Source organism: Lutjanus erythropterus, chromosome 12, assembly GCF_056507025.1.
Source record: "Lutjanus erythropterus isolate fLutEry1 chromosome 12, fLutEry1.hap2, whole genome shotgun sequence".
Lineage (NCBI taxonomy): Eukaryota > Metazoa > Chordata > Actinopteri > Lutjaniformes > Lutjanidae > Lutjanus > Lutjanus erythropterus.
In genome coordinates this window covers 7,075,109-7,219,287 of record NC_139328.1, presented here as the reverse complement: position 1 = coordinate 7,219,287, position 144,179 = coordinate 7,075,109, and the positions used below count along the sequence as shown (strand labels likewise).

General features: G+C 41.0%; 4 protein-coding genes across 7 annotated transcripts; 2 read left to right on the top strand and 2 right to left on the bottom strand.

The window, feature by feature from the left end:
- The first annotated feature begins 31,621 nt into the window (after positions 1–31,621).
- dnah9l (dynein, axonemal, heavy polypeptide 9 like) lies at positions 31,622–79,098 on the top strand. 2 transcript variants are annotated; one of them, XM_084731912.1, is made up of 92 exons: positions 31,622–31,921; positions 32,509–32,652; positions 33,168–33,358; positions 34,660–34,855; positions 35,307–35,406; positions 36,017–36,228; positions 36,327–36,560; positions 36,741–36,908; positions 37,435–37,551; positions 37,870–38,007; positions 38,186–38,310; positions 38,929–39,124; positions 39,775–39,879; positions 40,027–40,218; positions 41,184–41,384; positions 41,506–41,841; positions 41,952–42,029; positions 42,111–42,166; positions 42,367–42,487; positions 43,110–43,279; positions 43,500–43,722; positions 43,811–43,927; positions 44,151–44,237; positions 44,383–44,541; positions 45,265–45,348; positions 45,443–45,601; positions 45,870–45,992; positions 46,360–46,482; positions 46,939–47,163; positions 47,259–47,477; positions 47,757–47,924; positions 49,057–49,182; positions 49,724–49,831; positions 49,915–50,046; positions 50,135–50,295; positions 50,898–51,054; positions 51,185–51,330; positions 51,461–51,577; positions 51,673–51,811; positions 52,599–52,691; positions 52,803–52,997; positions 54,016–54,093; positions 54,350–54,482; positions 54,832–54,959; positions 55,362–55,510; positions 55,605–55,755; positions 55,924–56,055; positions 57,148–57,321; positions 57,447–57,651; positions 58,114–58,279; positions 58,441–58,543; positions 58,888–59,025; positions 59,212–59,313; positions 59,846–60,007; positions 60,627–60,710; positions 61,125–61,234; positions 61,348–61,510; positions 61,654–61,777; positions 63,342–63,484; positions 63,614–63,775; positions 64,017–64,076; positions 64,169–64,342; positions 64,463–64,609; positions 65,788–65,901; positions 66,112–66,255; positions 66,872–67,054; positions 67,205–67,210; positions 67,447–67,548; positions 68,782–68,916; positions 69,085–69,258; positions 69,484–69,616; positions 69,744–69,846; positions 70,712–70,834; positions 70,942–71,146; positions 71,288–71,452; positions 71,586–71,726; positions 72,545–72,715; positions 72,787–72,909; positions 73,000–73,193; positions 73,351–73,499; positions 73,868–73,995; positions 74,232–74,369; positions 74,747–74,836; positions 74,914–75,105; positions 75,220–75,339; positions 75,697–75,756; positions 76,448–76,630; positions 76,833–77,015; positions 77,165–77,280; positions 78,230–78,342; positions 78,465–78,605; positions 78,731–79,098. In XM_084731912.1, exons 1-92 carry the CDS (start codon positions 31,622–31,624, stop codon positions 78,976–78,978), a joined length of 13,506 nt encoding a protein of 4,501 aa, XP_084588038.1. In that variant the 3' UTR covers positions 78,979–79,098. The 2 variants fall into 2 exon arrangements, with proteins under 2 accessions (XP_084588038.1, XP_084588039.1); XM_084731913.1 differs by lacking the exons at positions 31,622–31,921; positions 32,509–32,652; positions 33,168–33,358; positions 67,205–67,210 and having other exon boundaries at positions 34,717–34,855.
- A 621-nt stretch (positions 79,099–79,719) lies between these two features.
- On the bottom strand, positions 79,720–96,059 carry map3k20b (mitogen-activated protein kinase kinase kinase 20b). 2 transcript variants are annotated; one of them, XM_084731917.1, is made up of 11 exons: positions 95,376–96,059; positions 91,560–91,647; positions 89,498–89,599; positions 88,582–88,647; positions 88,407–88,435; positions 88,163–88,300; positions 86,868–86,954; positions 84,494–84,568; positions 84,287–84,393; positions 81,612–81,792; positions 79,720–81,209 (listed from the first exon to the last, which is right to left on the bottom strand). In XM_084731917.1, the coding sequence occupies exons 1-11, from the start codon at positions 95,532–95,534 to the stop codon at positions 80,244–80,246; spliced, it is 1,998 nt and encodes a 665-aa protein (XP_084588043.1). In that variant the 5' UTR covers positions 95,535–96,059; the 3' UTR covers positions 79,720–80,243. The 2 variants fall into 2 exon arrangements, with proteins under 2 accessions (XP_084588043.1, XP_084588044.1); XM_084731918.1 differs by lacking the exon at positions 91,560–91,647 and having other exon boundaries at positions 95,376–95,491.
- Positions 96,060–96,776: 717 nt separating this feature from the next.
- On the bottom strand, positions 96,777–135,747 carry LOC146317506 (rap guanine nucleotide exchange factor 4-like). 2 transcript variants are annotated; one of them, XM_084731914.1, is made up of 31 exons: positions 135,499–135,747; positions 128,848–128,990; positions 127,294–127,382; positions 125,595–125,741; positions 119,209–119,281; positions 118,257–118,312; positions 116,810–116,916; positions 116,592–116,713; positions 114,900–115,083; positions 114,394–114,422; positions 109,780–109,835; positions 108,523–108,583; positions 106,765–106,841; positions 106,089–106,235; positions 105,706–105,800; positions 104,796–104,881; positions 104,224–104,302; positions 103,260–103,410; positions 103,081–103,169; positions 102,953–102,980; positions 102,771–102,846; positions 102,551–102,697; positions 102,241–102,338; positions 101,177–101,302; positions 100,694–100,872; positions 100,494–100,584; positions 100,344–100,394; positions 99,504–99,591; positions 99,326–99,390; positions 98,925–98,979; positions 96,777–98,819 (listed from the first exon to the last, which is right to left on the bottom strand). In XM_084731914.1, the coding sequence occupies exons 1-31, from the start codon at positions 135,564–135,566 to the stop codon at positions 98,692–98,694; spliced, it is 2,991 nt and encodes a 996-aa protein (XP_084588040.1). In that variant the 5' UTR covers positions 135,567–135,747; the 3' UTR covers positions 96,777–98,691. The 2 variants fall into 2 exon arrangements, with proteins under 2 accessions (XP_084588040.1, XP_084588041.1); XM_084731915.1 differs by lacking the exons at positions 125,595–125,741; positions 127,294–127,382; positions 128,848–128,990; positions 135,499–135,747 and adding an exon at positions 120,068–120,309.
- On the top strand, positions 109,843–111,963 carry LOC146317507 (uncharacterized). Its single transcript, XM_084731919.1, has 3 exons — positions 109,843–110,805; positions 110,959–111,064; positions 111,252–111,963. Exons 1-3 carry the CDS (start codon positions 110,084–110,086, stop codon positions 111,675–111,677), a joined length of 1,254 nt encoding a protein of 417 aa, XP_084588045.1. The 5' UTR covers positions 109,843–110,083; the 3' UTR covers positions 111,678–111,963.
- Positions 135,748–144,179: the final 8,432 nt, after the last annotated feature.

Here is a 144,179-nt window from a genome sequence, read left to right as displayed (position 1 = left end):
AATGCTGATTAAACACCAGCCTCTTGGAGTGGAGCAACATGTGGGGGAGGCCAGGGAAACACTGATACTGGGTGCCCCTTACCCTCATTCACCTCACCGGCAATGGGTAGAGAGAAAGTAACCCTCTCCAGGTGGGGTGCCTTTTGTTATCAGCCGACGGTGAAGGAGATGGAAAAAAAATCCTCAACTCATAACTTATGTTAAATTGACCACTGTCACTAGAGCCATCGCTCTGCATACTAATGATGTTTACCAATCTGTTTGTCATGGTAATGGCCCAGCCACACAGACGTACATGTGGGGTAGTGACCGTCACCTCAAGAGAAGAGCGTCTTCGTTGTTGGTTAAGGCTTTGACTCCGCCCTCTCAAAGTCAATTTAGACCCTTAATGTATGTATGCATCTGACTATAAACCACACCACCATTCTCTGTTTGAGAGACCTAAAAATGTCAGTTATGACTGACTGGAGTGGGACTTTAAACACAGTCTCTATAGTACAGGGAAGTAACAATGCTACTTGGGGTTTGGTCAGGTTTAGCTAAGTTTATTGCTTACATTTTAATTTTTTGTGACGTGGATTCTGCTGGGATCTACCCATCCTTTTTTCCTCTGCAACCTTACCCAGCAGACAAAGCAGTCTATGTAGGACAGTATTCAGGGACAGTAGGGTAATATTCACATACTTTGATGACAACAAGTATGATCAATTTGGTATTCCTCTTACATTATAAGGTCCCACGTGTGAGCTATTTCTGCCACAAATCTGATTAACATCTAAACACTGCTTAATAACATGACAATAGAACATGCATGTACTTTGTGATGTGCCCTGTTGACTTGCTCGAAGCAGGCATCCAGTGGTTAGCACAAATCTTAATCCATCTTGACAAAAAAAAAAAAATCGCAGTGAGCCTCTGGCAAACTCCCTATAGCGCTTCATGTCCCAGTTTGGTGCACAACAGTGAAGTCGCCAAAATATGAAAAACAACACAGATAAAGACAAACATAGCCCCACCTCTGGAAAATGTTACTTTGCCACCACAAAGCTGCATCTCGCACAGCGTGTCAGTACAAAAATAGAGCCCACATATAGAGAGGGAGAAAGAGACAGACTTCGTGTGGTCCGATGCATCCACTGCAAGCAGACGGCAAATGAGTGCATCTTCATTGTGATTCAGGGCTGTTGTTGTGTTTTGGTGTTTTTTTGGGTCCTCTGCCATGACTGGAGCATATGGCTCAGCTTAATCAAGCTAACGACCCCCCCCCCCCCCCAAATCTCCGCCCTTCTCGTTAAACATTACCAAATGAAGTCTTACTTCACATAAACAATACTAGCAAGCACAACCATGTTAATATTCAGCTGATCATTCCCAGCAAAAACCAGAGGGTCGGTGGCATTTACCTAACTAACTTGGCTGGTATTTACTCGTATCACATAGGGGACCGGTGGAAGACGAGGCAGATGGTGCATCTAATTGTCTGAGCTGGATTCCATTTCTCAACCATCTCTGACTCAATTTTTGTTAAAGAATCGCACGTGTAACAGTCATAAGTGTGTTTTCCGGTGGAATAGGCATGTGACAGAAATGAAAAGCTATTCCAAAGAGACCCTGAAAACATGTAAATTATAGAAGCTCGATCCACGGTGTAGCCACCGTGCATGTCTTTGTCTACTGCTTTTTAATGGAAATGATGTGCAAATAGGTTTCTGCAAAGCCAGTACAACCAAATGGTTCCCAAACAATCACCGTGTCGCCTCCAATATTTCTCTCTATTTCAACTTTTTTTTTTTTTTTTTTACTCTGTTCGTCTCTGCGGATGAGGAGCGTGTCCTGCAGCTACTGTTCGACTCTGGATACAGACACATCTCAGTAAGGCATAGCAACCACTTAGGAAGTGTAAACGAAAAAAAAACTGAAGTGGAAAACTGGCTTTTTCCTGAATTGTCAGACACAGAGGAAAAGGAGGAACAAAGAAAAGGGGAAAGATGATGAGGACAAATACCAGAGAAATGCGTTGGTCAGGGTGGTGAAGGCAGCAGGGAGAGATTCGAGGGAGGGGGGCTGAACGCTTGGAACGAGGGGGAAATTAATTTAGCTAGGAGTGGGCTGTCAGAAGTGGTGATAATAGCAGGAGGTGAGATGATGATAGCCCTGACATGGAAGTGCTTACTGTGGGCTGCTAAGGCATGCTCCTGTGCACACGTGCATGCGCGCACAGACAGACGCACACACTCATGCAGACGTAGGCAAGTTGGGTTGTCCGTGTATGAATATTATAATGCACTAACAAAGTTACCCAGACGCACTCACACAAGCGCGCACGCATGCACGCTTTAACACCTTAACTGTATCAGTCCTCACAGATAAGTGAGCCCTTGCTGTGATGTCTTTTTGAAAATGGGATTTTCCACCATTTCCCCTATTTCACAGATGTTGCATCTAGTGGCAGGGAGGAGCAACATTAAAGACAGATCTAGCAGACAGGAGGTTAACTCTGTGGAGCTCATAGAGCCTCTATGGGAGGCTACCTGTGCATGATGTGTTTTGATTGAGAACGATGCAGGATAAGATAGAGAAATATGGGCTTAGGGCAAACATGGAGCAAGATGAACGCATTGCAGACTGAATGCATCCCTGAATTACTTGTATACCAAAGCACATGTTGATTTTTTCAACTTTTCATTCTTCTCTTGTATGTGTTTCAAGCACTTGTGCATAGGGCTGTGACAATAACTGTAATACCAGTCATGGGATGCTCATTACCGTCATCAATGCAAATTTTACTTTCATTTATTTTGATTTTCAGTCTCATGTTGAGATCAATATATCTATGGATCTGCGTTTTCCTGCACAAGTCAGGAACAGCCTTTGATTGGTTGACAAATCAGGAACACAGCTTTTGATTTGTGGACACTCACCCCAAGCCAACTTGGGATTGCCAGTGGGTAACAAACAACAATGACAGCTGTGTTTAACACAGAAAAATTGATAAATAACTACAGAAAAAATTCAGTGTTCAGACACTGCAGGTCAAGGCTGGATTACAAAGCTTCTGAAAGGGATATGTTTGCACAAGTCAATGTTGTAAAGGTAAAAGGCTAGCGTTAGCATTAGCTTAACATTAGCCTGTTCTGCTCAGCTAACTTTGGGGCCAACCCTTGCACTTCTCCAGCAGCTCGGAAACAACAGACAAGACTTTTCTTGGTCTTGAGAAGTTGCAGCACTTATTAACAGACACATACTATACTATACTGTACATTTACTGCCTGACTGACAGCTTAGCGCTCCACTATGGGCATCACCGTCACTCTCTGTCCACTGTCACTTATACGCCGCACACACTGCCCTATTCCTGAGAGGAGTTATACTTCAATGAAGTTCAATAAAACGTAATTATTAAGGCAGCTGCAGTAAACCACCATCCTGCAGGAATATGTGGCTTTGTCACCGGCGGTAAGAAAAAATCCATACCATCACAGCCCTACTCAAACACACTCACATAAAGGGACAAACCTCAAAAACATCTGTAGAAAACACTCCTCTCACTTGTGTCTTCTCTTTTCCTGCCAGGTTTCCACTTCTCCTTTCCACAGAATTCAGTGAGTGAGGGATGACAAGTGAAGAGATGGTATCTAGTTTTCCAGCACATTAGCACCCTGCATGGTGTGGTGTAATGTTGCATCTCTAATGCCCACAGCCAGTCATGTTCACTAATGATGTTGAATCACCACCACAGGGTGCCTGCTAGTCACTCTGGTGATGGTGGTGTCAGTGGTGATGATGTTTGTCATGGGCACATTTAAGGAGAAACACTTAGATGGTAATTATTGCAATGGCACAGCGTTGCCACTGAAGGGTTACACCAAGCCAAGGAGACCACACCGTCACCCAACACTCTGTACAGTCTGTGTCCCTCTCAGATTCAGCCGTCTAGTTTCTCTTCTTTATGAATGTCTCTTGTTTTTCGAAGGTTGAGATGTTTTTTTCTGCTGTAGATGTTTTGATCGCAGCCTATAACCCTCTCACCTCTATCTTATCCTTACTCACTGAAGCGTAACACGTTTGCTATTACCGTCTCTGCTCCTCTCGCTGTATCTTTTCACCTGTGTCCATCTTCTTAGCTTTCAGGTTGTCCTCTGCTTTGCCTGTTTCCTTTAAGACTCTGTGATCTCAGGCAGTTCAGGTGCCCTCAAGCCCTCTGACTTATGCCATTACCTCTCCGTCGATCCTCTCGCCCTCTATCCCTTTGGTCTTTCTCCTCTTGTCTTCTAGTTTCAGGCTATTATCATCACTGGTTCCAGTCTGATATCATCCCATTTTTATTCCTCTTTTATGAGGAACCATTTCTAAGGCTAGAGAGCCAAAGAGGAACTCAGGCAGCTTTGAAGCGACAATGGTCTGTGCGCTGAAAGCAATCTATATTCCAAAATGCTGCTGTTCAAAGTCGGACTTTCATGCTAGCTCAATAGAGGGCACCTTTTAACTCAGAGCCAGTAAAACTGTCATAAAGTTTTTTACTGAAATCTCCCATTCCCTTTTTAGCAGACAGAAAAATTGGATATTAGGCTTTGAAGAAGGAGTCTTTTTTAACACGGTGGAAGGTATTTGAAGGGTTAACTTTTACAAAATGCAGTAACCTCTGCTATTAATAAGAACAGTGCACATTACAACATACTGGAGGTTGACTTTATATGATTGAAATATTTAAGAGCTAAAGGTAAGGGAACACAGAGAGGGCTAAAAAAAATCTGCAGTTTTCACTTTGATTCCATTTAAGAGCCATTTCCCAATAACTTGCTCCATGTTTTTATGGAGAAACATACCTTTATTGTTTGGGGTTATTGTTTCCAGTAAAATGGGTTTGGCTTCCTCTCAGCCTCTCAGAGTCTTTATTAGTTTTTAAAAGTGGCAATTACCCTTTAAAGGTCAAACAGCCAATCAGGCCACTTCCCTTCACTGGCACTTTTTAATGACCTTGCTGTGGCACACATTAATGACCTGGATATCTGTGGGATCCCTGTGAGAGATACTTAATGCTGCATTTACGTTCAATCTTTGTGCTTCCATGTGCTGTACACGCTGTACATGCTGTACATGCTGTACATGTTTCCACTTCTTTACTAATAAGCCACAAGGCAGTAATTATACCACAGCTAAACAGCCAGTGCTGTGGATGCCCGGGAGTGTGGTTATAATGCCCCTTCTGAAGTCGCAGATTTCCTCATTTAAAACTGTGAGCGTCAGTGACATGTAAACATTAACAGCTAACCTGCTGGCTAATATTAGCTAATAATCAGCATTATGAGATAAGCACAAGCAGCCAAACACTATACAGTGTATAAATACAGACATCTTTTATTAGGATAGTGCTGCACAGTGTTTGCCAACTATGAACATGCACAGAGTTTATAACTGGCTGTGAGGAGCTGACAGGTTGCAACTGTAACAGCTGGTAGATATCTGGTAGATACTTTGATACTGTATGTATATTAATGCTGTACAACATGTGAAAACTTTCCAGCCAGCCACTGTCCAACCATCAGTTAGGGACTGCTGATATATCTGTCCCACCTAAAAATCAACAAATCTGGTTTGGTTGATATAAAACCTTAATTCACCACATCACATGTGAAAACAGTCTCGCTCTACAGGCTGTTTTCTTCTTGCTCCTCCTCCAGCTCAGTGGAGTCATCGTCCAGCTTAGTAGGTGTGTACTGTGTTGCTGAATGAAAGTGTGATGCTGAGCAGTGGCTCTCACTCACCAGATCATTTTTGGCTGTAATGCCTCAATAAGTCTGTATTTATCAAACGCCAAGATGGCCTTGCACTAAAAATTACTTAATTCCAGGCCTGAAGTCTTCCCTACAAGAAGCAGAAGATAATTTCCATATGTGGTAATGCACTCTGCCTAAGTATTAAATGAAAAAATTACCACATTTAGGCCTAGTTGGTGGTAATCTGTCAAATTCAACATGTCACATGCTGCATGTCAACACGTGTACAGTAATTGAACAGCAAAACAGTCCATTCATAATTCATGATGCAACAATTATGTGAAAGACTTGTATAAACAGAAAAACGAGACATCACAGTACAAGTGTTCAGTCGTACTGCTATTCCCGAAGGTCACTCTCCTAAGAACAAAAGCTTCTCTTCGCTCTTTTTTCCCCGTCCTCTAGCTGAGCACCAGCATTCATTCACACTGCAATCATAATCAGAGTAAGGGATAGCTGCACACATGCACTTCTACAAACACAGGTGTGCATGCAGATGGGTAAACACACTTGCATTAATGTCAAGAAAGCGGACATGCAACGAGAAGGGCACAACACGTGAGCACGCACACTCCCATACTCGTGCCAATCAGCAAGCTTGTCAGATGTAAGGAATGACAGCTCTGTAATCAGCAGGTAATGATAGGACCCCCGCAGAGAGGCGAGGAGAGGAAAGGAGAGGGAAGGAGAGGAGAGGAGAGAAGAGGAGAGGAAAGGAGAGGGAATGAGCTGTCACAAGGCCCTTCAAAGCAGCATAGGGGGGCTGAATCTGAATTGGATCGCAGAGTTTCAATGAGAGCCTGTCAGCACCAGGTGCTTGCTGAATGCTGCCCCCACCCCACCTCACACACGCACACGCACACACACACACACACACACACACACACACACACATCCTTTTGACTCCTCTCACTCCGCACTCACTCACACCACCTGGCCCATGCTGTCTAAGCACAGTGGGGTCTCGCCCTCTCAATTTCTCTCTTCCTTAGGATGAGGCAGATTTACAGTTCATCAGGCTCTTTTTCACTTAGATGTGATGAAGATCTGTCTACACTGAAATCATAGACTGATTGGAGCCCGAGGACCCACGCTGAGCACACTCACAGACCAATATAGATATGCAAAGACATAGTCTACAATTATGGGCAGGAAACATGAAATGTGGTAATCATAAAATCAGAGGCGAGATGCTGCAGCTGCCACGCCGCATACACTCACACACACTCACAAGAACAAACTCTAAAATCAAATGTTAATCGAGGAATTCATCAGTGTATGCTGAATCTTAACTGTGTATCTAACCTCTCATTTCCAACTCCTAACACTCTGTGACTTTAAATACATGAGCGCATTTAAGACTAATTCAGGTGCCACAGTGTCAAATTAAAGCAAAGAATAAGATTAAATCTAAAGAGTTAGCTGTGTTGGCGCCTTGTTAAAATGACACTGATATACTATGTCTTATATAAATCTGCTTTAAGCCTTTAACACCCACCTCACTTTTGCAGCGGTCTGCCAAACTTAAACTATTTTTTATCATTAGATGAATTTGGACAGTCTGCAACAATTTATCACAAAGTTGTACTGTGAGAAAGACAAAACTGGAGCTTTTTTTCTGTATCACATGGTCTTCAACACCAGATGAAGTGTGTTCAGCTGTCATGAAACTTTCCACCATTCTAACCGCTCCTCCATGTCTGCTTAAATCTTATATTCATCTGTTTTCAAGGTTTCATTTGAATACTCTGTTGTGCTTATTATACCTGGATTATTTTAATAATAGGGCAGTTATTTTTTTTTCCATTACCGCACTGACTGAATATATATTATGAATCATATTTCTGAAAACAATACAATGAGATGTTAGGCCATATTTAATAGAGCCCCTGAAAAAACTGCACACAGCGAAGACGGACTTTATATTAACCCCTTCACAAGTGAAACTGAACCTTGAAACTGAGTTTTGACCCTTTGAGGTTGCTGTAGCTCTTAACTGTGGAGTGTTGAAGCCAGAGCAGCAGATTGAGTTAGCAATGTGAAGGCAGCAGCTATTAATTAATTTCCAAAAAGCAGAGGAAATACATGCCTGAAAGTGTGAACACGTTGTTTTGTGTTAAGCGTGTTAAGTAAAATGGTTCAGTTTGTTAATGTAGTATTACTTCAATCACAATATTTATTCTGTTAGCAAGTAAATTGAAATTCCCATTATGTGTTAGCATTGAGTTAACAGACTAAGCTATTTATATATAAAAAAAAAATCTATTCAGGATATATCAAAAAGAATGACGATACTTAGAGTCTGCTATCACTTAAAATATACAGAATAACACAAGATGATGAAGAAATCCACGTTTTCTGATGCTATAAAACTTTTGTCTACACACGGACTGTAAAGTATTGCTATTTTTTTTTTTTTTTATCGATTTCTCAATTCAAATTTGATTGGAGTGATTGGACCTTCAGTGCACATTTTTCATGAGGGCTGTGACTGACTCAATCCTGTGGTAGATTAGATTTGGCCATTTAATATGAAGATTCAACTACTCCCACCCCAGTTCAGTGCCACATTAACTCTTGTATCAGCCTATACAAGCGACACGTTCGAGCTTATATCCTATCGTAATTCTTTCTTTGTCATCTGTGATGTGAAAACATAAGATTTCTACACAGTCAGAGAAAGTTAAAGTGTGTCTTGCTCACTGTTCAGTTATAAAATCCCAGCACACCACGGAGCGTCTCTCCTGCCGGGCTGCTGCAGCGCTGTCAGCCAAAGAGTCAATCACAGTGGACGGTAGCAAAGGAGGTTGTACCACCGACTGGTTCAAAAGTGGTTTAGCCGACTTCACTGACAGTCATGACTGGTGCGGAGAGCGTCGGAGCAGCCAACAGACTCGCGCTGCCCTGCCTCGCTGTCCGGCTTCATGCTGGCCTCTGTTTCTATCACCCTTCTCTGCTTCAATCACAGTTAGTTTTGTTGTTTTTGGTTCTTTTGAGACCTGGTTTGTAAAGTTTTAGTCAAGTCAAGTCACATTTTATTTGTATAGTCCAAAATCACACACCAACAGTTGCTTCAGGAGACTTTATCTGTACAGTGTGCAACACCCCTCACCCTGTAAGCCCGCTAAAGAATAAAGAAAAGCTCCCCCTAAAACCCTTTGAATAGGGAAGAAACTGGAGGAAACCTCAGGGAAAGTTCACAGCCTGCCATGCTGTTGCTCCTGCATTGCTCTGTGAACAATACTACAAACAACAATGTAGGCAAAAACAATAAACAAAACAGATTTGCCTGACAAAATTCGAGTCGACTTGGAGTATTCTCAACTGACAAGTTGCAAGTGTACAACTCGGGGATGATAACAATTAATTGATGATCAGTTAGCTGGTTGTTAAGGATAGATCGATCATGTAAAATTTAGTCAATCTACTACTAACAGATTATATAACAGACTGTCTTAAGAGCATGTGCTGCACATGTTATCTGATATTCAACAATGTGTATTTAATATGTTGGCCTTTATGCCTTTAAATGTTTCAGAAGCTATATAATGCTGTCAGAGAGTATGCAAAATGTTGCTTTGGAAGTAAAGTTTTACTTAAAGGGGAAAAAAACAAATTTGGTTACCAATAATCAATTAACTTGCAACCCATTTCTCTGATAATAGTTTAGGTTAGTATCACTAATAGCTACAAAATAACAGTTTTCCATCAATTTAAATAATTACACATTATGTGGTCACATTCATCAAATCAATCAGAAAATGGCATTGGTGTCTTTTGTTAGTAAACAAAACATATATTCCATTTTAATGTTCTCAGTGTATATTTTTAGATTTCTGTACAACAACCGTCTATCTGTGTAGGGGCATCTGTAGACATCTGAGTGTGTGTCTGCAGTCTTTTGTATGTGTGTGTGTTTGGGACTGTGAAATTGATTGTGGCTGGACAGGAGGCAGGCAGGCAGGCGTGTGGTGGTGCCCAAGGGGCAGGACAGTGCTGAGTGAGCAATACTTCACCTGCACTGGAGACACACACACACACACAAACACGCACATGCACACACAAACATCTAAACTTTGTCACACACACCATGACCATTAAGATTTACTCTAGTCATCCAGCTCATTGATCTGAGGCAGGAACAGAGAGAAAGGAGGAGGAGAGTGCCTGAGAGGAAAATAGAAAGGCAGAGACAAACAGAGAGATCTTGACATAAAGATTAACCTTGAAGCAACAGTGTAAGTGTGAGACAGAGAGAGTGAAGTCACTCCAGGCTTTGTTGGACACATCTCCATTTGTATCTCCTGCTCACACACTGTGACAATATTTGACCTCCAGCCTACATGATAATGAATACCTCCATTCTGAAATTGGACCGCTCTCAGGAAAAAGTGATGTGTACATTTAACCACAAGAGGGGATGTGACATAAGCCAGAGTGGCCTTGATCACTTAACTCATTGGATATGAAGAAAAAAAAAAGGACAATTTACTGCTAAAACTGCCAAGAGCCCGTACAAGAACAATAGACAGTAAAAAAAAGGATTCAAAATAATGAAGCAAACTGTAGCATCTCCTACAACATGAAGCTTTAAGGTGAGACAAAGACTCCCCTGGAGAGGGCTTAATATTCTAACATCATCTCTACATTAGCAATGCCGAAACCGTCTTTTACCCACGCACCTTTCACACTCTGCACACCACAGGTTTGTGTATGACTGTGTGCATGGGGAGGCTTATTCTTTTAACAAACTCAATTCTTTCATGCTGTCAGGTTGTATTGAATCAATTCATCCTCTTTTGAGTCACCTTTCCTAAAATGTCAATTTAGTAGCTACAGCAACAGCAATTTAGTCTCCAGTGGAATAAATTAAGAGCTGTATCATCTCAAAACAATAAAAAAATACTCTACAGTCAAAAGGCAGAGCAGCTATTTGTGTAATCTAAGTGAAGCTAAGATAACCTTCCTGGCGCTTCCAAGTAACATTAGGTGTATTGGTTAGGGCTGCGACAATAACCACATTACTGTGGTCAGCTGGAACATGAGTGCAACCGACGAGTTTACTATGGTACGTAAGCTACCGCAGTTCACGGTTCAGTTCAAACGAACAATTTCTGAATCCAAGTTTCTACCTTTTACTGAACATCAGAAAACAATGTCAAACTCACCCAAACCACCTTTTGTTTGTCTTTCCACTGTTGTTAGACAATCCAGCACTTTGTTTGAAACATACTGTAGCCTTAATAGTTCAGCAGAGTCTCAAAATATGCATTAAATGAGCAAAAACTCAAAATTACAATAACAATAGCAAAACCTGTCATTATGGTAAAGAATCTAAAACTATTTTGACTGGGCTTGTAAAGGATTTGCATTGTAAAAGAACAGCACAAAATTTAAATTTCACCCACAGTAGGAAACTTCTTGGCTTGAGTTTAGAATAAAACTCAGACGGCCAAAGTTGAAGGCAAATGCTTGAGGACGTCCACTATTACGAAACCACAACCCAAACTTCTCCCATCCTTATTTCAATGTCAAACTGTAACCTGTTTATAGATATGCCTCCTTCATGTAATACTTTCAAGGAGGGCAAAGTGTGTTTCTCACACTTTTTGTGCATGAAGTACATATTTGCATTTTAGGACATTGTGCTCGTTTCACAAAATCTCAAGAGACTGGGCTGTGAAGTAGAGTGACAGATTGTCCTTTTCTGCCTGGTGGATTGCTTTGGCAAAGGTAGCCTGCTGACGAGAAACACTCTGTGCAATAATAATTTCAATGAACAGAAGTATTGATAGTTATTTATGAGACAGGTCTCACATTAAGCAGTCTCATAGATTAGGCGTAAATGTATCAAGCCTAAATGGTGTAATATAGCGTTTCCGCAGTATTGCCTTTTCACAGACTTACTTCAGACCATAAGGGATAATAATTCATGGGGAGGGAGAGGGAGAGAGGGTCTGAGTGTAGCTGCTTGTTAAGTAGTTGAGCTCTTTATAAATGTCACATGCATCCTCTTTTAATAAACAACTGAATCCAGAGCATCTGCACATGCACCCAGTAGCAAACAATCACCAGCATGCCAGCACAGAAATGCTCACAGACGCACATCGATAGTCCATCAATATCCCACAACAGAGGAAATGTGCAGAAAAGTGTCACTTTATGTAACTCCGTGTTGCAGATTTGGCCGAGAAAAAGATTCAACAAGTGCTCTATTGTTGCTTTTGTTTGTTCCCAGGAAGGCTTAACAAGAGAGTCTAATACTCTCGTATTGTTCTCTCCAAACACCACACAGCATGATGAACTTCAAAGCACTTAGCTCCTGACAGTTATGTACAAAGTCACACTACAGCATGCACGCCCACACACATAGGCCGACGGTGCCCGGCACAGCCACAGAGGAAACTGCCTACACGTTAGAAAACACTAGAAACAAAAGCGGCAGACTTAGTGTGTAAAGATCCAACTAATGAATCAATATGCTAAGTGAGCAGTGGCTTCCCAATAAAGCTTCGGAAAGCGTTTTAATGTGACACTGCTGACGCATATCCAAAATAAAGAAAACAACACGTTCCGCTCACAAACACACATTATGGGAGAGAATGAAGCAGTGAGTTTATTAGGGAGATTAAAGCTCCCGAGGCCGCAGCCACACCTTGTGAATATTGACGGATCTGCAATAACAATCTCACAAAGGAAACACATGAAGAAGAGGGAGGAAGAGTGAGATGGGGAAATATGATGCAATGAGGCAATAAAGAAGAAAATCCAAGGACACAAGACGCCTGCGAACCTGAGAGGGGAGTCTAAAGAGACAAATGGGACATGAATGGATGCAGATGAGATGCAAAGAAGCATGACATCAGAGAAGGCAACGCAACCGAGAGATGGAGAGACGACGGCATCAAAGGATGAGTAATGCCAAATTTATTCCTGTCCTCCATCTACTCCATATAACTTCCCTCCATTCTCCCAGAGAGCAAACAGCTCTCCATCAACACAAGATGAGATTTTTGCATTTCTCCTGGTCGCTTAAAACAGATATACTGTTATAGCTTTGTCAATAGCAAAATGTATTAAGATCAAACAACACCACAGCTCAATTCATCTTTCTCTAACTGACACACTCTGACTTGTTTATAGGGTCACCCACTCGTCTCTCTTTCTCACTTTCAGAGTACAAGAGCAGAAGTCTTTGTTCAGCTCTGGGCTCATTGACACTGATGTGAATTTTTTGTTTTACAGTATTACAGTATTCTTGCCCTGCCTTCAGTCTTATCAGGATGATACTGACTTTCTTCCATCTTCCAGTAGAGGTGTAATTCATTAATCTGGACTGATGCATCAATTCAATGATCAACAATCCAATATCACCGAAGCAGTGAAGACTTACATCCACATCGTCATCTTTAAGACATGCCATCATTTTGAAATTCACATGTCTGTGTCACTGACTCTGTCCAAGTACAGCTCCTTCCTAAACATTGCTGGCGGAAGGCAGACAACTGCAAGCAGCCAAGGAAAAGATGATGATGATACTGGCTCCCCTCTCAGGAATAACTCAGCAGTGTGGCAATATTTTGGATTTCAAAGAAAAGAAACAATGCAAACACTGCTGTTATGAGATAAAATCAGCTGCCTGACTGGCAGTCTGCTAAGTTGTTGCTCTGTTTTACCAATGAAAGTCAACCAATGTGTTCTGTCAGGAGATGCAGTGACTTAAACCAATAGTGGGTTTAAAAAAGGATAGATAATACATGTAATTTGTTCAACATATAGCATGTAAGTTCTGCTGCTGGGGTCTCTCTCACATGAAAACAATAACAGAAAGTTTGATGAAGTCTTTTTGTTCTTTGTTAAACAACCAGCATTTCATATGAAATCTGACATGACTCAAGTAGGAATATTCATGGACAAGCTAATGTAAAAAGTCTTATTCACGTTATCATCAGCCACATTTGTTTGTCGACTTTGTTACTCACACTCTGACATATCTGATGTTTTTATGGAGGTAACAGAATCTAGCATCTAGTAGGAAACACACAGTTACCTTGAATAAATTCTGCATTTCTCTGGGTTTGTCAATTGTTGGACATATCTGGAATAATAAGTGCAGAATTCAACAAAACATATAACATATGTCTAGCCTACAACAGGCTTAATCTGATAATGGTGACTAACAAAAAACAATTGTTTTATTTATGAACTGTGGCAGCCATTGTTTAGCCAAATTGTACACTTTTGTTTTGTTAAATGTTCTTGTTGTTACGCCATGCTTTTATGTGTGTTATTGGGCAATTTAAAGTAAAGTTTGCTGCACTTAAGTGGTTACAATTAATTACAAATAGTTGTGAGTTGTTTTTTCTCTTTTATTGCCATAAACAGAAAATAAAGGAGCAGCCGCTTCCTCTGTAGCGGACTGTAATTGTGGTAAATAGGGGTGTAATGATACATTGATCTGCATCCAGATATCGACTCAATTTTGTGAATAAACTTGTGGTTTACACCCCTGCTGCCCAGCACTCCTCGCCAGATGTAAGAATATAACACAGCAGCTTATTGAATCTATGAAGAAGAAAAAAAAGACACGACTCCTGTTTAGTTTATTCAGCACCCAGAAAATATCTTTCCGTTGTGATTCCTTTTCTATCCAATGTGTTGCCCACTTTTTTTCCTTCACATCCAGACATCATGTGTGACAGGAAGCATTATAAAGCTTTGTGCATGAATGAGCTCTGTACCACTGTGAGCTCAAGTGTTACTCTTCTCATTATCGACACAATGACGTGTCAATTGTGTTTTTGTGTCATAGGTGCATTCATCAAACCAGCTCACACTTCACAAACCCAACTATTCCGATGATAAAAAGACTGAAGACTGAAGAATCTTGCCTGTGTCTGCCTCAGCTGTTTCTCCCCCGTACTTTATAGTGTGCAGCATCATGTCCATCATTCTTCCTGCCAAATTAAGTGTCAAGTACACTGTTCCTGTCTCCTTCCAAAACCAAAATCTGCACATGGAAGAGGAGAGAAAAAAAAGTGAGAGAGAAAGCACAGGGGAAATAGCAGTAAAAAAAAAACAAAAGTGTGTGAAGAAATTAAGTGTGAGAATTAGCAGGGAAAAAACGAGGGTAGGAGGAGAGGAAGAGGATGGATGAGTAGGGTGAGTTCAGGAAAAAAAAAAGGTAAATAAATGCAGGTCTATGTTATGGAAAAGTTCCAAGAGAATTTGGTTTATACATCACAGAACCATTACATATAGAACCACAATGCTTGTGCAACCAGGCAAGCAAGAGTGTTGTTTAAGAGTAAAATCTTTTTGAACCAGGCCACAGAATTTACAATAAAACATCACTTCATTGTCTCTGATATACAACTAGACTATCAATATGCAGCTAGACTAGTGGCTCTTTGAGGCTGCACTTGGAAACAAATGCTAATGGTAGCATGCTAACATACCTAAAATTAACACCAACATAGTGATGTTAAGGTAATTTAATATTTACATCTTAGTTTTGTGTGTTAGCATGCTAACATTTGCTTATTAGCACTAAACAAAAAGTACACCTGAGGCCAAAGATTTGGACCAACAAATAGTTGTCGAGACATTTGTTTAAACACTCCAAACTACAAATATCAAACTTGTAGTGGCGCTAGAGGGATAGTCATTAGGATACACTATGAACATCTGCACACAACTTCATAGCAATCCTTTAGATAACTGTCGAGATATGAAAAAAAGTGGTAGACTGACCAAAGCAACAGACTGACAACGCCCTAGAGCCATGTTGCTAGCAGGGCTAAACAAGTAAGAGATATAGTCGTGGATAAGAACACTACAACCTTGGACATACCTCTGGACATACCTTGGACATACCATACCTCTACACTTCTCACACTTGAGCTGTGAGGGAAATGTTACAGAAATGTTAATAGGTGCTAAGTAGACATCCTGCCAGAGTGACTTTTACATAAAAATGACTCAGGGGTCCTTGTCAAACCTGACACCACCATATTAAATTGACAGAGCAGTTATGAATTACATACAGAGCATGTCTAAAAGAGAGAGACAGACTAATATAAGGGGGGAAGGGGGGGGGGGGGGGGGGGCTCAGAGAGAGGGAGAGAGAGAGAGCGAGCACGGTGTTCTTACAGTAAATCAGGCCTGACGGAGTGACCTTTGATAGCCCCAGACAGAAAAGGTTACATGAACGGTGGAGAAAATGGGTCTATCTGTCACTTACCAGCCACCTATAAATTATGTTGTGTGTGTGTGTGTGTGTGTGTGTGTGTGTGTGTGTGTGTGTGTGTGTGTGTGTGTGTGTGTGTGTCTGTATGTGTGTGTTTGAGGTCAAACGAACAAAGAAAACTAGTTGTATCTTTCTTTCATCCACACAATATTAACAATAAATTGTTCTCTGTAAACATCACTTCACATACTTTGTCTTTCATATGTGCTGAAGGATCCGGTTAATGTTTCCTGTGGTGCTGCACATTAACTCAGGTAGATCTGATATATAGGCTATAATGTATAGGTCAGCACATACCAAAACAGTTTTTTTTTTAACATGGGAATGTGAAATAAACAATATATACAATATATACCATTAAGTAGGTTATATGCTAGTTGAAATGGCAAGATATGCATCACTTTCAAATAAATAAATATCCACTTTGCTTCTCTGTTTCTCTGTACAATACAACACAAGAGTGGTACAACCTTTACCCAATTCATCAAAGCCTTTGTTGCATTTGTTGTTTTAAACATCCAGTGTCAGGTAGGTCTTTCCCTGCGAGCGGTACTCTGGGACTAACAAAGTGAATAAATCTACACACTTGCAACAGCAACTCCTGTGGATTGTTTAGAAAAACAAGAGTACCACCTACACAAAGTCTACCCCACTAACAGAATACGCAAAGAAAAATACATCTTATTGGTGATACCATTTGATTGCAAAATGATCTCTGACCATGGCCAAGAATAAAAAAAAAAAGCTGATTACTACCTTTACAGCAAAGCATAAAGTTAAGTAGCATTTGTCATGTGGGTCAAATCCCTGTTACACATAATTATATGCACAATCATCAGCACCTCTAAGGCAGTTTAATAAATAAATGCTTTGTTGAAGGGCACGATGGCTGTGCAGCAGCTCACCTATTATTGCTGGCAACTCTAATTTACATCCCAAGCTATGCCAGTTGTCCGTGCCCTCGATACTCCCTTAAGTCCCCTCTGCCCCTGTAGTGCCAAATGTGCTAAATTAAGCTTACTGTATTTTACAAACCTCAGCGACCCATGCTATCTAATAAACTACTAATGGAGGGAAACACAGGCATCTCATTAGGAGGTTGCCAAGACACACACACACACACACACGACTTGAAGCAACTTTCTTCTGGCTCAGAGCCGGACATTAATGATGTTCCAGCTGGTTTTAACAACTATTTATTTATTGAGGGAGTAATTTTGCAGTGTAGGGAACCTGATGAAGGTGTTTGGGGAATTCTCATGTATTAATCAACCTGCGGTGTTTGTCTTTTTCTGGAGAGGAGCAAGGGCAGGGCTTTTACACTATTCTCTCATGCACATACACACTTGCGCACACATATTTCTTGAGTAAACAGAGGAAAAGAGGCTATTTAAATGGCGACTTAGTGACAATGTGTTGTGATTGACAGCAGAAGGAGGGGGTTGATGGGAGGATTCTGTCAGCGACTGATAACAGCTGTCTGCTTCACTCATGAGAGAGAGAGAGAGATGGACAGAAAGTGAGAAAACAGAGAGAGACACACATACACACACACACACACCTAAACAGATGCACAGTAATGCACCCTTGCATATATTTCCAATTAAAGTTGTTGCTTGCGTCATTCATAAGTTACGTAATGCATATGGAGAAAGGCAGATTACAGAGTCCATCATGTGAATTTCCATCAGCACAAACAATCCATCGTAGCCTGACACTGCTCTGTACCCCAGATGATAAACAGAGATGCAAAGTCACACATGCACACACACGCACGCACGCACACATACCCACACAGACTTATTAAACATTCATCGGAGTGAGTTTGGGGTAATGAACGGGAGTCAACAATGAATTATGGATCATATTCTAATGGTTGACTTACCCCTCTCATTACTGGCATGCTAATGTGATTGGGAAACAAATGATTATCAGCTTTATTAGAAAGGGGAAAAGAGCAGGGGAGAGCAGTGGTTCATGATCCCATGACACCCCCCGACTGTTTCACCTGGAGGAATGAGCGAGGTGGGGGAGAGAGGAAAATTGAGATATTCATCAGGAAAGAGGGATCATTTTAAAGGGATAGTTTGGATAATTTGATGTGGGGTTGTATGAGGCACTTACTGATAGTGGGTGTGTTACCTACAGTAGATGTCGGTCGGCACACTCCCAGTTTCGACAGGCAGAGAGAGGCATCAGCAAGGAAGTTAAGCAATGTACTGCTTTGAACAGGGTCAACAACAAAAGGTGTTTTTACCCACTTAAAAAAGACCACCTAAAAAAAAGTCAATCAATTAGTTTAAGTGTACGCTACATTTACAATATTTTCACCACATTACCTTGCTGTCAGACAGCTTAGTCCAACTTGAAACTGCTGTTATACAAGCAAAGTATCACTCTCTACAAACCAACTAAAGTTCCAACAATCAAGTCATTGTACCACACAGAACCTGGGCATTGCTGGGCTACCTTAATCAGTTAGTTCGTTGGCATTATTGTGCAACTTTGGTATTTTAAAAGGATAGTTTGGAGTGTACATTTAAAGTGATACTGAATTTTTAGGGGGTCCTTTTTGAGTGGCTAAAATACCTTTTGTTGCTGATCCCATCCACAGGAGTACATTGCTTAGCTTCCGTGCTGGTTCCCCTCTCTGCTTCTCCAAACTGGGTGCATGCCAACCATCATATACTGTAGGTAATACACTGACTACAGATACGTGCCTCATGCAAACCAACATCAAATAAACCAAATTATCCCTTTAAGACTTTGGATGCAATTCAAGGCCTTAAAATCATTCTTTTATTTATGATTTGTATTATTAACATTTTTCTCACACATCCTTGAATTTGGCTCAGGACAACATCCAATCAATTACAGCACACAGATCATTGCTAAATAACACATTTAACTGTTTTGTATGCGGTCTGTGTTCACTCCTAAGCAAGATATTTCTTCCAGCTGAAAATGTGCTGAAAATGGCAAGTCTCACATAATGAATTCCTCTCTGCAACACAAAATTCACTTAATAACAGTAGTTCTGCACCAATCTGCACAGACCTACAGCTCCCAACTGATGTAATACATTGGAGTGCACACATACACACCCTTGGGCATTTATCACAGCACTGGTCAAGGTGGAGACATCTCGAGCAATCCATCTCTCAGCTTATTGGCACCAAAAGACTTGCTTTTATGCTTTGCCCAGAGATTTATGAGTGACTGAAGCCGCATGTGGGTGCGTGTGAGTGCGTGCATGAATGCATGCATTAGCAGCATATGCACACCTCGCAGTCTGAAAGGGATCAGGTTGATGTGCTTATTGACACCTCACCTCCATCTCACTTCTTCCCCTCCCTGTGTCCCTTCTCCCCTCCCACCATCCATCCATCCCTCAATCCATCACCTTCCTTTAAAAGCCTGTTAGGAAACCCAATACCTTTCATTAGCACAGAAAGATTAGCTTTTTAGCAGGAAGGGTGTGTGTGTTTGAGTGAGAGACTGAGCAGGGAAACAGTGGGTGGGAGGGATAAATAAAGATAATCAAAGATGCCTGTGCCAGACAGCCACTTAGCTTAACCTACAGTGAGCTGAGCCCGCTCAAATACAAGCACACGGTTACACACACATGCTTACAAGACATTACACACCTCACAACACTGATACCAAAAGGTTTGGAACAGTTTGAAGAGTTTCATTCCAAAATAAGATACCAACTGACATGGATTCCTACAGATTGATTGCTGGCATGAAAGTAAAGCTGATTATGGATTATAATTAAAGTTATGAGTCATCTTTAATCCCTCTGCTTGCAAAATAGTCTGGTTTTGATGATACAATCATTTGGGTGGATGAAATGTTAACTGATGGATTTTAGATAGCATCAAATTGGGATGAAATAGCATGACAGGCATAATAAAGTTATTGAATGAGAAGGAAATCATATTGTACTTTACATATTTTTTGGTGAATTACACACACTATGGAAAAAGACATCTGATCTATAATATTTCAACAGAAACATAAGCTCTTGTGTTTGACGTTCATTGTTGACGCTAAAGCTTCACTGAGCATTTTGTCTGAATGTCAGTAAACATGAGGGAAAACATGCAGCATTCCTTTAATAAGGGCAGCCGGATATTGCTGCACAAATTCTCAAGTGATCGATTGAGATCTGTGTGTATTGTATCGTCTGTGTCTGATTGTTTGACCCAGATGAACTTGATACACACTGGTCTTGTGTTTTAATCATACAGCCCAAGGCTTTTTAAAAACTGTAGGAACTGATCATTTTGACCACTTGCAGGCGGTACAGCATGCTGTAAACACAACAGTGACATATTATCACCCAACAGTAATATGTTAGCAAATAGCTGCCCATTTACTACACAGCTCTGTTTTAGTTTCCTCCAGCTCCTGAGACAAACACCTCTTTAGCTGCTAAATGTTCCTCTATGGTCTTCAGCTAGTCACTAACTTTGTCTGTCTGCTGTTTACTGAAAACGGATGTGTGTTTGCAGCTGTAAGTATAATTCATGAGAGCTATAAGAGCTGTCTGTGTAAAGCAATAATAAATGTTGTCTGAGTTTGTCACACCACAGAGATGTGTTAATAAAAAAAAATGCTGGGAGAATGCTGGGAGTGTGTCCGCTGCATTGTCTCATGTGTCAAACACCACTATGACCTGGATACGACATGAAACATGGATACTCCGTCTAGCAGCTCAACTGCACTTGTACAGACATGTTTGAACTACCAGAGCAAGTGGACAGTGACCAATCATGTCAATGAAAAATCAACTCTTTTCTCTCTGTAACACAATGGTAGTTTTTTTTTTTTCTGCATCGGGTTATTAGAACTGAAGTGAGTAGTAAATGCGGGGCTGATCTGGGCTGAGAGAATCGCTGAAGGGACGTTCAAAACCAACCGTTGGAGGGGCAGGAGGGTGCTGTCTTTCTTTCACTGGGCTTATATAATGTTGGGGGGCCATAGCATCTCCGTGCCATATTTCAGACCGGACCAAAAAATCTTGAACAAAGAAATCATGAACAACAGTTTGACACAGTTCTTAGTCTTTTCACATTTTCAGCAACTATTTTCCAACATGTATAATCTGTTCAGAGGAAAATCTCCATTTTTCCTTTAGACAGACTTTAAGTTGTGAGCCGTAAAATCAAAACAATGAGTTGACACATGCTGAAATGATCTGAAGTGCAGAGGAAAACTGCAGCACAGGATGATGATTCTTTGTGGGTTCGGCACTACAAGCGTCACCTTTCACATTTACACAGTCCTCTGACCCACTGTTAATACAAAAGTATCGATTAATGATTACTGTCTCTTTCCAGACACTATTGAGCCTTCCTTTGTATCAGTATCACCTGCCTTTTTTTAATTACTGTGGCGTTCGAGTAGCATTTCCTCTATTGTGTTAATTGAAGATTACACATGTATTTGATTTGAATTTATACAGCAAGATGTCATATAATTTACAATCCTTCCTGCCTTTACCGCTCCATGAGGCATCAGCTTATGCATTTCTGATATAAGATGCAGTTAATACGTTGTTTTGTGTTATTAATGCCAACTTTTTACTCTTATAAATGTGTACGCAACGCTTTAAGAGCACACTGTGCTTTCATTCAGTCATAACAAACTCTGACATAGACACACACAGACACACACACTCATTAGCCACATTTTGAGTAATCTTGAAGGACTTGTCATCAGTAAAAACAATACCGATGCATTTCCCCTGGGATAACAGAGCAATCCTATTAATCTATCAGACAAACGCACCTTACAGCCCCCCCACCACATACACAAACACACAAGCAGAAAACACATAGTTATTTAACCCACTATTTCCCTGGAGAGAGGGTCTTTAACAGTAACAAAGCAGTGTCCAATCACTTACATGCTTTTCCCTGGTGCCTCCTTTTTCCATAGAAAACAATCTGGAGAACAAGATTACGCACATACACACACAAAAGCATCACTTGCGCACACACATGCCTTCACCTAATACCCATCAGCTTTTGGGACAAAGGAAAATCTATATTTCATCTGAGGAGCTGAGGTGTTTGTGCACACGCTGAGTTTGTTTGTCATTAGGCCTAACCCCTGTGGCTCACCTAATCAGGTTGCTGTGTATGTGTGTGTGTTTAATTCTGTCTGTGAGAATATGACTCTGTGTGTGTGTGAGTGCACGTGCTGTACGGTTGAAAAGTGTCGAGGAGTGAGAGGCATGGGAGAGAGAGTCGTGCAAACACACACTTGAGGCCGAATTAAAGTTATCGATCGGCCATGGCATGCTCTCACACAGAGATCAAAGCTTAACCCTGATCAATGACATTTGTCTGTTTGTGTGTGCGTGTGTTTTTATGCATCATCTCAATTTCCATCGAGAAAACTGCATTGATATTTTTAGACTTCACATGTTTTATAACCACGCTACATCGTCTTCACCATTAAGCTTTGATGTAACGAGGCACTATGCTAAAGGCTATATGAGGTGCTTTAGGCTAAATGCTAAAGCTATCACGCTAACAAGCGCACAAGCACAAGCACAAGGTTAACAAACTGATGTTTAACAGGAACAATGCTTATTAATTAACTCTAAACACAAAGTACAGCCGAGGCTAATGTATCTGGTCATAAACCAAAGCATTAGACACAAAAAATGATCTGGTGATGGCACAAGATAAAAAGCAGGGAATCCCCAAAGTTGATTAAAATCATACTGAATGAATTCATGGCAATTCATTTTAGTCAAAACCACAAATGCAATTTTGATAAAGATGTCAGTTTTGGTATATTTTACTTTCAATAGCCTGAAACCCATTAACCAGTCAATAACCTGATCCTTTTTTGGAAAATAAATATCTGAATAAATGAATGAATGAATGAATGAATGAATGAATGAAAATAAAAAAATTGAAATTACATAAAATACTAACGATGCCCATTATCCTCATGTCTGCACACACTTCTCTAAAGTTGTGAGACAGCCTCCAGCGTCAAGAGGCTGAGCCTTGATGTCCGTGTACGTGTCCATTTGGTGGTAATATTATATTTAGGCCTTGATGGAGACAGCAGATGGGGAGACTCTGAGTAAAGAGCAAACTGCACTGTGTCTCACAGTCAGGTAGTTATGATGTAGCTTTCATCTATGAGAGCTGTCCAGCAGATGGTGGTCAGAAGTAGATTGTCTGCCCTGGCTAGCTTGACCTTTATCCCATCCCTCTTCTCCTTAAAGTGCTCTTCAATGCGTTTAGTCCCAGCAGCTCTCGATGGTATAACATATTGCAGCTCAAGGTACCAAACTAGCTCTTTGAATCTTTAACCCTCTACCGCACAGATTGGCAGCATAGCACCAACATAACGCTGGCATGCATCACACTTTCTCCCTAACCATAACAGTGACGTGATCTTTGGCTGCCAGGTGTTTGTTCTTGATGTGGATTAGCATAGTGCTAGTACTACTACTAAAATAAAGAGTAGCATCACACAATTTACATTTAACTTTGTTTCCTTTCGGAAGGAAACATTCCCACGCCAGGCTCAGACTTTTTACCTCAGATAGCCAGCTAGTGAAGTTGTCAGCACAGGGTCTGTGTTTACAAATTAACCTAATAACCAACATACTTAACTGATCAAAATATAATCTCTGGTTCACTGATGAATGGTTAACCATTGACATCACTATCTTCTGAGCAAAATTAAGGGATCACCATATAAAGATTCAACCTCTGTGGACCACTAAAGTCTTTTTGAGCCAGTTCAGCCAATAGCTGTTAAGATGTTTTACTGGATGACTGCAAAGTTTCATCTGTTGGCGGTAGGGGTGAAACAGATTGCAGTTGTACTGTGTCCCCCGATCCAAAAAATGATCTGATCCATGACTCAAAACCCTGATTTGATCCGAACTATGAATTTTGTGATCCGTTGCACCTCTGGCTGGCAGTGCTTAAAAAAAGTCAAGGATCCCCAGTGACTTGAGGATTCATCATCTGGGAACATGAATGTCTGGACCAAATCAGTGGTAAGTCCCTCTTTGGTAATCAAGCATCACTAAAAACTGAACAACATCCACGTGGTCCCTGCAGCAGACTACACACAGCACATTATAACTGTGAAGGGCAGTTTGAAGTCCTGTTCTCCTGACCAGCCAGCCCTGTCCGTGGCCTGAACTCTGCACTCAGCTAACAATTACTCAGAGTTTCCCCAAGCATTTCAGTGCAAAGCTGTCTACTTTCCATACAATAACACCAGAAGAACAAGTGTCTTTCTGCTAATAAGGACATCGGACAGCACCACAGTTAACCTATAGGCAACATTAAACTAATTGCTGGCCACTGCAATAATTGCGAATGAATGGCACCAAAATGACAGACAATCAGACTCTGTGCCCTACAATCTTATTCACCAGAGTGAAACCTCACTCTATCATTTCCCCTCTGTCTACCTTCATTAGCATGTCTTCACATGTAATGGCCGAGAACAGTGGCAGCCAATCAGATAAAGTAGTGTAGTCATTTGAAAGGGGGTCGGTGGTACAGTGAGAGTGGCAGTGTGTCGGATTCCCTGCTTTGTTCTCGGACATATTTTAATGGATCCATGGAAACATTTGGCTCCTTTCACCTCATTTGGCTAAACCACTGAGCGTGAAAAAGATATAAGGTACAGTATGGTATTATTATTAGCCAATCACATCATGAGGAGTGGCCTCTAAAGGACGCTGAAACAGTTCTGCTCAAGAACCTTACCTTTGTCACTTCTCTTTAAAGTTAAAGAAATTAAGTGAGATGTGAAAAATCTTCACCACCTCTCCAGTTCTTAAAATCCAATCCACCAAACAGAGGACCAGATATGTGTAATTTGTATTTGTTCAGAGGTTTCCCAGGTGTATTTCACTCCTCTTTTATTGTTTTATGGTCTTAATATCTCAGAGGTGAGCAGCTGATGATAAATCAATAGAAATAATACTTTCTCTCTATGTCAAAGACCAAGGGAACACTTAGTGTGTGTGTGTGTGTGTGTCTGAGCCTGAATCTGCAAACACACTTCTATTGGTTTGTGTGTACTGGTATCCCTGCGAACACCTATAGAAATATGCTTACTATATACTACAGTGGACTAATACATAATCAGATTCAACTATTGACAAAGAGCACACATAACACACATCTCCCTTGAGCGTATAAAGGTATTCACAAGCAACAAGAGGATGAGGCATGGGAGAAATTGTGATCTAGACCATCTAGGGGACAAAACTCTGGAGCCTGATAGAGAAACAGCCCCATCTTCAGGATTTAAGTGCAACTGAAAACCAACATAAAGCCTCCCCCCTCACGCAGGGAAGGTTTTGTACCCAACTTTAAATTCCAGTGTATCTCTTTGTCTCAACAAAGCTTAATGAGCCTCCTGAGAGCACGCCCAGGTGAACTTGCTGTAAGAGGAAACTACCTGTGTGTACCAAAGCACAGAACAATGCTGTCCTTTTTTTTTTTTTTTTTTAACAAAAAATACTGTATCTGCAGATTTTGGAGGGGACACTGCAGTACTTTGCCAGTGAAATAAGGGTGTTCTCTTACACAGAGTGTCAACAACATCCTGGAAGTGGTCAGCATGGACTCAGCGTTTCTGAACACAAGTTGCTGGGGTCCCCTCAAACAGAAAGCACAAACACACTTGATATACTCAGAGGAGAGCAAGCTCAGGACTTTAACACACAAGCAGACACACACAACCAGGGAGATTGGCCATGCTCTCTAACCCCTTCCTGTGCACACGGACCTGCCTCTCAAATATCACTGAGTCCAGACAGAGGAGGAAGACCTTTGCAGAACAAAGGAGAGGTCTGATAAAGAAGAGCGTGCTGGTGACACTCTGCCTTTTCTCCCAACTACAAAGAGAACGCCTGCCCCCGGTGACTCGTCCGAATTGTCCCCCTCTCTCGACTCATTTGTGGTTGGAGAAAAATACCGAAAACGTAGAAACAGTGAAAATGGCAGAGGATGGGAGAGGGGGCAATTTTGAAGTGGGTCAGATTGGAGTGATGAAAGGGAGAAGAGGACAGTTGCAGAGTGGAGTAGGGATGAAGAGACACAAAGAGGAATAGTAACAGAGGTTTTAGAATGAGAAACTGAGAGGGATTAAGCAAAGTCACCTTGACAAGAGGGGTCACACTTCATCCTAACTGACACTCCTAGTAGAGTGCCTGAGGTGTCAACTTGCTGCCTACATTTTCTGGGGTTGGGTACCAAAATGTTAAGGGTAGCAAGCGAATTACAAGCAAACAAAACATATCTAAAAGCTAAAGAAAGCACAGCTAATGGCCTGAAGCCAATGCCTAAAAGGTTTAACTTAACACTTCATGCACAATAAAACTTCAAATGAGGCATCAACGTCACTAATTAATTAGTTTGTTGGTAACTTGTTGTTGGAGATAACTGGGCTTTTTTCACTGTCTTGGTTGATGTGTGGCTTAGCATTTCACTAGCATTAGCCGAAACTCAGCCATTGGCTGCATCACGAATTCCTTACCAACATATTATTTAGCATGCTAAAACAGTATGTCAGATTAGCATGTACAAAACTTTAGTATTAGGGTGACCTGGCGCTCCTGTTTACTAGGGATAATCACCATTTTTGGTGGCCTGTGCCTAGCTGGTGTTGTCCCCAGAAATGTCCCCATTTTTAACTGTGTGTCAAAAACAGGGCACAAAGTGAAAACATCTTCTACATGGCAAAAAAGACTGGTTGATGGCTCAATTGCTTTGTGCCTGTTTTGGGGCAACAGAGGGCGCTGCTTGCTGTTGCAGTTTCATATCACTCTTCCATTAACTATTTGCTTGCACTAGTTTTAGAGAAAACTCAGCCAGAAGCTAGCAGTTGACAAGTGAATCCCCAACAACACCACCAACGTCTTTTCAAGCCAAGTAGAGTGGAGAGGAAGGTGAGGAGGAAGACTGGAGAGAAGGAAGAGTATAGAGATGTAGATATAGAGATGATAACAGAGCCTGCCAAGTTCTTATGTTTTTGAGATAAAATACAAAAATAAGGCAAGCAATGGTCACCTTACTTAGTATGAAGCAAAGATTTGTGAAGTGCATACTATTAATGGGGTAACATTACAGTATGCAAGCACTGCTGCGCTTACCAGCAGGAACCAGGATCTAAGCAGGACCTAAAAAAGATCATTTACCCTGATTTCAGACTGACAGGCTGGAGGTTGTATGGATGGGTTTGAGAGGGGAGCGGGAGGTAAGGAGGGACTTTAATTCACATGGTGTGTGAAATGTTCGAAATAAATAACAAAAATATTCTAAGTGAATGACAATATTTAAATGTATAAGTCTGGACTTATTATTTAGAACTGAAATTATATTTTTGTTACTACAGAAAGAGTAATGTATCGAAAAAGGGCACTGGCATAGAATTCCAGGTACCAGTATTTTAATTTCACATTTTTACAACCCACAACAAAATAGCAAACTTCTAAATTGTACAATACATTACCATCAGATAATGTGCACATTATAATGGGGTTTGCTTGCTCTAACCAACTCCAAGAATATCAGCCAATAGTGCTTTTGTGCATGCGCATGTGTGTACGTGTGTGTGTGTGTGTGTGTGTGTGTGTGTGTGTGTGTGTGTGTGTGTGTGTGTGTGTGTGTGTGTGTTTTGTGTCCAAAAGAGCTGGCAGCCATGCAGAGGAATGAGACAGATGTGTGTGTCGGTCATTACTGTAATCGCCCCATTTACTTCATCTACCCTGGGAGGGACGGCTGGTCAGCACCATCTGGACACACGCACACAAACACATACGTGGCAATCACCAGCCATGGCAGTAGGGTCTCACGGGTAGTCAGCCAGCAACAGGAGGGAAGCTCTGAAATGATCATTACGTGTGTGTGTATGTGTGTCACAGTGCGCATGCATTTGCCATCTTTGTCACTGTCTCAATTTCTCTCTCTTTCCCTGGTGACATTTTTCTCTCTTCGTTGCTTTTTCTCCCCCTCGCCTTTATCCTCCTTTTTCATCCATTCCTCTGTCTCCCCCGAGTCCAACTGCTTCAGAAATACACGAATCTGTCGCTTTTCCCCGGAGACTACAAGACAAAATGAAAAAGGCCATGGCGAGTAGCACCAAAGTACGGACTTGTTCGAGACACCGAGTGCCTGAGGAGATGATGGTCGTCATGGTGTGTGTGCGGCTGAAAGATAGAGACCTCAAGCTCATCTACATGTAATTTTCCTCCCCTGACTGAGGACAGGGAAAAGGGTGATGAGGAGACGAGCAAGGGGAGCGGGCTGAGGGGAGAGACAGAGAGTGAGCCAGGCTGAGGCTCTGGACTCAAGAGCAGCAGTCTGATCGTCAAGCAACATGTAGTCATGGCAACGGCAAATGGAGACAGCGTGGAGGAGAGGTGGAGAAACAGAGGAGGAGAAAAGAAATGAGAGAGACACATCAGGTTAAAACTACATTGTTGGGAGATTAAATAAAGAGTTCAGCTGGTGTTTTGCGATGCTACATCGGAGCAGAATATTCCATCCACTTACAGGTGGTATTGCAGTTAAAGTCAAGGAGCTGGGAGTTTAAATATCGCCTTAGGATACGTTTTTCTATTTGCCCTCTTACTCCTCCTGTTTACATTACTCAGCAATGACTGTGTTCAGAACTACTCTTGAATATTTATCACCAATAGCCGGCCAAGTGCATATCTCTATTCTGCTGTTGCTCTTCTGCTCCTTCATCACTCTATTCTCCGTCTCATTTGTATTCTGTAAGCTCGCTGCCCCTCCTCATTCTCCACCCCGGCATACACCCTCTCTTTTTTCCCCTTTTGTCTCTCCATTGGCTCCCTCTCTTGCTCCTCTTGTCCCCCCCGTTGTCCTAAGATCTCTTTTTCTGGCCTCCATCCCCTCCATCCCCGCAGAACAGAGCTGACATTGGGCATGAGGTCAGAGAGATGGGCAGTCATGCTCCTGCTGTCAGCAGGCTCAAATGGGCTTAGATACAGCGTGTGTGCATGGAGACACCCGAGGGACACCCTCACTTGCCTTGGGCTCTGGACAGGCATACACATACTCAAGCCCCACACGTTCAGTCACACGCTTTTGTCGACACATAATAGTAGAAACACACACAAATATGTGTATTAAAGCCAAGAGAAATTCCACCTAACACATCATACACAGGACATTAATTCAAGCTGCATGACACACACACACACACACACACACACACACACACACACACACAAAATAAATGTGGGTATAAGGCATTCATGCAAGCACCCAGACAAAAATTACACAAACACACACACATTCACTTATGCAAACAGAGTGAGGCGTGGAATTACAGATTTCGGAAAGGACAAATTCCCTTGGAGAACTGCCATGGATTATTGGCTGGTATAGCCAGTGTTCTGAACAATGGAAATATTTGCTGCTGATGAATGCTGAACACTTACGTTAAAAATAAAGACATAAACCTCCAAAGGTCAAATACATCCATTAAGCATATATACGCCATGTGAAGTGATAAATCACTTCCATCAATTGTATTTAATGTTTAAGCGCGAACATTAAGCCAAAGGGGAGTGATTACAGAAAATGAAGTGGCCGTATGAACAAGGAAATCTGGTGTAATCTAATGGGGAATGACTGAATTGCATTTATACACTATGCAGGAGGGATGAGGGCATTTTAAAGCCATTAAATTATTAGGTTTTGACGAGCCTTCTACTGAAAGGATCCTTATATTATCTATTTTTAGGCAATGCATACCCCTACATATGAATCAAATGGATGACCATGAGGTTAGCAACACACTCAAATGTCAGACATCCCAGAGAAGCTCTGCTGCCTTTCCCCGTCAGCCCATTTTTAAATTGGGATATGATTACATCCATGTATTAAGGTTAAACTCAGAAAGTGAAGGATCTTTAAAAGGGTAATCATTGCTCTGGTATTTTAAGTAACACAGTTAGAGAAATGTCCCATTTTTTCATGTTTTTTATTTAAATGGCATAACATGTGTAATAGGATGTCATGGCTGGGGTCACTTTGGATTACAGTTGAGGGATGCCATCAAAAACACTGTGCCACACTGCCCCCATGTGGCGATGATACACATTGCATAAGTTAGTAGGAGAGGTACACAAAAGGCTACTTCTAACTTCTACTGTATTTGGATTATTTTTTTTATTTTATTTTTTACGGTGGTGGTGGTAGTTTGGGTTGATGTCACCACTGCGTTAAAAAGCCTACAGGGATATTTGGGGTTATCAATGTATTAATAAACTCCAACTGGATGAATTTGATTATAAAATCATTTTTTTCAGTAGCAGTTACAAGATGTTCTTCCACATATTGAAATAAGAAATCCCAAACGATGCAAAAAATCTGAATCAAATTGTCCTGCCTTCTGACACATGTACACCAACATACAATAGATAATTTCACTAATTCTAATACATTGTATTTATCATTTGTTCCCAACAGGAAAGAGAACAAACTGTTGATACTATTTTTAAGAAGGGCCAACAGCACATTTACTTTGCTAACATTGTTGGCAAATTCCTTACTCTGCCTCACAAATCTTTCATTGAGAGCATCCTGGGTTACTGTATGTTTGTTGGTATTCTCACAAACTGAAAATCATGGAGAAACAGAATGCTGACTGAGAAGGCAGACAAGGTCTGCATGGAAACATCTCAGTGGAGCTCCAGCCAATCCCTTATGGTCAGTGGTATAGGTACCCCAAGATCAGAACCAACCGAACAAAAAATCATTTATTCCCATGGCAATAACTCAGTTAATCATGATGCAGTAGGAATAGGGAGTCTGGTGAAATTCTCTGACTAGGGGATGTGAATGTGAATTACATGAATACATAGGGGGATGCATTGTATATTATTTATTTTCATGACAACTATTGATATACATGCACTTAAATTCCTGCCTGGACTGATGCCGTTTACGATGGCTGCTAAAGATGAGTTTAGACTATTGTTGCTTTTGTTATTTTGTGTCTTTATGCTTAATGTGTCCTTATGTTCTGTCATGTACCACACATTACCTCTCAGAGGACAATTGTTTTTCAAAGTCTAACTATGCTGCTATATCACTGAAAACCTCATAAATACATCTTAGGTGTAATATCATTACCTGTCCTGAAGGTGTCACTGTAGTTAGGTCTCGTCTGAGGGCTCAGGTTACAGGATTGGGTTGCAGGCCATGCAGACAACACAAACAGCCCCCACCATGCAGGATAATGAAGCCAGCCCATGCTGCGTTGTCACAGTGACAAGTTGACCTGTCCATCAAGGTGTGTATCACTTTTCCAGCTGGTAGCCCTCAGAGCTGGAGAAGAGAGAAGAAACATAAGGCTGGGACGGCAGATAGAGTCCATCAATGTTATGACTGGGGTCATTTATAGCTTCTGATCTCAGCAGGAAGGACTGAGGTGAGTTTGTACCTTTTATCTATCTCATCTACAGGATTCCCTTCTCTGGTTTCACATCCCCTACATACTAAATACTAAAGAGGTAGTAGCCTTATTTCTTCTTTCTGCCAGCTGAGTCTTCATGGCTGAGGCCGCTGGCACAAGGAGCAACAGTGGAGGTTTAAGCAGCGGAGGGGCTGGAGGAGTGCGTGTCCCCCAGGAGCCCTCTCTCAAAGCCGGGGTGGTGTTGTCAGATGAAAGGGTGGACTTCCTTCGGGAGCAGGCCTTCTGTGTGCTGCGAGTGAAGACGGATAAGTGGAACCGCTTCATTGGAGCAGAGGAGAACCAGAAGATAATCCTGGATTTCCTGGACCACATCTGGACCCACAGACTGCTGCTCTTCACTGGGCCTGGAGGGACACTGCATGCAGGGGATGCTCAGGTGAGAAATACACACAGGCATGAACTGAGTTTATAGAAAGTTCAGGCAATTGCTTTCTTAAATGTGTCATTTTCTTTTTCATCTCCACATCTTGGCTAAAGTCATTTTTGTGGGTAAATTCAATTATGGCTATAGCCTTCAGTAAATACTTAATGGTGTTGATCATCTCTTGTTTTCTGTATGCACTGTACATTACAAATTCTGTATATGAATATCCCTGAGGTAAAGATACTGTGAAACGATGATGTGCACACACACAGAGTGGCTGATGTTGAGGCACATTTCATTATGTTTGCCTGGGTGGCACTGAGGACACAATTCATAAAAAAAAACTATTGTAGCAAAATTCCTCACATCCTGAGAGAAAAACTAAAACACAGTCTGTCATGCACATTCAATTACATACTGAATTTAGTTCTTAAACAAGACAATACACTGGTATGAAGGTATACAAGTCTTATACAAAATCTCCTGGGCTTGCTATCTACACTCCATCTAACATACACATTTTTTGAAATAAGTCACTACTTATTTCTGGTGCTTTCAATGCTGTTGAAAGCATTCCTACTGTTTTTGCATCTGTGAAGACGTCCCCACCATGGAAAACCAAGCTGCTGTGTGTGCTAAAGAGGGGCGTAAAGAGAATCGCCCGCCAAGGATTCAGACACCAACTCCGGCTTGGAGAAGTGCCTGGATACCCCATGGAGCATCTACCTGTTGTCATCTCTGAGGTGGGCTAGTGTGTGATTGCAAAAAAGTCCAACTCAGGTGGAACATATGATTTGTGCAAAGATTTGGGTTTTCCAACTGAGACTACTGCTGGCAGGGCAAAAGAGTACTGCATAGTTTGTCATTAGAACTGTGACAGTTTGTCAATTAACGCATTAGGTGATCAAAATAAAATTAGTTGCCAACAATTTTGATAATCAAATAATCATTTCTGAAAAATTTCAAGCAAAAATGTGAAACATTTGGTGGTTCCAGCATCTTCAGTGTAAGTATCTGCTGCTTTTCCTCATCATTTATGATAATAAATGAAGAGTTTTTAGGTTTTGGACAGTGGGGTGGACAATAGAAACAATGTGAAGACATCACTTTGGGCTCTTGAAAATTGTGTTGAGCATTTTTCACAGTTTTTGATTATATATACTATAGATCCATAAATTGTGAAGCTAATCATTAGTGACAGCCCTATTTGCAATACAGTATATCTGTCCACTTACAACAGCTTGTGTGTACTGCACAGGTGCTGGTGTGTGTGCTGTCCAACGGTCTGAACCATGAGGACTGGCCGCGGGTGGTGTCTGATGACATCCATAGGCACCTGGAGAAGCTGAGGAGCAGGGTGGTGACTCTGAGAGGCCGCGCCGAGGGACGGACACTGCTGCCCCTGCCACTGTGTGTAGAGAGGGCACGGCCCCAAGACATCGTACTCAGGTAGGTGTGGACATTTCTTATAGCCTAGCTTAATTTGTAACCGTTACTATATAGCCAAATAATCAATAAAAGACCCCGCGTTCGTCTTTACTCCTGGTTAAAGTGCTATGGAATAACCCCACGGGCTGTTTGACAACACTCACCGCATTTCCAGACTCCTTAAATGCTCATCTGTTCAACTGGAAGGAGTATTGATCCGCGGGCTGGATGGTAAAATGTTTTAGCTAGCTAGCTAGTTTAGATTTCCAGCCATTGTGGTCAAGCTAGTAGCCGGAAGTGACACCGCTTTTTACAAAATAAAATATAATAAAAAATAAATCTATAACAAAATGAAACCTTTTACTAACAGTTTCACGTATCTACCTACATTAACCGTATTGTATATTTTCATATTAATAAGATGTTAAGAGTTGTACAAAACAAGCAATTATGCCGAAAGAAAAAAAAAAAACGTTAAGTGCCATTTCCGGCCACCATTTTGTTAACAGGAATAGCTAGCCAATTGAGGAATGTGCTAATCGCTAACTAATTGATCTTCTTCATTGTGCAGCAGACAGAACATTTTTCTACAAGTTAGCCAGCTAGCCTATAGAGAGTCTAGAGAATTTGGGAATATCTTCAAAATAGCAGTAAGTGTTGCCAGTTTATGTGCGGGGGTTGACAAAGTTTGGCTATTTTAGGCAGATGTGCTAACTTTAGCTCTTACGTCTCAAATATTCCTTTTCACGACAGCCGTATTATTAAAGGTCGCGTTCGGTTTAGTGTAGCAGGGCCTTTTCAGTGAGCAACAATATGCAATCACAGCACCCTGCCTCTGTTTGAGCTGAATGGAACAGAGCCGTAACTGGTATCATTGGTGACGCCTGTGTTTGCCCTACTGTGTCATGTAAAGATAGCTGCTGTGAAAAAGGTCCATGCATTTCTCATGTAGCTTTTGTGAAAGTGATATGTACCTTGTGGAGATGCACAAACTGGGCTGTTGCCACCAGTTGAAGCTAATTAATTATAGACAGTAAGATGTAACATATGGAACTAGCTACTATTTGTCATTAAATAAATAAGTTAATTATATTAATAGTATAAGTTGTTCATGTACAAACAAGGCACAAACATCTTGTTAAAGCGAATTTTGACGCTGTCAAGCTAACAAAAAAGATTTAAAAGCTGACTGTGAGGACATTTACAACTTACTAGAATAATCTTTTAGATCTATTTGTACTTTGCTTGCTGCACTTTCATCTTCTAAAGCCCATATTGCCATTTTTACCCACACTGATTGCTCCGCTCTCTGCCTCCCTCAGCCCCACTGGTTGGCCACTGGACCGTGGCTTGTTATACTCTATAGAAACTCTGATAGTTCAGTGGTCTGGACAGATATGGAATGTCCTGAAGAAAGACTCTGGTATGGTGCTGCTCCAAGGAGACCACCCGGGCCCCAGTGTGGAGCTGCAGTTTTGGACCACTCAGAGGGAAAACCTGCTGGGCATCCAGACACAAGTATGACATTGACTGTGTGGAAGTTGGAAGGGATGCGGTGAATTCAAAAAGTAAACTGCAGTTCTCAAAGTATCAGCAATAGAAGAGTTTAACTCACAGACTGATTGTGAGACTTTTATTAATCCTAATGGACAGATTTTGAGTCCACGGCTTGAAAGGGCTGAATTATTAAATGTCAACAGCATACACTCGTGTTAGCCCTTTGTTATCAGCCCAGGTAATATACGCCTGTAATGCTCAGCTTGAACAATGAACAAATGATTTTAATTTGAATAATTTAATTTATTCCAATCTAATTTACACATTTCTGACAATGTCATTAAAAAGCAAAAGTTTTGTAAAGCTAGAACTCATGGTAAAGTTGTTGTATTGAATTGTTAAGACAGTGTACAGATGTACCTAATAAAGTGGTGACTGAGTTTTCATTCTGCTGTGATGTCCTTCTTTTCAGATCCAGAGCCCCAAAGTGGAGCGTATCATGGAGATCCTGAGACGAGTCAAGAGCAGTTATTACTCCGCATTCAAGGACGTCTGCAACAAAGTCAATGAGGGTAGATCCGCAGTACTCAATATTTATCAGTGCTAATTAATTGATCCTCTCACTCTCTATATCTTATTCATCTCTCACCTCTTCCTCTATCATTTAGTCTCTCTCAGCCCAGCTTCTCATTCAGTTCTACTTCAGAAACATATTAAGAGGTGCCCCGGTAGCTCACTTAGTAGAGCATGCACCCTATATACTGAGACAGTCCGTCCTCTGCAGCAGCCTGGGCTGAGTTCCAGCCTGCGACCCTTTGCTGCATGTCATCCTCACTCTCTGTCTCTCCCATTTGTCCGTCTTTAAGTGTCTCTCTTTAACAAAGGCAAGAAAAGCCCCAAATGTGTTTTTAAAACAATAAACATATTAAGCAGTCATTGTCTTAATATGCACTGCTTCTGTGTTTTTTTGTTTTTTTTTTCTTTTTTCCCTGTCTCACAGTTCGCAAATGTCATCATCATTATTGTCATGCTCATGTAGAAATGGTGGGCAACGTGGTGATCACATTGCTGGCAATTTAAAAACACAACTGTTAAATCACAGTATTATTTTAATTATGTTAAATTACCCCCCACTGTTAGGACCATGTTATTCACCAGTACTTTTATATGTCATTATCATAGCGGTGCTGGAAGCGGAGGACATAGATCTGTATCTACGCCCTCTGAGGCGACTGATCAGCAGCTTAGAGGAGAGGAGTTTCCCACATGTAGACGCTTTACTGCCTCCTCTCTTCCACACACTCTGTCTCATCTGGAGCCGTTCCCAATACTACTGCACTCCACAACGCATGGTGGTCCTCCTGCAGGAGTTCTGCAACCTCATCATTGAAAAGGTACGGCGGTGCATGTCTGCGTGTGTGAAAGAGAAGGATAAGAGAAATTAAGTAACTGCAACAATTTATCTATCTAATGATTGTGCGTCTGTGTCCAGGCCTTTGCATACCTTATCCCTGAAGAACTGTTTAAGATGGAGCTTGAGGAGGGGGTGGAGAGAGTCCAGATCACCATCTCAGTTCTGCGCACCTTCAAGCAGTTGTTTCATACTCACCGCCAGCAGATCTCCAAGTACTACAGTCACACCCAGACCATCAAGCTGTGGGACTTTCCGGCTACACTTGTGTTCCAGCGTTCAGACCGGATAATGGAAAGGCTACTTATGATCGAGGTACATGGGCTGACAAACAAAGCTCGGTGTCTGTTGGTTTTATAGGAATATTAGAAATGTGCACACCTGGCTGTTAGTCCTAAAAAAAGCCAGAACAGAAGGGATTGTTTTCATTATATTCATTCATTCATTTTTTCAAATTAAAATAACCTCTGTCCTGATTTCTCCTCTCATCTGTAGGAACTTTTTGCAACAGCGCTGGACTTCCTGAAACTAGAAAAGGTTGAACTGGGAGGATCAAGAGGGAAAGTCCTCAGCGAGATGGTCTTCAGCATGAGCGAGGAGTTTCATGACCGCTGGCGGGCCCTCAGAGAGACCAAATATGACCCTCTGGACTATACTAACGATGTGAGGCCCACTGAAATCGTCGCAGTCGTCTTTGATATCACACTGTTTCATAATTAATAACCCCCAATGGCTGTGATTCGCAGCAATTTATGAGTGGCATAGACAGGCACAGCGGAATAATAAAAAATAACAATTAGATATTTTTCTGCCCAGCAGTACAGTAATTGAAAAGTAGCAAAGCAAAGTAGTTGCTAAGCAACACGCAAGAATCAGTGACAGCAGGCGTTATTAGTCAGTGCATCAATATTTAATTTACTAGATATTTTACAGTTATTTTGCCACAGCTTCCACTGTGACTCAGCCCATCAAAACTGGAACTCAATCAGAAATTGATCTGTGTTATAATATATTTTTCACAAGTGTTTGTTATTTCAGCCAATACAATCAACCCAGTTAGGGAGAATCTGAAGCACTGCAATGAAAATTTAATGGAATAAAAATAGCCTAATAATGTAAGTGGACTTGAAGCTTTTTAAGGGTCTGAAAATATCCATAATTTCCTGTCTACTACTCATCTTGTGTCCAGGATTTTGTGCATCACTACAGGCATTTCATGGAGCAGAACAGAGATTTTGACCAGAGGCTTGGAACTGTCCTCAATCTGGCTTTCCAGCACTCCAAAAACCTGAAGTCATCCTTTAAGGTATCACACTGCAAGAAATCCCCTTAAACAATCTCATTCCTGTATTTAGTCTCTTCCAGGTCATGCGGGGACGGGGTGTTCATTAGTTGCACTTTCTTAGTTTGTGTGTAAAAGGAGCAAGCGGAGAGCATTAAGCATGTTGGCATACTATAATCACATTAGTCTCAGCTGACAAGCATTTTGGGTATTATTGGAAAATTCTTGTTTGTTGCTTAAATTAAAAGCTACAGAATCTAAAGTAAATCAGAACTATATTTTTCTTACTACCATAATTTCTAAAATGTACACCGTGTGTTGCTGTTTTTGTGTCCCCTCTAGTTGTTAAAGATTTTCAGCGCCCTGCTTGAGAGACCCAGGATCCACCAGCTGTTCTCTCCGAATTACAACGTCTTATTGGCCATGTTCAACCAGGAGATAGACCACTGTCAGTTTACAGTTGACCAGCACAGAGAAGGGGTAAGAGAGGGTGAACAGAAATAAATACTCTGGCCATTTACCACACTAGATTATGTCATAACTGGGAAGTGTATAAGAGTTTAATGTGACACATAATATAATTCACACACTTAGCTTCAAATGTATAAATGTATTAACTTGTCTCCTCAGCCAAATTAATTCAGCCTGTGTGTTTCAGCTGCAGTCAGGCTGTGCTGTCCTGGGGAAAAATATGCCGTCAGTGGCAGGCAACCTGAAATGGTCACAGGAGCTTCGTAATCGCATCCTCACCAACAGGAGCAACCTCTGCCAGCTGGCCCATATGTACGGACCAACTGTACTCATCACACACAGACACAGTTATCTCATGTAACAACTGTCAGCCAGCAAATCTGATTTTACTGTAATATGGAATTAATTAAAAAAAAAAACAAATAAGATTCATAAGACTTTAACAATTTAAAACAGTCAACATTTTTTAAATTGCATTGCTGTTTTTTAATACTTTCTCGTTTGAAATGGAAATGTAATATCTGTTTTGGTTAAAAAGAAATAGAAAGGAAAAAATCAAAAGGATTGTTTAGAAAAATTACTTGCAAGCAAAGGTTTTACACTGACTCATAACTGTAATGGTGTCCGTTCGTGCAGTCAGGCTCATGATGGACAGTTTTTTTAAGAGTTAAAATTGATGCAGCTGAAACTGAGATTTTGTTTGTATTTTATTCTGTCGTCTATTATTTATTCTGTTTGTATTTTTCTCCTTTATCAAAATCTGACACCTGTGGTTCAGACAATGCAAAGCGGCCATCATTAGTTCATAATTCTATCATACACACTGCAAGAATACATTTTACTTATCAAACATGTACAGGATACAGATTACATTCATATTTTACTTGTTATTTTCATTTTCCTTTGGCCTTTTTTCTCTCTCCCCTCCAGGCCTCTGGGATGTGCTGAAGCGGACGATGTTCTCCGAAAGTGTGAGCGCATTCTGGAGGTTCTGGACCATCATGATGAGGAGCTGTTCACAGAGTGGACAGAGGGTCTGGAGGGAAGGTGTCAGACACATCTGAATGACCCACTGCTAACACTGGACACTGAAAAAGGGCTCTTCCAGGTCAACTTCAGTCCTGCAGTAAGCACAGAGAAGATGCAATCAAAAAGATGTTACATACAGTGAAGTATCGTGGAAAATTTACGATAGACATTTGATCACACAAATCACTTTATGAAAAAACTAAAGGTGAATTTACTCCAGAAATAAGAGGTTACATTATTAAAATATATCAATAAATACTTCCGTTGAAACTTATCGCTGATTACTACAATACAATATAGATGTAGCCTGTACTGAATTCATGAAAGGTTTTACATTTGCTTCATTTTCTTTTGAATTGAAGAAACTGTTTGCATTAGCATCAATAACCACAGTATGGGAACATCACAAAATATAATCAACATAAAATCAAAGAAACAAGACAAAGTCTCAGAAAAGTACGTGAGTAGCAGAAAGGGAGCTATAAATTAATCTCACTATACAACCCTGTGTTGCGTAATGATGAATAAATGTACTTTGTTCCTTGTCTATGTGCACTTTGTTCCCTTTTACCTGGTAACAGTGGTTGGCCCTCTTGTAGCTAACATCCAATTATTCATATCTCTTAATGAGATTTCTACTTTAAGATCCAGTTCGTGTCTATTCAGATTTCTTTCTCTGGTAAAAAGGTAAAAAGAAACGAAACAATGAACTATAACTTTTCCTCCTCTCTCATCGTCTCTCCTCAGCTGACTTCGGTTCTAAGGGAGGTGAAGTATCTGGGCATTTTGAAGAACCAAAACATTCCCAAAGCAGCTCTTCATCTCTACTCCAAACGGGAGAAGCTCTACATGGTGTGTAATTAAGTGTCTAAGGTCACACTGAATATAATGTCAGACAGCTGTATTTGTGAGTTATGTGGCTGTGAATGTTATTCTACTTGTGAAATATTAAAGAAATGATCAGAGTTTTAAGTGTTAACCCTGTATTGTATCCTGTAGTACACACAGACACTGACCCTGGTGACTCAGTGGTACAACCAGCTCCACAGTACCATCCTCGCCGTAGAGCTGGGTTTGGTGAAAGATGAGCTGGACGGGACAAAACGACAGCTGGATCCGGCTCTGCGGGAGCTGACATGGGCTCAGGACGACCTGTGGGACTACATTAAGAGCACACGAGACTTAGTCAAGGTACAGAATACTTACTGTGCATTTTAAGAAAATCTTTTGACTGCATTGTCACCAAACAAAAGGGGCAACGTAATGATAGTGAGTGAAGCTTTTCAATGCTCGTGTTTACAATGTTTTGCAGAAAATTCAAACCATTCTGCAACAGTATATTAAAAGAAACAATTATGTCTCGGCCACATTTTAAATACTTTTTTATTCAAAGACTATTTTTTAAGAAAAGAAAAGAGGAACAAAAAGGTTCAGGTTTGTACTTTATTCTTTATTATCACTTCTTCCTAGCAATAAACAGCAGTACACACTGATACTGTTTTAATAATCAGATCTGTTCTTCTTACACCAAGATACAGGAGTCTAATTCCTTCATTGATTTTTTTTATATCCAAAAATCTTTCTTAGAGATAAACATAGTTCTCCTCCAAATATTTAAATTTTTGGACATATCCAAAAGATGTGGGAGTGATTGGCATCCATATGCCCACACTGTCTCCAGCACTGCCGTTGTGACTGGGACACTTTACTTTCAATGTGGGTTTTGATGAAGAAACCGATCAAACACATCCACCAAAAAATCTTTCCACTTCTTTGAGTGTTTGGAAGCGTGCTGTGTTCTCCACTTTGAACACCAATCCCCCTGTGTCTAGTTCTTTCTCCCATTTTACTTTAATAAATTCAATATTATTCCCTTTCTACTTCTGAAAATGTCTCAGCTGCATATTATGCTTAGGATTTAAAAAGTTAGTAAAAGTTGTGATTTATTTTAGAGTTTGTTCAATAGCAATATCAAAAGCTGCTGTGAAACTGTTGCCTGCCAATGTAGCATGAATCCTGGCATTCTCCTCATGTAGTCTGAGCCAGCTTCCCTCAATTATAGCAAATACTCCTGAAACGAAAACAAAACACGCAGCTGTCAACCAAAAGGGGATATAATTACTGGTTGTAATCGTTTCTCTCTTTGCTATTGCCAGAGCATTTCTAGTCGAGTCCAAAAGAGTAAAGCTAATGTGGAGGCCATCCAGGCTCTTATGGCTAAATTCAGCCACCGTGCCTTCATCACCAGAAAGAGCCGCGCTTCGACTCTCCTTGACTTCTCGGACATTGAAGAGAGTGTTTCCAAACAGCACTCTCTCATCAGCAGGACAGGAGAGCAAATACACAAACTGCTGCAGGTACATTTACCCACCTTACTCTTGAAGCTGAAGAGGAGGGCATGTATTATCTTGATATGGTAGACATGATCTTTTTCCTCCTTAACTCCCACTAACGCATCACTTGTCCGCTGTGCTGCAGGAGAACCAGTCTCTGCTCGATGTTACAGACCTGGACAGCAGTGAGTGGCAGGCCTACACGGACTATGTGGACCGCATGATCCTGACAGGATTCTCCGGTGCAGTACGCTGCTCCCTGCAGTACCTCATGGACAACACAGATGCGGCCCAGCGCATAACACCACTGTTTGAGGTCCAGCTGGTACTCAACAGCAATGAGATGACCTTCGAACCCCCGCTGGACTACAGCCACAGCAGTAACTTCTATGATATTGTGGATAAAATGGTGGCCAACATCACCAGCATGGCATCCTTCATTCTCAGAGTGGCGAAGCACAAACAGCTGGATAATTATCAGGTGCTGTAAAGATTAAGTTATAGGTTTATACACAGTGTGCATACATACACCTTTACAGAAATACATACACACGCCCCTCTTACATGCCATGCTGTTTCTTGGTCTTGTAGTGCGACATAAATAAAATGGAAGATTTGTCAGAGATGTGCCATGTCATTCGGTCACGTGCACGTGCAGCTATTGCTAAGGTAAGGTTTGTTTTCTGTCCACACATACTGTAGAGGTTCATTCATGATGCTGACAGTTATAAAAATTGTGTTGATTTTCAGGTCAGAGAATATCAGGGATCATTTGCCAGCTACCGCTACCTCTGGACTGATGACAGGTCAGGAGACTGTGAAGTGCATTGCTCTCTGTCATTTATTTCACATTTCTCAAAGTGCTTTTTTTTAATGAAATCCATAAACACAGGTTGTGCAGAATGTTCTCGCCTCTCCTCATCATCATTTTTAGTGAAATTAACAAAGATATTTGCCAAAGGGATGAATTAAAAAGCGAAAGGCTTTTTTCCCTCATCTTGTACAGGTCTGAATTCATGAGGCAGTTTCTGCTGTATGGCCATGTGCTCAGTACAGAGGAAGCCGAGCTGTATGCTGACTATGAATTGAAAAAGAACCCGCCCACCCTGGACAACTTCAAAGAGCAGGTGAGTCGTACATTTGTAGTTCAAACAATCTTTAACCTAAATTCACTTGACCTTACTTTAGTGTATTTATGGAGCTGTTAAGGACAACAATAGTCTCTGGTCTTTACATCTTTGTCTCTGAGTCAGTATCAGCAGGGTTATAAATACACACATTATATACCCAAGTAGAAGTACAGACACTTGTATAAAAAAGAATGGTAAAAGTACTGATGCAACATTTTTACTGAAGTAAACATGAAAAAGTACAGGCTCTGAAATGTACTCAAAGGTAAAAAGTAGCCCTCTGAAGAAGAAAGCTAACTGACCCTCGCCTTTTCTCCATGTTAGTCTCCATCTTGTCTGATTCGTCATGTTATGACTTTTATGTTGTTTTTGTTTTGTTACATCTGTCATGCATGATATGCACTGATGGATACATTAAGGAATCGTCATCTCTATCTGTTAATCTCCTGCCTATTTGAGTCAAAATCGTTCTTGATGTTTGGATTTCCCCTCAAATGCATTCAATTTAAAATAACAAGCCTAATTTAAAATGTAAAGAGTAGAAAGTGTAGACATTTGTGTTAAAATGTGGGGATTCAAAATAAAACACCTTTGGTCACTGTGTCACTCTTCACTCCAGATCAACCTGTTTGAGGCTTTGTATGTACGGGTGAGCAAGATGGAGGACAGGAGGGTGTTTTGTGGCTGGTTGCAGCTAGATATCAGACCCTTCAAGCACACGCTGATGAATGTCATCAAGAGATGGAGCTGGATGTTCAAAGAGCACCTCCTCAACCATGTAAACCAGAGGTCAGACACGCACACATGCACCAGCACTGACACACACACACACATATATGTTTATAACAGCAACTGGAATAATTTAAAATGAGTTTCTTTAGAAACTTTGTAAATTAACTCTACTGTTATAATTGTTTTTATTTAATATCATCAGTTATTAGACTTTTTCCTGTGCCACTTCTCTCTGCTCTGAAATCTTACATTGTCCTTCTTCCTCTTTATTCTGCAGCGTGAGAGAGTTATCATCTTTTGTCCAGGATACAGCCCACGGTCTTTCGAAAAAGGTGTCAGATGGCGACTATGCAGGCCTTGTGGACATCATGGGACACCTCATGGCCATACGAGACAGACAAATCAGCAATGAACAGAACTTCAAACCTCTCAAGTCTACTGCTGAACTCCTCAAGACCTACGGACAGCAGCTGCCTGAGAGCGTCTACACACAGCTAGAAGTGTGTACAGACACACAAGTACACACATTTCCAGATATGTACATTTATCATTGCATTACAGTCTTCACTTTATCACTGCAAAATACAGGAGCTGCCAGAGAAGTGGAAGAGTCTGAGGAAAATTGCATTCACAGTTAAACATGAAGTGGCACCGCTACAATCAAATGAAGTTTCAGTTATACGCAGGAAGTGTGTCCGGTTTGAGGTGAGGCTGTGTGTGAGCCGGGTAGGATGTCAGTGTCACAACCCCATACAAAGAGCTCAATATCTGACATATAAACCTTCTCACTTTCTGTCCTGCATTATATATGACTGCCACCACACCCCCCTCTGTGTGTACAGTTATAGATTGAAAGATGGAGGCAGATATGCGCAGGAACTGCAGCGTCAAAGAATCCTGAATGTGCAGCTTTCTTTTCACATTTTAGGTGAAGCAGCATGAGTTCAGAGAGCAGTTTCGCACTGAACAGATCTTTAAGATCAGTGTGGAGGAGCCATATAAACTAATTGATAAGGTGAGCGCTGGGAGAAATACTTTATTACCTGTTTGAAATGACAAGCTTATGAGTCATTCTCTGCAAAGTAGCCCATTACGTTGTATGATTAAATCTATTTAATCCGCCTTTAAGCCACAGTATTTCAAAATGTCTCTGTCTTTAGTCTAATCGAGCAGTGGCAGTGATGGAGACAGAAATGAAGAAGCTGCAGGACACAGCTGATCTGTTTGAGGTCAGTTTTCCAGACTACAAGCAACTGCGCCAGTGCCGCTCTGACATCATACTGGTCAAAGCAGTCTGGGACATGGTCATCTTTGTGAAGGTAAACGTTAATCAGCACAAAGCATTTTCGAGCATCACAGATAAACCAGTAACTTTCCACACCGTAGGCACCAACAGGCTGTGAATTCCAAACAATGTCTACAGATTCAAGTGGCCAAAGTCAGCCTTTTAATGACCTCAATCTTTGATCAAACAAGAATATGGGAAAAAATTTATATTGTTGTGATATTATTTAAAAAAATCTGCCGACATTCTATGTTTATTGCTGTTTTACAGTGTTTATTAGTAGCTCGTCATGTTATTAGTAGTCTGATGAGCCCAGTCATTGGATATGTCTGTTGGAAATGTCACTTATTATCTTAAAAAGTTTTAATTTAATTAAGTTTTAATTCAGGCTGTTTAAGCAAAGAGCATTAAGAAGACTCAAACTAAGTGAAAAAATATGTTAATTGCAACATTGTGTTTACGAAAACAGCAATCTACTTCTAATCTAGGATTACAAAGCAAAGCTGCTTTGTATTTTCCTGTACTTTTGTATATCATGTTTCTTTTCAAATTGTGAAAATTAATAAAGTAGAGAAACGTGTATTTTTTTCACGCATTAAATTTAAACGTCCAGCCTCTTAGCACTTCACTTTTTTCTGGCCCTTCTACAGAATGATTGAATAGGCCTGCTTTAGACTGCGGGGAGAAATAGATTTTCCTCTGTGAAATTCATTACAGGATCGCAGATTAAATGTTTCCATTCTCCTCTCTGTGCCAGACCAGTATAGAGGATTGGACCAAGACTCCGTGGAAGGAGATCAACGTTGAACAGATGGACATGGAGCTCAGACGATTCGCCAAAGTATGACAAGTTTCCAGGGACAAACATTATAATCTTTAATTATTGCTGGGGGTTGAGAAAAAGAGTATCTATCTTGCTCTGTTGCACATTAAAGGAGATGAAGATGCTGGATAAGGAGGTGCGGGTGTGGGACGTCTACATGGGTCTGGAGTCCACAGTGAAGAACCTGTTGACCTCTCTGAGAGCCGTCAACGAGCTGCAAAACTCTGCTGTCAGAGAAAGACACTGGCAACAGCTTATGAACACCACCAGGGTACAAGACTGTCTCTCCTACCTTACAGTGTCTCATATCATCTGATTCAATAATGTTCTGTAATCATGTTCTGCACTGTATACTTGCCACTCTATTGAGTTTAGTTCTGTTCTTTTTTTAATCTAGTCTTCATGTTCTCTACCTTCATCCAACTGTCCTGTCAGCTCATGTCCAGGCCTGTAATGACCACCACAGTTCAGTGAACCCAATTATCCTGATCTGAAACCTGATCACGCTCATGGTTGCCTTGTATTACTTTGGCCTTCAGGTCAGGTTTGTGATGGGGGAGGGCACCACCCTGGGGGACCTTTTGGAATTGCAGCTTCACCGTGTGGAGGATGAGGTCAAAAACATTGTGGACAAGGCTGTGAAAGAAATGGCCATAGAGAAAGTAAGACTCATAAACACCAAATTGTCCTGTATGTCGGTGAAGTAGTTGTATGAGTCAATATTTAAGAATGGACCAAACAGAACAGTCAATTCCTTTTTGAGACTTTCATCATATCTTAAATAATACTAAATCTGGAGACAAATACCATCCCTAACCCTTTGACTATAAATATTAACTTCTGCCTTACTCTTAGAAAGTTAAATAATCATGAAGTGGACTCACAAAGGACAATAAAGATGAAATCTCAAATAACTGCAAAATGAGATGCATAACACATTTAGCAACATCCTATCCTACTGCACAGTTTACGTTTTCCCTCATCTTCAAATGCTGGTAATCACAAGAAACATTTCCAACATTTGTTCAGGTTTTGGCAGAGATAACCCAGACATGGAGTGTCATGTCGTTGTCATATGAGACTCATACCAGCACGGGAACCCCTCTGCTCAAATCAGATGAGAATCTAATAGAAACACTGGAGGACAACCAGGTGAGCTTGATAGCATGTGATATCTAGTTTAAGTAGTTTAATGCTGAATCCTGCTTGGTATAGAATATCACGCTCAGGGTTAGATTTAATTTTTTAGTTATTAGTGTTGCTTTAATCCTCTGTGTTGTGTCTTGTGTAGGTCTATGAGGTACTTATCAATAGTTAGCTACAGTAGATGGTGGTCAGTGTGTCCCCAGTTTTTCTGCTGACCCTGTACACAGCAGCACCTACACTACACCAGTACTATAAACTGTGGGTGCGCTGACCGCCATGTTCTGTAGATAATGCACTGACTAAGGATAAATTCCTCATACAACAGCACTTCAGAAAATCCAAACCATCCCTTTAAGGAGGTGACTGACGAGAACAGCATGTTGAATTGATAGAAACGAATGTATTTATCTGAACATGCTTCTCAGACAATCATGTGAAGCTCCTGCTTTTATCCGTCTTTAGGTGCAGCTGCAGAACATCCTGATGAGTAAGTACGTGGAGTATTTCCAGGCGGAGGTGAGCGGATGGCAGAGGAAGCTGATGGTGGCTGACCTGGTCATCTCCTCCTGGATGTCTGTCCAGAGGACCTGGGCCCACCTCAACAGCATCTTCACCAACAGCCACGACATCCGCTGCCAGCTGGCCAATGATGCCGAGCGCTTCCAGGGAATTCACACTGACTTCCAGGTAACACATACAGGTGTCCATCTCATGATATGTTCTGTTAGGTCGTGTTTCCTTTTCTTTTTTTCTCCGATTTTACGCCCTCTTCTCTCACCCAGAGCTTGATGACCGAGGTGGTGAGGAACAGTAACGTTGTAGAGGTGACCAACCAGCCAGGCTTCCTGGAGAATCTGGAGACGTTGCAGCAGAGGCTGTCTGTGTGCGAGAAGGCCCTGGCCGAGTATCTGGAGACCAAGAGACTCACATTCCCCAGATTTTACTTTGTTTCTGCCTCAGACCTGCTGGAGATTGTCTCCAAGGGAACGCAGCCCAAACAGGTGAGAGATATAAAACATGAAGAGATAGTCAGCACATTGTGGTTATCACTTCAATATATTCTTCAAACCGAGTCTCAGCTTTATGGAGCAGAGAATCTTAATAAAGATAAGAATGAAAGACAAACTGGAAATTTGACATTGATTTATTGTTATCTAATGTGTCTTTTTTTTCATTTTCTGAAATTCCAGTCGAGAGATTACGGTCTGTAAACAACATAACCTTTAAAATAGAAATGGAACCATAATCCGTGTGTGTGTGCGTGCGCGTGTGTTTTCCAGGTGACCAGACACTTGCTGAAGCTGTTTGACAACATAGCAGATCTTCGCTTCAAGGACTCAGACCGAGGTGGAAGAGGGGAAGAGGATGGGGAGGCAGTTGCTATAGGGATGTACAGCCGAGAGGGAGAATATGTTCCATTCTCTGAGCCATGTGTCTGTGAAGGACAGGTATTGAAAAAGTAAATTATATTTCTTTGTGTGCAGATAAAAAATACAGTTGCTCTCAATTATTGCTGTATTCATTTGTCACATTAATATAGTATAGCTATAATGAATTACTTATCATATATACAATATGTATAGAACTGTGTGTATACAGTTGCGTGATTATTGTCATGCCCATTATCCAGTTATATATTGTACAGAACATTCTGAGAACATCCCTGCTGGTATAAAGGACATTGTCTTGTAATGTTCCCATAATGTTCCCAGACATTCACAGTGTGGATGTAGAATGCAGTTAGACGCAGTCCTGAACGAAATGTCCTCCTGTGACAAAGAGGGAATGTTAACATCCCAAATGCCGTCTTTGTAATGTTGTAGTGTGACCATAAAATAACCAAAAAGGAACTTTCCCCCCTGACGTCATATAAGAAACTGTTATTATATGACCAAATTAGACCCATATGAAAGTGTTCTATTTAAGTCCTCAAAGAAACTCTCTCATATGACCAACTGGGGACCATTTAGTAATGTTCTCTTAAAGGAGCAATATGTAAAAATTGCACAGCCGAAATGAGTACTGCCGTCTAAACAGCAAGTTGGAGCCATAGACGGTATGTCATATAGGTTGAAATCCTATTTAATAAACAATCTATGTTTGAAGCGAGTCGTGTCAGCAGGCAGCAGGAACACTTCAAGAGCAAACACACGTTACAGGCTGGAATAGAAATATCAAAGGACGACACCGTGGCTCTAGCATTGTTGTCAAAGAAATGAGTTTTTCAACTTAGAATGTTTCTTTAATATATGATTGCATATTTTATTGTATGTATTATGACTTATTCCAGAGAATATATTACAGATTGTTCCTTTAATATCCCACATGTCCTCTTTGTAATGTTGCAATGTGACCATAAAATAACCAAAACAGAACATTCCCTTGAAGTTTAATAGGAAACTTTGAACTGCAGCACTTTCATAATCAAAAGAGGACGTTTTATGTTCTGTAAAGGTCGGACACATTCATCATGTGGAAGAACTTTTAGGGAATGTAATGCCAGGTCCCTAAAACTTTCCTACAGGGGTGTACTGGATGAAACTCTGTTTTTATTTTCATGTACTCTGTGTCTTGTTTCAGGCAGAGTGTTGGTTGAGTGCCTTAGAGAGCACCATGCGCTGTACGGTTCGAAAGGAGATCCAGGAGGCCGTGGCTGCCTATGAGGACAAACCGCGAGACCAGTGGCTGTTTGACTACCCTGCACAGGTCTGATCATTTGACAATAATGTACAATTCAGCACATGCAATTACCACTTTAAAGCAGCTACAAGGAACAGACTTGGTAGTAATTCTGTTGGCAAAGGTAAAATTATCAACATTCCCAATTCATGTTTTGTCTTCATAATAATAAACTAACATCAAGATATAATTCAGTGGTAAGGCCAACATAAAATGTTATGTTAGAAACCAGTTATTTTATAGTAATGTCCAAAGTGTTCTATACATCCAAGGACTGTACACAGTAACACATGTCTTGCAGTGTATTTCATGAATAAAATTATACCTATTACATACCTGGATTTGTCTTTAATCCTTTCAAATCCTTCAATTCTCTTCATCTGTTGAATGACCGACCAAGTTGTGCTCTATCACTGTCCCTTCCTCTCATTGCCGTTCCTGCCCCAGGATCCCACCAATGGCCTTGTTTGCTTATGTTGGTTAGATATAGGCATCATCATTAGGTTTTGGCTGTTTCATAACCAGTTAAAAGTCTTTGTAGTGTGTTTAACTTTGTTATACTTGACAGGTTGGGTTGACTGGTAGTCAGGTGTGGTGGGCCACAGATGTGGGCATCGCCTTTGAGAGGGTGGAGGAGGGATTTGAAACAGCTCTCAAAGACTACAATAGAAAACAGGTAGTTCTACAAATCCAGAGTAAGATCTCGTTAGGATAGTGGGTGGTTAATTTAATCTGTGACATTGAATTCTGGTTTTCTAGGTCACACAGCTGAACTCACTGATCCACATGCTGCTTGGTGATTTGACCCCTGGGGACAGACAGAAAATTATGACTGTCTGTACTATCGATGTTCACGCTCGAGACGTGGTCGCCAATCTCATAAGTCAGAAGGTAAGTCAGACGTACTGTATATTTGTTGAATGACTCATTACATAAGCAAGAAGACCCTTCTGTCAGTGTTGATGTATGTGTCTCTTAGGTGACAACAGGTCAGGCCTTTGCGTGGCTGTCCCAGTTACGCCATCGCTGGGATGATGAAACCAGACACTGCTACGTTAATATCTGTGACGCTCAGTTCCAGTTCAGCTATGAATACCTGGGGAACACTAACAGACTGGTCATCACTCCTCTCACTGACAGGTACACATACACATAGTGCTATATGCTGCGTCAGCACACATGCACACGGACTGTACACATCAACAATGTGCGCTTTAAAAAGACAGGTGGTGTGTGACGCATGTGGACAGGGCGAGGAAAAACATTTAAAACAAAATACAGGCGCCCACAGATAAATAGTTTTCTTGTTTATTGTGGGCAAACAATAATAATATGAAGAAAACTATTTATCTGTGGGTGTCTGGTAATTTGCTTGTTTTTCATTTGTATCACGACTGTACACCTGATACATTAATCAAGTCTTGGAGTTGTTCATGTTTCTGTTTTTTTTCCCAACAATCATTGTACCCATAAGTAATTATCGGTGCTCCATTCAAGCTGTGTAGTGGTTGAAAGTAGATAACGCCCACGCAAACAGATGTAAATTCAAGTATAAAGAAAGAAACAAGTTTGTTTTGTCAACCTCCTACGATAAAATGAGGGCAAAAATACAAACATTGAAGTCTCATGTCTGATCACATTGCATATCATACCACATTTTTACAAATGCACAGGATGACTGGATCCAAATTGTTATTTCTTTGCTTACTGATGATGTTATATTTTGATTTTACCTGTGCTAGGTGTTATATAACACTGACCCAGTCTCTCCATCTGACTATGAGTGGTGCCCCCTCCGGTCCTGCTGGCACTGGTAAGACAGAGACCACCAAAGACCTGGGACGCTCCCTGGGCATCATGGTTTATGTGTTCAACTGCTCGGAACAGATGGACTACAAGGTAGCACAGATTCTCCAGACGGTCTCTTTAGTGTCCATTATGTCATATTTACTGCATTCATATTGTGATTTATGTTCATTCCACCCTTCAATTTACTCTCTGTCTCTGTCTCTCCATCACATTTCTTCAGTCCATAGGCAACATTTATAAGGGTCTGGCTCAGACAGGGGTGTGGGGATGCTTTGATGAGTTCAACAGGATTTTAGTGGAAGTGCTGTCTGTGGTAGCTGTCCAAGTCAAGACTATACAGGATGCTGTGCGCAACAAGAAACAGAGGTAGATGTGGAAATAATGACATGCATCATAAGCTATTCAAATATTTATTCATGAATTTGTCTGATAATCCAGTCTGAGATTTCTCTGCGGACCTCATTAGTTATCTGTTATTGCTACTGTGTGTATGTAGGTTTCATTTCCTCGGAGAGGAGATTGAGCTAAAGCCAACCGTGGGGATCTTCATCACTCTGAACCCGGGTTATGCTGGCAGGGCCGAGCTCCCAGAGAACCTCAAGGCTCTATTCAGGTGTGGTATAAACAGAGAGGAAGAGGAGATTTTATGTGCAAGAGTTAACAAATGTCAAAGACGATTTATTGATAGCTGGTTTGCTAACTGTCCAGGCCCTGTGCCATGGTGATCCCAGACTTTGAGCTCATCTGTGAGATCATGTTGGTGGCGGAGGGCTTCATAGATGCTCGTCTGTTGGCACGCAAGTTCATCAGCCTCTACACTCTTTGTAAGGAGCTTCTGTCTAAACAGGTACATAAAATTAAAAAAAAACCACTGAACATACTATAACTATTCCTTGTGCTGTCTCATGATAAACACATACTGTTTAGAAAGTTATTATGAATGCTAAAGGAATGAAAAGATGACAACAGTTAGGGAAATGCTGTACATATTTATCAATGCAAACACAGTTACAAACACTGAACAGACTTTTGGGTCTCAGTTTTATGTAAATGCAACAAATGGTGCAAGTAGGGCAACTGCATTTAAATGTGTCTTGCTCATTAATCAGGTAATGGACTGGGTCTTATTCCACTTCACACAACTCTTTTAGCATAGGAATGAGAGCTGAGAACCACTTTCTGTTGAGAACTGGTTCCAAATGATCTGATTTATTGGAATTCTATGCCTATGCAATCCTACGCATTGCAAATCATTGACATCGAACTCCTGCCTATGTTACTCTAAACTAATAATGAATGAATGAAAACAAATTCTCTACAACTACTAACAGACAGTGGAGGTTTTGAACACCAGGGTCACATTCATGCCTTTTCTCTACTCTTTCAAGACTGTTCAGACTCAGGGATAAAACAATTGCATTGACGCTAAGAAACTGTGTAGGCTTATGTCTCCTCCACAGAGAAAATTGATCAGGAATCAATAAGAGAACTGATAAAGAATTGGACCAATAAGTAGAATCCATAATTACGCTGGTATCAAAATACTGGTTTTCAAAATACTGTTGGGCTGCTTTAAAAATCTTCTTCTGTATTGGAAGACAAAAACACTCCCTTTAATTCCCTCTATCTGTTAGGATCATTACGATTGGGGATTGAGGGCTATAAAATCAGTCCTGGTTGTGGCCGGGTCTCTGAAGAGAGAGGACCGGAGCAGACCTGAGGAACAGGTACGTATCAATCTGTTGTCACTGGTGGAAGCTGTCATTCACACTGAAGCGTCACACATATAATTAATAAGTGTGTTTCCATTATGATCCAAACTGTCACTTCCTATCTAGGTGCTGATGCGGGCACTGAGGGACTTCAACCTGCCTAAGATAGTGACCAGCGACGTGCCGATATTCCTTGGGCTTATCAGTGACCTGTTTCCTCAGCTGGACGTGCCGAGGAAGAGAGACCCTGAGCTGGAGAACGCTGTTCGCCAGTCAGTCAGTGAACTGCGCCTGCAGCCTGAAGAGAACTTCATACTTAAGGTGTCTCATTTTAACTTTAGGCTGAAATGGAAGTGCTCTTGTTCTCTGTGAAAAAAATTAAAATACTCAAGGGTTTAAGTATAATTTTTGTTGGGACAAAAAGAAGGAAAGATGCTATTTTAGGATTGTAGACCAAGACACATGAATACACTAAATAGAAATATATAACTGGTGAATAAAAGAGATTATCACTGTGTTTACAGTTATTTATACTTGTATATACTTAAAGTGAAGTACAGGTTTTGACTTGGCTATATTGTACATTATTCCTTTTTTAATGGTGGCGCCCAGATCAATGTACTGCAGATTATTATCGATGATATTCAGTAAAAATATGCAATCTGGAAGATCCTGATAAATGCTTTCTAGTTGCCAATCGCAAAAACTGATCAATGATGCAAAAAAAACTTGAGCCTATTCTCAGCTGAGCTGGTGTCACAGCCTAACTAACCTAAAGGAGCATTTCACCCCCAAAATGATTTGCATTTACTCACCTCGAGTCCTTGAATTTCAGATTTTTTTTTTCCTCACATGTCAGTGCTTCCTTGTGAATGTAGAATGAATCCAAAGCGCGCAGTCCAGACTGAAGTTGATGGCGCTCCTGTTTTTAAAGTAGCAAAGCTATACCAAAACATCTGTTTAAAAACCTTCGCTTCACCACTCCTGAACATGCATGTGTGTAGTGCAGTCCTGCCTCCCACCTTGTTTACTATGTACAGTCACACAGTATTTCTAGCCTATGTTATGTTGCCACCTGTTGGAGATTCAAATACACTACAGAGTAGCCAAACTGACATAATATGCTACACAGCTGCTCTGACCAAACAAAAACATGATCGGTTTCGGCCGACATGGCTCATAGGTTATTAGCGATCATGATCAGCAACACAAAAACAGACCTCCCATGAGTGAAGATTTTCATATTCTGCACTAGGTCTATTTGTTCATTGATTACTTTTAGTATTTATGTGACCAGAAATCCAGTAAAATATGTGCGTTGATGCTTGTGTGTCTACAGGTGACGCAGCTGGAGGAGCTGCTGGCTGTCAGACACTCCGTGTTTGTAGTCGGCGGACCAGGAACTGGAAAGAGCCAGGTTAATTTCCGTATAACTACATAAAAATTAGTAATTGGCCCTTTTATTTTCAAAGACACTTTTTATAACAGCCCTCATACTCAAACACAAGGTGAACAAACTCAGGTTGCAATTCTACTGTTAAGTATGGGTGTTATTGTAGGTGTTTGTTTTATTAACACAAAGATGTTGCATCAAACATCTTGTATGAGCTGGAATGGTACTGATTGATTTGCTTTTGTGCACAGTGTGTCAAATATTTATGTTTATTCATCAGATCCTGAAGACTCTCCACAGAACCTACGCAAACATGAAAATGAAGCCTGTGTGGAGCGATATCAACCCTAAAGCAGTGACTACAGATGAGCTGTTTGGATACCTGCATCCTGCTACCAGAGAGTGGAAAGATGGTGAGGGGCTTGAGGATTATACGAGGAATTTAATAAGCTGTAAATGATGATCAAGGGAACCTGTGTTTTTGGGCCAGAACCAGATTTTGGGTTGCTGTCAAGCAGAAGTTATTTTGGTGCCAAGTCTATAATTTATTCCCAAACCTCTTCTCAGAATTAATTAGAATTTGTTAAAGTATTTTTTTCTGGTTCAGACTTAACTCTTGTTTGAATTGTTTTGATATGGAATAAGTTGCTTTAGCACAATATTAATGATTGTATGTTTTTTCCCAGTGAAGGTGGCAGGTGCAGGAACAGTGTAAAGAAAATACTGTTGATATACCACTGTATATTTTACTATTTACTGCAGGTCTGTTCTCCTCTACCATGAGGGAGCTGACCTCGGTGGGCCATGATGGACCCAAATGGATTGTTCTGGACGGGGATATTGACCCCATGTGGATTGAGTCACTCAACACAGTTATGGATGACAATAAGGTCTGGTTGTTCTCTGATATTATCCAGTTTCCATACTTATGAAATGAAATATTGATATAATGACAATAATACACATGAATATACATGAATCATAATAACCAAGTCCTGATTTCTGAGTGATTTCAGCTTCTCAAGTGTGAATATTTTTTTTAGTGTCATTTATTTTGCCAAAAAAGAGGCTATAGAATATATCTCTCTATATATTGCAATAATATCGTTATCATGAATTCTTTTAATCGTGTAGTGATAATCTGATATTGTGAGAGCCCTACCTCTAATGCTGGATTTTGTCCCTTATCCGAGGGTTTGTTTATCAATTGCTTCACATTTTGCTGCTGTTGTGTATATTTGAACAAAAGCTTAAGCTCTACAGAACATTTTTTTTCCCTCTCCTCTGTCCAGGTCCTGACTCTTGCCAGTAACGAAAGGATCAGTTTGTCCTCCTCCATGCGTCTCCTGTTTGAGATTTCTCATCTGAAGGCTGCCACTCCGGCTACTGTGTCCAGGGCAGGGATACTCTACGTCAACCCGCAGGACCTTGGCTGGAGCTCGTACGACACACATACAAGCACACACACGTAAAATCATGAACTTTTAAATTGCACTTAGCTTAGATAGGCAGTGCTGTCTTTCCTGTATTCCCAGGTATGTGACTAGCTGGATAGACACCAGACAGGCCCAATCAGAGCGAGCCAACCTCACCATTCTGTTTGATAAGTATGTGCCATACTGCCTGGAACAAGTCCGCTGCAACCTGAAAACCATCACTCCCATACCAGAGAACAGCATGGTGCAGGTGAGAATACACACAAAGTGCTCATTACATGTGACACACATACAAGCCAAACAGTCTTAATCAATGTGTCGCACACCTTTACACCTCATCTCCTCTGTGTTATTAAACCAGAAGATGAATTTTTGTGTTGCATTCTTGCATGTTGAACATGTTCATGTGTTTTGTCAGACACTGTGTTCCTTGCTTGACTGCCTGCTGACAGAAGAAAACACTCCTGCTGACTCTCCCCGAGAACTTTATGAGATCTACTTTGTTTTCGCCTGTGTCTGGGCCTTTGGAGGGGCCCTCTTCCAGGATCATGTGCGTGGTGACTTAATGTTTTCTTGAAGAGCTCGCTTCTTTAGACGGCTGTATTTTACATGTTAGATAGTTAGGCAATCTTAGATAATCTTAGAATCTCAGTGAAAGAAAGCTGATACGGTCCGGTACACTGTACCATTAAATGATTCAGTGCCAATGTGCAGTACCGGTAAGACGGAATAGCAGCTGACTGCCAAAACCCTCGTACAACCACCTGTCATGATCATATTTCCAACGTGAAAACACATCTGCTAACTGTAAACAACAGTTACTTTTCTTATAAACTGCTTCTAAATTGTTCCAGTGTGTTTGTGCCCAGAACAGACCAGTGGGACAGATTTTAATCCGTGCTGGAGGGAACGCTGCTGCCTTTCCACAACTGTTCAGTTACTGCTGGCTTGCGCCACCTTCAGCTGCTGCTGACTGTCGGATATTGAGGCTGTGGGGTTTTGGCAGTCAGTCATTTATATATAGTAATTTTTCACAATGTTCAGTTTGATTCCAACAACACGGACAGCAGGTCAAACAAATGCAACTTTCATTGGTTGTTCTGTAACTCTGGCATAATGATGGTGCGGGTGTGCATCCTTACTTCCTAAACACACACAGTCCCTGGAGGGGTGCATTTTATTTATGATTTCCATACTTTCACATTTTTTCTGTACCAAACTATCACCAAAGTGTTTTGCTTTGATGGAAAAAGGGCTTATACATTATCTTCCTTTTTAATGTGCACACAAGACACATTTTGACATATCATGGCACCATCATCTCTTGTTTATTTATGTGCCTAATGCATGAGATTTAAACAGTTAAACTGTTTTTAATTAATTTAGCTCTAGTTTTCTCCTATTTTAAAACACAGTTTTGTCATCTTTCACAAATTATTCTGTGGCACTTGAACCATTTGAATAAATCTTTTCTATTCATGATATTCTCTTACACCATACAGGCATTAAGAAATTGAATGTGTGTGTTCAGTGACGTGAAGCTGGCAGCAGTAGGAGAACAATATGAAGCAATGAAATCGGAAGTTGTGGTACCAGCGAGATTATTACATCACATCATGATATTGTGTTTTTTCTCAACTAGCTGAATGACTATCGTGCTGAATTCAGCCGCTGGTGGTCTAAAGAGATGAGAGCCGTGAAGTTTCCTTCCCAAGGCACCGTCTTTGACTATTACATCGACTCTGAGACTAAAAAGTTCACTCCCTGGAGCGAGAAGATGTTACCATTTGAGCTGGAGCCCGACGTACCACTACAGGTTGCGTACTAATGATTATGTAGTTGTGTACAGACAACAGAATCACTGGCCGTTATGTTTATACTCATTATTTACCCCATTTTGGACAAGCCCTTTCACTCAGGTCATGCAATGTGTGTTTTCAGACTGTGTTGGTCCACACTCCAGAAACCATCTGTCTGACCTACTTCATGGACCTGCTGCTCCAGAGGGGCAAACCTATCATGTTAGTGGGCAACGCCGGAGTGGGCAAGACCATCCTGGTGTCGGACAAGGTGGCCAAGCTGAAGGAGGACTACATGGTGGCTAAAGTTCCCTTCAACTACTACACCACCTCAGCCATGCTGCAGCGTAAGAATCACAGCAATGAGAACAAATATTTTGACAGGGGATTGGTGCTTACTAAATTTAAATACAGATCCTACTATTACTGATGGTACTGTAGGGGTTTTACAAGGTATATCAGTGCTAATTATTTTAGAATCCCATCTACAAATAAGATTCTGACCCTGATTGTATCACAGTGTGTTGACATCTCAGTGTAATACTGAACTAGATTTTTTGAAGGTTGTATGAGGTACTTCTCAATAGTCATGTACTGTATTAGCTGCAGTAGATGTCAGTCAGCACTGACCCTCACAATCTGGCGATATGTCAACAGCGATCTACTGCAGTTAATACACAGAGTGCCTCTTACACCCCACTTCAAAAAAATCCAAACTGTTCCTTTATTATTACTTGAATTACATAGCATTCATTATTTGTATTTTGAATTCTCGTTTCGTGGTGCAAACTGCATTAACTGGACCTCAGGTGTCCTGGAGAAACCCCTCGAGAAAAAAGCTGGTCGCAAATTTGCTCCTCCTACCGCCAAGAGACTCATCTACTTCATAGACGACCTCAACATGCCCGAGGTGGACATTTATGGAACCGTTCAGCCGCACACACTCATACGCCAGCACCTTGACTACAACCACTGGTGAGACAGAGACAATGCACGCACAATGATCTAATTTTGCATAATTGTACAGAACAGTTACACGCCCACACCTTTAAATAAACACTTGTTCTGTGCAGTTAATAAAGGTTATACTTAATTTAATGGTTAGATTGAATTTAAATAGAAACAAACTTCTGCAGGTATGACAGACAACGGCTGGTGCTGAAAGAAATTCATAACTGCCAGTATATCACCTGCATGAACCCAACAGCTGGAAGCTTCTCTATCAACCCCAGACTGCAGGTATACGTGTTGACATACATCACCATCGCTCTCTCTGCTACAATTACTTTACTTAATTAACTCATGAAGCATTTTTACAAAGTAGTTTATCAAGTTGCAAATGAACAGAGAATGGATTTAATCAGCAGTAAAAGCACGAAGCAATTACACATCCAAGAAATGATAAACAAGCCAAAAAAACAAAACAAAACAGAACTGAAATTGAAGTGAGAATGTCCTCAGAAGCTGATAAGAGATGACAACAAGTTTCTAGTCAATAATTACATTTAGAGAGCAGTTTGACAGCTGCTTCCTATAGTGTTTTAATGAAAGGTCATTGTCACATCTCTCATTACCCCTTTCAGAGGCATTTCTCAGTGTTTGCAGTACATTTCCCCGGCGCAGATGCATTAGCAACCATCTTCTCCAGCATCCTGTCAGCTCACTTCCTTCAGGGAGGATTCAGCTACGGGGTGTCCCGCTCAGTTGGGACTCTCATACAGGTACATTCATATGATCAGTGCAGCATTTGTCTACATTATAACCTAATTTCAGTTTTCTGAACAGTGCATATATCATTCTATCAATTTATCAGATATTCTATCTATAATAATGCCCATCTGTTTGTCTGTTCCAGTATCTATCCATTTATCTCAATATCTATCCATCTTTTTGTTCTGCTTATCCAGGCAGCGATCTGTCTGCATCAAAAAATCAGTCAGAACTTCCTTCCTACAGCGATACGCTTCCACTACATCTTCAACCTACGAGACCTCTCTAATATTTTCCAGGTAACACACACACACACACACTCTCACTCACTCATTCAGTCAGATAAAAAATCCAAACAGTAACATTTTATATATAGATGCCTGGAATAAGCATTAGTAAACAGGCAATAAGGCCCTTGTAAGATGCTTATTATCATTACTATTTTTTTATAATAGCAATGCAAAGACATTTACTGAGTTAAACTCACTTTCGTTGTTGTTGTATTTAAAGGCATCTTATAAGGACCTTAGTGATGCTTATTTCAGATAAGTTAATATAAAGGTTTACCTACAAAACTATTTTATGTTGCACACTTGAATGAGTTATATTTAATTATGAGGCTCAGGTCCATTATCTGTAGTTTACAGTGGAATAATTAGCGATTGCTGAAAGATTAAATATCCATTTCAGCTGTGAAGCCACGTACAGTATATTTGACTCTCTTCCTGTTGGTTAGAAACCTGTTTTGTGGGGATGGAGATGTATCAGATAAATTAAACTTAAACGTCAAGCGTGTGTGACTGTGTTTGTTTTGTGTATCTTGGTGTGTAGGGTATCCTGTTTGCCCTCCCGGAGAGTATCCGTTACCCCATGGACCTGGTTCATCTGTGGCTGCATGAGAGCTCCAGGGTCTACTCCGACAAACTGATGGAAGAAAAAGACGTCGAACTCTTCAACAAAATCCTGCTGGACACCGGCAAGAGATATTTTGAGGTAAGAAATAGGGAAAGTGCAGTTACGTCCTTATCTTTGAATATGTTTATACTAAAATACTAACCGGTCTGGTCAAAAGTGCTCATTTGTCTGGTCCTCTGTCCTTCTCCTGTCTGTTCAATTGAATTGATGTTCAATTCTGCTTCATCAAATTGACTAAGCATTATGCTCTTTTACTGCAATGCCATAAAGGGATATGCATTGCATGATAATAATAACACTATAAAATGACAAAAAAAAGTTAAAACACATACCTAGCAGAAATGTCTGCCACTTTATTGAACATTTGTGCTGCCTGGGTGGGTGGATGAGTTTGTTTGAATTTGATTGTTTGTTTTTGTTGGCTTTTTTTTTTGCTTTTCATTGTTATTTGGTAAATATGAAAGAAAAGGCCTATAAATCTTGTATGCCATAATATACACGTCTGCTAAATAAATATGTTGTAAAAATGTAGAGTGTTAGGTGGAAAGTGTCTTTTTTTTAATCAACTCAGCAGCTGCCTGTGGCAGAAACTGAAAATAATTGGTCTATTTCTAACCATTGCAGGGCAGTTTAACTGTGGCATGTTCTGTGTTTTCTTGCCTTTCTCATATCTCTGTTTGTGCCAATTTTCCTCCAGGGAATAGATGAGTCCATCTTCATCCACCAGCCTTTGGTGTACTGTCATTTTGCCCAGGGAGTGGGAGAGCCTCGCTATCACCAGGTTCGACACATGCAGACAGACACACACAAGCTTTTCCAATCTGATGCCCATGTTGCTCCTTTCAAGCATCCATTTATTCTTTATTAACTGTGGTAATAAAATGGGCGAGTTTAATTGTTTTTGACTTGAATCAATTTGCAGTGTGGATTATCTGTAGCTCACTTATTCAAAAACCTTATGGCATGAATTCTGCTGTCATGTCTAATCTGTCAGAAAATAAATGAGGATGAATGTGCTGTCATTAGCAAACTAATTACCTTTCTTTTCTATGTAGGGTTTGAATTGAAAGTTAATCGACTCAAGTCTTGATAAGAACTTAATTTCATTATGTATCTGGAAGTTATCCCATGGTTACTTTCACAATGCTGCCCTTTCTCAAGTAAGCAAAGTTTGTTTATTTGCCCGTGTTTTCAGGCTTCAGACTGGGAGAAACTCCAGAAGACACTAGCTGATGCTCTGGAGCATTATAATGAGCTGCACGCCGTCATGGACCTGGTACTGTTTGAAGAAGCTATCCAGCATGTGTAAGTCAAACATATACCATCTGCTAACGTGCACAAGGGAGGATTTGCACAGATGAGCACACATATGAACCACAGACCATACACACTCTGTTGAAACTGGTGTTTGTGTTCAGGTGTCGTATCAGTCGCATCCTGGAGGCCCCCTATGGTAACGCCCTGCTCGTGGGTGTCGGTGGCAGTGGGAAGCAGAGTCTGTGTCGCCTCGCTGCCTTCCTCAGCTCACTGGAAGTTTTCCAGATCACTCTGCGTAAAGGCTACGGCATCAATGACCTCAAGGTAAACGTGCATTTACTTGTGCGTGCACTCACAATAGATGCAAAATGTCATTGCACTCTTTGATAAAACTAAATGCCAGGTGAACCTGTAGCATGTCATATTTACATATTCTTTGTCCCTTTTCTGCAACCTGTCGTCTGCAGAGTGATATAGCAGCATTGTATATAAAAGTGGGGGTGAAGAACATTGGGACAGTGTTCCTTCATACAGACGCCCAGATTCCAGATGAACGTTTCCTGGTGCTCATCAACGATATGCTGGCCTCAGGTTTGGATACGCTGACCGATGTGTGACTCTTCTTTTCATGAAAAAGAATTCCAGCTTTAGTGTGTGAAGAGTTACTTGTGCGGAGGTGAAGCTTAACGATTGCCTCGGTTTAACTTGCATACAGTAACTCGAGCAAGAAAAACACAGGACTTCTGTGTAAAACAGGATAAAACAAAGTATTTTTAATGCACATTTTTACCTTTTTACAGGAGCATTTAGAGGTTAAGTAATCGCATAATAACTTTTCTACAGTAAGAAAACTGTAAGGCTCAGTAATTACTTAAGTCTCAACTGAACAAATTCACTTCCATGAACCAGAGATCTATTTCTCTTTGTGACCTTTTCTCAAATGTCATGCTCACATCGACATGAATTTAATCAAATGTTTATTTATTATGCACATTTAACAGCTTACTTTTAACTTATTAAAGGAAATCACTCATCTCCATTTATATAAACTATCAAACAGAATACAGACTGAGTTTCTTCATCACACTAAAACATCTAAACATAACTTGACTCCCACACTGCTGAAGGCACGCTTCCTTCAAGGGAATATCAAGGACCCTTTGTGGATGCTTTTACAGAGTTTCAGAGTATAAATTCAACTGTCTTAAGATTTTCATCAGCCAAATTTTTCTGTGGTTGGTGGTTAGTGGAACCACAGACGTGGCCAAAATGTAGCTGTGAATTATATTTTTCATTAATGGTCTGGTGCACGAATGACTCAGTCCCATTGAACAGACGGCATTAGAGATTACACTTTAAACTTTTACATGTTTTGTCCCCATCAAACACACCAAAAGTGTGTTTTGTTTGAATGAAGTATTAACAGCCAGTATACAGTACTCTTAGCAGGTATTTGAGCTGAGATGCCATAACCCATTGTTAGCAAAATGTATCTTGATAACCTGTCATCCCTCTTCTCCATCACGTAGTAGCAGAGAGTGCAGGACATAGAGCTTGTTTAGCTGTATATGTTAGTCTAGACTGCCTGAATGATTGATCCTTTATCAGGCTGATGTTTGTGGAAGTTACAATCTATGCCCCTGACCATGGCTCTGAACTATCAGCAGCCTTAATGTGCTGTGTATTGATAAATCCATGGTGCTGTCTGTAGTACTGAGATAGCAGGTGGATTTGAAATGCCGTATTTTCCATTCAGTCCTGTCCTTCTCTCAGTTTCATCATGGATCAATAATGTGCTATAAATTAGACACTATAAACACTCAATTCTATACTTAATTTGTAGCCTCTATACTCTACTGAATAGTGTGACCTTTATGGTCAAAGTGACAAGCAGAATTGTGTAGTCACAGTAAGAGAGGATAATAGAGATACAGTTCTGTGTATAACATCCCTATAATATTTCTGTGATTGTTCAGTAGCATCTGTGCTGCACTTGTAAACCCTTGGGGGTTAAGATAACCCTAACCTTCCGACTGGGTCATCCCCTCTGGTAAAAATTAATAAATCTCCTACTGAGTACTGTACTCTATTCACATTAAACTGTAAATAGGAACAAATGCACAACAGACAATCTTGCATTGTCTGTGTTATTTAGGGGATATTCCAGACCTGTTTAGTGATGAAGAAGTGGATATGATTGTGACTTCGATCCGGATGGAGCTGAGAGGATTAGGCCTCATAGACACCAGAGACAACTGCTGGAGCTTCTTTATTGAGAGGATAAGACGGCAGCTCAAGGTCTGAAACATCGCTTATGTAATATTAAGCATTGTATGATATGATATAAAAGTGTAAAATGATGTCTGCTTTATTAAAACACATTTTCCCACATCACTGATGGCATATAACACCCTCTTCGTCCTTCAGGTCGTCTTGTGTTTCTCCCCGGTTGGGTTCACATTGCGGACACGTGCACGGAAGTTTCCGGCTCTGGTGAATTGTACAGCCATAGACTGGTTCCACCCCTGGCCTCAGCTCGCCCTGCAGTCTGTCAGCTCCACTTTCATAGAGAAGATACCTGGACTGGAGGTGACAGCACATTCAACTAGCACATATATTCCCTTTGTTAATTCCTCTGCTCTTCAGGAGTTTAAGACTAGAAACTTGTATCTTAAATAATGGTAAAGAAAGTAGATCCATATTTATGAATTTATGACCAAAAAATGCCAGAGAAATATTATAGCTGTTAGATTTTATCAAATATATTAAGAAAAATAATGTCACCAATATAATAATTCCCTAAATCCTTGCTTGTGTTTATCCTTTGCAGCCAAATGTGCGGGCATCTATCAGTGAGTTCATCTCCTACGCCCACACCAGTGTCAATGAGGTGAGCTACTGTGAAGCACCATGGGTGATAACTACTCTTGACACCTGCCATGACACCATCTCTTGGGTTTCCTGTTCATCCACACTGTGCAGGTGAGTGTCAAGTACCAGCAGAGTGAGAAACACTTTAACTACACGACGCCGAAGAGTTTCCTGGAGTTTATGAAACTGTACGGCAACCTGCTGGGGAAAAAACGCACAGAGCTGACCCAGAAGATGGAGCGGTTAGAGAACGGTCTACAGAAACTGCAGACAACTGCTTCACAGGTCAGACAATAAACAGTATAATATGTAAATGCAGGCAATTGTAAACTATGTACTTTCCCCAATCGATCTCACCATTTTCATGATTTTATTTCCTGCTCTCCTCCTTTCTGTCTTGCTCAGGTAGAAGATCTGAAAGCCAAGCTGGCGATACAGGAGGTGGAGCTGTGGCAGAGGAACACAGATATAGAGGCTCTCTTAGCTAAAATAGGACAACAGACAGACAAACTTAACCAAGAGAGAGCTGTGGCGGATGCAGAGGAACAAAAGGTATGTGCAGGGCCTCTGTAGCAACAGTAAAATAGATGTGAAGCGCTTAATGCTGCATTCACGTGCTCCTCAAGGGGTCCCATTCCCAGAGTTGGGAAGTCGTTATTCCAACTTCTGCATGTTTGTGAGCTTTTAAGTTGTGATGTGGAAACAACAAGGATGCTACAAAGGGTAGGGTAGGGTTGTTGCTGTACTTGTTGTAGCATCTGTATGATGAGTTTGCTGAAACTAGGCTCCCAGTGAAGATTCATGTTGCTATCTAAGTATGCTGAAACAGTCTGAATCTTTATATTACAAAGTGATTTTGTCACAGACTTGTTGCTGCACCACTACATTCCCTAAAACCACTGAAATATTGCTTTACCTGATTTGCTATCAGGGTTTATTCCAATAAATAACTTGATCTAGGCCACGCTACCGGGACAGAAACTAATAGTTGCAACCTAATACCATGTTACAGATTACATGAGAAAAATATTTACATGTGAATTCATAAAAAGTTGTCAGCTTTTATCAGTGTTTCCTCTCTGTATGTAACATCAACAGACAAAAACTCTGCAAGTTGTGTTCCAAAATGCAGACTTTCCTAGTTGTTGCAACTTCAGAACATTCATGTGAATTGTCCCAATCAGGATCTGACTTTTCCTTTTTTTTTTTTTCTTTATTCTTTCTCACCTGTGCATGCCAAACATATTTACAAATCTAATACAAACAAAACAAAGCAAATTAAGCCATCATATTAGTGTTGGGAAGATGTGAGAGAGTGACATGGTGTAGCGAGGAATCAGCTCTGGATTAACAGCAGAAATCGACATCAGGTGTTATAGAATAGGATCAGATTGTCAGTTAGGATTGTTGTGACCTTTTCTCAGTTTGCATGGTTTCATATTTTCTTTTGTCTTTCCAGTTAATATGTTTTTTGGCAAACATTAATGCTATTAAGATGAGGATTTGGAGATGTTGTGGGATTGTAAGTGAGGAGAGATTGCTTAAAAGAGCAATGAAGTGGGGAGAGAGGGATGCTGAGAGATCTGATTTTTCCAATTATTTCGACACCACATGGATGCAGGGTAATTTCATGCCGCTTTGTCACTTCATATTATGTATGTAAGATGGAAGAGCAACATTTCATTCAAGGTACAAAGCAGACAACACACATCTTTCTTTTGTTTCTGCAGGTGGCAGCAATCCAAGCTGAAGTGACCAAACAGCAGAGGGAGACTGAGGAGGACCTGGCGAAGGCTGAACCTGCCCTGCAGGCAGCCAACGCAGCCCTCAATACACTAAACAGGGTAAATCACTCATGTTCACAAAAACAGACCTGAATGCTCTCATCACACGTGATTTATTTTATTTGTTTTATTTTATTTCATTCAATTTATTTTATATGTGACAATCTCTAGTGGTGCAAATAAACAATGAAAAATGTGCTGCAAGGTTGGCTCCATCCCAGCCCTCCAAATTAATTTTTTATGTGTGTGTGTCTGTGTGTGCTCATTCAGTTGAACCTGACAGAGCTGAGGACGTTCCCCAACCCTCCAGCTATTGTCACCAACGTCTCAGCAGCTGTTCTGGTTCTGCTGTCTCCCCAAGGCCGAATCCCCAAAGATCGCAGCTGGAAGGCTTCCAAGATGGTGATGAGCAAGGTGATATTTTATAACGATGTCTCGTAGCATTTCTCTGATAAATGTCTGGATACTACAAAAGTCCGTCATCGATAAATTCCCCAAACTGCTGAAATTAACATTGTGTTGTTTTTGAATAATTTACTGCTGTTTTATTCCCCATCCTTTGTCTGAGCTGCCAACACAACTGACAATTAAATATTTAAACTTAATCTGTTTTCATATTTCTTATGATGCATTGACAGCTGTTATTTAATCAATGATGAATCTGCTTTGCTGGACCTTGATTATTTTATTTATTTTACTAAAAGCCTGTTTTATAACCTCCATGTTTTATGTTCCATGTGCTGCTGCTGTCTTGGACTCTTATAAAAGAGATTTTTAATCTCATTGACGCACTTTCCTGGTTAAACAAAGTTATAAATAAAACTGAAAAAGAGGATTTAGCAAACACTGTTACATTAGGCAGTTGCCATTGTGTTGTGTAATACAGTGTATTTTTATTTTATTCCTCTCCTCAATTCCTGCTCATGATTTAGAGTCCAGAAAGTTTGCAGAACTGTTACTGTTAAATATGGAGATTGTGAAGTGACACCATTTTTATCTACTCCACACACACAAACAAATGCACATCCAGGTGGACGACTTCCTGCAGGCTCTGGTGAACTTTGACAAAGAGCACATCCCCGAGGCCACGGTGAGGTGTGTGAGAGACGAGCACCTCAGTGACCCGGAGTTCAACCCTGAGTTCGTGCGACAGAAATCCTCTGCCGCTGCGGGGCTCTGTGCCTGGGTCATCAACATCATACGCTTCCACGAGGTACACACCAATACACCAGCTGTCACACATAGTTAGTGTCCTCCAAGCTACACCGGTGTGTATTGTTTTTCACTGTACAGACAGCACTGTGTTCTTGTTGTTTGATAGATTGTTTTCTGTTTCCCCCCACTATTGTGCTGCCCTGGATAGATTTTTGTAAGTACAACTATTTTATGTGATCATATAGATTGCGTGCTTTTCTAATGAATTTTGTTTCTGGTCACATACTTTTTCAGGACTGTTATGGTTTTGTCTGCATGGCTGAAAGAAAGAAAGAAAGCATTTAAACTATACATGCAACTCTAAATAAACAAACTGTGCTGTAGTGGAGCCAGCTAAACAATGAATATTTCTGCCAAACTGCTCTGTGTGTATATTTGTTTTGTCCACAGGTCTTCTGTGAGGTGGAGATGAAGAGGATGTGTCTGTCTCAGGCCAATGCAGATCTGGCTGAGGCTGCAGAGAAACTCGAGGCCATCAGGAAGAAGCTTGCTGTAAGTCTGTTCAGTTCATTGTTCCGTTCTTTTTCTTCTGTCTTTGTCCTGTTTCCTTTCTTTATTTCTTTTGTTGCATTTGTAAATATATTTATACTGAAAAAATAGGCAGCCTACATTTGAAAAATGTTACTGTAACTAAGGGGCTACACTTTTGTCATAGCTGCCAGATTCTCAAACTGTGGTGGTACTCAAGCTCCCTCTAGTGGAGGAAGTAAATTCTTCTTCTTTTTTTTTTTTTTTTTTTTCATTCATTCATTGTCCATAGCCACTTAACCTTGAAGGGTCGTGGGGGGCTGGAGGCAGGGTGCACCCTGGACAAGTCGCCACTTTGTCGCAGGGCTGACATATAGAGAAAGACAACAATTCACACTCACATTTACACGTATGGATAATTTAGAGTCCCCAGTTAACCTGATTAATGCATGTCTTTAGACTCTGGCTAAGGAGGGAGCCCAGACACCATGCAAACTTTGCACAGAAAAGCCCTGCCCCAGCCCCCCATCTGCCTGGGAGATTCAAACTCAGGACCTTCTTGCTGTGAGGCAGCAGCGCTAAACACTGCACCGCCGTGCCGCCTTTTTTCAAATAAGTTTTGTCATTCAGTATCAGCCTGCTGTGTAGTTACATTCATGCACACATACGTTACCTATCATCGCTTACAAGCTAAAACTGTGATGGCAAGAGAGTAAGTGGAGGTAAAATGAAAAGACTAAAATTGAATGTGTGTATGAGGCACCACCTCTTACAGTGTATGAAGGAGCTGTATGGAAGAGTTTAAGTTTGTACTGCTATGCCTTTGAACAGTGTGGCTGTGGCTGACATCAGTCAACAATAAATAATCCTCTTGTTAGGAATAAACCAGCCTCCTGTGTGAACTGAATTGGATCAGCCTACACTACTGTATCTTCATGTTGTCATAATGGTGGTATTTAGAGAGCCTAATATTTTCTGAGGAGGTACACAGTGTGAAAAGTTTGAGAAACACTGTCATAGATAATTGGCCATCTGGCAATCCACTTCCACTTCTCCTGCAGCAATTTGTCTATAATTCTGATTGCTGAAGCTAGCAGTTAGCATAGCATAGCTACTGTAGACCTTCATAAGTGCGTTCTACGTGTGTAATATGTCTGTGTGTACGATAATTTTCAAACACTTGTATGAGATAATTCATTAAGGAACATCAAAGGCCACAAGTCATCATATTTTTGGCATCTTCCTCTTCTCTCTCAGGAGTTGGACAGCAGCCTGGAAATTCTGACAACAGCATTTGAGAAAGCCACATCAGAGAAACTGCGTTTTCAGGAAGAGGTCAACTGCACCAACAAAACAATTGAACTGGCCAATCGGCTGGTCAAAGGACTGGAGGTGGGCACAGCGGCGACCAATGGGAGATCAGTTTGATTCACGATTCTCAAAATTCATTTCAGACATCTTCTACTAATGCAGTGCACTGCTTTTGTACATCTGTCTATAGTATTGCAGTATCATTTATTTAAAGTGTCTTACTGTATGTATATTGAATGTGTGTCTCAGAGTGAGAATGTGCGTTGGGCCCACTCAGTGGCTCAGTACCACGAACAGGAGGAAACTCTCAGCGGGGACGTCCTCCTAACTGCAGCCTTCATCTCCTATGCTGGCTCCTTCTCCAAGAAGTACAGGAGAGAACTGCTGGACAACCTCTGGATGCCCTTCCTGCGCAGCCAGAAGGTCACAGTCTAACAAACACTTGAATACTTTCCCATAATTATTCTACTATGAACAAATATTTTCCTAAGTTACAAGGCTATCTTTATGTGAAAAATGTGTCACTGTTTCCATTTTTCCTCTGTCATTCCCACAGCTGCCGGTCCTCACGTCAGGAGATTATGTTTAGCTTTCCATGACAACGTCACTTCTTATTTTGCTCAGTTCTACATATCGTCTCTTCATCAGGTGCCCGTTCCCATGACAGAGGGCTTAGATCCGGTGTTGATGCTGACTGATGACGCGATGGTGGCACAGTGGAACAATGAAGGCTTACCAGGAGACAAAATGTCAACTCAGAACGCAGCCATCCTCACTAACTGTGAGCTTTGGCGTCAGATACATTATATCACCTCATAGTGATGAAAGCGGGCGGTATAAAGAGTGCAGTGCAGGATTTGCTTGATAATATGGTCAAATTTCATTGTGGCGTTCTTGTGTCGCCTCAGGTGAGCGCTGGCCTCTCCTCATTGACCCTCAGCTGCAAGGCATCAAGTGGATAAAGAGTCGCTATGGCAGCAGCCTCAAGGTTGTCAGTCTGGGCCAGAAAGGGTGAGTGTTTCAAGCTATCAGGTAGAGATGAAAGCTTTCAATGAAGACCTGCTCTGGACCTGAGAGCTGCTATTTATACGATTCTTTAATGAATGTACAGCATACGTGGGAAAGCTTTTACTGTGAAAAATTCTGACATCGCACACTCTAGCTACCACTACCTGTTGTCTGCTGCTCTGCAAATGTTCTTGTTCACCTTTATTAAAGGGATAGTTCTGATTATTTGAAGTGGAGTTGTATGAGGTACTAAAGCAATATCATGCAAGAGGGAGTGCTGTTGTACTGATTATCAGCACAGCTGTGATTTGGTCATGAGCACGAGGCACACGAGGCTGTACTCTATATCAGCACGCATGGAATTTATCTTGTTCAATCAAATTATGCAGTCAGAACAAACTGATGTGTAATTATTCATAGTCAGTGAATTACATACAGTAGATGGAAGTCTATACCCCCCGTTTGTAGAAGCAGAGAGGGGCAACAGCACGGAAGCTAAGCAATGAACTACTGTGGACAGGGTGAGCAGCAATCCAGATTAGAAAAAGGACCACCTAAAATCAATAGCATTCAAAGTGTACGCTATATTTAGAATATTTTCACAGCTTTACTAGACAACCTTTTCTGATAGGTAAGCGATATTTGGCTCATTTCATGGTCGTGTCCCATCAGGAAAGCTTGTCTGACGGAAACCTAAAGCAGTGAAAATAAATATAAATTAAATAAATATAACATACACTTGAACTGATGTTGTGCCGACCACCATCTGCTGTATGGAAATACACTGACTCTCATTAACACATTGAATCTCATTAAACTCCTCCTCATATAATCTGAACTATCTCTTTAATGTAAAATGTTGTTCCAGCTATGTGGATGTGATAGAACAGGCTGTAGTGGCAGGAGACACGGTCCTCATAGAAAACCTCGAGGAGACAGTTGACCCTGTTATTGACCCGCTTCTGGGACGACACACTATCAAGAAGGGCAGGTAATGCACACACCTGAGCATGTGACTGTGCACACAAAACAATCATTTGTTCCTTTAAGTTTTTTTTTTCCCGTCCTCTCCTCTCATGCTTTGCGACTCTCTCACAGTTGTATAAAAGTTGGGGACAAGGAGTGTTTCTTCCACCCGGGCTTCAGACTCATCCTCCACACCAAGTTGGCCAATCCTCACTACAAGCCTGAGATTCAAGCTCAGACCACCCTCATCAATTTCACTGTGACCAGAGACGGTCTGGAGGACCAGCTGCTGGCCCAGGTGGTGAATCAGGAAAGACCTGACCTCGAGCACCTCAAGGTGGGGTAAATAAGTTATCCTGTTATCCTGTTTTCCCCATTACATAATTCAGTGAATTGATTTATGTTATTTTCACTATAATATTCAATTGAACCATATAGTGTTGATAATGTTTTTGCTGTTTGTGTGAATTCCCTGCAGAGTGAACTGACCAAACAGCAGAACATGTTCAAGATTGAGCTGAAGCTCCTGGAGGACGAGCTGCTGACCAGACTGTCTGCAGCAGAGAGTAACTTCCTCGGTGACAACGTGCTGGTGGAGAAGCTTGAGACCACCAAGCACACTGCTGCTGAGATCGAGATGAAGGTAACGGGGTGAATGTATGTTCTTAGTTGTTGTGGGTTCACTTGATTTGCATCGCTCAAAGTCCAACATATACCATACACATTTCCTCCAATACTCCACATTTACTTCTCCCTCCCTCTGTTCTCCTTCTCAGGTCCTGGAAGCCAAAGTTAATGAGGTGAAAATAAACGAAGCCAGAGAGCACTATCGTCCCGTGGCAGTCAGAGCTTCTCTGCTCTACTTTATCATGAACGATCTCAACAAAATAAACCCAATGTACCAGTTCAGCCTCAAGGTAACCAGAAAGTAAAGTTAAACTGCCAATCTCAAATTTTTTTTTTTAAAATAAATGTCTGTTAATTCACTATCTGTTGCCAAATGAGGTTATATTGTGGTGACTGAGCCTATGGCCCTTGCAAAAAAAGTATTGCAATATTTTAAACTTGGTGTCTGTGGTGAAATTCACAGAAAAAAAAATCTGTATTAGCTTAAGGTACTGCTTATATAATATATACTGCTCTGTGACTTTTATTGAATTAGTCACAGGGAAAGCAGTGTGTCTGTCAGACAGCTTAGCCTTTACTGCAAGTGTTCATCAAAAATAGATCCACAAAACAAGACAGTGGTCATTTTTTTGACACCAGATCAATTAAAAACATAGCAGAGATTAATGGTAGAAGAAGGAGGAGCCGCACCGAGCTCTTAGATAAAAAGCTGCAGGCAACAGGCTGCAACACTTCCAACCTGTCCGTAATGAAACAAACTCCTTTCATTGTATTCAGCTGTTTGCAGTCTTATGTTTTGTGTGGCATAAAATCAATTCATAGTTGCTTACAAAATGATGGTTGAAGACTGCATCTTTATTAAGATGACATGAGTTTGTTTTGCTGACCACTAATTGAATTAGAAAAAAAGAATAAACTTGTATTGATTCTGTGATATAACTTCTGTAAAAGTATCCCTTCAGTTTAAATGCTACAAAATCTAATGAAGATCACATGTGATGATCTCTGGATAATCTAAGATGAAAAATATATGACTTAATGTGAAATCTGTGATACGCCATTTATGCAGCGAAAGTTCCTCCACGTCTATTCTGCCTCTTGTTCTCAGGCCTTTAACGTGGTTTTCCACAACGCGGTGGCGATGGCGGAGGCCTCTGAGGATGTGAAGAGCAGAGTGAACACACTCATCGACTGTGTTACCTACTCCACCTTCAACTACATCAGCAGGGGACTATTTGAGAGAGACAAGCTCACCTTTACGGCACAGCTGGCCTTCCAGGTGTGTGTTTGTGTGCGTCAGTGTTAAAGACACAGTGTGTTTCGTTTCTGACTGTGTTCTCCCTCTTTTAGTTGCTGCTGATGAGTAAGGAGATAGATGTGCGAGAGCTGGACTTCCTGCTACGTTTTAACATCGACCACAACTACGTCAGCCCCCTCGACTTCCTTTCCAACTCAGCCTGGAGCGCCATCAAGGTGCACAAACACACACATCCACATCGTCGATGACCCATATTCATAAATGCTGTTGTCGAACACCACCTGCTGTTGTTTGTCTTTGCCCAGGTGATGAGTTTCACTGATGAGTTTCGAGGTCTGGATCGGGACATTGAAGGCTCTCCTAAGCGCTGGAAGAAGATGGTGGAGTCAGAGTGTCCAGAGAAAGAGAAGTTTCCTCAGGAGTGGAAAGGAAAAAGCTCCCTGCAGAAACTCATCATGATGAGAGCCTTGAGACCTGACCGCATGACCTACGCTCTCAGGTGAGCAGGGGTTTTTCTCTTGTGTTTTTTATTCAGCAGTGGTTCCTTTTTCTTCATAAGATGTATGCATATTGCTTATCCTTTTGGATTATCCTCTTCTCTATCACCTTTTCGGTAAACTTTCATCATTTCTACTCATCTGATTGTGATACTGTAGGAACTTTGTGGAGGAGAAGCTCGGGGTGAAGTACACCGAGGGCCGAAAGACTGAATTTGCAAAGTCCTTCAGAGAAAGTGGTCCAGCCTCACCTGTGTTCTTCATCCTCTCCCCCGGAGTGGACCCACTTAAAGATGTGGAATCACTGGGTACTGTAATCATGCACAGGCTGCATGAAGTCACACACAAATACATATACTTTTATTGTTTTTGCATGGACAGTAATTGCTTATTCTTTAGTACTGAAAAGTGGTGTTTGTTTGTTAAAGAGTCTCTGGTGGGCTTTTATAAACTAGCACCAATTCTGTATATTACCAATAGAGTTGTGACAATAAAATCATAATGTTGCAGATGAATTTGGAGAAAAGAAAGAAAAGAGGCAGAAAAAAAATCATTGAAACCATAAGAATAATTTGTGAGGACAGAGAACGTTTCATGTGTTTCAGTGAGAGTATGATTACTTAAAGGGTGTAGTTTTAGTCAACGTATAAAGACTTTCAACCCTGTGTGTTTCCAGGAAGGAAGCTGGGTTTCACTATCGACCTTGGCAAGCTTCACAATGTGTCCTTGGGCCAGGGCCAGGAAGCTGTGGCTGAGGTTGCCATGGAAAAGGCTGCCAAGGAGGGTCACTGGGTTATATTGCAGGTCTCATTGGAAGACAGAAGGGTTTACTTTGAATATTTGGAGAGAAAAAAATGATATTTTATCACAAGTTCAAAATATTTGACTTAATTGTCATTTATGTAGTTCATTTTTAATTTTAAATAATTTATAAATTATGAATAATGTTTTTCTCTCAGGAGAAATGTTACTAAAACTCTAAATACTATGTTCACTATGCTGGATTTTGCTTGTGCGTTTTCATTCTCACGTCTCTGTAGAACATCCACCTGGTTGGTCGCTGGCTGGGTTCACTTGAGAAGCTGCTGGAGCGATGCTGTGAAGGCAGTCACCCAGACTACAGAGTGTTTATGAGCGCTGAGCCAGCACCGACACCGCAGGAACACATCATCCCTCAGGTAGAGGTGCTGTGTATGCAGGAAGGTCATCTTTTCTTGTGTTTATTTGATAGGATAGCTGATCTTCCTCTTTTATCTTTGTAGCGATCCTTTCTATAATGTTGTCATTATGTTAGAATAACAATCTGTTCCTGTCTGTGGTGAAAAAAAAAACTTCAAGGGGACATACTTGTTCTTGGTGTGCATTTGCCCATAAGGATTACTTTGCAGTCTGTTTCGTGGATGACAGCTGCTGCAGTCTCACTCAGTTCTGGACCAGTTTCAAAGACTGTTGTCCCCATTTGTCACTTAGACACAAAAACATGGGAAATAGGTTGAAATATGCTGAAGTTACCCTTTAAATTCAGATGTGAATCTTTTGTAAATGTTTTCCTCAGGGCATTCTGGAAAACGCCATCAAGATCACCAATGAACCTCCTACAGGCATGCTCGCCAATTTGCACGCCGCTCTGGATAACTTTGACCAGGTGAGAGTCAACTATCTGCTTTGTGCAAGTTTTGCTTATTTGTTTGTTTATTTATGAAATCGTTGGCCTGTTTTTAGGGCATCCTGGACCAGTGCAGCCGTGAGCAGGAGTTTAAGACCATCCTCTTCTCTCTGTGTTACTTCCATGCCTGTGTGGCAGAGAGGAGAAAGTTTGGACCGCAGGGCTGGAACAGAAAGTACCCCTTCAACACCGGAGACCTGACAATATCCGTGAACGTCCTCTACAACTACCTGGAGGCCAACGCACAGGTGGGGTGTGCTGTTGGTGTTATAAGCAGATGAGATGGTGCACAACAGCATGATGAGGATAATAAGATGATGATTGTACTGGCAGTGATTTTCATAACGATTATGGTGATGAAGGTGCCGTGGGAGGATCTGAGGTATCTGTTTGGAGAGATCATGTATGGAGGACACATCACTGACGACTGGGACAGACGGCTCTGCAGGACATACCTGGAAGAATACATGCAACCCAACCAGGTTTGTGCACGAGGGAGAAAGACAAAGAATGTAATCCTCCCTAGTGAGGCTGATTGAGGTTGAGTGTCGTCGCGCCCGGATGTGTTCTCGCACAAGAGGACCAAATGTGAACTGGCTTTGGTGCAGACTGGATATGGCTGCCAGATTTAACTGTGTTTTTGGATTTGGCTGAGAATCGGCTCCAGTTAGCAGCAATTTGGCTACTTCTGGGCCAGAGACTGTACATGTGAGCTAAAGAGTGTCTGGCAGCCAGACACGTCAGATTTAGGCCAAGAAATTTTGGCTATCTGAGTTTGGATAATTTCATGCTTTTTTGCTGTTTTAGAAATCTGAAGCTTCTGTTGTTTTATTTCCCAGTTTGACCGAAAGCTTGCTTTGGCTCCCGGGTTTGTCGTCCCCTCCAACCTGGACTACCAGGTAACTTATTTAACTTACTAACTTATTTTCAGATATTCCTAATTTTGCATATTTAACTGGTCTGAACAGAGAGTAACTGCATCCTGGTGTGTCTCTCTGTGGCTATAAAGTAAGTCAGTACTGAAAAAAAGTAAGTTCAGCTGTCCCTCAATAAATAAGGTCCAATTCCCACAAAGGCAGTTCACACACTAAATGTATTTAATTTAATACTTTGGAGAGCGCAGACCTTCACCAAGACCAAAGCCCACTCTTTGATGATATGCGAATCTGAAAGCACAAACTTCACAGGCAATATGATGTGATTTGATTAAATTTTTATTATTGTGTCATGCAGAAACAATATGCCATAGATGCATGGCATTCATTCCACCAAGAGGCTAAATACCCTATCTCACAATATTAACAAAAGGGAAAAATAATTAGCGTTGCCGCCCTGTGGCTTGGATGCACTAAAAATTTAATGGGTTCTTTCTCAGCCCACCCTTCCACCAATTTTCATGAAAATCAGGCTGGTAATTTTTCTGTAATCCTGCTGACAAATAGACAGAGAAACAAATGACACAGAAAACAGCCTCCTGGGTGGTGGAAATAAAAGTACAGAGTGACTTAGAGTGTAATGAATGTTTGAGTGTAATAAAAATTCTAATAATTGATGGATGGCATTCACTGTTTTTTCTGTCTACATCTCCAGGGCTACCATGATTTCATAGACGAGATGCTGCCCCACGAGAGCCCAGTGCATTATGGGTTACACCCCAATGCAGAAATTGAGTTCTTGACAGTGACGTCGGATAACCTTTTCCACACTCTGCTGGAGCTGCAGTCTCCTGATGCTGTGATGGGGGAGGGAGCCTCACAGACCCTGGAGGAGAAGGTAGCTACACCCACACGTTCAATTATACATCTTCAATTAATTCTTTAAAGGATTATTTTTTTATTTTTTTATTTTATATTTTTTTGACAGAACCTGTCCGTGAGCTTCTCTACAAATCAAACCTCTGAATTGCTCTCGGTGGCAGCAGTCTGAGATTACTCTCGTTCTCTCCTTATAATAATATCTGACTCCCCTCTGTCAGGTGAAAACAATTTTAGATGAAGTGCTGGAGAAGCTTCCAGAGGAGTACAACATGTCCGACATCACCTCTAAGACAGCCGAACGCTCCCCGTACATCTTGGTCTGCTTCCAGGAGTGCGAGCGCATGAACACGCTCATCTCCGAGATACGGCGCTCACTCAAGGAGCTTGACCTGGGACTCAAGGTGCACTTACACATTTGTGTGTGTCTGCGTGTTTGAAACAGTGCAGCCCTCAGCATCTTGACATTGTCAAATTACTGATTATAATTGCTGCATGTGGCGCCTTCACTGTGTCTTCATGGTGATGTAGCAGTTAAACATGTCTGTCTCAGGGTGAACTGGCGATCTCCTCTGAGATGGAGAAGCTGCAGTCAGCCCTGTTCTTTGACAACGTTCCTGATACCTGGACAAAGCTGGCCTACCCCTCCATCTACAGCCTGGCTATATGGTGGGTGTCTTTGTCACTGTGTCTGAATATTAAAAAATGTAGGGAATATATTAGAAATCATGTTTTTGTTTTGTGTTTTTTGTTACTGGATGCTTGTTTCCATCAATGTAATTTTATGCACATTTTGAAGTATTGTATTAGAAAAGGTTGGAAGTTTTGCAAAAAATGTTTAATGCTCACTTGAGGTGGTTTTAGTCTTAAAAAAAAAATGAGTTAATGTGCCAAATGAGATGAGATATTCTGGATGAGTTCTGGTGTGTCCAGCTGTTTCCACTCTGAGCGTCTCCTTATCACTCACTGATCTCACCACACAACTCTGATGTAACCCTCCACACATTAATACAGTGGTTCCCAGACTCGGGGTTGGGCCCCCCTGAGGGGGTGCAGAGCCACTGCAAGGGGGACGTGGAAGACAAGGGGAGACATAAAGAATGTTTAATGAATATGAAGACATAAACAAACAAGAGCTTGATGATTGTATCCTGCTAACCTTTATATCACTAAAATTCAACTTTTGATTTTTTTTTATCAGTTCTGTCCCCAATTATAGTTAATAATTGATATAAATTGTGGGGTGGGGGGGTGCAAGCTTTTTTTGGCTTCTGAAAATGGAGAAAAAGTTTGGGAACCACTGCATTAAGAGATGAATCTTGCGTTTTCTACTGTTTTTCACCATTTAAGGTTCTGGCGTTTATCATGTTATGTCATCCTGTAGCGCCGTCTTCTTCTGCGATGGTTTACTGGTTTTCTAACTGGATAATTGGTGCCACCAACTGGTTATCTTTATGAACCAACTCCTAATAATCACATCCAGTTAATCAATATATAGAAAAGCATTAATTCACCTTTTCTTTTGGCAAAATTCAGTTAAACTTCTCAATGCATTTGGATGGAAACCTAAGAGATATAAGATCTGTTCTGTCTCTTTGTGTGTGTGTGTGTGTGTCAGGTATAACGACGTGTTGCAGCGTTGTAAAGAGCTGGACAGCTGGACTCAGGACCTGTCTCTGCCCAGTGTTGTCTGGCTGTCTGGACTTTTCAACCCACAGTCCTTCCTGACGGGTAACACACATTCATCCACACTGATAAGAGCGCTGCCTGCTGTAGGCTTGGCTAAAATATTTTCAGGACTCTCCCCACATTTTTTTCTCTTGCATCATCCCTTGTTTACTCCGGCCTTCCAGCGGTGATGCAGTCTTTGGCTCGTAAGAATGAGTGGCCGTTGGATAAAGTGAACCTGACGGTGGATGTGACCAAGAAGTTTAAGGAAGAGTTCAACCAACCTGCCAGGGAGGGTGCATATGTATATGGACTTTATATGGAAGGTAGACGAAGAGTTTCTTTTTTTTTTCTGATCTTTCAGTAAGACTCTTATCCTGTCCTATCTTACCCGCTCTGTAAATTAACTTTCCTCCCTTTCCCTGTCCACTTGACCCGTGTCCCTCCACAGGTGCGAGGTGGGACATTCAGGCCGGGGTGATTGCTGAGGCCCGTCTGAAGGAACTGACCCCAGCCATGCCTGTCATCTCCGTCCGAGCCGTGCCCAATGACCGCCAGGAGACCAGGAACATCTACGAGTGTCCCCTCTACAAGACCAAGATTAGAGGACCCACATATGTTTGGACTTTGAGCCTCAAAACCAGGGAGCGGCCTGCCAAGTGGGTGCTGGCAGGAGTGGCTCTGCTGCTCAGTGTGTGAGAGGGAGTTAAGGGGTCGAGACTTGAGAGGGATTTTATTTTACTGGGCAAGGTAGGTGTGTTACCCCGTGGTAAAAAGGAGGGTTCCTCAGCTTATTTGTCATTCATGTTGTTCACTTTACATATACTGCAATATATACCAAACTCTGCTTAGGAAGGCCTTACATATATATTTATTTAATGCTGTAATGGTGATCTAAAATTCACTCCAAGCACAAGAGTTAAATTGTAATGCCTCTGTTGTCCGGTTAGACTTGTAGGTTTTTGCTAATAAACATATTTGGACAAATGTTCTTTAATTCAACCACTTATTGACATTTTTTGATGATATATGTATTTACTCAGAAGAATATGCCTATATTTTAAAATTTAATGTTTAGTTTTATTGCAAATTGGCCTTAAATTTAATTAAACATTGGCATCAGTGTCTTGCATCAGACGCACATGTAAACACCCTGGATAAATTTATTCCATGGGTTTGTTAATACTTGATTCTGGGCAGTTCTAGCATTCTGTGGTGTGTTATTTCTGCATAGCAGAACGCTGCTATGAATAATAGACCACGGTGCTAATCATAGACTCTGGAGGACTTAGCAGAAGCAATAAAATAAATAATGAAAAGAATTTTTAAAACAAAATTGTGTGTAAAGTTATTGATTTTCTTAGTGAGTAGCAGTGTGATAAGTGGGATAATGTACAGACTGGAGACTAACTCTAATGGAGCAAAGTCGCAGGAATTGAATCAGTTTCTTTTCTTTTTATTGAAAAATGATAAAATATACAGAAAGAAATGCCAAAAATTCACACACTAGATCACAGTTAGAACTGATAAAGTCAAAGCCTGTTTTGAACAAATCAAATCTACAAACTACCGAAAGATTCTCTATAAGCAGGAAAAAAAAAATCAGACAGTGCTGCCTCATTAGAGCGGCATTCAAGTGTGTTATTGTTTCTAACACTTGTACCTCTTACAGTTTGTTATGCAGCAGTTTTAATAGCACATTAAATTACACAGGTGAAGTCATTCTGACAACATGACAAAGTTGCTCCTTCCTACTTCACAGTACACATGGGTGTAGGATTCATCCATTCAATAAAAAACAGTTTTAACAAAAGAAATGTGTTTTTACCAGCTCTGTTTCAACTGGAGATCCTAATGCACATACCGTAGCTCAGATACTGTACGTGCTAACAAGTCACAATCTGTCTAGTTTGGCCTCTGTGTGTGTCTTCTATGTGTGTTTTCTGTGCGTGTTTGTGTGTTTTCTAGTCACTGTCAGACCAGTCGAGCTCCATCATGTCCATGGCTGCAGTCGCCATGTTGATCTTGGTTCCGTGTCGCACGCTGCAGCTCTTCACAGAGTTCTGATTGGACGAAGAGCGCATGCTCACCTGCACCCCCGAGTGGCCGATGACCCCGACTTCACCCCTGATCTTTTGGGTGAGGTCACCTCTGACTCCCTGGACCACGACTCCCATGTCACTCCTGCGACCCCTGACCCCCACCTCGCTACTCCTGACGCCGTGACCCACCACCTTCATCACCCCCAGGTCACCCATGTCCATGTCCATGTCCCCTAGTCTCTCCATCTCCCCCATCTCGTTCATGTCTAAGGACAGCATGTCACCGAAACTCCCGTGGAGACCCTTGAACATGGTGGGGAGCCTCCCCCCTTCCATCCCTCCCTCGTCCTGCCTGTCCCCGAACTTCTCTATCTCCCATCCTCCTCCCTCCTTCTCCCTCTCCCCCTCCGCCTCTCCAAACCCACCTGAAAACCCTCGCACTATGGTGGTCACCCTGCTCCTCTGCATCCCTCCTCTGTCCCTGTCCCCCTCCTCCCACGTCCTTTCCTCCCTCTCCACCACACCGCCCGGGAAGCTCCTGAGTGTCACCTGCACCCTTCCTCCCTCCAAACTCCCGCTGTCATCCCTGTCCCTCTGTCCCCCCCAGCTTTTCTCTTCGAGTGTTCCCTCCTCTTCCTCGTCCTCCTCTCCGAACCTGCCCTGCAACCCTCGGAGCATGGCGTGCAGCCTCCCGCCGTCGAGCGAACCCATCCCCCTGTCCAGCACCGCGCTGCTCCCCCTCTCCGTGTCTCCATTGCTGAGGGTGCGGAGGAGACAGCTGACCCCGGCGCTGCTGACCCCGGCGCTGCTGAGCCCGGCGCTGTTGGAGTCCTGAGAGTGCGAGCGGAAGAAAGAGCCGGTGGAGCCGATGGACATCGGTGTGAAGAACTGATGAGGTCAGAGAGGACAAGGGTCAAGATCATAGAAAGGTATTGTTTGATTTTGTTTTCATCTGTCTGACCAGTCTTACTTCACTACTACTAGAGCTTCACAAAATCACAATATTATTGAAATCACAGTATGGCCAAGTGCATTTTCCAAATGGCAAAAGCTGCGGTTTTATTGCTAAAGGAAAAATGTGTGACAAACAGCATTTTCAAGTACTGTAGGACTGAGAAACAACAAACTACAAATGTTGTTCTCTAGATGTAAGACCGACCCCAACCAATAGTTAAATTTCAGGGAAAATTAAAATTGCTGCAAAAATAATCATGAATCATAACACAGTATCTGTCAAAATAATCATATGATTTTTTTGACCATATTGTGCAGCCGTTAACTTCTACTTACTGGTGAGATGTTTGAGCGCTCCATGAGTAGGGAGGTGGGACTGGGAGTCATGTTGGACCTCTCCATCAGCCTCTCCTCCCACAGTCTCAGCCTCCTCTCCCGCTCCTCCAGCTCCTTCTCTTTGGAGTAAAGCTCCCTCTCCAGCTTCCGGAGGCGCTCCAGGGTCGACTCGATTTCACACCTGTAGTTTGTGCACACGCAGACAGACAATCACGTCAGCTGTTGTGACTTTGTTCATGCAGATGTGGTCTACTGCAGCCTCCATGGAACAAATGGCAGGTTCAGTTTCAAAAAGCCACTCAGGAGAAAGACACTGAAACTGACCCTCTCGATTTTCCCGAGACTCCCGTTTTTCATTGCCCTCTCCCGGTTTTCTCCCAGGGTCACACGATTTATGAGAAATTTTAACACATCCATCAAACGCCATTTCCTGAATCCAGTTCTCAAACAAATTTTAGACATCCCAGAAAGAACTCCAGTTTCTTACAGAATGTACTTACCAGTATTATTTTGTTATTTTCATACTTTAAAAGTCATCAAAATGCAGGAAACAAAGTCTATGAAACTCAAATTTTCCAGGAGGAGGACCCTCCCTATTTTTGAGATCTCAAGCATGCCAAGTATGTCAGTAGTGTGTGTATGTGTGGGTGAGAAAATACTTGGTTCAAAAATGATGCTCTCTCAAGATCATTAATCTTCTGAAAGTATTTTTTGGTATTTTATCAGCTTGAACTGGCATTTTTTGTGTGTCATCAGAGTTCTGCAGCTGCAACACAGCAATGTAATTCCATACCAGCAAGGCTATTTAAGTTCAACAGCACAGGGACCAAGTAGAAAAATCACTGTAGGTTTGTGGGCCACATAGAATACTTGGTCAGGTTAATGGCTATATTGTGTATACAGTAACTTGTTATGGCTGACAGAGTAAGTCATTACCTATGTAATTATTAATTAATTACAGTGCACTTTGGAATTGACTATTTTTACAAGTCTGATTATACAGTCTATGGTTCAGATGTCTCAAACAAGCTCAGAGACATACTATAGTCAGTGTAGTTAGAAAGCAATCGCCTTTCAATTCAGGCAGGTTGGTCATGAGCAGCAAGCGAGGAAAATATATTATCTAGGAATAGTCGAATACTAATTTAGCCATCGTTACCATGGTAATGAACAAAGCTTCATATCAGTCTTATGACACACTCAGTCTGATTTGCCAACAGAACAGTTGTATCCAGCATGCAGCCCACTTGTTGAATGGGGCTGGTATACAGAACAAAACCTGTACTAATTGTCACAGTTCACTATTTTTGCATTAACATACAAGAAATCAATGTACTTTTTGTATTTTGTAAAGGCAGGAAATTACACAGTTCTTGCACTGATGCAGGTCAGTCACACTTTCATCTTTCAATGCTACTACAGAATAGTTTTCTCAAGATTTACATATTTTAGTATACTAGAAACACTTTACATACTCAAACTATGTGCTATGAAACAGGATCAGTATTAAAAATTATAACTTTTGGCTTAAAGCAAAGCTGACAACATTAACAGTTTTAAAATGAGGTCTAGTTTCCTATAACAGACTTCATGACATATTTAGTTTACTTGACTATTCCAGCAGGAGACAATACTGTTCATGCAAGAAGTGAATTATGTGTCAACAGTGTCAAACATGCAGCTGCAGTTCTGTCTGCTGCCACATGAGGTCACTGTGAGAGTGAGTGAGTGATTGTCCATGAACCTGCATTCACAAACACAATCAACTCTCACAGCAGCTAAATATAGACAGATCTGACGCACAGCCATACCTCCTCCTGTGTTCCTTCCATACCTCCCTACTCATTCATCCCGCCCCTTCACCTCCCTCACTCCTCCTCCTCCCCCCACCTCCTCCTCCTCTCAGCCTCCCCTCCCCTTGTCCAAGTTTTTCCACCCGTACCCAAAACTTCACTCAGAATTGATTGCCTCGCTGTACTCATGTTAAATATGCATAGAATCTCGCACCTTCTCTCCTCTGCTCCATCCCCCACCTCTCTGCCTCCCCCGTCTCACCCCCCGTCATCCGTCCGCCCTCGTTTCCCACTGTCCTTGCTGTTTCTCTCTTGTTCAGTGTTTTCGCACGCACCCAACACATTTCTGTTCCTCCCTGAACTTCTCCTCTTCTTCAGCTCATACTTGACTTCTCCTCCCCCCCCCTCCCCCTCCCCCCCCCCCCTCCCCCCCCCCTCCCTCCCTGCCCCCACCCCTCTGTCGTTCTCCCCGTGGAGGAGCGAGGGCAGAGTGGAGGAGTGGAGGAATCTCTTCCATGGACACTTTCCAAAGAGCTTATTATAGACTGAAGTAGCGCATAGGGTCACACATTTAACTTCTCTCCTGAGCTTTGGAGTCCACAGAGCTGTATATGTATACGTGTGTGTGTGTGTGTGTGTGTGTGTGTGTGTGTGTGTGTGTGTGTGTGTACATGCTGCCACGCGTGTGACTGATTTTTGTGCATGCATATTGAGTTTTATTTGGAGTACAGTAAACTGCAGACTGCATTTGTCACTCTGACAGGAGACCACGACTCTACAGTATACACAAAATTAAGATGCCCCGTGCTCAGACGCAGTGCAGATACACTCAGTCTACACAACTCTGTGTGTGTGTGTGTGTGTGTGTGCGCGTGTGTGTACCTCCACTGGTCCTTGTTATGTAGGAAGGAGTTACACTGGTCCGGTAGCCTGCTGTCGTTGGCCATGGTCTCCAGGGTTACCAGCACCTGTTTGAACTGCGGACGCTCCTGTAGGTACATCGTGCACACAAGATAAAACAACCAGCTGTCACAAGTGAGGCATAAGGAACATTTTTAGGAGATTAAGCGTTGTGTCCGTTTAGCTTACCTTTGGGTCTGCTTGCCAACATTTCTTCATCAGCTCTGCAAAACTTGCTGGACAGCTGGTGGGGATGGTCAGCCTCTAGATACCCAGACACACAAACACATGCAAACACAAGAAGCAGAAGCTTTTACTTCAAACAGGAAAGTTATATGGGACCACCATAATTTTAAGGGTAGTTAAACATACTGAGAACCATTTAAAGCTAAAAACCTGGCTTCAGTTCTCAAGTACTTCTCAAAAACATTAAACATTAGAGACTAAATAAGCAACAGTCCAAGTTAGAATGAGACTGGACAGCCACTCTGTCAGCTCTGTGAGACTGTACTTAAGGTGCAGTAACTGATTCTGCAGAAAGATAGTTGATTGTTGAGTCTCATTCCCAGGTCATTAAATGCTGATGTTTTGGGAATAAGACTCAGCAATCAACTGTATTACTGACCTGTGATTGGCTCCAATCACAGGCCAGACTTTCTAAAGTCTGAAAACGGAGCCAAGAGGAGGAGCCACAGTCTAGTTTTCTATCAGAACACTTCAATTTCATTATGCTCAAATGGATTTTTTTGCCCAGTGACACAAAAAATAAACTGCCTACGCCTGCTTTTAGCACCATGGAGCTTTGAGCTAAATGCTAACTCTGTAAATTTAACTTGCTCACAATGACAATGTTAGCGTGCTAATGTTCAGCTAGTATAATGTTTAACATGCTTACCATCGTAGTTTATCATGTTAGTAGTCTAATATTTGCTAATTAGTTGTAAACATGAACTAAAACTTGACAAATTAAATTTCTGACTTGACTAGATTAACATCAATGTTTGTACCAAATGCAAAAGCAAGACATCCCATAGACAATTCACAATTTTTACTGTGAACCCAAAATGTAAACTGGGCACGATGAAAATCTGTAAAATGTCATGGCAGTTCATCTAGGTGTCAAATACAATCACTAAAATATCACTTCAACCTCATGGTAGTGCTAAAGTCTGCTGCTTAAAACATTTAAAGGTATTGTTTATTACACTCGTACTCATACTGATGTGCTTCATCATGACAGTGCGGGTGTGGTTTAATCAGATTTGATTGAGAGTGGCCTGGAAGCACGAGCAAACATCCCCAACCCACAGCTGTCATCTCACTTTGAATCAAATATTGCGAAATCCCGATTGGTTCTCTGAACTACACAGCACCACCCACCTCAAACCAGTGAGAAAAGCACAGAGAAAACAAGAAATCATTCATGTGAAGTATCTAAAATCTTTAGTGGAAAATACTGTGTTCACACTGAGCCACTGTGATCACATCACTGACTGAGAAAATGTGTTTTCAGCCTTTGAAACAAGGAATATTCCAGGCACACAGTGAGACTGGAGGCTGTTTCTGCCTGTTTATATATTTAAAATTGTATTACATATTAGAGACCAATAAGTTTTCAAACCAGCTGATCATTTGTTTAATGTACAGCATATAGTCTGTTTATTTATGAGGTTAAACGGGTCGGTGTGAAAGCGTCTGGGTCGATGTTTATCTTTCTGTAGTTTGTAAACTGTGGTAACAACAACACTGAACCGCACCACGCCACTGAGACAACGTCCCTCCCTGCACAGAAGATCCCCTGGCATCATCAAAGGTCTGAATGAGCCCAGACAGCTCCATAGTACCGCGCAGTAAATGGAAACAGTTTTCTCTGGGGATTAATCCTAAAATATCACCGACTGTGAGTGGAGAGAGGGCAAGTAAGAGGGTCAGGAGGAGAGGTATAGCAATGGAAGGGAAAATCAGAGGGAGACTGGGAAAGGGAAACAGAGAGAGAGAGAGAGAGAGAGAGAGAGTGAGTTATTTAGGGAGAGTATTTGGAGATTAGCCAACAGCTACGCAGGAATCATGTTCTCCGAGTTGTTTGTTGGCCCCCTGTCTGTCTGTCTATGTGTCTGTGTGTGTGTTCGTGTGTGTGTGTGTTTGTTGAAAGGGACTCAGACATGTCAATAACTGAAACACATACACTGTGCAACCATCATCTGCCATAAACGTCTTGAATCAGCCCTCCTGTCACTGTAATCTTTCCTCTTTTCTCTCCCTCTCTCCCTGTCTGTCTCCCTCTCTCTCTCGTAAAGGCTTTAGCCGGGGAGGGGGCGGGGGGTGAGAGGGGTGAGAGGGGGGTCTGGCCGGGCTCCACTGCTGTGTATCCAGGCCTTACAAGAGCAGAGAACTGACATCAGGCCTAAAAATACCCAGCCTCAGCCTCACCAGCTCGCAGTGGAAACCATGAGAGCATCGCATTGTTCCTCCAGCCTTCTCAAACTCTGCTGGGTCTACATGCTGACAGTGTGTACAGAAAGATGCGTTCACACGAGTGTGCGTCTTTGTGTGTTGGGGTTACCTCTTGTTTTTCCACCACCAGCCACGCAACCTGCAGCCCTTCGAAACCTTTGAAAGGAACCTCCCGAGTCAGCATCTCCCACAGCACCTGGCCACAGAACAGACGGCGTCGGTTCATTCAGACAGACGGGATCTCTTTGATGTGCTGCTCGTAGCTCCAAACACCTCAGGGTGCGTTTTACAAAACTCTCTAAACAGTTGTGAAAATGTCTTAACAGAAGGACGCCACTAAATCAAAATACTAGTTGACCGATATGTTTTATTTAAATGGCTGATGTTATTTATCGAGCAGGGAATGACCAATATATAATCTTGATATCAAAACAAAAAAAGCCACTCATAATTCCTTTATTTTATGCACATTACAATCCTAATATACAGGGTTATTTAGATTAGATTTGCTACATTTTACAAGATTTTTGTAAAATAAATGTCTCTAAACTTGGCAAAATTATGTAGTAAAACTGATAAAGGAGGCTAGAAGTTCGAGCCTTTAATTCCAGCTGTCAGTATTTGTCAGTTTTCAATACTCAGCACAAGGGCTGTGCAATATTACCAAAATCCTATATCCCAATATAGTTAAAGGGATCGTTCACCCAAAAATGAAAATGCAGTCATTATCTACTCACCCTCATGCTGCTGGAGTTTCACAGGAAAACAGCTTTGCAGAATCTCCAAAGTTTTCAAAAGTAAGAAATGACATTTTGTAGTCGACTTGGCCTGTTGGGGCTTTAGGGGACTTGATGAGCAGTATGGAGGCAATTTATGTTTTTTAATCTGTTGTTGTTTTATGTCTGAAAACTGGTCTCCATTCATTTTGAGAGATTCTGCAACACTGTTTTCCTGTGAAACTCCAGCAGCATGAGGGTGAGTAGATAATGACTTAATTTTCATTTTTGGGTGAATATCCCTTTAATACCAAATCCAGATTAAAGATGTTTATCATGCTATGGCACATTTTCCTGTGAATTTAATGAATTGTTAATATAAAATGACCTCATGGACAGGCCTGTTTCTTTATATACTCGACTGCAGTACTGTTTTCTGCAGCCTCATTTTTAGGTACAAGCTCCTTCTGTTTGAAATTATTGCATTCTGTGTCTCATTCAGTCTCCATGTTTATTTGTGTTTCCTTCAGGCAGATTCATCAATCAAGAATGCAAAGCATCATCCAAGTGATGGAAATATTGCCATAAAAATGTGATTTGCAAATCAGTAAAATAAACTGCAGAACATAATATGAAACAATAAATGTTTTTCTAATGTCACACCATATATAACATCCTGCCAACTCACCACGCCGTAGGAGTAGGTGTCACAGGTCTCGGAGACCGGCAGGCTCTGAATGACTTCAGGGGCCATCCAGGGAAAAGTGCCCACCACCGTCATATGGGTGGTGTGGGACAGGAACTTTGACGCCCCAAAGTCGCAAATCTGAAGTCCCAGAGGAGAGAGACCAGTGAGGGGAAAAAATGACCTGCGTGTCTTAGCTGAATGAAAAATGTCACTGTCTGTGCATCACAAGAACGCTGTTACAAACCTTCAGCACTCTGTCTGCTGTCATTACCACTGTAGAAGACAGAGCAGAGAAACCAGTCAGAGCTGCGTGACGTAAAACAGTAATAGCTAACAGATAGCTGGCAAAGACGGCTCCCGGTTAAACGTTCACAAGAAAAAGAAACAGAGTCTGAGGAACCAAAGTGAAATGTGTTTACCGTTCCGTGACTTGAGGTCTCTGTGAATGACTTTGACTGGAGCTTCTGCGTGGAGGTAATGCATCCCTGTAACAAGATCGAGCATTAATAACTGACAAAAACTACAAACTTTTGATGTTTATTTTGATTCATTCTGGGTTGCACCAAAAAAACAAGACCACTGGCTGAACTAGTAGGCTAAAAGACAACATTTACAAAACTAAACTAGAGAGAAAACTAAAAAAGACAACAAATTGACTCTGGGTATCATATGGTCATGATAACTACTTTTGTTGGACAATATACTGTTCCAGAAACAAGCAACAAATGATATGATTGTCATTTTAAGACCATTTTATGCCACTGATATAATGATAATAAATAAACAGTAACATGATAAAATGGACTAATATATAATATTATATATAATATAATAAAAAAATGGCCTCTAAAAAAAAAACATTCACTGAAAACATTTGGCACATGATTTTCTTATGTAAACAAAACAGGCATTATCATATATTGTACGATAAACTGATAACGTAAAAGTTGTTCAGTTACCTGAAAACCAATCAAAGAGAACATTTTGAAAATAAATGTTCCATAATCAAAGTTTTCTCTCTCTCTCAGGTGTTTAAAAACCTAATTTCTAATGTATCACATGTACGAAGTCGTATGTTTTGCTGATTTGTACGTTGATGTATTTTGCCTGTTAACAGTTGGTGACATTTGCAACGGGCAAATGGACAAAATTTATGGTTGTTGAAGTCTCGCAGGTCAGAGTCGGTGATTGAGAGTCAAATAAAAAGCTGCGTAAACTATTAACTCTTGTACTTGAGAGTGTTACGGGACACTGGTGCTCCCACCTCTGCTTGATATCAGAAGCTCGGCGATTCAACCTCGACACAGAGACGTTATTTTTGATTATTATCATCACCTTTGGCTATCTGTATGGCCCACGTCATGATCTGCTCCATGTCCATCTCCTCGCTCCGCTCGCTGGAAAGGTACTCATACAGAGACCCTCCGCTAGCATATTCTGTAAGAACACACACACACACACAAGTAAAGGTCATTATATAACAACTAAACAGAGAAACCATGTGTGCACGGTGACTCTTTCTCTACAATGGGATTTTTAAAAACAAGTTATTTAAAGAATAAATATCCACTTTTATAATGCAATTAGAGCCAATATCACTTCACATGAGCTACCTTAAATCAGTGGAAACACACACACCTTTCACACCCTGACTGTCTAATCCAGATTATCTCCAAACTTTTAACCTTCGCCATTTTCCTGTTAAGTCTGACAATTCAAAGAGACAAGTAGAAGACAACCAAAAGTGGTCAACGGGGTCTTATGTCTTTTTTTAAGTGGCTGGGAATTGCATTTTTACTTGGCCCAAACTCCATCTCCAGAACTAGCTCTCGTTTTTTTTTTTTGCCTACTGTACTTTTTTATTTTTAGTTGAGCGTCGGGCTCTGCCGGACTCGGCTGCAGCGAGAATTGTTGCTGGACACGACTCTTTAGTGGCGTGTCGGTTCTTTATCTTAACCATGTGACCCCCATCCAGGATTACAACCACAGACAAACATGCTGGTCTCGGTTACAAATGTCCTGCCAGGAAACTCAGCAAGAACCAGCACTCTGAGTATACGCCGATACTTCAAAACACCACACATAAACACTTGTCGGCCACCAGAGCATGTGCTAACGTGTCTGTTAGTGGCACGCTAAGGATCAAATACACACTAATAAAGCTAATATATATACACACGCACACACACGTGTAGTTTTATACGAGAGAACAATCTGCCCTGAGCCTAACCCCCTCATGCCTCGCCTTAAACCGAACCTAATGTTACTTAAAGGGATAGTTTGGATTATTTGAAGTGGGGTTGTATGAGGTACTTATCCATAGTCAGTGCATTACCAGTAGACATATTATATGTCGGTTTGTTGCTGCGTTACGTCAACATTGCCACCATACTGGACAGAGCGAGTCAGACCTGTAAGAAAATACATGTAAACAAGGGAGCTGCAGTTTTTCTGGATAGAAAGCACTTAAACAGTTATTTCTCAACCGATCAACCGATCAAGGGTTTATGATTTATGTGGAGTAATTTAGCATCTTGAATATAACATGACTCACTGAAATTGGTTGAGAAATAAATGTAACGGTGCTTTTTATCCAGAAAAACTGCTGCTCTGCAGTTAACATGAATTTGAACACAGGTCTTTCTTGTCCAATATGGTGACAACGCTGATGTGCGATTCAATGGCCAATGCAGCGTCTCTGTAGTATATATGTCTGGTTCTACCTACAGTAGATGGCAGTTTGCACACGCCCAGTGTGGAGAGGCAGCAGGAGCACCTATACAGGAAGCTAAGCAATGTGCTGCAAACAGAGGCAGCAGCAAAACACCTGTGTGTATATTTAGAATATTTTCACTGCCTTACCTTGCCACGAGACAGCCTTTTCCAACAGGAAACTCTTCAACCAGTCCAGACCTATTAAGAGTTCCTCATCTAACGCTGCCTTGATCGGTTAGCACGTGTGACTTCGGTGAACACGAACTAACCCTCAAAAACACATGCCTGATGGCGAGGTAAAGCAGTGAAAATATTCCAAACGCAGTGTACACTTCAACTGATACTGATATTTTTCAGGTGGCTAGAATATGTTTTGTTGCTGACCCTGTCCACAGCAAGGCGTGCCAGCTGCATGTCAGCTACACTGACTATGATTCAGTACCTCATATGACTCCACTTCAAAAAATCAGAACTATCCCTTTAAAGTCTGTAACCCCAAAGATAATAAAACACATCTCCCCTCGTAGAGCACTCAAAGATTACCCTTATCTGAATGAAATGAAAGATTGAAATACTCTACAACAATATGTTTAGAGTGACCTTATCATCATGACATCTGAAAGAATAGAAACACACACACACACACACACACACACACACACACACACACGTGGGGTCTGACCTGTGACAATGCCATAGTTGGGAGATTCCAGCACGGCTCCATAAAACTGAATGATGTTCTTATGACTCAGGACACTAAGAATCTCAGCCTGGACGAGGAGATGAGAGAGAAAGAGAAACACAGGGACATGAACAACTGTCCACCATCAGTTTTCCGAATTCTGAAGTTGGCGAGGAAACGTGACCTTTAAGAAAATGAAGTGTAAATCATTCTTGATGGACTGTAAACCGAAAAGTCAGATCTTTTGACTCGTCGTCCAGTTTTACAGGTATGTCTGACCAGTGTCCAGGATGCCTGCACCGAGTCTGAACCTCTTTCATATCACAGGTTGTTGAGTCCACACCAGAGTGACAAACATGCCATTAATCTAAACTGACACACAGGTCGTACCCTCTGCATATGTGGAATATGTGACTGTTGCCAAGCAACATAATAACACATCATCAGTGATATGAAATCACACACAACAAAAACTGCAATTTAACACCAAAATGTTTTCTCAATAAATAGTTTTTCTTCCAAAGAGCGTTTTACATTATCTTATCATTTTTATTCCCATCATTTCTTCAGTGTGTGTGTGTGAAGTTATCAGTGTGTACAAACACTGTTTGTGTGTACAGATTTGTACATGCAAATCATGCAGTTTTTCAGTTGTGAATGCGACTAAGTACAAATCTGATGTACTTGAGCATTTCCTTTTTATGCTACTTAATACTTCTACTTAAATGTTTACTTTTACTCAACTACTTTTATCTGACAGCTGTAGTCCAGTCTGCTTGAGTACTTTCACTTTTTTTTGTTGCCAATATGTCTGTAAGTAAATAATTTCTATACTTCTTTCACTACTGGGTGAATATATTCATGCACCAGAATTAAGCAAGTCCTTAAAAAGTCAAATAATCTGAATTTTAAGCCTTAAAATATATTTAATACAATTGTGACAGGCCTTCAACATTAACTGGAAGACATTAGCATTTTTTAATAAAATTGGTTTAAATTCAGTCTCAATTTTTTCAGTCTTTTGCAAAGATTAATCATGCATTAAAGGAGCAATACGTAACAACTGTGTGCACAGAAATGAGTACAACAGTCCAAATAGCAGGTTGGAGCCATAGATTGTATATTAAATAGGTTGAAGCCCTATTTAATATACAATCTATGGTTGAAGCGAGTTGCTCAGACAGGTTGCAGGAGCACAAGACAAGTCTAACATTATAATTCACTATAACAAGCAAGAGGAAGGAAGGAAGAGTCCTCCACTGTCAGTTAATCAGTTGCTTTTAATTGTCATTTGTCTGTAAATGTAAAGCTAAGTCTGTTATCCTGGAAACAAAAACCCACTGCTCTGAAGATAAACACTCTGGAGTTTGAGTTCAGTGACTTCCTGCCAGACTCCATTAACATATTGATCAATTAACCGTGACAATAATGTACTCGTTCTAAAAGATTATCGATGCTGACTACTGAAAAACACACTTAGTCATTCAGTGAACAGTCCATATTAATTTGAACTCTAATTAACATGAAACAGGTGAACAAAAGCATTTATTCCAGCCTGGAATAGAAACTTTAAAGGACGACACCACAGCTGCAGCGTTGTGAGTGAATCTGGCATGTTTCCTTAATCTTGATGAGATATCATGATCATTTTATGATAAATTACAGCTTTCTTTTTAATGTTTCTTGCATAAAATAGGAATTATTTCAGCCTCACTTTGAAAAAATGTATTAACAACAAAATTAAACAAATATGGATTCATATTTTCCCTCATATTCTGTTTTTTTCTGCCAGTATGGAGAGGATGAAGTAAGTCTTAAACTGCTTTCATAATGGTCTTAAAAAAATCTTAAATGTAACTTGTTGAATCCTGCAGAAACCCTGAACATGATTTTGCTGTTCACAGGCAGCTCCAGCAGATTCATGAGGGATCCAATAATAAGGCGCAGTTCTCCTGTGATCCGTCAGTTTGTATGTACATATGAACTGTACACACACACACACACACACACACGCTTTCATGCATGTCTGCCCACCCTGCGTGTGTTTGCATGTGGGCGTGAGAAAGTGAGTGTGAGAGAAATAATTCAAACGACAAATCAAACTCTGTCCCGTCTGTAGTCCTCTGTAGCTGCCGGCCCCGTGTCATCTGCATGCTTTACATTACATTGTTTAAACCTGCTGCCACAACAGTAACACCGTGCCCGATTCACCCACGGGTCACCCTAAACTTCTAACGGTTTCCTGACACTCGGCCGTGAGCTTCCACCAGCCCACGGAAGGAAATTATGTTTGGATTAGCATCGGGGGTCACACCGGTGAAGAACCGCCCGGGCCTGAAGAGCAGTTAGTGCATGAAGCCCCAGATGACCACACACCTCGCCCTAACGCACAATGGGAGGAACAGGGGAGTGCTGGCATAAATTACACTGCTCCATCTACAATGAGGAGGAGGAGGAGGAGGGGGACGAGGAGAGGTATGTTTAAGATAAACACATGCTCAACGGCCGACAACAGGGGAGGGGGAGGGAGTGGGTGTATGGGGTGTACGAGTCCAAAGAGAATCTGGGAAATGAGTGGAGTCATGTTGAAGTTTGGAGCTGAAACGTCCCGCAGATGACAGCTGACTTATAAATACGTTGGATTTTCAAATGATGTGTCTCTGCTGCAAAGTGTGTGACAGTAACGGGTGTAGGTTTCATTTTAACATGGGGGGGCATGTATGAAGTCAGAGGGTCTGGGGGTCAAACTTAATTGTCTGCATTCTAGTGAATTTTTATGCACAAATTTCTGTCTTTTCTGTATCAAGTTATTAAGGAAATATCATTTAAGTAAAGTAAAACAGGTCAATTCAAAGTATAGACTGAGTTGCACCAAGATTTTTATCTAAAATGAGTTATAATTTAGCAAAAATAGGTATAAAAATGAGCAAATCCAGATTTAAAGTTAGGCTCAGCCCTTTTGTTCCTTCTTGTTGGCTGAATTATTAACTGAAGTAACGGAAAGTACACACATCATAAAACTCAGCTGGGTTGAGTTAGTCCCTTAACTTTCTTTAATGAACTTCATTGTTTCTTCTCAGTCAATCTCAAAAAGGCAGCCATGTTAAAAGTCAAACCTCTACAAGTGTAAGTTTAAAGTTAATACTGGATCACAGTTGGAGTTTAAAAGTTTTGGTGCAACAGAATTAAATTAAATCTAAGTTTAGAATAAAAACTAACTAACCTGTGGTTTAAAAAGAGGTTTAAATTTGATATTTTTTTTCAAGTTAAGCTAGTTCAAAAGTTTAGTGCAACATAATTTAAAGTTAAACCATGATTTAAGCAGGTTCAAAAATTAATCCTTGTTGATGCAACTCAGCCATGATGGAATATAATGCAGTAATATTTATTCTCCTGTAAATAAACCTCTAACATTATTATGTAACCCTGTCATCTGAGTTTGTAAGCTCTGTGCAAATCACAGCTTTTTGAGAAATAATGTCCTCATATTGGGCCTCCTTCTCCTTTTCCCTCCTGGCTCCTCCGTGGTCATCAACCGTGCAGAGCGGTTTCTTTTCTGTCTGTTATGGCAGATTGCATACTGCCACCACATACTTCACCAGAGACACTGTTTGGTCTGTGAGTCGGGTTCAAGCAGTTCATCAAAATAAAAGTCCTCCTCTACTTTCTTGTTTTTGTTGGTGGGGACAAATGCATGTGCTCAAAATATTGAAGGGTCACATGTCCCATGCGTCCCCCCTAAAATCTATTGTTGTGTGTGTGTGTGTGTGTGTGTGTGTGTGTGTGTGTGTGTGTGTGTGTGTGTGTCTTCCTTACCTCTTTGTCAATCTTCAGAAGCTTCTTCACTGCCACTTCCTTGTCCTGGGAAATCCAGAGGGCTCTGTAGACGCTCCCAAAGCTGCCTCCTCCACAGTTCTCATAGAAGAGCAGGTCCTCATGCTTTATCTGCACAAACGACGAGCCAGGGGACGACATGGCATACTGACTCACGCGCACACAAACACACACATTCACACACACACACACCGAAAAAGCCCCCCAAAAAAGTGCGCACCCTCAACCGCCGGAGCTGACCCCAAAAAGTATGAAACAAGCCAGGAATCGGGACAGGGCGAGCGAGGGATAAGAAATAAGGAGAGGCGGAGAGGTTTCCTGGATGTTGTCAGTCAGCAGAACAGATTGTCAGAGAGAAGAAACCAGAAAGTGCTGGAAAGAGAGAGAGAGAAGTTTGCTCCCCGTGAGTCAGGAAAAAGTCGAAGCCCCCCTCTGTCACTACCAGACGAGGTATTACATTGCCTGATAGTGGTGATCCGGTGTAACTACAACACACACATGCACAGAGCGTGAAGATGAAGGGGAGGTGAGTGAGGGTTTGAGTGTGTGTAAGTTACGGTTTGCAGTCAGAGTGTGTGTGTGTGCAGTCTGGCTGTAGCAGACACACTGTTCAAATATGGTCACTGGCATCCAGGGCATTCCTCCTTCCTGGATAACTGTGGCTATATAAAGCTCTCCATACACTACTCTACACACACACACACACACACACACACACACACACACAGAGAGAGACAAAAGATATACAGCTCTAGCCTATAGCGTGTCAGGCATAATAAATCAGTTAGCAACAAGAGTGACTGCCACAGATACCTAAAACCATCTCTCACACACTCTGCATCTAAAAACACACACACCAAGAGAAGCCAGGCGGTGAGTGTGTGTGTTACTCAACCCGTCAGGAATGACCCAGTGACATCACCAAGCAAGATAGCCGTGCTGACATCACTGAGAGGGGACAGGTGAGATCAGCTCGGGGAAGTTAGGACACTTCTCAGTTGTTGACAGTAATCGGGTGCAACAGGAGACTTAATCGTGATTCACCGGACAAATAAAACATGACTGAAAGGCTGAAGGCCCGCGAGCAGCTCCCAGAAGCTGCAGTGAGTCACTGCGCCTGGGAGCACGAAGGTGTTGGATAAAATAAACAACACGGAAAGGATTTTAAATTTGTGACTTTTGGTCAGCACTACAGGGCAAGTTCAGACAGGCCGACAGCTATAGGTACATGTTTGATGTCTGCTTTCAGATCAACTGAAGACAAAGTAAACTTCCACAGCAGGCATCCCCAAGTAGTTGTTATTTTGCTCCGGATTTGAGCGCCATCACCATCTTCGAGTCTCTCTACCACTTGGAACACATTTTGAAGTCATCAAAGCGTGATCACTGTTAAATTAGCTATTTTTATTTACAAGGCAGACCACACATACAGTACAGTTACAGGCTGCTCCGGGGGAGAGCCGGCAGCCTCACAGCAGTTCTCGACACACACATCAAAAGCTCCTGAGATCAAAGGAAATTTAATGACACTTGTCAAGAACACACTCAAAATCTACACCCACATATATAAAAATAAAATTACACGGACTGATCACGACTGGTGGAGATGAGAAGATTTCCCCTCAAAGTAGAAGTTGCCTGTAGACTCTGCGTCGAGGATCGGTGCCTCCAAATCAAAGGATCTGATAATACAGATGACCTCCGAGTAGATCGTACCAGGCAACTTCATCAACTAGAATAATTCATATTCTTCAGGAGTTTTACTCCGATGCAAAAATAAAACGCAACACTGTGATGACAAATTTGAACACTTTCTGCAATACTATTCAGGCTTTAAAGGCGCAGTTGAGATTATGTGATGTAGGGTTGTGTGAGGTACTTAGCAGTAGTTAGTGTATCATCCACAGTAGATCACGGTCGTCAGGAGTTTGGAGGAGTACCAGCACAGAAGCTAAGAAAGGTAAGGTAAAGGTAAGTGTACTCAATGTTTAGAATATTTTCACCACTTCATCTTGACATCAGATAACCTTTTCTGATGGGAAACCAGTGTTAAATGAGCCAAATGTTGCTCCATAGGCAAAATCAGTAATTTTACCTCAAGGAAAACCGGAGTTGGAGGGCAACTGCTGCCTTGAATTGTTAGTTTCTAAGAGTTATTATGTGCCTTTGGTGTTTTGAAAGGATAGTTTTGATTCACCAAACTCACACGATAACATAAACCAACAGATTGAGGTGGCAGCAGACCAGCGGTTCCTGTGTTTGGTGAGGTAAAATGACTGATTTTGCCTATGGAGTCTGGTTGATGTGGAGAGAACGATATTTGGCTAATATAATGGCGGTTTCTGGTCAGAAAAGGCCGTTTGATGGCAAACTTAAGCAGTGAAAACATTCTAAGTGTAGTTAACATTTAAGCTGATATAATTTTTTTTAGGTGGACATTTTATAAATGGTTAAGCTACCTTTTGTTGCTGACCTTGTCCACAACAGTTCATTGCTTAGCTTCTGTGCTGGTGCCCTTCTGCTTCTTCTTCTTCTTCTTCACTAACTATTGATTAGTACCTTATACAACCCTGCTTCAAATAATCAGAACTATCCCTTTAATTCAACTAATACTCTGTTTAGTCGTTTTGAAGAGTCCGACTAGTTAAGGGACACTGATATTTACCTAAAGGACATCAAATCCTAAAGATTTTCAAAGACTTGGATATAATTATTATGACGCAAATAAGTACTTTCAGATTTTATATGTATCTGTATATTTAAGGGGGAAAATGAAGAGTCTAGGTTACTACAGTTTATGTTTTTCTGGCTATGAGTAGGACCATCAGGAGAGTAAGGTTTGCTTTACAGGCAGGTACAGTAATATATTGTAAACTAGGGCTCATTTGGGGTAGCACAACATTACAGGACACTCCGATAGAAATCCACTGTATAGAACACAAAGCCTATGAAGTTTCAGTCATGCAGGATATTGATTCCAGTTCTATACATTACAGTTCTATCTAACAGGTCCCCAAACAGTAACAACTAGTACGGTTAAAACCCTCAGAGACACGTCGACGAGAGAGCAGCTGAACAGTTTCTGTCCAGGGAGAAGAGGCTTTTAATGGCACAGTATAAGTCCTTGATCCATTATAGTCCATAATAATAGTGCTAAAGTCATTTCACGGTTGTGATTTGCTACTGAACGACCGGTTGAGTTGAGTTTATCCAGGTAACGTGTGTGGTTGTTTTATTTGTTTGTTTTTTTTATGCTAACGTCACAGAGAAGGCGAGATGGTGGTGGAAGATGTGGAGCTCATGTCCGCCGAGGCTCCAGTCTGTAGGAGAGCTGCGTCAGCGCCCTCTGGTTGTCGATCACACAGAGCTTCCTGACGTAACCCCGAACCTCCGCTTGATTTTTGTTGGGCTGGCATATGTCAGGATCTAATGTGGCGAGAGACAAAAAAAAAAAAAACGGAAAAGATTGTGATTGTAAAGCCAGAGTGTAGAGGTGATAAAAGTGTGCTGATAAGTAATGAACAGACTTACTGAAGGCTTGGCTTCTACAGTGCCTCACTTGTCGAATTGTGTTAGCTATAATACGCTGAAGAGAAAAGGATGAGATGCTCTTTAGATAAAATATAAATCTTGGGAGGAATTGTGACTGTCAAACCTCAAACCGCCACCACTGTTTTTTGGGCGGGAATGTCAAAACATACAGAATTACTGGAGGAAATACTTAAGGCACTTAATGTCACCCAGTTAAAGGGGTGATGGTGGCAGAATTCAGACAGTTCATCAAAAGAAATCATATTTTATGATATAAAAAAATGTACAAAGCAAAATTATATTGCAATATTAAAACAACTTGATTGTATTTTGATCTTAAGTGACAGTCAATGAATTCTTAAAATGATAAATTTGCCTTTACTATGCGCACAGAAACTCACCATTTTCTCAAAATTGACCATACTGTCAATGAAGGTTTTGTTGCCCTCATGTGTAAATGTCATATCTGTTAAAACAAACAAACAAACAAACAGAATTGAATTGAACAGCAGTCATGTTGCTTGCAGAGTTCATCTCCATATGATTAAGTGGTTTTCTTGGTAAAGACATGCGTCGTACCTTTGAGAAGGAGGGGCATGAAGGGGATGATTGGCGGTTCCAGTTTGGTGACAGTGAGTCGGTAGGATCGGTGGTTTCTTGATGGGTCCTGTTACCGAACATATAAACAGTGTCACTTTCCAAAACATTTTTCTTATTTAGCCACAGTGATACAGCTACTGTTTGCAGGCAGTTTTAGTTTTATTCACCCATCTTTCTCTGTACCAGTGATATAATATATAACCAAATATATTTACTCAAGTACTGTACTTAAGTACACATTTTAGGAACTTTTACTTAACTGGAGTCTATTTTTTTCATGTCACTTTCAACTTTTAATCCACTATACATCATTACATTTACAATTTCCACAATTTTCTCTGCTTTTACTTTTAATCATTTTAATTTATTTTTAATAACTTTGAATTTTATTCCCTCAGGCTGTGAGATGGCTTAATTCATCCTCAGCACCTCACCATGCAACATAGTTTCTACTTGAAACCAAGTAATTTACAGTGCAGTATTAGTACTTTTTCTAACATAAACAATCTGAATACTTTGCACACCACAAGGGCTGGGCGTCAGTGCTCAATGACTACTTTTTTGTTTTGCTCACAGCCATCGTTGCAAATGTTTTTTGATTTAACGCAACATGTGACTGGCCCACTTTCCCAGCAGCTACAGGCCATACAGTCTGTGACGTGATGAAGATCAGCAGGCAGAGATTCTAGAAAAACATTAGAAAGCATGGCTCTACTGACTTTTCTTAAACAATGCCCATATAGACTTTTTTTTTAAAATATGCAGATGTCTGCTGCCGCCTCAACGCAGTAGTGGTGAATGAATTTATATACAACTCACCATCATACTCTCAAACTCAGCGTAGAACTTCTTAAACTTGGTGGGAAGTTTCTGTCAGGAAAAACATAAGATTTCAATGTAGTATTTCACCAACAGTGGAATACAATCCAGTTTCACTGAAGATGTAAATATAGATTAGACAAAGTTTACCTCCCACGTCTGGCTCAGTCTGCTGACAGCAGGGTTGCTCATCCCCATAATGATGGCAAAGAATGAATTCAGGTTCTTAAACTCCCGACAGCTACAGACAAACACACAAACAAGACATGAAATGAATGCAGTGAAAATAAAGCATGTATATAATAAACTTAATATGAAGTGTGTGACAGTCAGCAGCAGGTTGTACTCACTGTGCAGCGATCTTGATGAACTTCTTGAGGAGTTGGACTCTCTTGCTGAGCTGCCCGCAGAGGCAGACCTCAGTGACCACCCACAGCTGCACCTGGTTGAACCTGCGCAGGAACAGGTCCAGGTTGGCCGTGGTTCTCCTGAAGCTCTGCCGGCCGAACGTGTGGTAGAGCAGCTCGTGCTGCGGAGAGGAGGGGGCGGGATGAGAAGGTTTGAGTTAATCCAGTGGACAGGTCCTGCCACCTCACATCTGTCAAACACTACTCCTGCAGGATTTTTCTTACGAACAATGACGCAGCAGAAGTTAAGAGGGCAGCCTGTGAGAAGCCGACTTGCTGCGAAAGGTTTGACTTTTTTGTGTAAAATAACACAACACTGTACACACTTGTAGTGTTCTACTGCTGGCCTGAAGTTGTTTGTGTGTGTGTGTGTGTGTGTGTGTGTGTGTGTGTGTGTGTGTGTGTGTGTGTTTGTGTGTGAGATACCTCATGCACACAGCTGAAGAGCTCCCAGTCAAACATGGTCATTTGATAAGCCAGGTCCTTAGAGCTCATCAGCTCAAAGGTTGACATGGAGCCTGCAGAGGGACCCTCCTGGTCTGGAAGAGGAGTCTGAGGCACACAGACACAAATACACAAACATGCACAAATATAAACACATTAGACACACACAAGTTCACACAGTTGTCACTCTGAACCCTATTTCTCTGTGTTTTTGTGTCTAAATGACAAATGGGGGACCAGAACTTTTTATTTCTTTATTAATTTATTTTTTGGGGGCTCTACCAACTGAGCTACCAAGCCATCAGGGACGACAGTTTTTGAAGTTGGTCCGGTATTGAGTGAGGCAGCTGCAGCCAACAAAAGCGAAACTAAGCCTCAATGGAATTCCTCCAAAGCAAGTCCACTAAAATTGTTGTTGTTGTTGTTGGGTGAATGACATGCAGCAAAGGGCCACGGGCGGAAGTCGAACCCACAGCCGCTGCAGAGGACTCACAGCCTCAATACGTGGGGCGAATGCTGCCCCAGCTGAGCTACCAGGCCAGTGTTAGGGGTTTATTTCATCCAAACAATTAAGAGTTTTTGGTGCATTTATGTTGTTTCTTTTGAGATTGAATGAGGATGATGATCTTAAAATTACTGCTTTGTAAGGGGAGCTTGTTTAGTTTGGCGAGAGCAATAAAACAGCTGTTCCTGGTTACACAAAACATATCTTACTTTTTTTTAGAAGGGCTTAACAACAATCGGAGGCTGCTAGTGGCAAAACAGTACTTTTAGTGGGTGTACTTTGTTGGTGCGCAGTTTCCCAGAAGGACTACCTTGTAGCTCAGCTTCACTTTTGCTGGCGCTCTCTCTCTCTCAATACTGGACCAATTTCAAAAACAGTTCCTCTTAGTCACAAAAAACATGTGAAAATGAATCAGTGTATTGAAATCAAGAAATTACAGGTGTAGCTTTGTTCAAACAAGATCCAATGTAGTATTATTTATATTGCTATACGCCAGGTAACATAAAAACTTCAGAGCAAACAGGAGAAACGCTCATCTTACCAGACTGTTGAGCTGATCTCGAGGACAGGCGAATAATCTCCCGTTGATACTCAGAGCAGAAAACACTGACACGTCATTAGGCTTCAGGATGACTTTTTCTGTAACAAACATGAGGATCAGATGAGTGATCTCCACCCACATACAGTATGTCCCAACATTAGCCTAAAAACAATGGCCAGATTTGAGTTATTTACCCAGACAGCAGTATTCATCATGTGTCCAGGGCCTGATTGAAATGACTGATAATCTGTTTGTAGGTAACGTTGCTGTGATCTGCTCTTTCACACCTAAAATCAATCTGTGTTCTTACCACCAGAAGAGCTGAGGTGGACCAACAGGAGCTCATCAGTGGTGCCCAGTTTGTCGGCCACAGCGCTGATCACTTCTCTTCCCGTCGCCGCCACGGCAACACGGATAGTCGTGTATGTGTGATCGCTGCAGTACACCTTCAACAGGACTAGACACAGATAATACTGAAATGATTACATTTTCTTTTCAAAATTAAAAGAGGAAAATTCACATCAACTTACTGTCATCTTGATTCCTGATTGGCTGTTTCTTCTGCAGCCTTTCTTCTCCATTGCTGAACTGTCGTATGAGGGTTTTCTGTTGAAGACAGACACAGTGTGTAGTCGGCATCAACACCATCATGATGCAGCCAACATGTAAAATATAATATAAACTTTTGTTCAAGACAGTAATCTCAACGTACCTTTTTTGTGGATTTGGCTTCTTCTGAACTAGAAAATGTAAAAAGCATAGAAACAAAAACAGGATAAATGTGGGTGGTACGCGAAACATTACAGTGAAAGTTCAACATGCAGAAGCCGGGGAACATACTGTAGTTTGACGACTTTCTCCAGGTCAGGGACCAAATCTTTCAAAGCTCTCAACATCCGAGAATCATTTGATAAACTCCCGTACAGCTCCTACAGAGACGGAGAGGAAGAAACGCGCTCAGACCTTCATGCATCAGTGCAGGTTTTCTTATTTACTGACATTTAAAAGCTTTTGGTCACCTCAAGGAACGAGATTGGAGCAGGCTCCTCCTGTAACAAGTACGTGTGTGTGTTAGCCCAGCGCAGGGTCAGAATGAGGGCCCTCCTCTTGTTGTTGAGCGCATACTCCAACCTCTCCTGTTCAGAGCCAGGTGGAGATGCCGCATGGTAGGTGCAAAGAGGTTAAAGATAAATAGTAACATCCAGAAGTGGAGGTAGTGGTGTGTAAAAAAATATAAAATTTCAAATTAGTTTTCACAGCACAAAACCAAACCTAAATGCTTTACTGAAACTAAAACTGATATTTCAATCAACTCAAGGCCACAGGTGACCCTCATCACCACATCCTCGGTACCAAATAAGAGTATAACCATCGGTGCAGCAGTGGTGAAGCATAAGTAGTTGAACACTTGCACTACAGTGACTAAGACATTAAGAAAAGACCTCCTCGGCCGGGATTACAACTTGTTACTATGGTGTGAAGGGAGGTGTGCACTTGACGAGCAGTTCATTAGTGCTGGATGGTCAACTGCTGCTTCAGCGCTTCCATAAGCAAACACACAATCACAAGTTGCACAATCCAAGATGCTGTCAGTACTACCGTTATAGTATGAAGCAAACAACAGATGTGACCGTCCTTTTCTGAGTGGATCTGTTGACATAAGCAGTTATAAATTTGCATGTGTATTTACCCGGTTAGTGAGTACCATGCACTTAAATTAAATACACTGTAAGGACATCATAAAGATGTAGTGATGGAGATATGCGCCTGCTTTTTCTTTTAGGGCCACTATATTTGAGTGGCTGTTGTTTATGTTGCATTTGCTGTATTTTAATATGCTGTGATTGGCTGCTACCTTAGCCAGGTCTCTCTTGTAAGAGATTTTCAATCTCAGTGGGACATCCTGGTTAAATAAGGTAAAACAAATCACAGACAACAGGAATTTAAAAAAGGAAATACCATGTACAAAGGCAGAAAGGATATTGTGCCATGAGTAGAGGGCACAGCTGGCTGTTGGGCATGAAGACACAGTGCATGAGGACAAAATCATCCACTGCTGGGTCTAACAGACAGGAAGAAAAAGAGACAAGATGGAGGAGATTCAGACAGGAAAGGAAGAAAGGAGGGCTGGACAATATGTTGATTATATAGATACTGTAGTATGAGACTAGATATCGTCTTAGATTTTGGATATTGTTATACTGTCCCTGTCATCCCTACAATATTGTCACAATATCAATACTGAGGTATTTATATGAAAAAAAAAAAAAAAAAGGCATGATATATGATTTTGTCCCGATCGCTCAGCTCTAGGATGTTTAATCTACAGCAATGTTTTATATTCTATAAGATCATCATATGTCTGTAATATTTGAGAATTTATGGTGTTATTTTAGAAAATGTGTATATTGAAATATGCATCATATTCTGCAGAAAAGCCTAAAAATATTGAGATATTATTCATAAGCCATATCATCCAGTCCTAGAAGAAAGAATAAAGAGTTTATTCAGTTTATTAATTTCCCTTGTTTTTTTTTTTTATCCTATTCATCCACCTGGTTCACTGTGATGTATGTCCATCCTCATGGTCTCCAGGAAGTGGTCAAGAATCTTCTCTGGTGTTCCTGATATCACAGTATACCTGCAAAAAATGTGAGAAGACATAAAGAGTTTCATTTTTTTTAAAAAGAACAAAACAAGTCAGGCACCTAGAGACACATTCTCCTGCACTTTTGAAGAGGGAAGAAAAACACTGGGGATGTAAAAATATATCAGATACTGTGATATTGCAATAAAAATATCCCTCGATACCTGTGATACTACATGGTAAAAACATTTATTTTATTATTATTTTATTTTTTAAATGGTATAGTACTGATTGCTGCATTGGTGTTTTGTATGCATAATTCAAAAATTCATTGCTAAAGACAGTTCATGCCAGTTTTTGCACATGCTGTGGCTGGCTGCTTTTATTTTATTTTATTAAAGGAAGAAAGCAGAAGAAATTTAAGGTAAAAGGAGAAAATTAATTTTGTGAGAACAAAAAAATGCTGTACACATCAGATTTATATTTAATAAATAATATTATTAATATACAGTAAAATTATATTTTAAAAATAAAGTTGTAATTTTTGTTTTTTAATATGGTGATTCGTATTGTATAAAGGAATTTTTATTATCATATTATGGTACCTTGAGGTTTTGTTATTGTTATATCTCCAATAAACACCATTCCTAAATTGAATAAACCAACACCAATTTGATTGATATTTCCATCAGTGCACAATTAAAGTTCAAAAAGCTGAGATATCTTGTCAAAACAACACAATACCTGTTTCAGATTCTTTGCAGTTCACCAAAAAACATATTTTAGGATTTAGGAGAAAGAATACAAAAAGAAAACAGAGATATCTGTTTTTGCAAATAACCCTTCAGTGATATATATGCAAGCTTCCTCACACATACTTGATGCTTCCCATGGTGGAGGCGCGAGGACTCTTTTCTAACACCAGCACTGCTTGGTCATGCTCTTTCAAACGCACTGTGTTCGCTTCCACATCCTAAAAATACAACAAGGTGCATGAACAGAATCAGTAATATGAATTCATGCCAAATGCAAAAATGTGACTTTTTAAATGTAATACAGCTGCTCTGCCAGAAGGGGGAGACAGACATTATAGTCAGGCAGCATCACTCAGCACATAGTGCAGTATGACGCTTCATCCAGCCCAAATGAATGAAGTCAGAATGTGTTCAGTGGAAGGCATCAAACCTTATATTTTGACTTGGCAGTGACTTTGTGAGTATACATTGCTATGAGGCTACACGTCCACCTCTCGTCGGCCTACCCTGAGTATCCTGTTGAAGTCTTCTTTGTCCACACGGAGGAAGTGGCAGTTGTCCTCTCTCAGGACGATAGAGGCAGCACGAGGTGAATCAGTAACCAGGGCCAGCTTCCCAAAGTCATCACCCTCGTGGAGCGTACACACCACACCCTAAGACACACACACACTCGAATGTGTGAATGTACACATAAACAAGCACGCTTTAAGATACAAACAAGCTCAGAAGCACACAGTTTACTCGTCATCCTAATCCCTGAGGAAAAATCTGAAGGGAGCAGGACGAGGATGAATCATCTATACTCATCTGTGTGTGTGTGTGCAGAGTGCATGTGTGTGTGTATGTATATGAGCCTGTGGAGTACATCAGCCTGTATAGTTGTTGTAAATCGGTGTGTGGTGTGAAATTGTGTATGTGTGCAATCCCCTTAAGCCATTTAATCATAGTGATGAGTCATGGTGAGCCAAGCAGAGTTTGCCAAACTCCACTGCTGGTGTTTCCCAGCCCCACAGGGCAGATCCTGCTGGTCTGCTCCGTACACACATGATCAGCTGCACATTTTAATCCTTTACTTACAGATGAAATATCATCAAATGAAGCAGAAAACCAGAACAATGCTCATGTGTCACAGAAAGAAATAGAAGCATGTAGGTGGATGAATGCACACACACACGCACACACCTTTCCATAGATAACCACATTGACGGAGCCCTTCTGAATGATGTACCATGATGTGCCCTCCTCTCCTTGGTTGAACACTGGAAAATAAAGAGGACAGATATATATTAGCCTCATTTATATGACTAACACACTGATTCTACACACCAGAGTATTCAAACTGCAGAGCACGTCTCCACAGGGTCCACAGAGGGAGAACTGAGCCGCAATTTGCATCAAAACTCATACTCACATTCAAAACATAACTCTGTATATAACAAATCTGAACACACAGGCACATATATTTTTAGTTCACACTTCCTGAGGATATTATGATCTCCAATATTTATTCACCTTAAAATAATAAAGATGGTCCTTCTAACTCAGGACTTGCCTGAAAATCATAATGTTTTTAAGTTTTCTTCGTTTACAAGGTAATTCAGTGATAGTTGTTTGATACACATCTCCCCAGGTGGACACGGAGGGAGAGACGTGAGGCGGAGGCACAACTTGCATCCAATTTCGTACTCATCCTGAGAGTTATAACTCAGTCAAATCTAAACGCACAGACACGATACACATATTTTTAGATTACCCTCCCTGAGGAATTCATTATCTCCAGCGTCCACAGCAAATAAACAACTATAAATCTGCTCAGAAATCATTATGTTTTTTTTAAGTTGTTTTCACTATCAAAGTAATCCAGTGATGGTTGTCTGCACATTCATGGGCACACTGCAAACAGGAACTGCTAATAGCTATTTCAGCATACTTTTAACGGGGTCGGCTTGCAAAAATGTAAACAAATATAGCCTCAAATTGGAAGTTAACTGCAATAACTGACTCCATAGCATTATTATTCTTCCTGTTTACATCCGCCAAAGTCCCAATGCCTCTCCTTGATTGACAGTGGAAGATAAAGACGACAAACAAATTTTTACCCCCACGTATATGATTAACACACACATTCTGTACACCAGAGGGCTTCAAACTGCGAGGCGTGGGGGACAGAGGGGGAGACGTGAGGCATGAGCCACAATTTCTGTCAAAATTCATACTCTTTCTTGACATTACGACTCAGTCAAATCTGAATGCGCAGACATGATACACATATTTTTAGATTACAGTTCCTGAGGATATCATTAGCTTTAATGTAAATTGCAAATAAAAAATAAACCCAGTGATAGTTTTCTGTACATCCATGGGTGCAATACAAACAGGGACTGCTAAGAGCTAATTCGTCATACTTTTAATGATGCCAAGTTGTCAAAATGTAAATAAATAATGCTAAGAAAACAGGGTTCTAATTGCAGCACACAACTAACTACAGTAACCGACTCCATGGCAACATTACACTTCCTGTTTACATCCCTAAAGAGCTCCAGAATAAGTCACACTATAGTTCTTAAACTTAAGCATGATTCTGTCCAAAACCAAAGTAAACCCAAATAACAACAATAATAATAATAATAATGATAGGAAGAAGACGAAGACAAAGAAGAAGAAGAAGAAGAACAGGACTAACTAATGTCCCTTAATATGAACTTTTTCATGTTGCACTATCAATATTTTTGTCCACTTTATGTTCAATCAGCATGGTTCTTATATTCCTGGAACAGTAACACCCTCCTCTAACCATTTATACGCAGGCGTTTGAGGGGTGTTCAGGTGATGCAGTTTTTCGATTCCTGTGTGAGGAGGGGCCCCACAGTGTCACAGGCTCTGAAAACCCCTGCTGTGTACACAAACAAACATGAATTCTAGGACAAAGTGAAGACTCACACACGGTTCCAGCTTTTGCATGCGACTCGAAGATCACAACGCTCGCCAGTTCCCTCTTCACCTACGAACCAGAGGACAGTGTTCAAGTCATATAGGATTTACAGTAGTTCATGCATCGATGGAGACAGACCAGTTCTGTTGAACTCACCAGAAAAAACTTCTTGTACAAAAAAGCTTAATTCACATTTGCAATATTAATAATTTATATGGTAAAAGATCTATATTTGGCATCCATGTATTGATGCAATATCACCCGCAAAATATTGAGATACAATACTGGTAGCAATCATGTCCCCGACCCCTACTGCTTATTATCAGTTAATCTCATTAATGAGTTACTAACATTTGCAGTAGTATAGTATAAAACAGTGAAAAAAGAAAATGTAAATGAACTGTAAACAATATTGCCAAAGCTTTATGGAAAATGAAACTTTTTGACTATTAAGATATTCTGATGGTGGTTAAATGGTTGCAATTGATTAAGAAATGATGATGAACACAAAGTAAGATAAGTAAGTAATGAGATCTGAGGCTTAACAGTACAGATAAATGCAAGCTCACTATTTGGCAAGCAACAGGACACTGTTGCTCTTTTTATGTAGTGTTATGACAGCTTATTAATGGTTTATTAAGTGTTTACAACCTAATTAGTAACTTAATTATAAACCATTTAATTAAATTCATGAGCTTCATTGGCATGACTGCATAAAATATAATGTTGCCAAAGCCTATCAATACAAATCATTATTGTTAACCATTATTAACCATTATAAGGCATTTTATAAATCATTTAAAAAGGGTAGTCTCATTGTAAAGTGGTACAGGTTTTGCTTTATGAGATTTGCTGAAATTTATAAGAACTCTGTTCAAAATGATAATGAGTTCAATGAAAAACTTGATTTAACCTCATTGTTTGTGAACCACCTTTATCTCCTGGAATTTGATTTTTCAATGCTGTATTAATGTGATTTTGTCTAATACACATAATACAGATTCTGGGAATATTCTATACAGAGCATGAAAAGAACAACAACAGTTCTGGAGCTGATACAGACTTAAAGACTCCTCCACATGCTGAATTCTTGCCACCAGAATGGTGTAAAACTGCGTCCCATTACAGCAAATGCTGACAGCGACTACAACTTCTCCCTCTGGTCTTAAAAACAAAAAGACTGCAGCAAGTGGCTCTGATGAATTAGCAGCCTTCATGAAAACCTGTACTGTCCCTTTAAAAGAAAAGTGGCCTGGCTGACTCACAGTGTTGGAGAGGTGAGCTAAGGCCTTGATGTGAAGCAGCTCATCGTAGATGATCTCTAGGGCCTAGTTCACACAGCAGGTCTTAATGCTCAATTCCGATTTTTTACACAGATCCGATTTTTTTGTTTGGCGGTTCACATTAGTTTTTAAATGTGACCTATATCTGACCTACATTGATTCCCGTGTGAACAGTCCACGGCCTTGAACAGACCCGCATGCGCAGAAGAACAATAACAAAGACGTCACGCGTAGCGCACTGTTTACAGTGTTGTGCCGAGAACACTGAACACAACTGAAATTAACCATGGATACCGTTACAGCATGCGTTACAACCACAAATGAAGTTAGCCTTTACTACGGGTTAATTTTCAAGTATTTGTGCAGTGGAAGCCGGCGACGGTATGAGCAAATGGTAACGAGAAGAAGGATGAGGAGAAAGAGAGCCAAATGTTTAGCCATGGCTCTTTGTGGAGCACTTGCTGTTACATCTGCACAGAGGTGTTTGTGGATGCGGAATCGAAGTCAGGAGTGGTGGGATCAGGACGTGAATGGCCGCTTCACAGAAACGGAGTTTCTCCAAAACTTTAGGATGTCGAAGGCCACCTTCAGTTACATCTGTCAGCGCCTCTCCACCAGACTCGAGCGGCAAGACACCCATATGAGGCGACCCATCCCCCTGACAAAACGAGTCGGAGTTGCGCTGTACTGGCTAGCAACAGGCAGTTGTTACCGCACACTGGCCAACCTCTTCGGCATTGCGAAGTCCACTGTCTGTGGCATCATCCACGACTTCTGCCAGGCCGTTTGCCAAATCCTAATGCCAGAGTACATTCAATTACCTCAGGGTGATAATCTCCGGGAGATAATTGACGGGTTCCGCCAAAGATGGGGTTTCCCACAGTGCGCCGGAGCAATAGATGGGAGTCATATCCCCATCATTGCTCCTGAGGAAAATCCCTGCGACTATTACAATCGTAAAGGCTGGCACTCAGTCATTCTACAGGGGATTGTGGACCACAACTTCTGGTAAGCACTTTATGAAAGAACCTCTCTTTTATATCTTTTAGTTAATTGTGGTATCATCGTGCACTAGTGCTTTAAAGATGAGTAAACGATTAGCATTTATCTACATAACTGTTTGCATGGTATTGAAATACTCAATCCATGTCCCATTAATAGTTTCACCAACATCTACACGGGGTGGCCTGGGAGTGTCCACGATGCCAGGGTCCTCAAGAATTCCCACATCTACGCACTGGCAGAGAGAGGGGAGCTTTTTCCACCAGTGAGTTTTTTTTTCTGTCACAGACCCCCTCCCCTGTATTTGGAGACAGAGCATATATGTCATTTTAACATTGCAGTTAGTTACAATATTAGTTAGGGGAAAGAAAATGGGTAGACTTACACATAATTTACACATAATTTATCTTGTAAATAAATTTAACTGATGTAATATATTTCCATCATATCAGGACACTGAGGAGATCAATGGTATCCAAATACCAATTATGCTGCTTGGTGACCCTGCGTACCCCCTGAAAACCTGGCTGATTAAAGGATACACTGACACAAACACCCTGACAGAGGCGCAACGCTACTTCAATGAACGACACAGCAGGGCCAGGATGACAGTGGAGTGTGGGTTTGGCCGACTAAAGGGGAGGTGGAGGTGCCTAGGGAAGCGTCTGGATGTGGACATCTCCACCATCCCCACCATCGTCAGTGCATGCTGCACTCTCCACAACATGTGTGAGAAGCGCGGTGAGGCCTATGAGGAACCTGGTCAAGCTGTTCAGGATGAGAGAGGAGCAGAAGGAGGTCTTGCACAAGATGTTCAGCCAGAGAGAGTCAGGGAGGCACTGAAAGAGTTCTTTTATAGCCAGCGTTTAGGTGTATAAAAATCTAAGTTTGGCTCTTGCTCCCTTTATTTTGCCCCACTATGGAATTTGACAAGCTCATGTTTATTATTCTTCTGTTTTGAAAGAGCTGTTTAGAGCTCCACAGTGTGAGTAGTGAGTACAGTACTTAACTCACATTTGACCCTTAGAAATAGATATGTGAAAATTTGGAAACATAATGAGAGCTATTACCACATGGCTTCTAGTTCAATAACAAAAGCTTTATTTGACACTGTTGAACATGAAAACACTGAACAAAGTTTTCAATAAAAATAATAAAGTGCCAGTTCTGTGTAACAAAGTATGTACTGGTGTGTTTCTATGTTGTTATTGGAAGAGAATAAGTTGTGGAAAATAAAATAATTTAACAGTTGTCACAGACATATTACAGATATTCTGATCTAGGTTACAAAAATATTCTTCCATACAAGGGTTTTTTTTATTTGTATATATAAATAAAATACAGCTTGTTTCACAGTTCTGCTCTGAAAAAATGGCTAACTTGTGTTCAAAATGAAATTTTAACAATAACCTATATTGGAATTCTTATGTCTGCAGGTTTAATAACATACATAGCAATATAAGAACTGTAAACTCAACTAAATTCTTGTGCATAGTGCAATTCATTTAACAAGATTCTAATCATTCTTCAAAATACTGCTTTAGTTTTCCTCCTCATCTGGAGGTTGGTAGAACGGTGCTGAATGTGCAGAGGCCTGGCTGAAGGGTGCACGCTGAACCAGATCTCGAGGGTGTACTGGTGCCTGATTGAAAGGCTGAGCCAAATCTGGGGAGTGTGCAGGACCATAGTTGAAAGGTGGAGCCTGAGCCAGATCGTGCAGGAAGGACAGAGGCTGGTTGGATGTCTCGCCAAATGGATGAGGCTGGGTAAAATTATGGTAGGAAGGTTGAGGCGGCGGTGGTCTGAAGTTGCAAAGGCTTGGAGGCTGGCCTGGTGCCTGGAAGAAAGGTGGCTGTAGGGGCTGGTTTGACCTCTCCATAAACTGGGTGAACATGGAGAACATTTTCATCTCATGTTCATGCTGCGCTTTTTGCATCTTTAAGTGAAAATCGGTGTCATCTTGGTGGAGGGCATTGCTAATCTTCTCAGCAAATACTTCAAGGGTTGCTTCCATTTTTGATTTTCTTTTTCTGCTCCTAGCAGATGCAGCTGTAAAAAGGAGAACAAGTGTTTGGTAGAAACTATTGTAGCATAATTCTAAACATAAATTGCTAGGCTACCAGCAGAGGTTAGAGATAAGTAGAAAGAGAAAGGGATGCAGTACAGTACAATAATGAGAATACAGAAGTGTACAAAACAGTAATGGGTGAATTGGTTAAAGCTCGTCTCCAGACATATAAGATGTATATAAACACTATTCTCGTTAAATTCATTGAAATTGCATATCCTTCTCCCTCAACCCCCCCCCCCCATTAAAATCAGATTTTCAGTGAACAAAAGATGTCCACTTTCAGCAGATGCAGATAAAAACAGAATGCACATACATAATTCTGTATAGTGATGCTCAAATATTCAAGTGTAGGACACATTTTTGACTGAAGGGGAACTTAAAGCATCCAGCTAAGCAATCAACAGTTAACTTGTGATTCAACAAAAAGTCTGATCAAAACAAATAACGTTTTGGATTCCTTACTTCCACAGGACTTGTTAAGTGTTGTGTTGTCTGTACTAGGTGCAGATGAGGAGCTTTCTTCAGCTGAAGAAGATGTACTTTGGAGTGACTCAGGGGTCCTTGCAGGTCGCAGTGATTCAGGGGTCGTAGGTGGGAGTGACTCAGGGATCGAATCACCTGGCACAAACAATGACAATTAAATGCTATAATGCTATTATAACATAAAACATAGCTAAACAGTGCTTGCTACTGTGATCAGCAGGATGTCTCTGACTGACAATGAACGCAATGTTATATGTGCTACAAACAGCTGAGAGGCAGCTACCTAGCCAACGTTAGCTAACGTTTGTTAACTTACCTGTTTCGCCGTCATCGTGGCTGCTAGCTGGACTAGCTGTGCTCCGCGGAGTTTCAGACTTGTCTTCTTCGCCTTCGACAGCGCTGTCAAGCAGCACTACCGGCTGAGTGCTCGGTTTGTCGCCAAAAATGAGGTCGAGCTCGTTGTAAAATGGGCAGATGATCCGGCCACGGCCACTTCTTTTATTTGAATCTCTAGCTTCTTTGTACTTTGCTTTGAGGCTCTTCGCCTTTCTCTGACATTGCAGCCAGGTCCTCCTGTAACCGCGCTCAGCCATCTGTTTGGATATGTGTTCATAAACCGACCGATTCCTATACGACCCCACAAGCTTCGCTTGTATGGAGGTATCACCCCAAATACTGATAAAGTCCAAGACCTCACTGTCCCGCCACTGTACACCTCCATCGTTGTTGTCGTCCATCTTTACTCTGAAGTTGTCGCTAAGGAACCGCCGCACAATTGTGACGATTGTCGCTCAGTCGCTCTAGAGTGACGTAAAAGTCGCATTAAACGCGACATGACTGTTCAGACGGCGGGTGCGTTGCAAAATATCAGACACGTATCCGATATAGTACCACCTCTGAAAGCGACCCAGGTCAGATTTAAAAAAATCGGATTTCAAGTGACTTGAGCTGTTCACACGCTCATGAAAAAATCAGACCTGGGTCGTATGTAGGCAAAAAGATCGGATTTGGGTCGCATTTCACTGCTGTGTGAACTAGGCCTAGGTCATCCCCTGTCCTCTGACCAGGCCTGCAGACACACACAGAGGTTAGTCAGAGTGAACTCACCACCAAGATTTCATGCATGCACTTCATTTTTTATTATTACACAGCGCTAAAATTAGTAATGACACAACCTAATGCTAAAATACTGTGTTTTGAAAGGAGTCACTACAGATGATTGTCAGAAAGGTTAAATAATTGGGTTGTAACATTACCAAAAAATCAAGGTATGATAATACCACAATACAATATTTAACACAATATTAAAGCAAAGAAAAATGACAACTTAAAAAAAGTCCTTTATTAAAAGGTGCAATATGAAAGAATTGGCCACTTGTTTAATTCAAATATGGGGCAGCATATCACCAGAATAACCTGCAGCTGCTGAAAACTGTAGCTGCCATTAGCTTGTTAGCTCAATTAGCCATGCAGCTAGTGGTTAATATACTGTTACATCTCAATTAAATAAGCTTTTTGATTTTTATTATTATTGGTTGTTACTGACGATTTCCTGAGGATCATACGCAGCAGTGCGTCTGGGCCGATCTGAGCGAGGAAGAGGATGGTCTCTGGCAGCTCTTCCTCGCTCTCCCTCTTCTCCTCCTCACTAGGCAACGGCGTGTCCTCCTCCTCATCATCAAGAAAGCGGTAGAACAGGTACTTGTCCTGGAAACCCAGCTCCTGGTCCACTGAGGAGCAGAGCGTACAACTTTAAACACATGTATTGTGTTTGCCTGAAGCAATTATAGTTGTTTTCTTATCTCAGAACATCATTTCAGACATCTTCTTTGAAGCGTATGAATTTGAGATTCAATCTATATTTTATGTTCCTGCTTCAAAACTTCTAATTAATTCCCACACTGGTATTCAAACTGACACTTTCACTGCGATTGATGTTCAGATTTGGTACAAACACCACTCAAATTCAGAGTCGAACAGAGACACTTTCCTTTAGTCAGAATTTCCACTCTGGATAGAAATGAAACTGAAAAAAAATGAATTTAGCAGCATCCAGTAGCCCTTTTCCATACACACGTTCTGGCTTGGCTTGACTTGTACATCAGCCCAGTACAGCAGAGATTTGCATTTCCATTTCCATTACAACAGGGTGAACATCTTTTAACAGAAGGTGAACTTAGCTCAAGTTGAGCAGCTGTAAAATGGTGGATAAACACTTTGCTTCCTATACATTCTTCACAATACAATCCCCCATTATTTTGTTATTTTGAATCTTTTATTATGAAGCAGCAAAATCAGCAAGTGTTGGGTTTTCATTAGCATGATTTGACACGACTGTTAGGTTTGTCAATTCTGGACAACCGCAGAGACATGGCAATGCAACATAACAGCCTCAGTGGACGAGGACCAGTGCCCTCTGTAGATACATGCTCATTCTCAGGTAACAAAAACACAAGGATTCTTATTTTCAGGTGATTGTACACTATATTATGTTCAATTTCTGTCATATTCTGCAAATAACCCTTACACACTGGGCCTTTAATTCTAATTTATGTATTTAATAATACACACTGTTAAATAGATAATGTGAAGAAATTATCTCTCCCCTTTGTTCGCTTTTGGCTGCTTTGTAATTGAGGTTTCAGAGCTGACAATTGTATCGTAACTGTGAAGTGCATGGAATTAGACTAAACAGCTTACAGTTACACTCAATTTGCAGCAGTCAAATCTGGCCTTCTAATGACCTCAAACCGACTCTTTAATAAAAATTTATAAATATGAAAAAAAAGATGAATAAATAATAACTTCAAATGAGAGAGATTTTAATTTTTTCATCTACTAACGCTGCCATACAGAAACATCAGATCATCATTTTATTAGTGGGCTAATGAGCCCATTAATTTATTATGTCTGTCGATAAGCACACATATTTATTTTTAAGTCAGGCTGTTCGAGCCTAATTTATTTAGGAGTCAAACTGAAGTTAAATGCAAAACTGTGTTTACTAAAACAGCAAGCAACTTCTAATAATAATCTAAAATTACACAGGTGTTTTTTTTTCCCACTTGTGAAAACTAAAGCTGCATTGTTTTACACATTTAAATTCCCAACTTTACAGGTCAGACACAGGAAATGTAAATGTTCTTACTTTACTTTTTTCAAATCTGGCCCTTCAAGAAGAGTAGTTGAATAGACCTGGACTATATGATGACAAAGCAATAGAAAAAGTTTGAGTTACCATGGTTGAGCACCCCTTCTTCTAGCAGTGCTTGCCACATCCCAACAGCATGGGACCGTGTGAGAACACAGGCACTCTGCAGCACCAACCAATCCACCAGCTCTGTGCCTACACAGCATTGTCTGCAATACACACATACACATTTGTACAATGCTGGATGTTTGCATAATTCTGTTTTAAACACACAGCTGTCATTATAGACAAACAAACGCCTGTACCTGTATGTCTTGAGGTGGTACTTCCTGTCTCTGATCATGTGCGGGGCTCTGGACAGGATGGCGTTGCGGAGAACCTTCCCCGCTCTCTGCAGCTTCTCTGAAGGAACCTGCAGGACATACAGGGACGCCAGGGTAGTTTAGCAAACTGAGGGAAGATTCACCACTTTTTATATACATGTCCAGTCATTGTTGATGGTAAGTCACCTATTGAAGCAATAAATTCCAACTGCATCACTGTGATATCAGTGGATGCAGGAAGAACAACAGCTTGATAAATCAAGCCGCAAAATCTTTCCTTGTAAATATGGCACGCACAGGAATTTACTGGTCCAACTGTCTACATTTACCATCAACACTGTCGAGACATCCACATAAAAAGTGCTGTATTTCCCTTCAACTGCAATCCAAGAGTCAATATTTGCAAGACCTGTGCTGCTTCCAAGTTATAACATTTATACAGACAATGGTAAAAGAAAAATCCATCTGAGACCACATTCTGTAGAAAACAAAACAAAAATGCTATATTATCAGTCAACCTTGAACATGGGTGAATACACTGTAATATTTACTCTCTGAACAGACCTGAACAATGGCACAGATCTTACTGCTCATGGAAGCTAATATTACAAAGTCAAGCCCCACCCCCGCCAAAAGAAATTATGAATTTTTATTTGTATTGACGCGCTGCAGCAGGTGAATGTGAATACTTGTGGCACACACAGCAGCACAACACAGCACTCATACCAGTACAACTGTATCCCCACACACTGTGAATGCATACAAGCAAGCACATCCTATACAGATCACACCTGCACCTCAGACACAGAGAAAAAGGCAGATGTGTGTACACACACAGCTGCTGAAGAAAACAACAAAGGAAGGTATGGTAATTGGGCAGATGGGATCTTTCTTCTGTGTGCATGCATTAGCTAGCATTAGCATATCTACAGAGGATCACAGCTGTGAGTCATCACTTGTCTCTTTGCGGAACACACACACACACCTCCAAAATTCATTCTGGCACTCACGTTCATTCACAAACATGACAGCATGCAGCAGCACACAATTTTCTAACACTGTGTGGTCCAGTTCATTGTCTTCTCTCTGCGCTCTACAGAATTTTTAGACATAAAAATGACTAATGGCCTAGCTCGATCAAAAAAAAAAAAGATTTGGTTGCTTCACCCTTCATGCCCTGTCCACACCGATCTATTGACACAAACGATGAAGCGCAGAGGAATCCTGCCTGAGGACTGCCTGAGCCACACGGTATATTGGTTGTGAGTTTGTTTCATTCATGCTTTGTGTGCCACGAGGAAGGCCACAGCTCTCATTCATTTATAGCATCACATTGCCATGCTCAACTTTTTTTTTTTTTTTTTTTTACTTCCTTTACAAATCCAAGAGAGACCTTTGGGTTCCAAGCTGTGAGCTGTAGAGTGTTTACCTTGTTGTGAGCTTTGTTTGCAGAGTCTGAGTTCATGTTGTCCTTGTCTGTGAGTCCTGAGGAGAAAAAAACTGTTGTCAACCTGGTTAAATTGAAGATTTTTACAGATAGTTTTCATTCGCCAAAAAAAAATAGAAAAAAAAATGCAACCTATTTCATTCTGTGGCTTTGATACTAAATAATAAAACACACATGGAGGAGTGTGAGCGAGAGCCACTGCTCAGCAACGCGCTTTCATTCAGTGGCACAGTGCACACCCACTGGGCTGGACAACGAGTGCACTGAGCTTGAGGAGTGGGAGGTAAACAGGCTATTTTAACATTTAACTCGGTGAATTGAGGAGGTTTTTTTTTTCAACCTGAGCTGCCGGTTGTTGGAACAGTTTTATGTTGAGTTAAAAAGGCAATTAAACTTTAACTATTTCAGTAAAAGAGAGAAACTTGGATTTAGATGCTGTTCTGTAGAATAAGGAAAGCTAGCACTTTATTTAGTTCACTTTGTTTATTTATCAAGTGTAACACAGCGAAGTCACTGCTGACACAAATCTCCCAGCTGAGACTCAAGAGGACAGGAGGAAATTTTAACATATAACCAACCCTAATAGGAATGAATAATATGGATTTTTTTTCAGTTGATACTGATAATCCCCTGCTTCTCATGGCCAATACCAATAAGATTACAGATAATTTTACATTTTTGTATTTTAAAAAGTGTATATAACATGCACTTCTTGCACACCTCAAGGTAAGAATGGCTTAGATGTAGTTACCGACACTGACATCACTATTACAACAAAAAACAAAAAACAGACCTGACTCTTCCAATGTTCATTTAATTTTTTCCCATTAATGGCCCTGATATTTATCATGCATCCCTAATATAATATCTTGAAAAGGAATCAGGAATCTTTACCAACATTTTTTTTCATTCTAGTGTGTGGGTCTCTACTTACTGTCATTGTTGGATCCACTCTCCATAGCTCCATAAGGAGGGGCCAACAGTCCAGCCAAGCTCTGACGATACTTCTACAAGACAAGACACACACGTCAGAATTTATGTCTTACTGTCTTGAAAACATTTACAGCTCTATTACTATGACGGATCATTTATAAGACATCATCATCTTTTAAACATCAAAACCCATCTCTCTAAAACACAGACATTGTGTCAGTTTCAAACGCACACACTTGCTGCAAGTGCCTCTCAAAACAAAGCCCTTTGTACAACCAAGATCATTTACATGCAGAACAACTAACATTATATAACACACACACACACACATACACACACAGCAGCAGCATTTAAACCAGGGTTAATGAGTGTGTGCAGATGCTGCTCTTACAGCTGTTACAAACAACAAAGGGTGTTCGCATTTCTGTAGCAGAGACACTGAAACACACACAGCAGGTCATTTTGAGCCTGAAAGTGCCAAGTTGCTCATCTGCAAGGTCATTACCAAACAACCTATGCCCTCAGAGGACCGCAGGAACACACACACACACACACACACACACACACACACACACACACACACACACACACACACACACACACAGACAGCAGGAAAGACAGAGAGAGGATCTGTTTGACCTAAAGTCACAAACATCCCCCTGTCGATTTCAGTCTCCCGTACAAACACACACACAAACAACCGGGACAAACGCTGCAAAACAATTTCTGGAAGTTTAACTTTCATTTTGTGAGAGGACAACAGAAGTAAATATGAGAAAATATGACAGGGAAACACGTTCTAGCTCAGAGGACACCACAGACTATTACTACGTGTTACAGTCGGATACAGTCACACTCACCTGAGGGAACACGCTCAGCTGCTAATACTGGAGGGACTGAAACCCCGGAGAGCTGCCCTCTGCTCCTGTACAACTCACACACAAGCCACCGGATAGCATCCTGCTCAAAACAAGCTGCTCTCCTCCTTTCTTTCTTTCTCTTTCTTTCTTTCTGTCCTCTCTCTTCCTCTCACACACACACACACACAGTCGCCCCAGTGTCTTTCTCAGTCTCTCACTCCCTCTCTCTTGGCACGATCGAGCCAAGAACCGAACCACTTTCTCTCACAGGTTACCACGGTGATCTGAGTCTCCGTACGACTGAGCTACTCCAGTGGAGGAGGACAGAGAGGCTGGGAGGGAGGGAGGGGGGAGACAGAGAAAGGCAGCGGGGGAGAGAAAGAAAGGAGTAGTGAGGATAGAGGGAGGCTGGCAAAAGACACGGCACGGCCAACAGAGGAGAGAGGAAGTGGGCAAGAGAAATGTGGAGCAGGTGAAAGGGACAGGGGGGTAAATGCAGGAAAAAGAAAGTGAGTCCAGGCCAACCAGCCATCCGCTGTAAATAGATGTACCGATCCGTTGTTTTTTTAAAGTTCTGATCCGATTACAATATCTGAATTTGGACATTTGCCGATACTGATGTTATACTGATACCAGCATACTTTTTTCCTTGATGTTTATGAATATTTATTATTATTAATCTGATTACATAAGGCTGAAACTGAAGGATGTCATTACACAAGTTACATTACACAAACTACACAAGCTTTGCAGAATTTGCCTTCACTCCAGCTGTGTCGCAGCACAGAACATGTTTCTCTTATATTACAATTGCAAATGCAGAGTGTTAGTGGAAAGTGCTATTCAGCTATCAATTTGCACTGCTTTAACATAACACTTGGCAAATACATGGTGTTGTAGAATATAGAATGTGGATCTGTGTCACTAATGCAATGCCCGATGAAAGCCATGCCTCAATGTCGGCGCCTGGCATCAGTGTTAGACCGGATTGGTCCCATTTCTATTGGTAAACTGTGTTTACACATGTCTGTCACGAACAACGAAATGTTTTATGTTTACACCCTGTTTATTCACCTCACTTTCACTTGGTGTGTGAATTATGGAGCAGCGGTGCTTTCTTTTCTTTCATCCTTTCATCAAACACATGACTGCATTCATCTTGTAGCTTTCTAGTCCTCACCGGCCACACACAAGCACATGCACACAAATTAGCCCATGCACACACATAAAACACAGAGATCTTTTTACTACGAGCTGAATAAGATTCAAAAGAGGACAACCTCGGGCTATGTTTTCTGCTTTATGTCTTCGGTCCTAAAATAGACGGCAGAGAGGGAGACTGAGTGCACTTAGTTGACAAACAAACACACTACAAGCCAGATAATAAGATGGCACACACGCTTTAAAAACCAATTATTGTCCTATCTCGCTTTTATATATGTTCCTGTTTTGTAAAATGGAGATATCACATTTCAGGAAATCCAATTTCATCTAGTAATAATCATACTGAAGAAGTCATTAGCTTTTTTCATAAGTGGCAGCAATGAATAGATAAATACGTTTTGTACTGACGCCGAGAGCAGAAAAGCCACTAATACAGCATTTAAAAATCTTTTACAAGGTTTGTCAAAACGGTTGTCGAAAACAACACTCAAAACACTATTCATTTTTCATTCATAATAAGGCTATTATGATTTTTTTTACACATTTATTGCTCAGCTCAGATTTGTTTTTATGTTCATTGCTCAGCCTTGTTGAATACTTGATCTTGATTGAATTAAACAGTACACTGCTTTGGATGCAGGTCAGATCAAAGACTCTGGAGGATGTATATATACAGTATATATTCATATATACACACCCATTTTTTATACATTTATTTTTTAAGCATGTTGCCATGTAATAAGCAGGATGAAGTATAGTAAGAGCAGGTTATTATTGCTAAATAAACCCAGAGAGGCGAATGCAGGCCATTAATGCAAATCAGAAGGGTTTATAATAATGATGATAACATAATAATGATAATGAATTACCCCTAACATTTTTATTTATTTATTTACTTATTTATTTACAAGTTTATTTGACAGGGAATACATATAACAAACATAAACTCCAATACTTGAAATCTGATGTCATATTCACAAAGCTTCCTAGTACAAAGAGTTTCTCCCAGTAATGAAAAATCCTAAGAAAATTGTTAGATTGTGACAATTATTGCTGAGAATTTTCCATTAAAGTTAAGAGTAGATCTTGGTAAAGATAAAAGTTATTTAAAAAATAATACAAGTCTTAAAACTTAAAAGCGCTCCTAAGGTGAAAGACTGTTAGGAGCAGGGAGGAGGACTTATAACAGGCTTAAGAGTTTCTTAAACAGAGGAGAAAATGGCAGAAAGTGAAAGAGGAAGGAGAAATATTCCTCAAACGCAGAATGAGGGTGAGTTAATGACACGATACCGGCTAAATCGCGCCGAGATAATGTTTGTGATCAATCTTATTAGTTGTGCTCATATAATAATGGTAATTAACTTTATTTATATATCACTTTTCTTAACAATGTTACAAAGCGTTTCACAAGAGGAAAAAACATGATAAATCTCCCACGTAACACTATAACTCCAGAAATGAAAGTTCACAATTGTGACGCAGTTTATTGAATTTCCACTGAATGTCCACACCCTGCAGGCTCACAAAATGGCATTCAAGGACGTAGTGTGCTTCCCCCATTAATATAAAATATATAAAGTGCTAAAATTACCAGCACGGTAAATTAAAATAAGCAAATAAATATAACAACTATCAGTGTATGAAAAGGCTGCAGTACAAGTAGCCCTGTGTTTTCAAATATGTTGTAAACTACTTTTAAAGTATGGCTGACAACTTGCTAGATTTTTTTTGAATGTGTCTAAAGATAGGTTAAATTTTATAGTAGTGAACATCTTTTTGATGTGTTTTTTAAGTTAAACCTGGATCCAAAATAACTCCAAAAGTAATTGAATTGATTGACAGTTCCATTTTTCATCAGACTGAGTGACCTCTGACCTCTATGTGAACAGAAACAAGCGAAAAACAATAAGTATGAAAGCTATAATGTACTATATATGTGAAAAAAAATTAAGAGAAAACATCAAAGAAAACAAGACCTGTTGGATTTGACAATGCAAAATAGGAGATTAGAGCCTGACAAAACAGGGCAGCCACTTGAAGTCTGTGAGCGCCGACTGTGACGCTACAGTAAACTAATCCACTGCTGTGCCAGGACTTCCTCTCTGAGAGCGACCCAGTGAATGGAGCGGGTAACCTCAACAAGGAGGCCCACAGAGAGGCCACTACTACAATGCCAACTCTCAAAGGAGATGCCAGGCCACGGCCACGGTACTGAGTGCCGATTCTTCCAGCCTGTATGATACAGGATCTGTTTGCAATATCTGATAACGGCTGCTGACTGGGAGTTTCTATATTCTGAACATGAATCATCTTAGTTAATCAATACTGCAGTATTGTTGGCTGTTTCCCTCTTAGGTACACAGTGATGTGTTTTATTGATGGGAGTTATGTCTGCAATATACCAGTATTAACCAAGAATGTCAATACTCTTACTTGTAATGCCTGCAGCGACTGACCTTTGCATGGTTAAGCACAAAAGGAAAGATGACTTTTGCAGCATCTGACCACATTGTTTTTGCATTTTCATTTGATGAATATTACCTCAAGTTGATATAATCAATTTCCTCCTCTTTGAAAAGAAAATGGAAATTTGATCCTTATGTATTGAGTGGACACCAGCTGCAGCATGTCCTCTTAAAACAGACCTTTTTTTATGTTGATATTTATGATGATACGAAATAGGAGGGTAAACACAGGCGTTAACGATAATATTATATAAGGTCCCATTCCATTTAGTGTAACAGAGCCTTTCTGGTGAGCCAGCAAGCACAATAGCAGCACCCTGACTCTGTTTGACCGACACCTGTGTTTACCCTGTTTACCCCTATTTCATGTCAAAATGGCTGCTGTGGAAAAGATCCATTCACTTCAACTTTAAATGTGCTTTGATGTCTTTAGAAAAAAACAGATACTTGTGGTTTTATTCTCATTCTTTATACGAATATGCCATTTATGTTGTCACAGCAGTAAGAGCACAGGTGTGAATTATGATGTGAATTACTAGAATGGAACGTCACATGAATGGAGCTGTCAGTGTTGATCAGTGCTTTTCATGCAATTACCTATCAAAATACCTGCTGTGAAACAGGCAGTTTAACTAAGATTTTAACCAAACTATTCTGTCTATAGATGTAAGATCACGATATTTTTCTTCAGACATGCGCTGGATACCCCAAGTAGGCAGGGTTGGAGAAAAGAAAAAAGTACTGGGAAAATCGTGAAATGCCTTTGAACTCAACTACTGAGAAACTGACAGCTCATTTCAATTAATTTATTCAATTTAATATTTCGATTCTGACACCCCTAAAATATGAAAATATTATTTGTTCAAGCCAGCTTCATCTGCTTACTGACTACTAGTCCGACTGCCTTAGGATACTGTTTAACCTCCTCTATGATTTCAACACAAACAAAAGTACTGAAATCAATCCAACTGATCCCAGGCGAAAACTTCAGCACACAGTTGTTTTATTCAAGCACTAACATGCACTTATCACTTTTAAATTCTCACTATACTTCCTAGCTAACACTACAGTACAACACAGACAAAAAATAACACTTTCTTGCCTGACTGAGTGATGTGGGTCAGAGATCTCCTTGCACAAAGTCATGTATGACAAATCCCCTTTCCTTCTCCTTGGACTAATTGTGACTGAGTGAGACCTTGTGTGAGTGAGTGAGTGAGTGAGTGAGTGAAACTACAGGGTATAGCAGACTCTTTGCCTCTCAAACCAGATGAAACCATAAAAAAACAAGTTTTAATGATGCACATGCTCTCTGTCGTGCTCACAGCCTTCTTTGTACAACACTCTCAGTATTGAAATTGGCAGCACTTGGCTTCTCAATGCTAATGCGTACATCAACAGCTCTGGAATAAACAGTGTGTTTAATTATTTTTTAACATTTTCCCAATTATGCAAGTAGGTTGCTAAATTTACTTGCCCAACATGGCATTTTAATTGCCCCAGGCATTTGTTTGGTGCATCGTCCCTTGTACCGTAAATGCTGCACTAAGTCCAGAGTAATCTCTGAAAACAACAGACATTCAGTTCTACAAACAAGCACACACAGGCATGTCCTGTACATACACACTCCTCTCTCTCTCTCTCTGTCTGTCTCGCTGTTGAGTGTCACCTGAGGTGTGTGTCTAATAGGTGGAAAAGGGGGCACTGTTATGGTGGACAGCCCTCTTGTGGTTAAAGGCACAATTACAGAGGAAGGTTGTCTGAAAATTGAAGTCTCTGTGGGGAATTTTCTCCAAGCTGGAAACCTTTAGGTATGCTGCCGAGGCAGAGTTCAGCTCATCCTCACAGCCTCAGCAGCTCATACAGTTTTTTTTTTTAACTCTATCTTTGTCTCTCACCTCCCAGAGGCTCTTGAACTCCCTCTGCTCAATACGCAGCAGCTCGCTGGTCTCTCTGCTGACAATGGTAGCATGGCGTGGTGTGTTGTCCAGGATGGACTCCCCGAACGCTGTCCCGATCCCCAGTGTACAGATTGTGACTGCATCCTGCACACAAACACAATATATTTGTTTAAACAACTGCTTGTTATCTGTATGTTTTTTAAAGAGTCCCACTGCACAGAATAATAACGGTTATACTGATTCTGCTTTTGGCTAAATATACTATACTATACTATACTGATCTCTAATTAACATGAAATGGGTAAACAAAAACACAAGAGCACAGGCCAGAGCGGAAATACTGCAGCGTTGTTGGCAGGTAACAACGTATTAGTATTTCAATTTAGTATATTTCCTAAATCTATGATGACATGTCATGTACATTTTATTATTTTTTATAGTAAATATATTGCAGAGTCCTCCAGTAATCAATTAGTCTGTTAATTGTTTGGTCTATTAACCAATAACATAAACAGTTACAGTGCCCATCACAACTTTCTAGAGCCCAAGGTGATGTCAGATCATGTTTTGTTTGACCAACAGTTCAAAATTCAAAACTATTCAGTTTACTAATGTCAAGCCAAGGAAAAGTAGGACATTCACACAGTTTAGAGACAAGAGAATGTTAGGGTTTTTTTTTTTATTTAGATCGATTATCAAAATAGTTGCCGATTCATTTTCAACTAATTGCTGCAGCCCTAGACACAACTCAGCGGCAGCACAAAGATAGATCCAAAGGTTTGCTTTATAAAAATGGACAGACATGAAGAACAGACAGATTAATATATGTTAATGAATGCAAATCAATTCAAATATGAGGGACTAGTAAACGGAGTCTCCTGTAAGGAAAATATCTGTGGGTGCTGGAAATAATTGGACAGGCTCGAGGCAAGCAAACACACGTACACATGCACACACACACATATACCCACGCCATCCACTGATTTAGACAAATATTCTGTATGCTATGGAAACCTTTTCAGCCGTCCAAACTGACATTTCAAATATAGCCACAGAAACTAGGCCACCAATGGCACTTTAGGGCTACATACACATAGAAAGAACATTTCACAATGGAAGCGCTTCTTATCTCTGTCTTTAACCCAGGAACAAATCCCCTCTCCTCTCTCTTCTCCCACACGTCATTCTTCTCCTCTATATGTACAGTATAACCCTGTTTCCACACTCTGCCATAAAGGGCATAACAAGTAGAGGAAAGCACAGCTCTCAGTGGACTTGTTTTCTGTGCTGTGGCAGCTTTGCTCTGGCATATTTAAACAGGGAGACATGAGCTAATGGACTAGAACAATGTCAGCATTGAGGAGAGTCGTGCAGGACCAGGTTTCCAACATGAGGAGCACTTGTAGAACAAGCCCCGATCTCCACAGAGAAGGTTACGATAAAAATAAAAAAAAAAATAGGACAAGAGGGGATAGGAAAATGGCAGCCGTGAGAAATCATGCATCTTCACAAAAATAGAAAGCAAATTACAGAATGAAGCCCGTAGTGTCCGTGATTCAAGATTCAATTCATTATTCATTCATTCATTTGTGATTCAAATGATTTACTGTACAGGAGACACACAGCAGACACACAGCAGCACAAAAGAAACTAAGCAAGTTATTGTACATGAAGCTTCAGTTTGACTTGAGCCTACCTGGTGATTGGCAGTTTCTGACACTTTGACATCCAAAGAGCCCGAGAGGACAGCATACCAGCTGGTGCCTATGTCTCCCTGTCGAAACACTGTGGACATTAAAATACATTAAACACTGTCAAATGCTGGTGAAAAACATCTCACTCACATGCATTCACAAAAATGTATTCCAGTTCCCTAATGTCATATAATAGGTAAGAAAACATAAGATTTTTTTCTCTAAATTGTAGAAACTATGAAAGATTTTGTCATCTTCTATCCTTAAAGGGATATTTCAGATTTATGATGTGGGGTTGTATCCTTAATCAGTGTATTACTACAGTAGATGACAGTCAACATGCCCCTAATTTGGAGAAGCAGCAGGAGTCCTGGTGCAGGAAGCTAAGCAATGACCTGCTGTGGACAAACGCATCAGCAAAATGTATTTAAAAAAACATTAGTATCAGTTTAAGTGTGAACTATAGTTCCTGGTCTACCACTGCCTTCATCGGTTAATTTGTGTGGCTTCTGTGTTTTAAAAGTATACTCTGGATTCACTGAAGTCACAGACTTACAGACTGAGGCAGCGGTAGACCTGTGACTCCAGTGTTCTGTGAGGTAAAATTTCCATTTTTGTAAAAGGCATCTGGCTGAGCATGACAGAGTGATATTTGTCTGATATAACTGTGGGTTCCCGGTGGCAAAAATACCTTTCGCTTTTGTGCTGGTACTACTCTCTGCTATGTCAACCGCCACCTACTGCAGGTAATACACGGACTAATGATAAGTATCATGTACAATCCCAGTTCAAATAATCCAAACTATCTCTTTAATTGAAATAGAAAGAAAATGCCTACTATATATCAACTAAAGAAAGAAATAATTGTTGCAAATGTTACATCCTGAAACAGTGGGTTTATTTATCAAAGCAAAGATGCAAGACATTCACTGGTTACAACTTTTTTTCAAATGTGAAAGGGATATGAAGGGGATATGCAGCTTTTCTCTCTTTTATAAGAGTGTACTATTAATTATCTATTGAATTAATTATCTATTTGGATTCTGGGGAATTACTGTGGCACTTGCACAGCTTTTTTGATATTTTATAAACAAAATAATTTTTATAAGTAGTAGTATAAGTAATTGGCAGAATAATTGATACTGCAGTAATCTTAACCATAAAAAGGCATCTGCAGTAAAGTGATCAAATGTGCAAACATATATAAACCTAAGGAGAAGGTGTTAAAAAGGCTTGCATAATTTATATGCGGAGACGTGTTTACACATGAATTTAAATGACTGCACTTTGCATTCCAGTGCATCATGCCTCAAACACCAAAAGGATCTTCTGCAGCATGACATGTCATATAATATCATACAGTATACTGTATATACTCTATAATGAGTCTTTTCTATGCTTTACTCTAGAGCTACAGTGTGAGCCTGACAGCCTGAGAAGCATCTATTGTCATACACATAACCACAACTGTTACATTTGTGTGTGTGTGTGTGTGTGTGTGTGTGTGTGTGTGTGTGTGTGTGTGTGTGTGTGTGTGTGTGTGTACATGTACATACACGTTATTCCCTTCTCCAGGCATTCGTAGAAGGCACAGGCGCAGATCTGCAGTAAGAGCGGAGGTGGGAACCTATGGAAGGCTTTGACCTCTCTCAGTCTAGTCAGAATAATGTCCACATCCTCTCCTGAGCGCTCCGAGGGCCTGTGAACGAAACAACCATTCATTAGGTCCAACATAAGTTCTTAAACAACCATATGAGTGGTTACTCATGTTTTGGCCTATTAACTGCAAAAGTGGTGTAAATAAACCAATTAACTGCAGGATGTAACTTGTTCACTCCGATGGATTATCAATCTCAAGCGAGTCCATTTCTGCACGGAGGGTAAGAAAATCAATCAAAAACCTACATTGTGCTTTGCAAAGTGTCTGGCAGTGATGCTAAATATTTGCAATTAGCAGTTAATGGACTAAAACAAGAAAAATCGGTGGTATTGTCCTTTAAGATAAAAGGTGGCTCTATTGTTTTAGCGTTATCTTTACGTGTGTGTGTGTGTGTGTGTGTGTGTGTGTGCGTGTGTGTGTGTGTGTGTGCGTGAGCACGCTGCTTCATTGTTCGGCCTGGTGTCTTAACGATAACAGTGCAGAGCTGCAGGCGTTACTTCTCTCGGCTCAGACCCCCCACAGGGTGTTGATGCAAGATCTCATTTGTACTGCTGCTATTTCTAATACGCTTAAATCTGAGCGTACACACACGCACACACACACACACACAAGCATTGTAGGACATCTACAGGGGCGCACAGACACACGAACCCACAGAAGTTTGATCTGAGAGCTTAAACATTCTGTTCAGTGATGTGGTTGGTGAAAAACTACAAAGCCAAAACATCTCAGAGTAACACACACTGCTTTTAGCCCCATTCATTCACTTATTTTGCTTATGACTCATCCTTCCATGTGTGTGTGTGTGTGTGTTCATACAGAATAGCTAATGCACTGTGGGCTCCTTCCTTCACAGATGAGAGGCTGTCTATCCCCTCTCCTCCTACATCTCCTTCCCCTTCCCCTCGCTTCAAGCTTTCTCCTCTTTGTCTGCCTCCACTAAACACTTCTCTTATCTCCATCCATTTTTCCTCCCCTCTCTCTTAAGACTGACTTGTGTCTCTCATGAGCATGATAGGCGAGATAGGAACGAACAAATGGCCCCCTTTCTCTTCATTATTCTAGATTATTTCGCACCAGTTGTTAGCTGCACATCAGAGCATTTCCCAATAATGTGTGGAGTTCCCCAAGAGTTGATTCTCAGACCTCTGTTACTTAATCTTTAAATACTTCCAGTAGCAGATATTACTCAGAATTTTAAGGCTCCATATCACACACAGACACACACACACATAGCTGTGTCACCAAATGAAGAAACTCAAGAGCTGCAATGATTAACTTCTCCGATTAAATTTTCCAATTTCAATCTCTTAAATCTGAATATTTGCTGGTTTCTTTATTCCTCTGTGACACTTTGGATTGTGGACAAAAGACGACATCCACGAATGTCATCTCAGGCTTTGGAAAATACTGCAACATTTTTCACACCTATCTGACATTGACAGATTAATTGATGATGCAATAATCATTAGTTGCAGATGGATGTCCCAAAATTTTCTCTGTTTAAATGAAGAAAAAACATTGTTTTGGGGACCAACAAAGAAAGATTTAAAGTCTGTGCTCGCATCAATAGTCTATCCTTGACAACTAAAAATCCAGCCAGACACTTCTGTGTTATTCTGGATTCAGACCTCATTTTCAGTAGTCACATTTAATCAATAATTAAAATCTTCTTCTACTTCTACTACCTTAAAAATATTGCAAGCATCAGAGACTTAATGTCAAAACAAGATTGAGAGAAACTTGCACATGCTTTTATCTCTAGCAGGCTGGACTTCTGCAATGGTCTATTTACAGATCTGACTAAGAAAGCAATCAGACAGCTCCCACTGATCCAGAATGCTGCTGCCAGGGTTGTTACAAGGACCAGAAAGGTTTCGCATACAGCTCCCACTCTCAGATCACTTTACTGAAGACCAGTTTCTTACAGAATCGACTTAAAATTTTACTGCTTGTCCTTAAATCACTGAACAGTTTAGGTCCAAGATACTTATCAGATCTACTGACCAAGAATGAACCCTGCAGACCTCTTGGGTCAGCTGGTTCTTAATTACTGTCTGTTCCCAGAGTCAAAAACTAGTAATGGTGACACTTCCTTTAGTTTCTATGCCACTCACATGTGGAACAAACTGCCAGAGGAGCTAAGACTTGAATCAATGCCGACTACTTTCAAATCCAAGCTATAGGCCTGCCGTTGCAACTGCTTTCATTAATTTTCCTGAAGTAAAATTCATCTTAGCTTATTCTATTGCTTTTATCCCCTGTTCTTTTGATTGCTGTTAATTTTGTTATTAACTGCTCATTTTTCCCTCACCATTACTGGCACGTTCACATTTCCCCTCCATCCATTAAGTCCCACCACTGCTAACACACCCGCACTCACTATCCTCCCATTATTATCCCTTCATTTATGCTTTGCAAGCTCACAGACAGCGATGACTCGCCCCTTTTACCCACACGCACATGTACATACAGGGATAAACACACATATATTTGTGTCCTCAAGCTGTAGCAGATTGTCCTCCATATCCGGGACGGTACTCCCAAATAAACACAGACTTTAGCCTAAAGGTCTGCACGGTGCACGACACATCTTTCCAGTCTCACAACATCTGCCATGAGCTTGGGGCCATTACAGACGGGTCTTTTCTTTCTCTCTATGTCTTTTTTATCCCCATTTTTTTGTCTCTGACTCATCTTCCCATCATCCTCCTACTGCCTGCGTATTGGCCCTCGGTGTTCTGACTGAACGTCATATCCCACTGTAGGCTGGGTTAATGGTTTAGACAGGTGGACTCCCACATGCCGCAACAGGGAGAGACAGGGCGGTTAACTCTGCAGGGTTGAATGGGTAATACCAGCGTCACCCTTCACCTATCCGTTTGCAGTGAAACCGTTAAGATCCGTCAGTTATAATCCCCTGGTTAAATCCTTGTTCCCTCTTGTCTTTCTCTGCTCCTGTTGTCCTCTGTGTCTGCTCGCTCCCTGCCTGTCCAGAGGAATTTGCTTCCCCCATTAGCGTGAGGCGGATGTGACCTGAGAGCTGTTCACCTGATCTTACTGTTCCTCCTTCTCTCCTCCTTGACTTCTCCCTTCCTCAGCCTTTTCCTCCCCCGCTGTTCATGTCAGCAGAGATCTCAGCTTTCAACCGCAAATTATGGACAAACGCAGGATTTACAAATCGGCCAGTGTGACACGCTGAAGAGAAAATTGAGAGACACCAGACGGTTCTGCAGATTGTTTTAGGAAACACCCATCTGGAAAAATTCACTGTTTCCAGACAAAATAAATCATAGGTTGATTTGTGGCTGCCAACCGAAATGTCAGACAGCCTCAACACAAACAGATCTCCCAAGCTGCCAGCTTAATGCGCTACTGTAGCAGTGAGACATTTGAATGGTATGTACACACAGCTCCTTTGACACCCAGTAACAACCTGACATCGTGTTAACAACACTGAATATTAATCAGTATAAACACAGCACAGTTTTCATTTTACCATTGAAAATTACTCATCAAATTACTCATCTAGCCTTGACATATTTGAAAGTTAACCTACATAACATATTTGCAAATAGTGATGACTTACCACTTTTTCATATCTGATTCAATACAGATACGGCAACCTTGAGTTTCTGCCACTACTGATACCTTCTTTTTCCCTCTGTTGAGCAACTAAGCTGTTAATGTTATATTTGTATGGATGCATTTTGCACAACTTAGCCTTCTAAAAATGATCATGCTCAAACTGTGAAACATATTCTACCCAAAGTTTAGTGAGCCCTAAGCAGATACAGGGTATTTTTTTTCGGCTCATCCCTATTTGCAAAACAACCTACATATCAGTGATGTCTGCATGGGACAACAGGTTTAACTCCGAGGACTTCTTTTCTCCTTGTTTCTGTCTTGGACTTTCCCATGTCATCTAAAAGTGTGTAAACTGGTCACATTGCTCTGTGCTTCCATTTTCCTGCAGCAGAGGGACATTAAACTTCAACCAGCATCTGGACCGGTGCTGCGTGTGTTGACTGGAACGTCTATTACCTGCCTGGGGAAACACTGAACCAAACAAATCCGATCTTATCTCACACACTTCACACTCACTGGCAATAAATGTCTCTGGTCGGATATACGAGAGACAGTTGTATCTTAACCTCCGTCCTGCTTTTACGTTCCCCTTCTCCCCCGCCTCTCACTCTTCACTTGCTCACGTCAACAGTTACTGTAAGATGAAAGCTACCAAACACACACACACACACACACACACACACACTGCTGGATATTGATTGAATAAGGAGGTGCATAGCTGAAGAGCACTGAGTGCTCTACAATAAGATCCTGTCCAGTCTAATATTACGACCCAGGCTGCCCTTTCAGACACCCACCTACTACTGTTTACTAGCTGTATTTAGTTTAAGATATTCAGTAGTGCAGCATGCTGCCTGGTGGGTGTTTTGTTTTAATTGTAGACACCAGATTGAACAACAAATGTAAGAATTTTAGTAGAGTAAGGATCACACCTTTCTCACAATGATTTTACATCATATTTTACCCAATTTAACCACATTTAAAAGGATAGTTTGGATTGTTTGAAGCAGGGTTTCATCAGGTTACTCATGATGTGCATTACCTACAGTAGATGATGGTCAGCATGCCCCTAGTTTAGAGAAGCAGTAGGAGCACCATTGTAGGAAGCAAATCAATATACTGCTGTGGACAGGATCAGGAGCAAAATGTATTTTAGTCATTATAAAAAGTGTTTAAGTGTACACTATTTAGATTATTTTCACTGCTGACAGCCTTTCCCAATGGGATGCCATTATATGAGCCAAATATTGCTTTACCTTGATCAACTAAACACTTCAAAAAGTGCAGAACACAGGAGTTGTTGATCTGCTGTTGCCATGATAGGTTAGTTTGTTTGTGTTACTGAATAAATTTGGTGAAGCTTGCTTCACAATTTTGCCAGTAGAGTCTGGTTGGTATGGAGAGAGACATATTTGGCTTATAAAACAGCAGTGTCCCGTCAGAACAGGCTGTTGGTAAGGTAAAGCGATAAAAATATTGCTTAGCTTCCTACACCACTAGTCCTGTTGCCTCTCCAAACTGAAGGTGTGCCAGTTTCCATATACATCAGACAATACACCGACTATGAATAAGTGCCTCATACAACCCCACTTCAATTAATCTGAACTGTCCCTTTAACAACAAATTAGCAACAAATTACACTCAACTAATACAGAAACAATTGGGCAACTAAATGATTAGTCACTCGGCTGAAAACTGCTTTCAATTTATTTTTAAAGCAAAAACACCAACTATGTAGTGGTTTGAGATTTTTAAATGGGAATATTTGGTGGTTTTCTGAGTCTTTTATTATAGCAAACTGAATATCTTTGGTGTTTGGACTGTTGGCAAAACAAAATGGGTATGGTCAACATGTTGGGCTCTGGAAAACTACGATGGGCATTTTTCATGCTGACATTTTAGAGACCAAGCAATTAATCAAGAAAAGCATCACCAGATTAATCAATTGTGGATTAATAATTCTCAGTTGCAGCCCCACATTAATGGAAGACAAATACAACAGCACACTGTATTTACATCATGCATCTAATCTTATTACAGGTGAGGATGAGAAGACAAGATGGTAGCTTCAGGTTGCCAATGGTAACGTGAGGATGTGTCATAGTGAGGTGTGTACTGTATGTGTGGGTGTAGGAGCTGTGGGGTGCATGTCTCATGAATCATTGCTTGTTTCAGGTGTGAGTTGTATCATCTACAGTAATTAGCGTTGCCATTTCATCTTGTTTATTTATTCAAGGCGACTCCCAATAGATACCAGCTATGCCTCTTTTTTTTTGGCACAGTGTGCTTGCAGCATGAGACCTTGAATGTTAACTGGGCAGATAAAGCAGCATGGACTAAACACTGCTGCTTCTGGATTGTGACACGAGGATGAGACTTGTTAATAAAGATACTGTAAATTAGCTGTGCAGTCATTATAACCTGTGCAGTCAGTCCAGAAAAAACACAGGATCACATGCAGCAACGTTGTGGCAAAAATTGAAAAAAAAACAATCCACTGACCTGCCTCTAATCCTCATTTCGAGGAAACCACTATGGTAGTATTTTAAAAATGTATGGCTATTTGATTTAAGCCGACACATAAACCATGTGCGCTATATCAGCCACCTATCACAGCTCATGCAGTGCAGAGACATCCCAGTGAACCTCGAAGCCACCAACGCCTTTCTGACCGAGCAGAGACAAAAACAGCTATTTTTTAAAAAACACAGTGGGTGTATGTTGTCATGCACTGCAGCCTTTGAGGGGAATATATTCACTGAAAATGAGAGGATGCTCAAAACAAGGCGTATCACGCTATTATTGCACACTCACACACTGCACACGCAGCCGATCGCCGGTTGCATTAATCACGTTGACGCGGGTGAATGAAAGAGGGGTCGAGAGAAAACACAATCGTCGCTGCGTGGGGATGCGCACGGCGTGGAAGTGTCTGTGGAGTGTGCGTTTATTCACCCACCTTTTATCCAGGCAGCAGATCCACTCCGCCGACGGAGACGAGTTCGGGGACGTCTGCACCGCGACCATCTTCCCCGGCCGAGTGACGGTGATCCTACCGGAGGGAGAGGCGAGCAGAGGAGGCTTCCCGGTTGTCGGTGGTCGTTAATGAATGTGAGCTCCGGCTGCGCCCCCTCCTTCCCTCCCCGCCCCTCCGCTTCGAGCTGCTTCTGCTGCTGCTGCTGCTGCTGCTGCCTTCATCATGGCATGCAGATGACTTGTGTCAGGCTGCCTTAATGGGCTTTTTGTAGGGCAACTGGAGGGCTCACAAACAACACAATGACATACAGTACAGTGCAATGCTTGGAGACATAATTAAACATTGAATATATTAACATGTCATTCTTTGGCCCACTAAAGGACACATAATGCTTACAAGTACAGTCAGGAAGCACATTTGAGTGATAATGAAAATCAACAAACTCAACAGGAAACCAATCCGGGCAAAAATAAGTGGTCAACAAGGAAGGAAAAAGAGCTTTTGTAGTGGCTAAATCAACTCAAATATATATTTTGGAGGTGAGACTACAGGTGTTTAGCAGTGGTGTGCTCATGGGTGGGGAGTTCAGGGCAGGGCAGGTCAACACACAGTTGCCCCCCTGTCATTCAGGTCAGCAACAAATGCCTCTCTGGGTAGCTCTGGCGGTGCTACAGTTTGAGGTTAGGTGTAAACATCCATCAAAGCAGGGAAAAAAAACTAGGATGCTATAGAGTACACTGGAACGTTAACAATCATAACATTCATTTTCCAACGAGCGGCTTGTCTCACAAAAGTGATTTGCGAGGAGCGCTTACACGCTGGCTGCAAATGAGGCAGTGTCTTATTGCACAAACCGAGCGTTGCAAATTGCACATGCTCTTGCCTGCTCACGCCTGGTGAAAGAAAGTAGTAGTGTACAGAAGAAACGCATCTAAAGAAAGAACTGTCTTTAGAGTGGGGTTGCAAATATTGTGCATTTTCCTGAACTGATAGTTGAACATGTTAATAATTGATTAATCACAAATAAGGTACAAATGTAGATCTTTGTCTCAGTTTAAGTTTCTTTAAACAATTCTAGTGTTGCACATTATCACATGAAAGAATTCAAACAAATAAATCAAACTATAAGGCTCAAGCATCAGCTCTTGTCCTGCTATCATTATTCAACAAGTGGCTCCACCAAACAAGTGGGGCGTACTTACTGCCATTTCTTGACTAACAAGGCAGACTAAACCAAATCGTGAGAAAATCTGTGGAAAATTATCCACAAAACATTATCAGTGTCAGTATGAGTATCAGTATAACATTACTGGTTAGATTTTTAATGAGTTAATTCTTCACTGTGATTAATCGATCAGTGATTAAGCATTAACATCCCTACTTTACAGATGAGAAAAGTTTTTTTAGTTGCAAAGGCTTATGTTGTTGAGTAGTTTTTCGATTAGACGTCACCAGTAGGCGATTTGTTCATTTGTAACAGGAGGGATGGTCCAATGTGAGCCCTCTAGTGATGAGAATGCCAGTTCTTTTAAGTAACCTGCTATATATGCTATATAGTTTACATCATATTATAGCTCCAAGATGAAACTGACAGAGAAGATGGAACTGAGAGAAAAAAGCAAATTTGTCTGCTACTTCAGCACCACAGACAGCACTACACACAGCTACTGATATTTCAGAGCCATGGTCAGGGCCATTGATTCTATCTTGCAGAAACGTCAGTTAGACAAAGATCAATGAGTCAGGCAGACTTAACTAACAATTAACTAAACAACCACTATCCCACTGCACTCTCTCTGCTACTAGAGAATGGCAGGTTATCAAGGAGGACGTGTTTTGGGTGGGTGCCATCCCCTCTCGTATCGCCTACTGCACATGACAGATGACGTCGCTACAAACCATAAACTGCCTGAACAGACACAGAGCAAAAAGGACATCAAGATCAACAAATGTGAGCACTGTGAGTAATATAAAATGAGATTTAAAAAAAAATCAAAACATGAAACATGAAATATGTCAAAATGAACAGGCAAGGAAAAACTGAAGCTTGGATGGATGTTTGCTGAGAGATGGAGACCCAGTGTCCCCATCTTCTCTGAGGTCCTGGTAGGACCAAAGAGTACCACTGAATAACTCTGGGGATTCTTAAAAATGCTGAGTATTTGGGGTCAAAGTTCAACTAAGCTGCCAAACATGGCAAAAATCGGAGCAGTGCACGCCGCAGTGAAAGCAGGGCATCGCTGCATGCAGAAAAGCGGCATCTATTTCTATTTCACCTCTGCCCCCTAAAGTAAAAACCCACCTAATGTGTTCCTGTTCATTTTATTTAGATGTGAGTCACCTTCCAAAGCATTGTGGGATAGCAGACACTATGATATTAGCACGCAACAAGAGAAAAAGGGGAGGGGTATAAATATTGACATTTTTAACTAAATATAGATAAGGGAGAAGTAGGTCAGGAAGTAGGAGAGGGATCTATCAAAAAATGATAAGTGGTAGACTGGTTTTGTTATCTCAACAATGGAAGAATAACTCTTCAATTCAACACTGTCTGACTGACTGAGAAATTGACAGGCAGTTTATTTACACAGTGCTTTGTTATGATTGTTTATTGATTTAATACAATGACAAGACAACTGAAGCAAGCAAGAAGTACCAGAGATGGTTTTGCTCAATCTCTGCATGAAGCAGGCGCTTTCATTTCAGCACACAACTGATAAAAACCCATATGATCATTATGTGAACAGGACGACAAACAGGACAGGAACTATCGAACTACTTAAGAAAAATGTGTCAATTAATGATATTGCAGACTTAAGAAGTTAGAAAAAGACACCAAAATCACAACACATACATGACCAAGTACTGTTCCACGAATTCTTGACCAAATTATCATAATCACAAACACAATCTAGTGTGGCTGAAGTCTTGGAATGAAAAAGGAGGAGGATAATCAGAGCATTGTCAGTATGAAGTCATCTATGTCAACATGGCATAAACAAGCTGTATATGATCAATGCTTCTGTATACAGAGGCTTTGATGTTCCTAAACAAAGATCAGTGAAAGATGCTGTGGCGTTGAAGGAGGCTTCACAAGAAACCATGTATGAACGAGCAACAACGCAGCGTTTACTTTCACTTGTTTCTGTTTCAACCCGAGTGATGAGGGAGAGGCAGCAGCAACAGCAGCAGAGACGCAGCCTGTCACCGAGATGACCGCAGCCACCGCAGCAAAGGGAGGAAGGGAGTAAAGAGAGGGAGGGAGGGAGGTTGAGGAGGAGCAGGGAGGTTTTGAGGATTCAGCACAGCCAAAAATCATAACTTATGTCCCATGCGTACTCTATAGCTATAAATATAAATCTATATATGTGAAAATAGGGAGCGGAGGGAGAGCAGAAAATGTAAGAGGAATTTAGGGATTTATTCTGTGGTCTGTTTCTGCTCTGAAAAAGCATGGCAAGTCAGGTATAGCAAGAGGAGGGTAAGGGACAAGATAAATGAGAAACAAGGGAAGCAGGAGAATTACTGTCGCATCTCAGCCCCCTTGATTCTCTTCTTCTCCTTTCACCCTGCATACCGACATCATTAAAGCCATTAGTTCTGCTGCATCAGGTGAATTTCAATGTGTGAATGTGTGCACCTGTTGATACTCTGTGTGTGTGTGTGTGTGTGTGTGTGTGCGTGTGTGTGTGTGTGTGTGTGTGGATGTTTATGCTTGCCTTACTGCATCTGTTTGAAATGGCACTTCAGCACGCATGAATGTAATACTGCAGGGCGACTGAGCGAGTTTTCACCATATTGTTAAAATGGAGTGTGTGTGTGCGTGTGTGCATGCGTGTGCATGTGCGTGTGTCAGTCCAGCTGTCTCTGAATTAGTAACGTTCTATTTTGTAAGATGTTCTTCCTCTTAAAACTGTAATATGTGAAATTCTACATTAAAATATAGAAATACTTCTACATATATCTTTACTCAGTTTACTGCCTCAATCTGTACATGAATTAACATTGAAAATACATTTTATATGATTTAACTAAGGCCACTGTTTGTATTTCTCCTAAGTCTGAGCAACAGAACGAATATATCAGCTACAGGCAATGGTGAGGAGTCCCTCACCAGTTGGGTTTTTTTGGAGCTATTTTTGTCATTTTATTTTGCTGATTTAATAGTCTCACACTGAAGTAAGAGTAAGACCCGCTGTTCTCATTCAGCAGCACAGTACACACCCACAGACCTGAAGAATAAATGATGGGAAATTTTATATAAAATCAGGGTTGGTGATCGTTGGAACAGCAGAAATACTAACTATGTTTTGGGGACATTTTAAAAACTATTAAATTCATGATGATGTGACATTTGTTGGGATGTGTAAACATGTTTTCTTACATCAGGACAACAAGATTTGTAGGTCAGGGCATCTCTGCAGCACTACAGTACGTCATTATAATGTTGTTTTGTCACACTTTTGTCACTTTAATTTATCAAAAAAAATTGCAATTTGTGCTATTTCAATATTGCACTTGGCTATATTGCATTTAAAGTAATATTTTGACTCATTCATTATCTATGTAGTACAAACTTCAAATATTTATTTTATCAATGTAATAAATGTCATTGATCCACTCCATTTAAATTTCATCCAAGTCAAACTGTGTGTACATCTGAGTAGGGCTCCAACTAACAATTATTGTCATTGTTGATTAATCTGCAAATTTATTTCTCAATAAATAAATTACTGAATAAAACGGTGTAAAATATTGATCAGTGTGTGATCAGTGCCCTCAAATGTTTTTTTTTCCAAAACACAAAACTTCGCAGTTTACTGTGATAGAGGACTAAACAAACCAGAAAATATTCAGATTTAATTTCATCCTGTTTGTCTTAATAAAATGACTCAGATTATTAATGGTCGAAGCTCTACATCTGAGGCTTCTGCAGCAGCATCTTCACAAACCAAATCACACAGTATGAAGAAAATCTGTTTTCATGATGTGTGACCCTGGTGATAATTGAATCCATATAACTCTGTTAGTGTTAGCGCCGAGCTGTCTACATATCCATCTACACAGAATTAAATCATTACTGCTGATGCTGTTAAAATAACGTATGTGCAGTACACACATCTAGACACAAAGTGGCAGTATCATTGTTTATGGATTCATAGATGCGCCAACACACAAGCTATAAAAACTGCAGTTTAAGGGACACGTCAGACTGATTCACAGCACAGTATAAACTAACTGTGCAGAGCTGCAGAACTGCTACATTGTGCTGACCTGTGTGTTCATCCCAGCTATGGTTCAGCTAGAGAGCGTGTGTGAGCGTGCGTGTGTGTCTGCATTTAAGTGTTCAGAGGATTGAGTGCAATTCCCTCGTGAAGCTGGGAAACTCTAAACATGGTTGACTGAACAGATAACCATATGGGGCATGACTGTCTGCCAAATGCAGCCTACATGACACACACACACACACACATAGACACACAGAGCTGATATCATCAGCTGTCAGACAGTATCTCAGCCTAAAGAAAGCATCTGTCCTTTCCCCCTAATTTGACTCTTTAAATTAACAGTCTTCATGTGACAGCAGTTCATTAAAGCAGGACTGAAAGCTGTAATTATACGACAGCCACACAGATGCTGGATTATACAAAAGGCAGACAAATCTTATCAGCATGATGTTGGCCTTGCACAGCTGTATCGGTCTATATCAGTATTGGCATATAGGTTGTCTGATATTTTCTTAACATAATTTTTTTTTTTTTTTTGGGGGGGGGGGGGGGGGTATGAGCAGCATTTTATGTATTTTTGATCCCTTTCAGATGGTATAGATGCACAATATTATCTGCACATTATCAGTATCAGTTGATAAAGGCTTTAAAATGAAGTAGCGTATTGGTTTGAAATGAACATTTCTTCTAAGATGATGCTCTAAGTATGTGCATGTGACACAAGTATGTCTGCAGTGTTGAGATTTTTTTAAGTGTCAGAACAGAGAGCAAAGTTACTGTTTGCAAATGACAACTTTGCAAAGAACAAAGGGAAACAGGCAAGAGTGAAACCTGTTTGTTTGGCATTTCTGCACTACAGTTTCTTATTACGCATCAGCTGATATATACTGTACCCCAGACTAACACACAGTATCAGTGATTAAGTGATATCAGCCAATATATTGGTGACGTTCTACAAAAATCAAGAGGGACAGCAAAGAAAATGTGCTGGTGTGTCATTGTGTAGAAGCCGCTGACAGCAATTTGTCATCACGTACCCCCACCCTCTCTTTACCTCCTCAATCAGCATCATCCAGCTCAACACTATGACTGTGGCAGTGTTTTGAATACTGGCTGTGTGACTGTGTGTAGACATGACTGTCATTGTGCCGACTTAAAAAAAAAAAAATCCTTATGTGAGCCTGAAGAGGGAAGAGCACTAACTTCTAAGTCAAGGTGACCTGCTGCTGGTGAGAGAAATGGGAGTTGAAGATTGTGTCAGCACACACAGGTCCCTGTATTTTTCATTTTATCCGCCATCAATTATAAATATCACCGCTGAGTTTAATAGAGGGGATTTGCTCTTTTTCCCCAGCAGCCATTATACCTGTAATTTACTGTTTTACCATTCATATGACTGCCACCCCCCGAGTCTTTCACATTTCACTTCCACAAATCCAGGTTAAATATCTGCCTCCATCCACTCTGCCTCACTCACTTTCTCGCAGCCTTTACCTCTCTAAATTTACTGTACCACCCACCCCGACATCACTCCCTCATTTTCCACCTCTACCTCAATTCACTTTCCCTCCCTCCCCTCCCTCCTTTTGGTTAGCCTCATTCAGAACGAGGCTTTTGTGATTGGCTAGTATTTATATCAACTAGGTCCCAGTGCCACCTGGGACAATGGTCTCCAGTCAGATCCAGGTCACAGCAGGCAGAACCATTCTTCGGCTCTGCCTTCATGGATCAGTCCGGTCCAGTCCACTCCAGTCCATCTGCCACGCAAGCCAAGCTTCACAGACAGACATAGCTGCTGCACCGACTCACCCACTGGCATTACACACACAGGTAGGTAGGTAGGCACACACACACACACACACGCGTACATCAGCAGGTGCTGCATCACCGCTCTCGTTTGTTTGCCTCACACACACACACATGCACGCACACAGGTAGATAGTGTGAGATCTGGCTGACTGCACTAACCTGCATCATGCACACAGGTGAATATCCACACAAGAGCCCAGGAGAATCTCTGTTACAGTGATATTGTTCCTCACAGCAGATGACAGCGCTGGCAGTGATGCTGAAAGACAGGTAAAGGTAAGTGAATGTAGCAGCAACCTGCATGTTTGATAGTAGTGTAGGATACAACCACTTTACAGCGGATTTTATGTGCAACATATGATGCCAAAATGTAAATTACTGGCCATGATGGAGAGACAGAGTAAAATAAAAGTCATAAAAGCAGTAGGGGAGACTGGGGACAGTTGCAACATTTGCAGCTTTATATAGTAAACTTACACCTGTCTGTTAATTACCCATACCATTTAAAGACAATTTTATATGACATATCATTCACAATTTGTATTTGAATGTAAGAAGTCAGACGCTGCAACGGACCCCAATCCTGGGGACACTTGTAACACAGTCGAGGGATCATTGCAACATGTTTAAAATATATTAAATTTAACTCATTAACTTTTGCTTTTGTCTCAGAAAGCTTTATCAGATGCATAACAGTTATTTAGTCTTGTTTGTTTAGACATAGAACATAAGCCTACCTTTAGTTAATGTGCAGACGTGACAGATGTTATTCAGTCTTCATATTTCTGTGTGAGATAGGAAGAATGGCACAATTTGCAGTGCCACAAACATGTATTTATTGTACAAAGCTGCAACAATGACTCATTTATGTTGAAAAAGACTATTGTGTGGTCTGTTTTGATATGGCTGTTTAGCTTGGAGATGGATGCAACAACAGAACATCAGGGGCTAGTTAGACATTTTTACTGCATCTGAAACCATGTATTACACACTACATACACTAAATGTGTATTATTGTTCAACATACTTTTGCGCAGATAAACAGTAGTGTGTATCTCTCTGACTACTGCCTCCTTACCAGAGATGGGGTAACCATGGTAACCAATAATGAACTCATTAAAAAATATATTACACCTAGCAAAGCGAAACCTTACTTACATTTAAGCGGAGGCCATTTTTACATTATATCGGAGTTGTCTTATTCACTCTCTGCCTTTGTCTGTCATGTTGTTGTTGTCATCACTACTGGAATGCATTGTGGGATATTTATGCCAACATAGTGTCCAGTGCTTGCACACTAATATTTCCACAGAAAGAGTGCTCTCTTCACATGCTATTGGTTTCATACTAAGTTTTCAGATATACTAAAAAAATCTCACATACTCCTTTTAGCATCCTAGATAGCATATTAGTATGGAATTTCAGATGCAGCCACTGACCTTGACACATACTAACCATGTCCCTTAGAAGTCAAAACAAAGGGAAAAAAACAAGTGTTCAAACTAAGTGTGTTTTGATTAATGTATACAAAAGTTCAGGACAGTATAACAAAACACAGCTCATGAAAAAAAATTACTTTCATAACTCTAAAACAACTTTTTTCAATAAATGCAGCCGTGGATGTTG

Bases quoted from the DNA above. Each gene is read 5' to 3' on its own strand.
- LOC146317507 (XM_084731919.1), top strand. From the start codon at position 110,084: ATGGATACCGTTACAGCATGCGTTACAACCACAAATGAAGTTAGCCTT. The intron at 110,806-110,958 runs GTAAGCACTTTA...TCCCATTAATAG, and splicing joins ATTGTGGACCACAACTTCTG to TTTCACCAACATCTACACGG. The intron at 111,065-111,251 runs GTGAGTTTTTTT...CCATCATATCAG, and splicing joins GAGGGGAGCTTTTTCCACCA to GACACTGAGGAGATCAATGG.
- dnah9l (XM_084731912.1), top strand. From the start codon at position 31,622: ATGGCTGAGGCCGCTGGCACAAGGAGCAACAGTGGAGGTTTAAGCAGC. The intron at 61,778-63,341 runs GTTTGGATACGC...TGTGTTATTTAG, and splicing joins CAACGATATGCTGGCCTCAG to GGGATATTCCAGACCTGTTT. The intron at 73,500-73,867 runs GTACTGTAATCA...GTGTGTTTCCAG, and splicing joins TAAAGATGTGGAATCACTGG to GAAGGAAGCTGGGTTTCACT.
- LOC146317506 (XM_084731914.1), bottom strand. From the start codon at position 135,566: ATGGTCGCGGTGCAGACGTCCCCGAACTCGTCTCCGTCGGCGGAGTGG. The intron at 106,236-106,764 runs GTGTGTGCGTGT...TGTGTGTCTTAG, and splicing joins ATGTGGTTATCTATGGAAAG to GGTGTGGTGTGTACGCTCCA. The intron at 99,391-99,503 runs GTACGACGCATG...TTGTTTTAACAG, and splicing joins CATGCCCCTCCTTCTCAAAG to ATATGACATTTACACATGAG.
- map3k20b (XM_084731917.1), bottom strand. From the start codon at position 95,534: ATGTCGTCCCCTGGCTCGTCGTTTGTGCAGATAAAGCATGAGGACCTG. The intron at 89,600-91,559 runs GTCAGACCCCAC...GTGTTCTTACAG, and splicing joins CAACTATGGCATTGTCACAG to AATATGCTAGCGGAGGGTCT. The intron at 81,793-84,286 runs GTACACACACGC...CACAAACTACAG, and splicing joins CATAACAAGGACCAGTGGAG to GTGTGAAATCGAGTCGACCC.